We start from the raw sequence: 139,880 nt of genomic DNA on the forward strand, positions 1-139,880 counted from the left end.
TTATTTCGTCTAGGTTGGTTAGGAAGGTTTGCTATACAATGCTTTTGCCCGGTTCAAATCAGATTTTTATCTGAAATATCTCCCTCATTAGATGAGAATCTCAAAAGGCCTCCACCACCCACGAAGACTGAAGAACCGGTTTTCTGAGTTTTTCCTGACACAGATCTGGTTATTAATATATAATAAATCCCAGAAATCTGGGATTTCTACGTGTCCTTAAAAGAACAAGGGAATCGGTATCAATAGAGAAAAACATTTTTATAAATATGTAGATATCACCTTTGTATCTAATAAAATTGTTCTTTCATATAGTTTGAATAAGTTATATGAAGACCTTAAGTGGTCACATGCGCCCGCAAGAATCCTCCAAGATAAAGGTAAAAATTGACTTTCACAATACAGTGTTATGGGTTCCCCTCCCCCCGCCCTTGTTAATTGGCGAAAAGTAGACCCTGGGCAGTTGCTGACAGGGCTGATTCAAGCAGTTTTATTTTTAAGAGAGGTTTTCCATAGTGAAGTGAACGAACTAGCCCTCGGTCAAAGATCCACTACAGGATTTTTAGCAAGCCGCTCCCCACTCTGGGAATCAAAATCCTCTGTAAAACAAGGGGCAAAGCAGGGAGGGGTGTGTGTGAGATTTCGTGTGTCCCCTTTTTGGGTTATTTCTGGGTAAAGCAGTGATGAATTGATCCTTTGGCTATGATAATCGAGAGAGGAAGCAGCTCTGCGTCGGGGATGAGGGGCAGCGAGCCGGGCTTCTTAAGCGCTCAGGCACCCAGAGCTTGGGGCACCTGCACCGCCGCTCCCACACACCCAGCCGCCGGCCCCGGAAACGCAGCCAAGAACAAAATGGCGTCTGCACGCAGAGTCTCGCCGCGCCCCTGCGGACTCCGCACTGCGGCAGCCGATCCGCGGCCGCACCCGATTGGCTGGCTGCGGTGAGGTCATCGCGGGGGCGGAGGCCGGCGGGGGCGGGGCTTTGAAGACGCACGCACGTCGAAGCGCTGCCGCCCGGAGCCGCAGAGGCTGCGGGCTTGGTCTGCGACGGCGGCTTAGGCTGTGGCCGTGCCGGCACCTGGAGGTGAGCGGGGGCGGGGGGCTCAGCTTACAGCTGGGCAGGGAGCGGCCTCCGATGGGGGCGGGAAATCCTTCTAATAGGCCCGTCGCGTGTCAGAGGAATTAGCAGCGATCTTAGATCTCTAAGAAATGGGGGCTCACCCCGCCTTGGGCACCCCACCTTGGGCAGAGGAACCGGAGCGTCACTCCTCTTTGGGGCCCTGGACCCTCCCCCCATTTAAAGGAGAGGCGGGGGAACTATTGGGTAGGCAGAAGGATTTGGGGGTCCCTTAAAGGGACTCCTAATTTGAGGATGTCCCTTTTTATTCCTCACTCCGGGAGGGAGGTGTGCCCGGGCTGAGAATTCCTGCTTTCTAACCGGGCGGACGGGAACTGAAGCAGGTGAGCTTGAACACCTCGGCAGGAGGTGAGCGCTGCATGACAGGAGTGAGGGGCTTTGTGGACTCAACTGGTGCGGATGATTTTGAATATTTTGTTTTGTGACCACCCCCAGTCGCTTTGACCTTTTTAGTTTTCTATTTTACTCCCTGGGGATAGAGATGTTCTAGGGAGACCTGTAATCATTAAAGAGCAGAAGGAGGGAGGGCTCTCCCTGAAAGCTATCATTAGTGACAGCCTCTGAACTAAGCTGATCAGGCGAAATTTTATGTCTGATAGAGGTTGTGGAATCTGACCTTGTTGAGGGGAGATGTGTGGGAAGCTGGCTACAGCTCTTTGATGGTTCAGCTATAGACAGGGAAGCCACCTCTTGAGAAATCTTTGCTTCTGCCTGAGTATATTAATTTTCTGCATTAAACGTTAAATGCACCAAGGTTTTGTCATTCAAATTTTTCAAAATGTCGCCCGCAACCTTACAAGAGAAACTCTCCCTTTGATGTCAGTCTCACTTATCAATATAGTTGCCTCAAGATATGTACTTCTTACTGAGTTTAAACGCTGCAAGGTCTGTGCCTTACATTAGCTGAGAACAAATAATTGCAGTTTCAGGACCACTGATAGCGCCAATTGTCTTTCTGACACAGACTTCCCTAAAAGCGAAACCTTTAATGACTCATACTTGAAAAGCTTTGACAGATGGGAGAATGTAATTACTCTTTAAGGTGGGGATAAGAAACCCAAGGCTGTGGAGGCGGAAGGCTAATTTTATATAGCTTGATAAAACTGCTTTGTCATTATCAGTATACTCAATGTATTCCTATCTTGCTTGATTTGAAATTAATCTCAATATACAAGGTGTGTTTTTGGTTTTTTTTAAGATGATGTCTATGTGTTTGTATACCTTACAGAGAGAATGGTGCTTCCTGAGACATTTGGAAGCTTGACCTCTTTAAAGTAGCTGTAGCTTTAAGGTACTGTTGGGACTCTGGCTGTTAGAAATGGAGTAGAGGCATTTGGGGTTTTTGTTTCCATGTCTTAGCTATTGTAAATAGTGCTGCAATAAATATAGGAGTGAAAGTTTCCTTCTGAATTAGTGTTTTTGTGTTCCCTGGGTAAATTCCTAGGGTGGAATCGCTGGATCATATGGTAGATCCATTTTTAGAGTTTTGCAGCAACATGGATGGAGCTGGAAGGGATTTTGCTAAGAGAAAGAAGTCAGAAGGAAAAACATAAATACCTATGGTTTCACTTATACATGGAATATAGAGAAACCGAACAAAGGGTCAGAAAAAAAGATAAACCTTGCAAACTGACCACAGATCTGAGGCACACAGCAGGGGAGGGAGTGAGGGTTTCAAAACAGGGGAGGGAAGAGCATAAGGGACTGTGGTGACGGGTCACGAGTGCTGTGGTGGTGGGAGCACTACAGGGACTACACCTGAGGGGAGAAATCAAATACTGTCCAAAATTTAAGGATATAATAAAATTAATTTTAGAAAAGAAATGGAAAACTAGTAGCAGTAAAGACATCCTTTATGAGAGGGTAATCAAGGTATCTTCTGTTTGTTTCCTGGTACAAAGGCACACAAAAGAGCAGTGTGGATGTCACTGCCTAATAATGTTGTGTCAGGGTATTTAAAGAACTGTTTGGGATTCCCATTTCCTGTCTTTAAGCTGGATACATGCTCAGGTATTGGGATGTCCCAAAATATCGTCATCTGATCCTGGTGTTGACTGCAAAGGAAGTGGCTTTTCATCAGGCGCTCTGCGGGAGAGGACTCAGGAACGCCTTTGCTGTTTTTCCTTTCCATCTTTCTAAGCAGAATGTCAAAACAGTTGTTAGAGACCTGTCAGCATGGGGTGGGAAATATGAAATGCACTCATCAGGATGTTGTTGGTTCTTAGCCCTCTTGGTAATTTCCAAGGTCATGTAATTTTCTCTTTTTGCCTTAGGTTGGCGAGAAATCCAGGTACTCAAGTGGACTGGTGCTTTCTGTCACCATGGGAGAGCTTTTCCGGAGTGAGGAGATGACGCTGGCTCAGCTTTTTCTCCAGTCAGAAGCTGCTTATTGTTGTGTCAGTGAATTAGGAGAACTCGGAAAGGTTCAGTTTCGTGATGTAAGTAATTGTGGGGCTGTTTCTCAGTTACCACTAAACTCTGTTTTTTTTTGTCATGACCAATTACCTCATAATGAATGTTTTGCCTTTTATTTGCAAAAATAACATTATAGCACATGCTTGCTATTGGTAAACTGTACACTTTGAGTTGTCTCTCTAGAGGTGAGAATGTTTTGTACCAGTCTTTCCAGGCTTGTGCTCGCTCCCCCTTTGAGAATAATCCAGAGCATTTTCAAGATAATTGTTTGGAATGCAAGTGAAAGATACCAAACTAACCTGTACAAGGCTTGCTTTTGGGCTTCATAACACTCATAACTCCATAACACTGATGGCATTTTATTTTAGTTTTTAGAAGATTTATTTATTTATTTATGCATACAAGAATCGGGTTGTAGGCCAGAGGTGGGAGGGTGAGAGGATTCACCAGAGGTGGGGGTGCGGTGAGAGGATTCACCACAGATGGAGTGGGAAGCAGAACAGGCAGATCTACTGAGGAGAACAATGGGCAAGACAGGAGAAGTGTGCTGTGCCATGTGGGTTTGCTCCCTGTCTAGGGTTGAACTCACTTTGTGGTGGGGGAGGGCGGAGCTTGATAGCACTGAGACTTTAATCCCTGCACCACCAGGGAGGCCCCCCAAATATTATTATTTTGAAGCATTATGCTGGGCACTTGGAGATGATATAAAAAAATAGATATCTTAAGTTAAAAAAGGGGGTCTTATGGGATCTACAGCCTAGGAAAGTATAATCTACACTCCAAAAAGGAGGAGGCCGTGGACAACTCCTTATTGTACAATCTCAAAGCTCCATGCACCTCTCTTCTAGCACTCATCATAGCTGTGATTTTACATCTACCTGTATATATGATTAAAACTTCTCTCCTTTGATATGATTTAAGCAGCCTGAAGACAGAGACATTCATTAGTGTATTCTTAGTGCCTACATGCTAGATAATCGTCAGCCCTGGTTAGCATGAATAGTTGAATGAGAGAGAAGTGGTCAGAAAGGGGTAGAACTAGTATAGGCTTCCTGGCTGGAGCTGCATCCTTTCAGGAAGTTCTCTGAGCTGAACTTGCCCTGTTAGAACTCAGTGGTGTGGTCTAATTCCTCATTCTCCTTGAGCCTTTTTATACACCTGTCTTTGAATGTTCTTCCTGCCTCTCATTCCTTCTTTTGTCTTTGTAATGAATGACTCACTGTTATCTTGCCCTAGCCTCTCCCTCTTGCAGGTGTCTTTGTTCCTTAAACTCTTCTTTGCACTCTCTGGTTATCTTCTTCACACCCACATCTTTATCACTTTTTTTTTTAAACTTTTTTTTTTAAAGATTATTTATTTATTTATTTATTTATTTATTTATTTATACAGGCACTGGGTACAGTCAGAAGCGCGGGAGGGTGAGAGAATTCACCAGAGCCAGATCAGGGAGCAGAGCAGGCAGAAGGACCGAAATACACTGCTGAGGGAGCAGTGGGCGGCAGGAGAGGTCTGCGCACCATGCGGGACCCTCCTCCAGTGGCCAGGGAGCAGCTGGGGATCGAACCGGCGCCGCAGAGGCCGAGAGCAGCTTCGCAACCCAGTGCTCAACCGCTGCACCACCGGGGAGGCCCTCACATATTTTTTTTTTTTTTAAAGATGTATTTATTTTTGCAAACAAGAGTGGGGTAGGCCAGAGGTGTTGGGGGGGGGTGAGAGGATTCACCAGAGACAGAGTGGGGAACAGAACAGGCAGATTGAACAAAGTACACTGCTGAGGGGAGCAGCGTGGGAGTAAGGAGAGGTCTGCTGTGCCATGTGGGTTGCTCCCTGGCTGGCCGGGTATGGAACTGGTGCTGCAGTGGCTATGGATTGCCTCATAGGTTGCATCTTAACCCTTGTGCCACCAGGGAGGTCCCCTATATCACCTGTTTTTGGTGATCTCATCCATCCTCAAATCTACTTATATTCTGGCCTTGAGCTCCCAAACACCATCCCTGCATTTACACCTAAAATTGTCATCTCTACTTCTCAAGCCCAGTGTGTCTAAATTCCAACCCCATACCTTTTTTTTAAAATTTTTTTTTTATAGAGGCATGTTTTTATTTATTTATTTGTTTGTTTGTTTATACATGCACTGGGTACAGTCAGAAGCGTGGGAGGGTGAGAGAATTCACCAGAGCCAGAGCGGGGAGCAGAGCAGGCAGAAGGACCGAAGTACACTGCTGAGGGGAGCAGCGGGCGGCAGGAGAGGTCTGTGCGCCATGTGGGACCCTCTTCCGATGGCCGGGGAGGCCCACCAACCCCATACCTTTTAACAAGCTATTTCTTTATTTGACTTTATAAACATGATCTAATGCATAGATATTCTTCCAGTTTTCTAGTCTTGAAACCTAAATCAAAACTAAATCACCCTTAATTTGCAATCCTTCTGGTCCTATGGTGTCTCTTCTCCTAAGATTCACTTTGTCTATTAAGCGTTATTATATTTTATTCATGATTTATTTCAATCATAAATAATTAAAGGAGTAGTAGAATGAATATCAATTTTTCTACTATCTACTTATGAATCAACATTCCACTTACAACTGAAGCTATTACTCCTTTCTTCATGCCACTTCTCTCTCTTCCTCCCAAAGGTAACCTCTACATTGATTTCTACTTTTATTATTCCAATATGTTTTTTTTATAACTTTTGCTGTGTATGTCTATACCACTAAATAATAATATATGATATGAGTTTTAGGTTTTGAAGGTATACACTTGGTATTGTATCTTTAGCAGGTGCTTTTTTTTTTTAAAGATTTATTTATTTATGCATAAAAGAACTGGGGTACAGGCCAGAGGTACAGGGGGGTGAGATGATTCACGAGAGATAGATTAGGGAACAGAACAGGAGGATTGACTGAAATACACTGCTGAGGGGAGCAGCAGGCGAGTCAGGAGAGGTCTGCTGCGCCATGTGGGTAGCTCCCTGGCTGGGAATCGAACTTGTGCTACAGTGGCTGCAGATAGCTTCATAGTTTGCATCTTAACCCCTTGTGCCACCAGGGAGGCCCTTTAGCAGGTGCTTTTAAACATTTATGAAATTTGGCTGTAGTTCATACAGATAGCACTAGCTCATTCCTTAATTAATTAATTAATTTTGCATAGAAGAACTGAGGTGCAGGTCAGAGGTGTAGGGGAGATGAGAGGACCCACAAGAGGCAGAGTGGGGGAGCAGAATAGGCGGATTCACCGAAAGACACTGCTAAGGGGAGCAGTGGGCAAGACAGGAGAGGTCTGCTGCACCATGTGTGGGCCAGCTCCCTGCCCGGGGATTGAACTCACTGCCTCAGTGATAGCACTGAGACTCAACGCCTAGGCCATGAGAGAGGCCAACTAGCTCATTCCTTTAAAATGCCGTACAGTATTATAAAGAGGTACATTGTTTCCCTTTTTTTCCTTCTGATGAACATGTAGGCTGATGTCAGTTCTTTGCTATTACAGTATTGCCATTGTGATAGCTTTTCTGGATTAGTGATTCTCACACTTTCTGGTTTCTTACAAATGATTGAGAACCCCAAAGGGCTTTTATGTGAGCTTGTATCGGTATTTGTTGAACTGGAAGTTAAAACTGAGAAATGTCTAAAATATTTATTAAATCATTTAAAAGTTGCAATAGTAAGTCAACTACGTTACCATAAAAAAACATTTTAATGAGCTATAACTGTGTTTTCTAAAACAAAACAAGAAGTCAGGAGAGTGGCATTGCTTTCACATTTTTGAGACACTCTTTAATATCTCAATTAATGGAAGATGATAGGTTCTCATTTTGCTTCTGTAGTTAGTTTGCTATGGTGTGAGCCTCTGGAAAACCTCACTCAGTTCCCATGAGAGAATGAGATAAAAAGGCAAATGATGTCTTAGTATTTAGTGTGAAAGTAGTGTTGATCTCACAGAGCTGTTGCTCCAAGAATTGTAAGGAGGAGGCGCATTGCTGAATGTCACGTGTGACTTTAACTATGAGGTCAAAGTGTACTGCACAGTGAACTCCACACAGTGAACTTATCTGCTCACCTGTATGTAACTGAAAACCCCGGTGATAGGGGTATACTTTTCTCATATTACATGACGCCCAGCTTTGCTCTGTCATCAGTGTCCTAAGATCATTGTGTTCCTGTTTGACTGTTGTTGAGAATTTGACTCTTGTACTTACAGATGACCACCACCATGCCAGGCATTTCATCCACATTCTAGGCAGGAAGAAGGAAAAGAACTTTCCCAGAAGTTGTAGACTTGCTAATTTATCATTGGCCAGAATTATTGCATCTTTTAACTGTAAGGGAGTCTGGGAAATGTAGCTTTCAATTGAACCTAAACAAATTTGCCCTAACAAAATTGGGACTTTTGTTAATAAAGAAGTAAAGCAGAATGCTCTGTGTCTGTCACATGCATTCCTATCTTGCTCTTGACTTTGAGGAAATTTTTTTAAATGTTTCACAATTTATTTATTTTTTAAAAAAGATTTGTTTATTTATGCATACAAGAACTGGGGTACAGGCCAGAGGTGTGGGGGTGAGAGGACTCAACAGAGATAGAGTGGGGAGCAGAACAGGCAGGTTTATTGAAATAAACTGCTGAGGGGAGCAGTGGGTGAGACAGGAGAGGTCTGCTGTGCCATGTGGGTAGTTCCCTGGCCGGGGATCAAACTGAGTGCTTCAGTGGCTACTGATAGTTTGATGGCACTGTATCTTAAACTCCTGTGCCACCAGCGAGGCCCTGCCACATCATTTTATATTCATATCAGCATTGTATAAAAGTTTAGTTTCTTCACATTCTAACCAATATTTGTTCTTTTCCATGGCTCTGTGTGTGTGTATCCTAATGGGTGTGGCATAGTAACTTCTAGTGGTGTTGATTTGCATTTCCCTCTTGGTTTATGATGTGGAACATCTTTTCATACACTTATTGATCATTTGTATAGTTTTGGGTTTGTTTGTTTGTTTGTTTGTTTTTTAATGTAAAACCCTTATAGTAAAAATGAGATAATTCTTTTGAATTTAAAAGTTTGGTTTCCTAGTATTTTATTAGGATTTTTCCACTAATAATTATAAGTGACATTGGCCTGTAATTGTCTTTTCTTTTTTTTTTTTTAAAGATTTATTTATTTATTTATTTATTTATTTATTTATTTATTTATTTATTTATTTATTTATTCATACAAGCACTGGGTACAGTCAGAAGCGCGGGAGGGTGAGAGAATTCACCAGAGCCACAGCGGGGAGCAGAGCAGGCAGAAGGACCGAAGTACACTGCTGAGGGGAGCAGCAGGCGGCAGGAGAGGTCTGAGCGCCATGTGGGACCCTCCTCCAGTGGCCGGGGAGCAGCCGGGGATCGAACCGGCGCTGTAGAGGCCGCGGGCAGCTTCACAACCCAGTGCTCAACCGCTGCGCCACCGGAAAGGCCCATGTAATTGTCTTTTCTTAAACTATTTTTATTTTATTTTTGATGTTAAGTTTATATTGGCCAAATTCACATTCTAACTGAGGAGTATTCATTCATTTTTCTCCTTTTTGGAATAATTTTTCTAAAACTTGGGTTTATGTAATCTTTGAATGATTAACTAACCAAACCTATCTTTAAGTTGTCCAAGCCTGGTGATTTTATATGGGTGTATTTAACTGCTGAATTTTCTATACTTACAGATTTATTCTGTTTTATCTTTTTTTCTTAAGATAGTTTTGGTAAGTTATATTTTGCTAGAAATTGTCCATTTAATCTAAGCTTTCTGAGGTATTACTGGTATAAAGATGACTTTAGTATTACATTTTAAAAATACATATTAAAAATATATCTTTTCTGTCTCTGTTACAGGGCAACCCCGATATAAAACAGGTTGCCTGGCTGTGGGTCTTCACCTGCGCACTTAAAAGGGACTTAATAATACTCCACTGCAAGCACACACAAACGGTTAATAAAAGGTTTATTTACAAGGGAAGGGGAAATGAGGAAATGTACAACTCAGGGAGAAAATAGGGAAATAAAGTCTTAAATGTGTCCTACCTGATCTGCCGACCTGGAAACCCAATGGCACCCTGAGAGCTGGCTGAGAGCTGCGAGCTGGCAGAGAGCCAAAAGGAGCCCCCCAAGGCCCACCGTGTCTGGTTTTATACCAAACCGACCTGTGTAACTCCACCCTCAGGTTCCAGCAACCTTCCCTTTGGTGGTGACGGGATTTGTCTTTCCCAATGTCCTGATGGTGACGGGATTTGTCTTTCCCAATGTCCTGATGGCTTTGGTCTGGAGTGGGGGTGGAGTCCACAAAGCCTGTATGGGATTAGCTTAGGGCATCCTTTCTCCTTATCTCTAGTTGCCTTTTAAAATGTTTTTATTTATTTATGCCTTCTCTCAGTCTTACATAAAAAATTTGTCTTTTCAAATAGCCAGCTTTTAGGGAAAAAATAATAATAAATTTTAAAAATTAAAAAAAAAACAATTTTTAATTCAGAGAATCTTCTCTGAGAGTTCGTTTTGTTCTGAGTCTGTCATTTCTGCTCTTTGTGGTTTTCTACTTCCTATTATCTTTTTCTAACTACTTGCATTGAGCTCTTACGAGCACATTAAATTTTAGTCTTATAGATGCATTCAAGCAATGTACTTCCCTTTAAACACCACATTAGCTGCTGCCTACCTACACCGTTTGACCTTTAGCATTTTCATTATCATTCCATTCTAAATATTTCACGTTTTTATTATGATTTCTTCATCATGAATTACTTAAAACTTTTAGAATTTTCAAATGTGTTTGAGTTTGTTTTTTTTTAAGATTTATTTATTTATGCATACAAGAGCTGGGGTATTGGCCAGAAATGCTGGGGTGAGAGGATTCACCAGAGACAGAGTGGGGAATAGAACAAGCAGATTAACCGAAATACACTGCTGAGGGAAGCAGTGGGTGAGTCAGGAGAGGTCTGCTGTGCCATGTGGGTTGTTCCCTGGCCTGCCCGCGGGGGAGGGGGGGAATCAAACTCATGCTGCAGAGACTGCTGATAGCTTCATAGTGCGGTGCTTAACCCCTTGCGCCACCAGGGAGGCCCTGAGTTGTATTTTTGATATTGTTTTCTAACTTAGTTGCAATCTAATCAGAAAACATTGGATAGTACCAATTCTTCATTAAGTCTTGCTCTATGACCTGTATTGTGGTAAATTTTTATGTATAAATTCTTTTTTTTTTAAGATTTATTTATTTATTTATTCATTCATTCATTCATTCATTTATTTATTTATACAAGCACTGGGTACAGTCAGAAGCGCGGGAGGGTGAGAGAATTCACCTGAGCCAGAGCGGGGAGCAGAGCAGGCAGAAGGACCGAAGCACACTGCTGAGGTGGGCAGTGGGCGGCAGGAGAGGTCTGCGTGCCATGTGGGACCCTCCTCCGGTGGCTGGGGGGCAGCCGGGTATCGAACAGGCGCTGCAGAGGCTGTGGGAAGCTTCGCAACCCAGCGCTCAACCGCTGTGCCACTGGGGAGGCCCCTATGTATAAATTCTTAAAGAAAAAACTTTTGGATGCAGGGATAGCAAAGTGTGTGTGTTTGTGTGTGTATTAGATTAAGCTCACTAGTTATTCTCTATCATTATTATTTGGTACACTTGATATATCAGTAACTTCTAAATTATATTAAAATTTCCCACTACCAAGACAGATTTGTCAGTTTTATTTCTGTTATTTCTTGTTTGAAATATTTTGAGAACACATTTCCCAAAACAGACTGTGGGCTGGGGGGAATGGGGGGTGTTGCAGTTGAACCTTGACCTCTGGATTATAAAACCAGTCAAGGGCTTCCCCGGTGGCGAAGCGGTTGAGCGCAGGGTTGCGAAGCTGCCCGCGGCCTCTGCAGTGCCGGTTCGATCCTCGGCTGCTCCCCGGCCACCGGAGGAGGGTCCCGCATGGCGCGCAGACCTCTCCTGCCGCCCGCTGCTCCCCTCAGCAGTGTACTTCGGTCCTTCTGCCTGCTCTGCTCCCCACTCTGGCTCTGGTGAATTCTCTCACCCTCCCGCGCTTCTGACTGTACCCAGTGCATGTATAAACAAACAAACAAACAAATAAATAAATAAATAAAACATGCCTCTATTTAAAAAAAAATTAAAAAATAAAAAAAAATAAAACCAAGTTAGCACTTTTACTTCAGAGTATCCTGTTTATTGAAGTGGAACTTTCTGAATGGGAAGCCTAGGTGCTGCCTGCTTGGTGGAAAAAAAAAACATTTCACCTAGGACACACAAATTTAAAATTGTCACATCTTCCTGGAAATTATTTTTATTATCATTATGTAGTCATTCTCTTAATCTCTAATACTTTTTGCCTTAGATTCCCTATGTCTAATGTTAATATAAAGATTAATAGTTTCTTTTTTTTTAATGTAATAGTCTTTTTTTTTAAACATTTATTTATTTTTATACAGGAATTGGGGTACAGGTCAGAGATGCACAGGGGGGTGAGAGGATTCACCAGAGACAGTGTGGGGAATAGAACAGGCAGACAGACCGAAGTACACTGCTGAGGGGAGCAGCGGGCGAGACAGGAGAGATCTGTCCCACCATGTGGGTTTCTCCCTGGCCGGCCAGGAATCGAACTTGTGCTGCAGTGGCTGCGGATTTCTTCATAGGTTTCATCTTAACCCCTGCGCCACCAGGGAGGCCCACCAGTAGTTTCTTTACTAGGTTTTCTGTTCACCTCGTCCTCTCAGTTTGTTCCTATGCACAATATTATTCTTCAAAGCTGTAAATCTTTAAAAAGTAAAAAAAAATAAAGAATCAGATCATTTGATTCCTATTGTCTATGAGACAGTCTTCTCCTACTTCCTGCTTCCATTTCTGCCTGGTGAACTCTGCCTTATCTCCTGTAGTCCCTGCTCAGGTGTTGTCTTCATATGTGTTTCTCCCTTTGTCTCCCAGATAGGATTAGTTACTCCTCCTGTGTATGTTCATATCTTCTTTTGACCTTTTTTATTGAGGTAAATTTTATATTTAATGACATATACAGACCATAAGGATACAATTTGATGATTTATTTTGGTTAAATTTATATATACCTTTGTAATCACCACTCTAATCAAGATAAAGAATATTTCCATTGGCCCGGATAATTATTTTGTGCCCACCTCTACTCACTCCCCATATCAAAACCCCATAATTGTGTATGCTTGTTGATTTCTACCATCGTAAACTTGTTTTGCCTGTTCTTGAATTTTATATAAATGGACTCATACATTACAGTATCTTATATCTCACTTCCTTCACTCAACCTAATGTTTTTGACACTTACCATTTGAGGGCATATCTATAGTTGATTCTTTTTTATTATGAGTAATGTAAGAATATACAACAATGTCCTCACCCATTCTGCTGACAGGCATTTGGATCTTTGCCAGTTTGAAGCTGTTATTAAAGCTGCTGTAAACATTCTTGTCCCCAGTCCCTTTGCAGACATGTTTTCATTTCTCTTAAGCAAATACCTAGTAGGAGAATCCCCAGTCAAAAGACTGGTAGATGTTTAACAGTATGAGAAATTGCCAACAATATTTTTTAATATAATAGCATTTATCACAAGTTGTAATTTCCTGTTTCTTCTGGGGACTGAAAGTTTTCTCAAAACTACAACATATCTTACTCTTTGTATTTACACCAGGGGTCAATACAATACGTCTTCATGTAATAGTTCTTGGAAATTGTGGCTTTTAAGTGAAATTACATATAAGGAAAGCAGGTTCTCAATTAACATTGTTTTGCTTAGTGTCAGCCAGAATTGACTTTTCTTCTCATCAATGTTACAACAAAACCATATTGAACAAAACTGTTATTTGAGGGCGTGTTGTGTAGGATCCAGCACACATTTGGTTCTCATGAGTCATTTTTTACTTTTCATTTTTATTATTTTTTTTGCACCAACTTTTTTTTTAAAGATTTATTTATTTATGCATACAAGATGGGGGTACAGGCCAGAGGTGCGAGGGGTGAGAGTGTTATAAGGCAGCCCTGATACAAAACGGGGTGCCTGACTGTGGGTCCTCACCCGCGTGCTTAAAAGGACTTATTAATGCTCTACTGCAGGCACACATGAAAGGTTAATAAAAGGTTTATTTACAAGGGAAGGGGAAATGAGGAAATGTACAGCTCAGGGAGAAAAGTGGGAGACAAAGTTTTAAATGAGTCCTACCCGATCCGCCGATCTGGAATCCCAAATGGCACTCAGAGCTGGCTGCAAGCCAGGAGCCGTGAAGCCAGGAGGCGAGCGATAGCGAGCCAACCCAAGGCCCACGTGTTTGGTTTTTATATCCAACCTGGCTGCTTAACTCCACCCTCAGGTCCCAGCCACCTTCCCTTTGGTGGTGATGGGATTTGTCTTTCCCAATGTCTTGATGGCTTTGGTCTAGAGTAGGAGTGAAGTCTGCAAAGCCTGTATGGGATTAGCTCAGGACATCATTTCCCCCTAACAGGAGGATTCACCAGAGGCAGAGGGGAACAGAACAGACAGATTAACTGAAATACACTGCTGAGGGGAGCAGCAGGCGAGTCAGGAGAGGTCTGCTGCCCCATGTGGGTTGCTCCCTGGCCGGGGATTGAACTCGCGCTGCAGTGGCTGCCATAAACTTTACAGGTTGCTTTTTAACCCCTTGCACCACCAGGGAAGCCCTCTTTTTTTTTTTTTTAAGATTTATTTTATTTATGCATACAAGAGTTGGGGTGTAGGCCAGAAGTGCAGGGGTGGTAAGGAGAGTCACCAGAGACAGTGAGGAGCAGAACAGGCTGGTGACCTGAAATACACTGCTGAGGGGAGCAGCAGGCGAGACAGGAGAGGTCTGCAGTGCCATGTGGGTCAGCTCCCTGGCCAGGGATGGAACACATGCTCTAGTAGTGCTGATAGCTTCATAGTGCTGAGACTTAACCCCTTGCGCTGCCAGTGAGGCCCAGTAATTTTTTACTTTTATCGAACTTAGCACATACCGTCTTATTAATTGTATTCATTTTTCTTGTCTACTAGAGTGCAAGATTCTTAATAAGTAGGGACTTGTTTTATTCTTGTTTGTATTTCCTGGAATATCTGTTACATTACTTTGAATGAAAATTGCTCATGATGTTTGAATGAATCAACCATCCTGTCACGTAGAAGGTGAAGATCCTGGGACAGAATAACAGAAGTTTGCCTTCTACCTCTTCTGATTGGGAAGGAAAGAAGGAGAATCAGATTAAGCTTCTATATCTGGTGCCCAAATTTTTGATGAGGGAAGCTCACTGAGGCCTTTGGCCTGAAAAGCGTATTTTGTATCACAATGCTTTGTTTGATTAGCCTCCATCCAATAATATTTTGCAGCAGTGAGAGCAGGGGTGGGGGTGGGGCGGGGGTGGGGGGGGTGTTATCTGTACTTGGTGTGACTGGTCCCATAGCAGTTTTTTGTTTTTTGGTTTTTTTTGTCCCATAGCAGTTTATGTGGATCAGTAGACAATTTTTATTATGTGTGTGTTGCATCATACACAGATACAAAGTTATGTTTTTACTTTGCAGGATGTGTTGCTTGTGAAACAGGAAATAGATGCAGCCTTTGAATATCTGGTATTGTATTCTTATTTTGCAGTTAAATCCAGATGTGAATGTTTTCCAGAGGAAATTTGTGAATGAAGTTAGAAGATGTGAAGAAATGGATCGAAAACTTCGTATGTGCATTTTGGTCTTCTATAATGTTCCTTTTCAATCATTTGTCCTGAATTAGACCAGTCCTCTTAATAAAGGGAGAAAATATGGGAGAAAAAAAGGGAAAAAATCACTCTATCCTGATGTTAAAAACATTCCTTTTATGCAAGTAGATTTTGTGGTGTTTGGGGTAGGTGGTCTTCAGTGAAAGCCTTGTTTGACATGACAAGGTTGCAATCTGGGAACGCTGGTTATTTGTGTGTATAACATTACTATATTATAGAATTCTGAGAGCTAGAACCCAGACCACCATCAGCTTTAGATGTCAGCATAGTCACCTTTTAATTTGAGCTATTTATGAGAGGAGAAAGGAACGTTCATTAAGATTCTTTTGTGAGTTAGTGTTAATATACTTGCTTCACTCATTCCCCACCACATTCCTTCAATGAAGGTGGTACCTCATTTTGTAAATGAGGAAACCAAAGGTCAGAGAAATGAAGTGACTTGCCCAAGAACATATGTGGTCATGTATTTGAATTGGAGACGTTTATTTCTAACTCCAAAACTCAAGATTTTGATACTCTATGCTAGCTGTAAGTTAGCTGATAGGTGAGTTTCTTCCATGCACTAAGAAAAAGTAGTTACCACCCAAAGCACCTTTCCAGTGTTTGGGGACCTGTTCTATATCTTGTTTTCTGTTTTACTTGACACTGAATTGATTGTTTTCAAATTTGATGACACATTTTTGATTTGGAGTCTCACTACTGTGCTAAGTGCCAATATTATCTTGAGAGCATTCTTCTGTAGCTCTGCTCTGCAAGCCAGAACCATTGTACTCTGGGAAGTAGTCACACAGAGGAAGAGCTGGAGCAGGTGAGGACCAGTTTTTAAATCAAAAGCAGGGAGGGCCTCGCCTGGTGGCACAGCGGTTTAGCGCTGGGCTGCAAAGCTGCCCGCAGCCTCTGCAGTGCTGGTTCAATCCCTGGCCACCGGGCAAGGGTCCCACATGGCGCGCAGACCTCTCCTGCCACCCGCTGCTCTCCTCAGCAGTGTATTTCATCACTCTGCCTGTTCTGCTCCCCACTCTGGCTCTGGTGAATTCTCTCACCCTCCCGCGCTTCTGACTGTACCCAGTGCTTGTATAAAAATAAATAAATAAATCTTTAAAAAAAAAACATAAAAAAAAAATAAAAAGCAGGGAACTCTTCAGAGTAACTGCTCTGGAGAGCGTGAGGTAAGAGGAAGAGGGCCATGGAGGGAAAAAAAGGATTATATGTTCTTTTCCTATTACAAAAAAGTTTCTATCTTACAATGAAGCTCTTTTTAGCCAGGTTTTTGGTTTTTTTATTTTTTTCCTTCAGATATCAGCAATCCCAGGTATAGTAGTTAGACATGAATGTTTTGCTTCTGTCATTTTAGGATTTGTTGAGAAAGAGATAAGAAAAGCTAATATCCCAATTATGGACACTGGCGAAAACCCAGAGGTGCCCTTCCCCCGGGACATGATTGACTTAGAGGTAAACAATCTTCTGAGGAAGCCAGATACAGTTCTTTCTACTTAAATGCAGAAATCTACTTAAATTGTCTCCTTGTAGGCAATCCCTTCTGATTATCATTTATTCTTTTTGTTGTTGTTGTTGTTGTTACTATTGGCTGGTATATTTCGTTGTATCCAGCACCTTAACTAAAAATTCTTATTCGTCACCTTTATAATTATGACTTTATATAACACCCCTGTTTATTTACTTATTTTGACAGTAATTATCCCTACTCTGAATAATAATATAATTTCTATTTTATGTCCTCTTCTTTAATAATTTTTGTTGCTAATATTCACTTTATCAGTATTTATATTTATTTTCAAAAATTTTACTAGTGTCTTTAAGATACTATTCCCCCACCCCCATCCCTGGTGTCCACTGTCCCTTTGCCCCCTCCCTTTTTCACCTCAGAGCCCTTACTGATATCCACTGCTTTTTGAAAAGTGTTTTGAAATTGTCCACTATATAAATGTCTAGTATTTATTTTTATCACACTGACTTACTTTCCTACATATAATACAGAGAGTAGGATAATTCTTGATGTTTATTTATCTAGTAGTTTATTGACCTCATAAACTAAGTGAATGGACTTTTCAGTAATTATTTTATCCATTCAAAGTCTTCTGAAAAATTTTGCCACATGTATAATGGAATCTTTAACAACCATTTTAAGCAAAAATTTTCATGAAGAAAGTATTTACTGGGTAGATATATCATTGAACCATTAGGTGACAAGAGTTCTGAATTCATTTGTTTTTCAGAGCAAGCTTTTTTTGGTCAGCAGTGACTTTCTTTCTCTTTAAGAAAAATTTTTTTTCTTACATTGGTGTTCATTTTTTGTACAATATTTGATTTCTCCTCTCAGGTGTAATCCCCATAAATCTCCCATCACCCCCTCACCTGTGAACCATCACCTTAGTCCCTTATGCTCCTCGTCCCCTGTCAGAGCAAATATTTTTATCTTACTGAGTTAATAGTTTTTGTTTTTTGTTTTTTTTATTTTTTGGGGTAGGCCAATTTTGAGAAGATTGAAAATGAACTGAAGGAAATCAACACAAACCAGGAAGCTCTGAAGAGAAACTTCCTGGAACTGACTGAATTAAAATTTATCCTTCGCAAAACTCAGCAGTTTTTTGATGAGGTCAGACTATTGTTTCTTTCAATATTTGAGCAGCTGATATTTACCTGCACAGTGGGCCATATTTTTATTCCAATAATTATTTTAATTTGCTAGTTTGAAAGCAGTACCATTTTTGCATCCTGTTTTAGTTGAAGAAATGTCAGATTATGTTCCATTTTTCATGCAGTACACAACAAGCCATGGTTTTGTATATTTTTGCATCTTCTGCAATTTTTCATCTCAAAATGGGGAAAGGAACCCTAATGTAGTTGCATAAACATAGTTGAAATTTTTACATTATGTTTTAAGGTAAGTATATTCTTCAGGTTAAAGTTGAAACAAGAAACATTTGGCTATTCGTGAACTTTTCACACAGGTTTACTCTCCGAACCTTTTGTCATCAAATTTTTGTTTTTATTTTATTCTCTGTGTTTGCTCATCGACCTTTGAGCACATTTTTAAGCACCTCAGATAGCATTTTAATTTTTTGAGTTTTTCTTTATATTGTCTGGGTAGGATACGTTTGAAATTCCTAGATTTTCACATAAACTCAGCAGCATTACATTTTAGGGAGAAATGTTAATAAGTTCCTGGGTTAAAAATGTGGGTGACTAAGCTGCCAGCTGGCAGCTTGCTCAGGTGACCCTATGGGAATGAGTTGGAGCCAGGCCTTCAGGTGGCTTCCTGCTCCTAATAAGACCTGGGGAAAAGTCTTAGCTGTTAGCCTGGGTATATTTTTCCTGATGGCCTGTCTTTGCCACCAGATTAGCAATATCAGATACTTCAGAGATTATTGGAATCACTATTCCATGTGCCTTTCCATAAAGTTCTTCATTTCCTTTGCTCAACAAAAATGTTCTGGCAAAGCTTCTTAAAAACAAATGACCCATTTTAGTTAGCACCTGTTATGTTCTTAGCTTTAGTTTCTGTCTTTTGAGGAAAGAGCCACTCTCCACTGTTCTCTGGACTGGAGCAGGGGGTTCTCCAATCAGCAAGCAGCGTCAGCCTCACTGGGCACGTTGTGAGAATGCAGATTACCATTCTCCACCCCAGACTTGTTGAATCACAATCTCTGAGGGTGGGGCCCAGCCATCTGTTTTCATGAGGTGATTCTGAAGCATACTAGTTTGAGAACCACCCAGCTAGAGAAAGTCAGCTGAAGTTGTGATACACTCCTCAGTAGTTAAGGATTTGACTCAGAGAAGCCAGGCTAATTAAAAAAGATCTGCTTAGGGAAAAACTCTGTTGGGGTGAGGGAGAGAAGGAAAGCTCTTATGAGTTTAATTACCTGATTTTCCCAAGAGTCAGAATCTGACTAGATATCAAGAGAGGTTTAATGTGAATATTCAGCTTGCTCACTGTGTTGGGAGTTTTGAGACTGTTGTTCTTGCACCGTTTCCCAGTATCACCACATTACAGGGTATGGGACAGTGTGATTAACGCTTTCCAAGTGTTTCAGGTCTTTTGCAAGAGGCATGGCCTCTGACGCCATGTGGTTTTCATGAGCAAATAATCCGGGATTCCAGTATGCTCACTGCCTACACACTTATTATATTTCTCTTCATTAATTCCCTGAGCATTTAATGAGCACCTACTCTCTGTGAGGCCCAAGATGAGTAAGACACGGTCCCTGTGTTCAAGGAATGTATCCCTTAGTCATTTCAGAAAATGTCCCCAAACACAGATCCTCCATATGCTCAGAGATCTGTGCTTTTTGAAACTTGTTCAAGCTGCTGCCCTCAGATCCACGTAACCTTGGCCTTAGATCAAAGCCTAGCTACATTCCATTTCATTTGGATTCTTTTGTCTCCTTCTTTTCCCCTTTTGCTACAGCCTTATTTACTCTGGAATGTTGCTGACATGTCTGAATGTCTTTCACAACCTCCTGAGTTTCTGAGGATTGGAATAGGCTTCCTAGTCTAGTTCATTCTAAGAGAAATTCTGAGTAAATACTGACTTTTTTATCCCTTAAGAGAAATAGTTATTGGGTCTGCCCTAGTGGTGCAGCGGGTTGAGCGCAGCGCTGTGAAGCTGTCCGCAGCCTCTGCAGCACGGCAGCCGGCCATGGAGATTACCACATGGCATGACAGACCTCATCTGCCTCATCCACTGCTCCCCTCAGCAGTGTCTTTAGTCCATCTGCCTGTTCTCCTCCCTGCTCTGTCTCTGGTGAATTCTCTCACCCTCCTGCGCCTCTGGTGTGTACCCCAGTTCTTGTATAAATAAATAAATCTAAAAAAAAAAAAAATCAGGAAAAACAAACACAAAAAAGAGAAATAGTTATTTAAGCTATTAATGTAATTTAATTTTTATATTTTATAATTTTTCCCTTAAAACATTTGTCAGTCATGTATATGTCTATATAACTTTGTGGTTTAAACTGTTACTTTTATAATAAGTAGTAGGACCAATAAGAAGGAACAACTTAGAAATATGATATACAATTTGAAAATCCTAAAAGTAAGGATTTTGTTTTATGATTTTTTTTTACATTTTTATTTTCATTTATTTATGCATACAAGAACTGGGGTGTAGGCCAGAGGTGTGGGGGATGTTCTCCACTAGAGACAGTGGGGAACAGAACAGGCAGACTGACTGAAATACACTGCTGAGGGGAGCAGCGGGTGAGACAGAAGAGGTCTGCTGTGCCATGGGGGTGGCTCCCCGGCGGGGATGAAACTCAGGGATTGAACTCAGGCTGCAGTGGCTGGTGATAGCTTGATTGCACTGAGACTTTAACCCCTGTGCTACCAGGGAGGCCCTGTTTTATGACTAATAAAGCTAACCATGAAATGTCCATCCCAAGTAGGCAGACTCAAAGCCCTACCATGGCTTCTCCCTTTCTTCCCTTTCCTCATGCAAACAAAATTCTTTTTTTTTTTTTTTAATCTCTGGAAGTATTTTTGGGCACAAGGCCTTGGCTGTGAGAAGTTGTGCCCCTGCTTTTGTCACGCCTTCCATTCCTAGTACCCTCACAAGAGTACAGAGAGTTTTCCTGACAAGAACTACTCTGCTTTCTCTCTCTGAGTGCAGTCAGCACCTTACCTGTTTGCCACTAGCTCATTACCCTAGCTGGGTCTCTTCCAATAGCCCTTGCCCTGCTGGTGCCTAGCAGCAGTCTTAGGTGTCCTGCATGGAGGAGACAAGGCCTCACAGATTGTGTCTGACCACGTGAGCATGTTTTCAACATTGTGAAAATTGAGGGAACTTTGGACCCTCTAATCTCAGAAACTTTTTTGAGATTTTTCATCCATGTCTAAAATTATGATTGCAAATGGCCTGAAACGCTACCGATTTCAAACCCTTCTTTATAATACAATTTGGTGAATATGATCAGTAGTTTACAATAATGAGTTAGCAGACAATGGCTAAATCAGAAAATGATTTTTTCCATCATTAGGCATAGGGGTTGTGATTAACATGGTGTGTTGAAGGGGCAACATAAAATATACTGAATAGTCATGTGATTTAAGATGATTACAAATTTGACTTAGCCATTTCTTATCCAGAACACTTTAAATGACTTGTTAATGATTATCCTTTTCTCAGTCTTCTTGCTTATGAAGAACTGTAAGAGCTGGAGAGATTTCTCTGCATCTTTTACCATAAGCAGCAAAACGTATGAGAACGTAAAGAAGACTGGAAAAGTAATGGTTAATGGCATGCAGACTCCTGCCTTCCTTTCTTTCTGAGTTTTCCATCCATCTGCTTTCTTTATTTTTCTTTCCCATCTGCCATCTCCTATGGACTGGGGTGAATCTCTTTCTCAATGTAGATGGAAGTAAAAGTGTTGTTCTTGGTAATTCATGTACCTGGAACCAGATATGCTGCTTATACTAAAGTGTAGAAGTACTGAAGTTCAGCTGCTTCCTTTTTCAGTGCATCGTGCAGTATTCTAACTGGAGCATGGGGCAAGCTGGAGGGCTCAGCATGTAGTTTAGAGGAGCAGGGGCTCTACTGTTTTTAGAGAACCCAGATTAGGATCTAGGTACAGACGTGGTTTTAGATCCATACAGTTACTGCTTCTGCTAATCCTAGTTTCCCTCTAGGCACAATTACTTTTCCTTTCTAAGGCTTAGGATTCTTAAATATGAAATAGTGAGATTAGTGATTATTGCAAGTTTTTATTTAATTTTAATCCTGGGTTTTTATTCCAAGAAGATCCCAGGTAGTCTTTGGGCTTTTTTATTCCAGGAAGGCCCCAGGTAGTCTTTGGAGAAGTCCTGTTGCTGAGCCCTATTTGCTGTTCCCTCACGTCCCCTATAGAGCCCACGTGCTCACACGCAGTTCATTTAAGCAGGTCTTGTGAACTGTACAGGGAAGTAGACAGAAGTCTTGAGAATAACAGTCACAGTCAGTTTCACTGGTTTTGCCAGGAGACATCCCAAGAGCGAGTTGAAGTGCTGTGACCATTTAGATCCTTAAAACAAGTTGCCTATGGCCTGCAGTGACTTATTTGATTTTAACTGGAAACAATAAGAGCCCCTACACTTCCAATCAGTAGCAACTAGCAACTTGTGCCCCATTAGCTCATCTTCAACTTTTCCAAATCTGTGACAGCATTTCTCTGCCCTCTGATGTGCCCAGTGCCTGTCCTTCCTTTATTTTTTTCCTTTTTGATCAAAGTTGATTCTGCTTTCACTTTTTTAGGCTTTCCAACTTACTATATGATTTATACAGATCTCCCTTGACTTCCAATGAGGTGACATCTCAATCAGTCCACCGTAAGTTGAAAATATCCCAAGTCAAAAATACATTTAATACACCTAATCTACAGGTTAGTGTACCTACCGTAAATGAGCTTAGAACACCTGGTCTACAGGTGGGCAGAATCATCTAACACAAAGCCTGTATGATAAAGTGTTGAATAGCTCCTGTCACGTATTGAATACTGTACTGCAAGTGAAGACAGTCTGTAGAATATGGGTTGTTTCCTGGTTGCTGTGGCCGCTGCAGGGCATCACTAGAATATTGCACCACATAGCCCTGGCCCAGGAAAAGATCAAAATTCAAACATTGGAAGTGTGGTTTCCTACTGAACATAGACTGTCTTTGCAGCACTGTAAAGTCAAAATTCGTAAATTTGGGACTGTGTACTTTGTCCTCCCTCCCCTTTGACTGTTACATTCATGGTCCTATGATTTTTATCCAGCGAGGGTCCCACATGGCATTTTTTGATAGTGGGGTTGGCAAGAATAGAATCAAATTGAAATTTGGAGTTAAAATGACTGAGAAAAATTCCTCTCACTTTTTGTTCAGTTTTGCCATTGGAAAGAAAGATTAGCTTACTGTCAGTCTTTGGTCAAATAAGTAGTGTGTGGATATTAAAACTGGGGATATCAGACAATGGAGAAGTCAGTTGACCTTTATTTTTTAGGGTAACTTCTCCTTTCTGATGAGACTAAAGGGTAGGGTGAGTGGCATAGAGAGAGGCTTGATAATGCAGACCTAAGTGTAAGAAGGCCCCTCTCCTCCTTCATTCCATTGTATAAACTGTCATGGTGGAAATCATTTTAAACAAACCAGCTTGGTTATGAACTATTACTTTTTCTTCACTTAACTTGATATTATTAACTTAAGCTGTGTTTTCAAGAATCCTTAAACAGTAAGGCCTACATATATTTTTTAATATGTCTAGATTCCTGGTCAGAAACTAGGACATTCAGATTTGTTTTCACTTTTTCTTGCCTTTATGGATTTAATGGAGGCCCAGGCCTGCCCACCTTTGGGCTTCCTACCCAATTAGAACATGAAATACTTTTTATTTATTTATTTTTGAATTTAATCTTTTTTTCTTTTTTTTTTTTGTAATGATATGCTTTTAAATCCCATGGGTTGGAGTGTTTGTGCTATGGCTATGCTGAAAGTTCTCATGTACTGAATTTTTAAGAGCTGGGAAAACCTAGATATCTGGAGATGCCTTGTCTGCCTTCTCCAAATCATCCCGTGTTCCAGAAAGTGTTGGTGTCTTGCTTTTTCTCTCCTGATAGGAGCGTCTCCATCCTTCACTTTCTCACATGGGGAAAATTCCAGTTTGTAGCTGCTTAGAAAATTAATGTTAAGGATATCTGCAGAGCTATTTTGCTTTTGCTCAAAGCACTTCAACATCTGCCCACATGCAAAAGTATTTTCTGGTACTTTCATGGCTCATTCAGAGAAACAGAGGAGGTAAAATGTTTTCCACCAAGTGACAGATTTATACACATCACCATCATTTAACGTTTTTTTTTTTTTCTTTATTCCTTATTTTTAAGAACATTTCCCCAGATACTTGACTGGGACAATTATGCTTTCTTTACCTCGTATCTTTCCTTTGTTTTCTTCCCCTGTTCTTCTTTTTGTGGGTGTGTCTTCTATTTTGGTGTTTTTTTTCCATCTTTATTTTCTAAACTTATCTCCTGGTTCCTCGTTTCCTGCATGCCACTAACTATTTTCATTAGATATTAATTGATTTGTGAATTCAGGCTGAATTGCATCATCAGCAGATGGCGGATCCAGACCTGTTGGAAGAGTCCTCATCCCTCTTGGAGCCAAGTGAGATGGGAAGAGGCACGCCTTTAAGACTTGGGTAAGTACCACTTCAGCTCTTCCCTAGCCAGTGGGGTCATGTTTCCTTTTTGCTGTTAAAAGAGCAGCAAGGCTGGGCATTCATTTGCTTCTAGGACACACTCTCCTCCGAGCCTGTTGGGGGTGTTCCTGAGTCACTTTGGAGTCACTTCCTGAGTTGTTCTGTCAACCCTCTGGTGGGTCCAGAAATAAAACTTTGGCAGCCATGTGCCATAACAGTGCATAGTCTCATGTTTGTCACCTTTGCCCCTCTTCTCTCACTTTCCTTCTTTGTCTTCAAGCCTCTCATCCCACGGCATGGACTAGAGTTCCCAATCTGGCTCTTCTCCCCACAGCTTCGTGGCTGGTGTGATTAACCGGGAGCGCATCCCTACTTTTGAGCGCATGCTTTGGCGGGTGTGCCGGGGGAATGTGTTCCTGCGACAGGCTGAAATCGAGAACCCCCTGGAGGATCCTGTGACTGTAAGACAAGGAAATTGCATCCTGTGGAGTAGGTCTTAGAAAGGGAGCCCAGCGCAGTAACATAGGCTGGTGCCCCCTCAGTGTGACCCTCCCAGAGAAGCCCCTAAGTCTACCCCACTTTGATGAGAATTTGAAGGCCTGCTCTTTTCCTCTTAACTTCCCTCATATGTGTGCATGTGATGTGTATGTAACACAGGCATATACGTTTTCAAGCCTGACCCATGTAGGTGTTATTTTGATTGGAAATGTTTTTCCCAGGTATTTTAAATTTTAGTTTTATATATTTTCTATAACTTATTTGGCACCAAAAGAAAATTGGTTTTCTATGAAAATTAACTTAAAGTAAGACATCTGGTTCCAAGCTTGGTAGTATCCGTGTGCAAAAAGAGGAGACATACTCTAAACTGTTCTTTTTAAGTCAATAACTTTTAGTTGGTGAGGAGTTTTGTCTACTTGTTTGTTGGAAGAATTAGAAATGTAGTTTAAGATACATATATTCATCAAGTTAGGATGAGCTTCCCCATCCAATGATTTGGAAAGTAGGAACGGGTTACCATAATGGAACAGAGTTCTTTACATTAAATCTACATTACATGGGGTGAGTCCTGATTTCAGAGATCCTAATTAAAGAAATGTACCTCACTTTTGCATTAGTATTATTTAGAGGCCTGGAGTTGTTTTTTCTGTTCTAAATTATGTTTCGGTTTTCTTAAATTAATATTCCTTACTCTAAATAGAGATTGAACTGTTGTCACCTCTCAGCGCGCACACCATGCAGCTGAAAACAATTCAGTGATGTGGCTTGTGTCCTAGGTAGTGCCCAGGAGTGAGGTGACATGTAGTTTACCCAGCAGAGCAGTTTTGCAGTCATCCTGAAGGCTGTCCCTGGGTGTGGAGACAACGTGGAATGCAGTCACACCTAGTGTAGAGCAGCTCTCAGGAATATTAGCCAAGTTTCTGGGCAACAGAAAGATTTTATCAACAAAATCGGGGAACTCTGGGTCTAGATCTCCAGCATAGAGCAGCTGCACAAAGAATGTGCTCCAGTTATTCTTAGAGAATTTAGGAATTTAAACCTCTTGGACCTTATTTTCTTCATTCCTCATCTCCTTTTATTCTTCCAAAGTTTTGTTTGTTTTCTTGTAAAAGCTCATAGGAATATGAGAGGAGCAGGCAACCAGAGACAATCCCTGTTAACAGCCAGTGTTGCTTTCTTTTCTCGTCTTCCTTCCAGTTTCCCTGCCTTGCCCCCCACACCTCCTTCCAGTCCTTACATGAGACTTTAGGTGTCAACTTGGCATTGGGATGGACGGCCTTCCTCCCTGCCCTGTAAAGTCTAAGTTAGCATGAATCATGAGGTTCTACATCAACAGCCTTCCAAGCTACCCAGTTCCTTGCAGTTTTACAGCCCCCCTTACCTGGGAATTTCTAAGCATAGGAACAGACAGAAAAGGCTTCCTTCTCTTTCCTCTCCTTTACACTTACGTCGTTCAGACAATGCAAGATTTAAAGTTGAATTGGTAGATATGGCTAAAGAGGAAAATTAGAGATTACAGGGCATATGTTCTGATAGTAGAGCCTAAGAGATGGATCACAGTGGCCATGTCCTGTTGTTCCTATAGCACCAAGAAAGTAAGTTCTTGAAGTTCTCTTCTGGATTAACTGACTGAACTCTTGGTTTTTGGTTGGGGGCCTAGGGCGACTACGTGCACAAGTCTGTGTTCATCATTTTCTTCCAAGGCGATCAGCTGAAAAACAGAGTCAAGAAAATCTGTGAAGGGTAAGAGCTGTCTCCCAAGAGTCCAGCCAACCCTCCTACCTATTAAGTCTTAGAATACGGACAAGTGAAAACCTTTTTAGTCTACTCTGACATGGTGAATACATCTTTAAATAGTGTTATAGCTATTTTAAACAATTAGAAATGGCTTAATTTCATTTTTTAAAAGTGCCATCATAATCACAATTTCCTTTCCTTAAAAAAAGTAGCGAGGGCATGCCTCCCCTGGTGGCACAGCAGTTGAGCGCTGGGCTGCGAGGCTGCTTACGGCCTCTGCAGCGCCGGTTCGGTCCCCGGCCGCCAGTGAGGGTCCCACATGGCGCGCAGACCTCTCCCGCCATGCCCACTGCTCCCCTCAGCAGTGTATTTCGTCAGTCTGCCTGTTCTGTTCCCCACTCTGGCTCTGGTGAATTCTCTCACCCAGAGCTTGTATAAATAAAATAAATAAATCTTTAAAAAAAAAAAGAAAAAGTTAGGAGGACTTATGTTTATAAATGCTACATTGTTATAGAACGATAGGTCTGCTCACTTAAACTGTTCTAAAATTCCACTCATAAGACTTTTTTTCATGCTGTTTTTCTCCAATAATGTAGAAAGAATTACATCCACAAATGTAAAGAATCTGAGGGGAATTTAATATCTAGACAGAGAATGTCAAGATAGGTCAACTATCACTTCTCTGTCCATAAACCACTCCCCAAAAATGTTTATTGAGTAGTGTGCATCAGTCTGAACTAATCCTGTTTTGGCCCTTCTAAAAAGTTAGGATTACTTTCTGAGATTTTTTTAAATTAGAAAGATTAAGACTCGTCTGTATTCCTAAGGCTATGTCTGTTCATTCCAGGTTCCGGGCTTCACTCTACCCCTGCCCTGAGACACCGCAGGAGAGGAAAGAAATGGCTTCTGGCGTCAACACCAGGATTGATGATCTCCAAATGGTATATAGAGGGCTGGAGGGAATTTTTTTTTTTTTTTTTTTTGTGAAGCACTGTAATAGAGCTTTCTCCTTCCATGAGACACCAACTGTTGGTTTATTAGGTACCTACAGCAGCCAGGTGACCAAAAAAGGTAATGTCCATGGGGAAAATTTCAGGGAATACCATTAAAAATAGCATTGATGAACCTCAAACAAAACTGTGGCTTAGTGTATTCAGTTCCCCTCTTGGGTCTGAGGTATTTTTTTAATAGTGAAAAAAAAAAAAAAAAGAGTATGCTTGGTTAAGAAAATATGTATAAGGTCAGTTCTGCTTCCTCACACCCACACACTCAGTCTACCTCCACTCTGCTGAGTAGCTTGGTATGTATCCTTCCTGTCACCTTGGATCTTAACCACACAGTCCAGCCGGGTGCTCTGGTATGACTCTTACACCCAAAAAGAGATTCCGTTAGATATTTACTAAAATAGTATGTGCTCTTTACTCACCACCATGGTTGTCACGGTTCTAAAGAAGTCGTTGATTTATGCAAACATGGGGAGAGGTGGTCAGTTGGGCCAGCTTTGTTCCCTGTTGAAACATTAAATATACTGGATCCTAGAGGCAGTTCCAGCCAGCAGTGGCAAAATTGTCAGATATCTTGTAACTCCCATTTCAACTTTCTTTTTCATCTTTCCCTCACACCCACAGTGTGTGTGATCCACCAACTCGATTTATTGCCGGCTCCTTTGAGGTACACCTAATCCGTTTACCCGCAAAGACGGGTTCTTAGAACTGCTAGTGAGTTATAGGCAGTATTAGTATGTTCTGGTTCCAGGTCTGTCTTATCCCCTCCCATATATTTTAAAGGGCATGTACAATAATTATTATAAATGACCAACATTTGATTTTTAAAATACCAACCAACTTTATGAACTGAAACTTTAAAAATAGATTAAATACCAAGGAGTGAAATGTGGGGGTGGGGATGGAGAAAGAGAAAAGCAAATAGAACATTGCTTGCAGGTTTATTTAGCAGCCTTCCAGAAGTATTACTAGTAATTGTGAAATGGTCAGCCGCCAGAAGGGGAGAAAGTGGCTCTCTTTTATTCTCAAGTGAGACAAGAGTTTCCCTAGCTTGCCATGGTTATTTTTTTTACCTCTCTATAGAAGTCACTTTCTAATGCCCAAAACAGTTTTTCAGGGAGCAGTTACTACATTTTCTCTGAAATGATTTGAAGAGCAATTTATGAGGAAAACTTGTGTTGAAATGATTAGCATGTAGCTTTCCCACGTCACAGAAAATGTAGACATTTAAGATAGGGTCTCATGCAGAAGTGTGGTGGTGGGTTGCTTGCCCAGTTCCTTCCATGTGGAAGGAAGGGGCTTAGCTTCTCTGCGTTATTAAATCTTAAATATTTGGCAATAAACAAAGTGGTAGAAAGTGAAATGCCTTTTCCTTTACCCAGCCCACCAAGCGTAACACTAATCAGTTTGTGGCATTTTACTTTCATTACTCTGTAATATACATCTTGTCTTGTGATTCCTCTGAGGGAAATCTGTACTGGCTTCGAAAAGATTAGCACTGACCCTCACCCCTAAGAGCCTGGTGTAAAGATAAAGGCTTATCTGCCCGGTGATGACAGTGTACGTGGTCATCTCTATTCCGTTTAAAGGCCATGGGTCCCACTGACCCCACAGTGTCTCCTGTCTCCTGCCCCCTGGCACGGAGTGTCTCCTGGTATAGGCAGATGGACAAGTTCAGCACTGCCTCTTTCCCACAGTTCTCTGATGTTGGCTTATGTTCAGCTTACCGTTTTAAGTATGAATTTGTTGACTTTGTCAACACTTGGGTCTGTGATGCTAACTTGTTTGAGTCTGAGTTACAGGCACCACGTGGAAAGTCAGTGCCTTTTAAAGATCCAAGTAAAAACCGGTGACCTATATTTATTGTGCCATGGATTTGGTGGTGAGATTAAACATACACAGAACAGCTAAAAACCATTTTCTCTGATTTCTCTTCAGTTTGAAGCTAAATAAAAATGAATATTAGTCACTAAAACTCTAATTTCTTGGAATTTGGCACAAAAAAAAAATGTTATTCTAGACAGAGAAAGAACAACCTCGCTTCTAGCAACCCTGTTTAGAAAGCTGTGCCTCTGCTATTCATATCCTGAGATCAAAGGCTGGTGTTAGAAAGATCCCTCCCTTGTTCCTTTCTCTTCCTAAAGGTTCTGAATCAAACAGAGGATCACCGCCAGAGAGTTCTGCAGGCAGCTGCTAAAAACATCCGGGTGTGGTTCATCAAGGTACGGAAGATGAAGGCCATCTACCACACACTGAACCTGTGCAACATCGACGTGACCCAGAAGTGTCTGATTGCGGAGGTCTGGTGCCCTGTCACTGACCTCGACTCCATCCAGTTTGCACTCAGAAGGGGCACGGTGAGTCCCCCACACCTATGACCAGGAAGGGGGGTTCCTTTCTGTAATAATGTTATTCAGCTACATTTTTATAACTTTTATTTATTTATTTATTTTTAAAGATTTATTATTAATGTATGCATACAAGAACTGAGGTATAGGCCAGAAGTACTGGAGGTGAGAGGATTCACCAGAGACAGAGTGGGGAGCAGAACAGGCAGATCCACTAAAATACACTGCTGAGGGGAGCAGCGGGTGAGACAGGAGAGGTCTACTATGCCATGTGGGTCAACTCCCTGGCGGGGGATCGAACTCGTACTTCGGTGGCTGAAGATATCTTCATAGTGCTGCGACTTAACCCCTTGTGCCACCAGGGAGGCCATTTATAACATTATTACTTTCAGAGTTCTTTAGTATACTACTCATCTTGTATCCTCACAATAGGTTTTGGATGTCCTTGTTTTCCAAATGTGGAAATTGCAGTTCAAAAAAGATGATGAAATGAATTGGTCATATACCCATTATTCACGACCAGATCATTCCTGGCCCACTCTGTCCATGAGACTGCTTCTGTAGTATAATCCTAGAAGTCCTGTTTAGTAGTTAGAGCTAATCCTTTATCCAAAGCACTGATCAGAGGCTGAGAGAAGTATAGAGAATTTTTAAAATATGCCCTCAAGTATCATATGGTTTATCTGGAGACGTGCATACATTAGGCTGTGCTAAGTCTGTGCTAAGTGGTTGTATGTGTGTGTAGAGGGAATGGCCTGGCTTTTCCAACTAGGATGATTGGAAAAAGTTTCAAAAAGGTGCTGTTTGATCAGGACTTTGAAGAATGAGTAAGAGGTCACTTGTCAGTGACAAGAAGAAAACAGTGGACAAATGCAGGAAGTACAGAGTGCCTGTGCGTGGTTGGGCAAGAACAAGAATTTAAAGAAGAAGATAAATCTGGGTTAGATGGATTGGAACTTAACTGTGATGGGTTTTTAAATAATGGGTTAGAAAGTTTAAATTTTATAACAGAATTAGGGAGACATTGAAGTCACTTAGCATGAAGGACATAATGCAGGATTTGGAAAGAGGAAACTGCTGGTGGTATCTGGGTAGGACTGGGTGGTGGAGATAGTCTATGGGGTAATGGGGGAGGATCAGTTAGAGGTTATTATAGGCAGAGAGTAGTAAGTGATAAGGACCCCTAGGGTAAAACTTGATGATGAGAAAAAAAAATACTGATAAATTTGTGAGACATATGAATGAAGAATCTTGATTCCTAGCAATGTACAGAAATACAAGGAGAAAAAAATTGTGATTGTTTCTGAAGCATCAGATATGAGAAGTTGATGTAAGTTCACTTTCGATCACACTGAGGGACCAGATGGAAATCTACATGAAAATGTCAAGCAGGTAATGGGACAGGTTCTCACTAGAAAGTTCAGCCTGAAGGAAAGGAGATTCATGAGGGCAGAAGAAGAGAATGAGCTGTCCAGGAGAGTAAATAGGAAGCCAAAGATACAACCTGAGGGGTCCTGCAATGCTAGATGTAGACAGAGGAACAAGAGCCAGCCAGGAGACAGAAAGGGTTAATGAGCAGGAGGAGAACTTGTAAGGAATAGTGACTTTCACCAAAGAAAAGAGGAAGCTCTCTAGGCCTGCAAATGGAAGCAAAGGCCTCTGGATCTGGGGCCAAGCCAGCCCCTTTTAGTAAGTGTGCACGGCTGAACTGCACAGGACTAGGGAATAAGAGTAGGCAGCAAAGGAAGAGAGATAAAGAACACGCTTTGCTTTTTGCATAAAATGAGGATAGAACAATCACACTTGAAGACAGGGAGATGAGAATGTCTCTGGAGAAGAACGCTCCTGTTTTCTTTGGTTTCACATTTTTAGAATTAAATATTTTTCATATGTGGTTATTCTTCCTGACACTTAATTTAAATCTTTCATTGTAAATTTCATATCTAGTCCCAGTTTCCCCAAAGATTGTTATGATTGAGATGGAATGTACATAAAAGAAAGTATACATCTTAAGTGTACAGTTTGTGAGTTTTGTTGAATGTGAACAACCTAATTTCAATGTATGTATTTAATGTCACCAGGAACACAGTGGTTCCACCGTGCCCTCCATTTTGAACAGGATGCAGACAAACCAGACTCCCCCAACCTACAATAAAACTAATAAGTTCACATATGGCTTTCAAAATATAGTAGACGCTTATGGAATTGGAACCTACCGAGAGATAAATCCAGGTACAAATAGCTTAACTCTTGTAATTCTAGAGGTTTTGGAGTTTTTTTATTTGCTGGGTTTTTTTTTTTGTTTGTTTGTTTTGTTATTGTTTTACTGCCTGACTTTAAATGCTATTAAACACCTAGCTTAAAATAAAGATGTTTTCAAGACCTTATTTTCATGTAGTCCTTGCAAAGAGTTACCACTTTGACAAAAGTTTACGTCTGGGTGGCACTCCTTCAAGAGGCGACATTATCCAAGCTGAGAGTGGACTGGATTCCCATGTGCCCTCAAAGCGACAAAGCCCCTGCCCTTTCCAGTGCACCTTTTGCAGAAATTGCTTTAAGCAAAAAAGTCTTTTTTACCAAGGCATCTGATATTTTAAAATGGCTTCCCTGTTCCAGCTTAGAGAAAAATAGAGGAATATTGACCATTGTAGGCACACAGCAGATTTCTCCTCTGTTTGGAGAATTATTAAATTAGGAGTCTGAGATTTCATTTTCAGCTGGGCCCTTCTGAGAATCTGCTTTGCTCCAAGTTCTGGGCTTTCTTTCGCCTCCCCGGCACCTTTATTTATCTGGGAAATGGTTGCTGCGCAGAAGAGACCTGGCCTGCCCCAGCGGCCATGTCCAGGGGTTGGGAAGAAGTCAAAGAACAGGCCACACAGTTGCTGAGGCTGGAGACAAAACTCTGATGTCCTGTGTTCTTTGTTTAAAGTGTTGGCAGTAGCTCAGCTGCTGTGGGAGCTGCTTTGTGAGGGTGTTGCAGATACTGCCATGGAAGGTTTCTTTGGGACTCCCTCTGTCCTACAGCTTGGAAATTAGTCACCTTCCACTGATACTAGAGTGTGGAGAGGAACGTGATATGTGGGAATTGTGCTTTATCTCCTCCTTTCGTTTCTTTGTAGCACCATACACCATCATCACTTTCCCTTTCCTGTTTGCTGTGATGTTTGGGGACTTTGGCCATGGCATTTTGATGACCCTTTTCGCTGTATGGATGGTGTTAAGGGAGAGTCGAATCCTCTCCCAGAAGAATGAGAATGAGGTAATGTTTGGATTACATCTGCATTGGACTGAAACTCTTAAATTTCTCAAACACTTATTATGAAAATGATGATCTGGAAACTTTTTATCCATCAATGTATAGAGAAATGGAGACTATGTAGAGAATAGCTAAGTTGTGATCATTGTAACACTAAAGAGTCAGCGTGCTCTGAAAGTGAATTTCTTGTTAGCATTGTATTTTGGTCTTTATTTCATGCTCTCTGACCCCAGGTAGGGTAAAGTGGTGGGAGAGAAAAGGTCTAGTATGTTCTAAGTATCACTGCCATTTAGCTACATTAGGTCATTGACATCTTTCCTCTGATTCCCAGATGTTCAGCACTGTGTTCAGTGGCCGATACATCATTCTGTTGATGGGCGTGTTCTCCATCTACACTGGCCTCATCTACAATGATTGCTTTTCCAAGTCTCTTAATATCTTCGGGTCCTCTTGGAGCGTAAGGCCGATGTTCACGAAATACAATTGGACGTAAGTTGCAAATGAAATGGAAAGTCAAGGGTTGTTGCTTTCATTTCAGCTCTGACTTTCCAGAGAAGCAGTGAACTAACACCTCTTTAGGAAGTGGTTGACAGCATCTGTTTCAGAGGAGTGCAGCATCCCCTCTTCCTCATGCTCCAACCTCAGAAGTGCTTTCTGATTCATTCAGCAGTATCCAGGAACTGAAACTATAATTAAGCACATTGCTTTTCTTTGCAAATTAAAAGCAGATTCCACAAATTCCATACAAGACTGTGTAGGTGTGTTTAGTTTGTCTTTTTTGTTATCTCAGCTCCTTTCTCTCTCTGATGCTAGTCCCTTTTATTAAGGAAACAAGATAGCAGTAGGAGTTTCCTTGGTGATCAGTTTTTGAACCCCATTCGATTCCCTTTCCTGATAAAAAAAATAAATGGCAGCTTTTCTCCTGCATGATAGGGAGGAGACGCTTCGGGGGAACCCTGTTCTCCAGCTGAACCCAACTGTCCCTGGAGTTTTTGGTGGACCCTACCCTTTTGGCATTGATCCGGTGAGACCATTTCTTTCCCATACGTCTAATACCAGATTGTTAACTATGACCCTGAAGTGAGAGAATTAAAGTAAAGATAAGTAGTTACTTGATTTTTAGGTGACATATTTTTGGAGGATTTTGGTGTATTAGTCCAGGGTATTTCAAATCCATGAGACCCAAATGCCTTGGGGAGCCAAGAACTTTTCCACACTGCTTTTTTCTGAGGCACATGGGAGTGTGTTATACTATTTTCTCTACTTAAGGCTTTGTTTATAATTTTGCACAGTTTAACGAGAACTTCTAAAACATGAGTGAATAATGATTTTCCACTTAAGAACTATTGGTATATAAAACCTTTCTTGTTGGCTTGTGGCAGATTTGGAACATTGCAACCAATAAGCTGACCTTCCTCAACTCCTTTAAGATGAAGATGTCTGTTATCCTTGGTATCATCCACATGCTGTTCGGAGTCAGCCTGAGCCTTTTCAACCACACGTGAGTCACTTTGTTTCTGCCAAATGAAGGCATATGGTTTAAGAAATGCTAACATGTTTGGAGAAAGGATTAATAACCCCTCTTTTCTATATTAAAGAAGTGCTTCTATAAAAATCTTCTTAAATGATACTAAATTAATATTAGCCCCTTAACAATTTATAGTTGTGGTAAAGATCTTTGAAAACCCCTGTGCCAAGTGAGTGAGTTTTTTTCTCCATTTGTGTAAGTCACATAAAATTATGTACCGTAGGCACAGAATATACTAGATGTTCCTATCTCTTTCTTGTGGGAAACTAGTAAGGATGGTCCTGGAGCTCTTTAAGATTCAGAAGTTTAGAAGTCATATGTAATTATGTCTTTGTTGCCTCCAGTGCTTCCCGCTTTTGCTTCTTCTTTTTTTTTTTCCCCCTCCTTTTGCTTTTTAAGGTGATAAAGACAGACTTGAGGGAGCATTAGATAAAAAATCAAGCAAGTACTCCACTTGGTTTAGGGGTAACCTTGGGTCTGTCACCTCTAACACTTTTTCTCTGTTCCTTTTTAGCTACTTCAAGAAGCCCCTGAATATCTACTTTGGATTTATTCCTGAAATAATCTTCATGACCTCTCTGTTTGGCTATTTGGTTATCCTTATTTTTTACAAGTGGACAGCCTATGATGCCCGTACATCTGAGAAAGCACCAAGCCTTCTGATTCATTTCATAAATATGTTTCTCTTTTCCTATGGTGACTCTGGCAATTCAATGCTGTATTCTGGACAGGTGTGTCAACCCAGAGATGGGCTGTCTTAGGTGGTTACCCTAGTCAGGAAGCCAGATACTTCTTTTTCTTTTTTTTCACATAGAAGAACTGGGGTGCAGGACAGAAGTGCAGGGGGTGAGAGGATTCACCAGAGACAGAGTGGGGAGTAGAATAGGCAGATCTACTGAAATACACTGCTGTGGGGAGCAGCGGGTGAAACAGGGAGGTCTGCTGCACCATGTGGGTCAGCTCCTTGGCGTGGGATCGAACACAGCCTGTAGTGGTGACAGCACTGAGACTTAAACCATAGGCTACCAGGGAGGCCCCCAGGAAGCCAGATATTTCTGTCATCCAAAAAAAAAAAAAAAAAAAAAGCTTTAAAAAATCCCCTTTGTTGTATTTGGTTTTCAGGCAGTATATCCAGATCTAAATGTAGCCTGTCTTCCTTACTTGGGAGGATTACTGTAATTCTGTATCCAGAAGTGGTAGAATTTATAACTCTTCAACTGTGGGACAGTTACTAGGCTTTGCCACAACACCTGCTAATTATTCTGAGAAGCTGGATAGTGTTATTCATAGATCAGAAGAACATACTGCTAAAGGTGGGGGAGGGGAATCTGTGCTGGCTTTGGAAACTGCATATTTGATTGATGTGATGTGCAGGAGGGGGAATCTATGCTGGCTTTGGAAACTGCATATTTGATTGATGTGATGCGCCTTGTCCTTTTTGCTTTGCAGAAGGGAATTCAGTGTTTCCTGGTAGTGGTTGCGCTACTGTGTGTACCTTGGATGCTACTGTTTAAACCACTGGTCCTTCGCCATCAATATTTGAGGAAGAAGCACTTGGTGGGTGTATTTCTTTTGCAGAAAGTTATTAGAATTTTTTAATTTAAGATCAAGGCAGTTCCTCATTGGACATAATGAACTGTACATAATTCTGTGTCCTCTTAAAATGCATTTGTGTCATAACCCAGCATGAGCACTGGGCCTGCTGAAATCAGAGAAACATGTATTTGCTGCTTGGACATCTGGATTCAGCTTTGAGTGGCTCGGGGAGAGAGAACAAGTTTTGACCTTTCCTGGTCATGCTTGGTTCTTGCTGTGCTCAGCAAACTCCAGGCCTGGGCCTGTTGAGATGCAGCATCAGCCAAAGCAAAGCTGCACAAGCTGCAGATGGGTGAGCCCACACATGTGGTTTGCCTGGGCTACCACAGGGCTGCTACCAAGACATTTTCTTTTAAAATGGACTGTGATACTTTCCCCAACCAAAACATCTAGGGGAAAGCTTTGGTTCAAAGCACATGTTTTCTTTCTTTGTAAAACCAGCACACATACATGTGTTTACTTAATGTATGTGTGCTTATGAGTTCTACACACACACAGAATTCAGTTGCCAGATGTTCTTTTCTGGATGTGCAGTAGTGCTTATTTATTACACTGCCTGGGAAAACCCAGAAGATCTTGTTGCATGACTCTCTGTTAGATTATTACTCCTGCGCTGAGTTACAAGACCCTCCTTCTCCCTTTTCTGACCATCTTCATCCTCCATGTACCCTCCATTCGTCTCCCCCTTTCACTCCTCCCCTCTTTTGTTTCCTTCTCCCTTCCTCTTTTCTTCCATTCACTATCAGGAAGGGCAACCTGTGGAGGCCCCAGTCAGCCCAACCCCGAGCCAACAGGGACTAGAGGCAGCAGCGGCTGCAACAGTGAGTCAATTAAAACCAACAAACCATCACATTTTGTTTAAAGAGGTGGCAAACAGTGCAGCAGAATTCTTTTTAACTATATTGAGAGCATGGGACATGTGTGTTCTTGGGAAGTATGTCCATGTTACTCATTGAGACCATGACAGAAAAGACTTCCGCCTCTTACGAGTAGATTCATCTTTGCCGTTGGTCTGCTAAGATTCTATTCAAGTATGTCAGTACAGTCATGTCTGTGGACGCAGCGTGGCTGTTGTACCTCTCCGAGTCCCATCGTCTTAATCCAAGATGGCAGCTCTTGGTCTCATCTACTTTTATGTCTGTATTTTGTCACCATGTATTGGATGATTTTTCAGCATGGAGCAAGAACATCTCTGTGATTCTTGATTTCCGTGCACTTTAAAGGTCTGCTTCAGAGTGACTCTTAGACATTTGGTCCTTTTTAGTTGTGATTTAACTCTTTCCAGTGGAAGCTTATATGTGTCTACTTTCTTGTAAGAGGCTCAGACGCCCTGTGTCCTCAGCTGTTCCAGTAACACCACCGTTCTGCAAGTGTCTTGTGTCTGCTCTATCTCTGGTATAATAACCAAAATCATCTTCTGTTTTGCTCTTTCTCTTCCTAACTAACTCATGATTCAGTAACAGTACTTTGTCCTTAAAAACATCTCTTAACCAAAATCTTACAATGTACTAAATATCAGATTATTCTGTTCCAGCTGATGAATCTATAAGATTTTTAAATCTTACTAGTAGTGATTACTCATGTACAATTGTGTACTCATAACATCATACTCTTAAAGAAAGTGAAATATTTAGATGGCTGTTCATTTCCTTCATAAGATGTTTCTGATCATTTTAAACTTAGAAAACTGCTATAATCATCCTTAGAACTAGTATAAAAGGGCTGATATTTTTTTATCAGAAGGTATCTTACTATTGCTGCTTCAAATTATTTTCCAGTACTTACTTTCTCCTTCCCTATGAGAAATTTAAAAATAACAGCAATGAAGGACATATTATCCATTTAATGACATTCTTTCCATGAGCTTTTCTTTCTGCTAATCTTAGTATATTTAAAGTGTGCTTCAGAGATCTTGATGCTTTTAAATCTGGCATCTTCTTCTATGATGTTCTCCACAGTAAAAGTTCCCAGTCTGGAAACCTGCACATTCACAGGGTCTTCTTAGCCCACCAGTTCTTCAGCAAAACAACTATTTTTGGAGAGTAGCCTGAAGGCATCAGAACTGTCATTCTCCAACAAGGGCCCTGGATTCTTGACCCCAAGGGCTAAGAACACTGATCCAGTTTTGCTCTATTCTAGTCTGTTTTGTTTTGGTTGCCTATAAGTAGTGTATCACAGTTTAATTTTTTCTTTTCATTTTTCTGCTAATGTGTGTGTCTCATACTCCTTCCCGTAACTCTCATTCCCTTTGTGCCTAAAAGATACTTGTTAGTGTCTGACTGGGAGGTGTAACTTGTCTGCCTCTCACATTATCTAGTGGCTAGGGGGGAGCTTCAAAAATGGTCTCCTGCTTTAGTTGCCTTGAAGTCTGAAGCAGGCCTCCTTGACCCTATAACCCATCCTGGGATGCGCTGGAATCCCCTTCTGGCCCCAGGACCCTTTGTTGTACTTTCAGTCCTCCTTTTGAGGGTTGTCAAAGTGTAATATGTACATGGCCTACAGGTGCTTCCATGGTTCCTGGGTCTGACTACATATAAGAATCACCTGGTAAACTTTAAATCTGTTTCTTAGAGAGTTAAAACAAAACAGATAAGTGAAAAAAATAAATTAAGGTGGCCCACTACTCCATGACCCAGAAAATCCCCTACTAACATTGAAAGCTAAAAGTAATAGGTACACTTGGTTAGAGACACAGAAGTCCTGAAAGTGAAAGTCTCCCCATCCCCCCTCTGCCCTCTTGTTCAGGGGTGGTGTTAATAGTTGAGAGGATTGTGTCCAAAAGGCCTTCTGCATATGTCAGCATAGCTTATCATCAATGGAGAGAAACATGTATATGTGTATGCATGTGTATGTATGTATTTAAAACACATTAGGAATTGTGTTTTAAACTGTAGCTCTTCTATCCCTCACTATTAGTTTTTTTTTTTTTTAATTTAGTGAATCTTGGAGATGGTTTCATAGTAATACTCGTCTTCACAGTTGCCTGGCATTCCACAGACTATGTTGGAAATGCTGAAATTATATAATTACTTTCTTTTTTTAATATAATCACTTTTTTTTTTATTGATGGTTGTATTGCTTGTTCCCAATTCTTTACTACTATAAATAATAATGCCGGGAACATCCTTGTCCTGTATCTTGATAAGATTTCATAAGCAGAAAAGTTTCCAGCAGTGGGATTGATGCATCTCAGAGGCTACATTACATTTTCAATTTTGAGAGACAATCAAAATTGTTGTATAATGTGTACTTGGGGAAGTATTTGTTAAGTCAGATTTCCTAGGCCCCATCCCAGACCTAACAAATACAATTTCTGAGGGCAGTACTCAAGAATCTCCATTCAATGAAACGAAGCTTTCAAGGGGATTCTGTTGCAGCTGGCTCTCTGACCAGCATGTGAGAACCACTGCTAGAAGAGGAGGGAGAATGTGCCCAAACACTGGTGTCAGGAACTCTGGTAGAAGGTCCACGCCAGCAGCGACACTGCAAGGGATCTCAGAGCACTTGACCAGCCTGTTTAGGCATGGTTCAACCCAGGCCATTTTGCAGAACAGTCACCAAGAGCTTGTCTCGTTTGGCAGAAACCATGAAGTGCCTCTGGAGGCTGTCTTCAGCGCCTTCCCACTCTAGCAGGTTAGCACTGGTTCGTAGCTGTCAGACTTAATCCCTGTTCTGCCTGGTTTTTGTAGCCAGAGAGTCCTTTGTAGCCAGAGAGTCCAGTAAACCCAGACTTTTCCAAATCAAGTTGACTTAAAGATTCTGCCTCTGGAGACCCTTCTGAAAACGTGCCTGGGAAGTGAGAAGTAAACACCCAAACAGCGTCTGCCCACAGAAGAGTTGCTCTAACATTCTGGGATCCTCCATTGAAGGAAAGAAGCAAAGAAACCTCCTTTATACGTATATCCCCAGTCAGTATTCGCCATAAACTTTTTTCCTTCCCTGACCTAGGAAGCCCTTTGTTCCTGGGCAGAGGCCTGGTACATTTCTGGGAGAGGTCGCTGGAATCTTGGGCTTCTGTTGAAAGCTTATCGGACCATGTTACAGTCACCATTCATTTGGCTCCCTTCCCTCTTAGAAAGTCTGTTCTTTAGTTCCAGAAAAACTTAGGCCCTTGAAGACTTTACAGAAGAGATACACTTGCTATGAGTGTCTGTTCCTATTAAGCTTCCACTCAAGCAGGATTCTCAGTTAGTGCTGACGGGGGTGAGGCCGGTGTGTCTGGGTGCACTAGGCAGAAGTGCGTATTTCCTGTGAAGCAGGATGAGGTGGTAAATGTAGATTGGGGCTGGACTCGGGCGGAGGTGTTTGGGTGGGATCAGTGGTTTGATTTTATTTAGCTGTTCAAAGTGGGTTTTGTTTTTGTTGTTAGAATTTATGCTTTTCTGAGGTTCGTATGTACTAACCATCGCCCTTCCCCACCTCACAGAATGTCACATTAAAGCCCAGGCAAATTCTACTCTTTCTGTTCGCCTGTGTAGGGAACTCTCAACTTTGGTGGGATCAGGGTGGGCAACGGACCAACAGAGGAGGATGCTGAGATTATTCAGCATGACCAGCTCTCCACCCATTCAGAGGACGCGGAAGAGGTAAGACCCAGCGGTGTGGGCATCCTCTCCTCTCACCTCGGGGCAGCCTTAGTCTTGTGTACCTAAGTGACCTCACTCCATCTTCTTGAAAGTAAAAACGCTAATACACATGATCACCCGCCTTCTGGACCTCTTAAGGTGCCCAGCTTTTTCCAGTGGGCCCTGCTCCGAACTCCAGCGCTGCCTGCAGAGCCCGCAGCGCCCGCAGCCCTTTGTTCTGTTGTCCGACCTCTTGAATTCCACGTTGCCTGCAGTACCCTGCATGCGGTCTCAATTACTCCTCCCTCCAACCAAGGCGGAATAGGCCTCAGCCTCCCGGCTTCCCAGTTCTTGTGACCAGAAATACAGACCGCTTGTGGCCCCCTCCAAGCCTGGGTCCAGCTGGAACTGAAGTCACTGGTACTGTCCTGTTCCACTGACAGGCTCTTGCTACAGACATTTTATCTGAACCTTTTAAAAGCATTATTTGCTTGCTTTTTCCAGGGAGAGTGAAAGTAGTAAAGCCAGGCTAGACTTTTCCTTGAATCACCACCTCTGAGCTCAGTGTTTAAAATCTCCTTGACTGACCTGACCACAAAGCCTCTGAACCGAACTGTCGAATCTCATCTAGTCATGATACTCTTTTTAAAGCAAACAGAATAGGAGTAGAGGACCTAGGTGACTGGACTTTTCAGTCTGACTGACCTCTTCCTCTACATGTATAACTTTTTAAAAAAGAAATTGCAAGGACTGGGGTGTCTTTTAAAAATATAAATGTCAATGCTGTAAATACTGTTGATGTTGCTCTCTGTGTACACGGAGGACGCCTGCCCCCAACATATCAGGCCCTTTAACATCCACAGTCCCCTCCCTCGCCCTACCCCGAAGCGGTCAGTGGCCTTGTGCTCGTGACATGTGACCTTGTGTGTGACGTGACTTCCCACTAAGTGTAAATTTGTGTTTTCAAGCCTACCGAGGACGAAGTGGTAAGACCAGCTGGCTTTGCCTTCATGTTTATCTGTAGCTTCTCTTCCAATCCTTGTGATCACTCTGCTGACCCTGCCGCGTCCTGGCCACACATGACCCCGTGCATCCCGCATCTCATCGGCCATTTCTAACCAGTTCATGAACCCGTGTTCTGAAAAAGCTCATCTCCATTCACTGCATCTCATGTCAGTCACCTTTGTCTTGTCTCATTGACTCTGCTGATCTAATACCTCTGAGAATGGCTTTGAAAGGAGCTACAAGTAATGTCTGCTTTGGCATTCTTGAAGTAACTCCCCTTGGGAGTTAAATCCCTTTGGCCTCTGTCTTCCTCTCCTGTGATGTTGTGGTCGCTCTACCACTGGGAGTAGCTGTTTCCTCCCTGCTTCTCTGAGTGTTTATGAGTAAAGCTTACCTTTTCCCCCTGTCTGAGATGCAGCAGCCTTCCTGCTGCCCTCATCAGCTTGATGGTGCTTGAAGTGAGAATTGCTGGCCCTTTGCTTGGGGTTCCCTCTTGTGACCCAGGTGGGAGGTAGACAGCTCTCAGGAGGAGGCTTTGCCTTGCAGATGCATCCCAGAAAAAGCAATCCATCTGCATGAAGGGAGTTCATATTATGCCAGTCACATACAGACAAGAACAGAAAGAAAGTTGACTGAACATTCACGCCTTCCAGCTCAGCGTTCATTCAGTTAGCGGCACGCAAATTTCAAATTTGGTTTTTAAAACACCTTGCTGCACTGTTTGCATCTTCCCCCAAAACTTCTGTCTAAAATACCTAGACCCGTGAACTTCACCTGCCTCTCCTGGCTCTCCTGGCCCTCTCTAAGAGGGTAGCAGGATGGTAATGAATGGAAAATCCTTTGCTGTTCTACATAAAAACAGGCCTCTGGGTTTCCCTGAAGACTGGAGGGGCCCCTGTGCTGACATCCAGGGGCTTCGTTCCTGGCCCGCCCCTGTGGGCACAGTCCCAGGTGGTGCTGCCTGGCAGGGCTGGTGGGAATGTGCCTGTGCCACCCCCCTCTCCCACTAGCACCTCCTCCAGCAATACTGCCCCTTCTAAATGTCTTCCAAGTTGAGCACCCAGTGCCGTTAGCAGAATGGCCCATGTTTGTAGCCACATCCCAGGGCAGTTGGCCATCCAGAGAAGATGCCTATCAGCAGCCTCCCCAGTTGCTGGCCTCCAGTTCCCTCAGCTTCCTAAGTAGTTAAAACATCTTATCTTTATCAGGTAACAGATACAGTCTAGTTCTCTATGGTCAAATTTAGATAACTCACAGTTATTTTAAGATTTTTCTTAAAAGTCCAGCCTCCTTCTAGAACTTCCCCATTTGACCTGGCTGTGACCACCCATTTTCCCCACACAGGTCATTGTTCCAGCTGGGTAGAAGCGGCAGTCCCTCTCCCCGGGGAGGCCAGTGGGAGCACTCGGCCTAGTTGTAAACCAGGCCCAGGCCAGTTGTTTGAGAAGCCCTTAGCGGCTATAACCACTCAGCAGGCACCTCCCTATGCATCTTTTCATTGGGTACATTCATTCCACCCATTCACCCTCCATGTGGCAAACACTGTAATTATTGCCGCAGAAACTGAAAGATGGAAAACAGTCCTTGCCTTCAAGGAACTCCTAAGTTGAGGAGACAACCTGGGTGACAGATGCTGTGATCAAGCTGTGCTCAGGATGCAGTAGGAGCACAGAAAGAGAGCACCTGACAATACCTGGGTGGGGGTGGGACAAGGAAACCAGGAAAGGAATCCCTAAGGGAATTATTCCTATTCCAAGCTCAGCATGAATCTCTGGAGAGGGAAGGGGTGCGGCCCCACCAGTGTGTGTGGTTGTTGTACTGCAGGCATGGAGGCCTACAGGCACATCATGTGTGGGGATAAGCAAGTATTCAGCTTGGCTGGAGCACAGAGTCAGGACCAGCACAGGTGCGAGGTGAGACTAGGGATAGGCAGCAACCAGCCAGAGCAGAGTGTTTGGACAACAGGAGCTGTCAGAGGGCGGTGATGCTGCAAGTGACGTGACAGCTGTGCAGTGCTGAGACGGTACGGATGCTGTGGGGTATACTGAGTGCAGAGGGGACACAGTCTAGAGATGGGAGGGCCAGCTGGGCTGATAAGTCAGCCAAGAGTGGGGAGGCCTGAAGTGAAGTGAGGTGTTTACTAGCCAGTGTCTCAGGCCAATATGAGATTAAGGAACTGAAAACTCCAGGTCCCAGTGCCCCAGTGAATATAGGCCTTGAGAGCCTGACTGGCTTCCAGGCTGCAGTTCCTCAGACATCACCAGGGACTCTGGTAGACATGCACACGAGTAGAAGTAGGTTTTCGTGGGGTCAGAGGAGAACAGCTAACTAGTTTAGTTCGAATGGCATGAGTTCAAAGCATCTGTGGCATCCCAGGAAGAGATGTAGCACAGCAAGTAGGAAATAGGTGGCTCGGAGCTGGAAGTATCCATTTGGGAGTCCCTCTGATGGTGCCTACTGAAACCCTAAGGGCAGTGCTTCAGGGGAGCCTTAAGGGCTGAGGCTGGAACCCCAGCAATTAAGAAAGAGCCATTATGGAGACCAAGAAGGAACATCCAGAGACGTAGAAGGAAGCCAAGGGGAGGTGAGTGTCTCCAGGGAGGAAGGAAAGACAGTGGTGGAGACGCTGTGGGCTCATGACACACACGTCTGTTAGGTCTCACGGTTGGGAAATAAGGGTGAACATGCCAAAAAGGACTGGCTTGTGGAGCAGAGAGGGTAGAAGCCCAGGTAAGGCATGGAAGGGTGTTGAGGAAGGGGGCAGGGAATGTGCTGATTCATGGTCAGTCTAGGTTGACTCACTGGGCAGGTCTGAGGGGCAGACTCCTTCTAAGTGCTCGACTGGATTTCTCAGTTCTCACCCCATCATTATCTTCCCCCATTGTCTACTTAAGAAAACATGCCTGAGGCAGGAAGATAGGGATCTAGGAGAGGAGACAGTGAAGGTAATGCCCAGAAGGGAAGCTTTCTCCCTCAGTCTCCTTTATCTTGCTTTTCAGGTGGGAGAAACACAAGGTGGAATAAAAATCTGAAAGGGGTGGTTTCTCAGAGAACTGGCATAAAGGCCCGCCCTCCTTGGATGGTGGGCCTCTCCTCCTTCTGAGCACAGGCTCTGGGACAACAGCCAGCAGTGGTGGGGAGAAGCTCTTAAACAGCACTGTTGGGATTGAGGTCACTAGGATTACCCCAGTTTTCATGGTCGCTTAGAGGCCAGAAGAGCATGTTCCAGGAGAAAACCCCAGAAATACCCTAGCGCTGACAGACATGAAAGCAAGAGAGGTGGTTGCCCAGTTATGATGTGTCAGGGCTGGCCTGTCCACACGTTCTGCACCCCTAAGATCTGGGCTGTTCAGCCTTCCCAGCCCGCCCCTTCTCCCATCCCATCCTCATGCAGTTTCCCAAGGCAAGTCTGGTGTCCTTTGGGAGTGGAGTCATGTGAGCCTTGAAAGAAAGTGAAAAATAGACTGACTTGAGGCCAGTGGGATGAGGGGTAGCCCAAAAGCCTTCTGACTGGGGGGAGGAGCCTGGAAGGGAGCCCCCCTGCTGTTTAGTGGCAATGATTGCCCCACTAGTGCACCTCGTGCTTCAGCATCAGCCAGGCCTAGAGCAGTCCTAAAGGTGGACCCTGCAGACCTTGTTCCAGCCCCACCCCTTTATTCTAGAAATAATTCTTGGTGTTGAAAGGAAAACTGGGAGAAAGAGAGCATGAGGACAACAAGTAAACAAAAACCAATAGCTGTTCTGTCCTGTCTTAACTACCCAAGCAGGAATTTGCAACACTTTTGTGTAATATTCTCAGAAGTCACAAAAGCAAAAGGAGATTATCTTGCTCCCAACGGGTTGTAAAAAAGAAGTGAAGTGGCTATAGAGGGCTAATCTTCTCCAGGCAGCGCGGCCTAGGGGAGAGCCCTTCCTGGCCTCCCAGCACTGCAGCACTGGAGCCTCCTCTTGCAGGGGAAGTTGGGAGTCCTAGAGCAGGTCCTGCAGCCGGTCCTTGGGGCCCTGGGTCCTGACAGTCTGAGGGCTCCGCTCATACTCCTCTCTTGAGCTAACAGCCTGGCAGAGAGAAAAAACATGTGTTGAGAAGATTGTCATGAAGATGTAGTTATTGAAATGTATTCTGAGGGGAATGGCAGTGTTCCAATGCGGGGCTAAGCTAGGCAGGATTTCTGGGGCTGACACAGCCGCAGTCACCTGAGTGCAAAGCCGGGTCTTCTGGCCCACGTAGCTGTGAGTGCCCACCCTCAGACCCAAGGTGCTCACATGGCCACAGTTCAAATCCTCCTGGACTCGCCCCTCCCTCCAGCCTTACATGTTCTCTCTCGCTTCCTCCCACGACAGTTTGACTTTGGGGACACGATGGTCCACCAGGCCATCCACACCATCGAGTACTGCCTGGGCTGCATCTCCAACACCGCCTCCTACCTGCGGCTCTGGGCCCTCAGCCTCGCTCATGCACGTGAGTCTCAGGTTGAAGACTATGGTCTCCCCTTCTCTGGGCACCGCAGGTGGGGGCTTATATAGAGTGGAAATTCCATAAAGGCTGTAGGATTATTCAGGTTCTTAGTTTATCAGGGAGAATGATGTCCAGATGGGAGGATCTGTGCTTCTCCAGACTAGCTGTATGTGGTGGTCCCTTCCAGGCCACGGGAAGCCTGGGGGCAAGGAGCCTTTCAGGGTGAGGGTTGGAGAAGCAAAAACTGTAGTTGAAGTGACCCTGTTGTGTCTCCCCATTCCCTAGAGCTGTCTGAGGTACTTTGGACCATGGTGATCCACATCGGCCTGAGTGTGAAGAGCATGGCGGGAGGCCTGGCACTGTTCTTCATCTTTGCTGCCTTTGCCACCCTGACTGTCGCCATCCTCCTCATCATGGAGGGCCTCTCGGCTTTCCTTCATGCACTGCGGTTGCACTGGTGAGTGGCACACAGGGGCAGGAGGTGGGAACGCGGCCTTAACCACACTGAACACAGCTTTACTTTTGTGCTGAGTCCAGTCTCTTCACTAGGCAGTGCCTGCTTTCCCGTCCCCACACCCGAGGACCTGTCTTAGTAGTGAGTGTCAGGAAATGTCCCTGGTCAGGAGAAGCACAGATCGGTTTCCACAGTCTGCAGGGAGAACCTTTTCTAGGTCTCTAGGTGCTGTCAGGTCCCTTCTTCCTACCTCAGCATTCTTTAGTGGTCTTCATCATGGCTGAAAGAAGCTACTGGAATTGGCTGTGTCTGTCTATTTCTCTTTGCTCTGACATACAACTTTCTTCTGTCTTTAGAATAATGAAAGCAGCACTGGAATAAATTCAAGTCCAGGAAAGTGCTAGAGCTTATTCTACCCTAGTTTTGTCACACATGCCCCTACTTCTGTCTTGCCATTGCCTTTAGTAGGGGCCCTGGCAGCAACATGTTCATGAGGGGAGCGCTGGCTCTAGATTGTAGCTCAGTACACGAAAGCAGGTCAGGGGGGAGGCGGGTGAGAGGATTCACCAGAGACAGAGTGGGGAGCAGAACAGGCAGATCCACTGAAATACACTGCTGAGGGGAGCAGTGGGGAGACAGGAGAGGTCTGCTGCTCCACGTGGGTCATCTCCCTGTGGGTCATCTTCCTGACCAGGGATCGAACTCACGCTGCAGTGGCTGCCAGTAGCTTCATGGTGCTGAGACTTAACCCCTTGTGCTACCAGGGAGGCCCCTGATTTGTGCCTCTTAATTGGTCTGCTGAGCTAGCTCAGTCCCAGGCAGAGGGAGAGCTGGTGTTGGGGCCTGGCTGTGGCTGTGACCTCAAATAGGGTTGCCAGATTTAGCAAATATATATTACAGGACACCAGTCCAATTTGAATGTCAGACAAATGGAACAATTTTCTTTTTTTTTTTTTAAGATTTATTTATCTATGCACACAAGAGCTGGGGTACAGGCCAGAGATGCAGGGGGTGAGAGGATTCACCAGAGACAGAGTGGGCAATAGAACAGGCAGATTGACCAAAGTACACTGAGGGGAGAGCGGGCGAGACAGGAGAGGTCTGCTGCGCCATGTGGGAATCTCCCTGGCTGGCTGGGGATTGAACTCATGCTGCAGAGGCTGCAGATTGCTTCATAGTGCACTGCTTAACCCCTTACCCTAGGGAGGCCCTGGAACAATTTTCTTAAAGTATAGTTACTTCCCAAATGTGCTTGGGACATATCAGTACTAAAACCTGAAATCCTGCACGTTATCTGGCTGCTGCCCTCTACAGTCCCCATTTCCATGTTGTGATTTCTTCCTCTCTTTCTGGGTCTTAAACCCCACATGCTCTGGCCCTTTCCCTAGAGAAACACCCACATTCCCAATATGGGCACACAGTCTTTCCAATGTAGGGGATCATAAACTCGCTGACCCTTCCTTAGGAACCCGTAGGTGAGCTGGTCTGAGGTGGAGAGTTCCATCACTTTTCCAGACCTGAAGAAAATCTAAACTCTGAGCCTGAGAAACCTCTTCCCCACTATTATTTTTAATTTTTCTTCTGGTTGGTTACAGCCCAACCTTTGTATCATTCAGAGGGAGGAAGAGGGGCAGGGTAAGGCGTGCCTGGGACTTACTCTTCCCTCAAAAGCTCCTTTAGAAGAAAGTTTCTGCTGTGTCAGGGAGCACTGCTCTCTCGGCCTGGCTTTCCCCTCCTTGCTGGCCTCTTCCCCGCCCAGCTGTTGTTTACTGTGGAGTCTGGAGGTTAGGAAGGCTGCGTGCCTCGGACTGCTGGCGGGCTCCCCTGTTCTCAGCTTATCAGCGTGCTCTCCCCAGCACACTTCCTCAGCCACTCAGTGTGAGGGGACGTCTGTGTAGCCAGCCTGTGGTGACTCACTGTTTCTTGCCCTCTTGGCTTCCTTCCTTTCCTATTTACTTCTCTGTCTCCTGAGCTTGAGGGAACAGTTACCACCCCACCTTGAATCCGGTCCAAGTGGAGAGTCTGTCACCTCCCTGGTAAGGTGGGGAGCCGTCAAGGAACTGAACCCAAACTGTCAGAGCCGTGAGCCAGGCCCAGCGTGGCACGAGGAAGGCTGCCTGGGCTTGGCCTAATCTCCAGGGTGAGCTGAGGCATTTTGGGGTGCTATGTTTTGTTGCCAGAAGATTACTTCTCACCTATGGCCCTGGAGTGTAGGTGTCTTCCCACATCCTCTTGACTGGGCCTGAGAAAGTAACAAGAAAGCAGGCTTCAGAATCAGGCCAACCTCAGTCGAATTCCAGCTCTGCCAGGCCTGGCCTGGTGACCCCGAGGGAAGTCCTTACGTGTCTCACCTTTTCTGATGTGAAAAGAGGACTACTCTGAGAAGGCCTCTGTGGTCAAGTAGGAAGCAGTGCGCATGCTGCCGCCCGCTTGAAAGTCAGAAGGCTGTGGAGGGGACGTCTGGCTGTGGTCCCCTACTTGCTTTGTAGCCTGTTTGGAGAGAGGGAAGACCCAGGGGGAGGCACATCTGAATGCTCCTCAGGTGCCATTTGCATGGGCCGGTTTGTCAGGCATGTTGCGGGGCTTCGGTAGTGGAAGTATTGGATAAAAGAGACAACACCAAAGGCTCTTTTCCGCAGCTTTTAGAATCCCGTCAGGACACAAGTTTGGAAAGGGAAGGAAACAGGTGCTTGTGCGCCCCCTCCTGGCCAAACGTGGCTGTGTTGCAAGGGCTGCTGGTCTCTGTCCCCGCCCTGGGAGTCCTCAGGTGTGAGGGGCGCTGGAGGTCAAGGCTGGTCCTGCAGGAAATGGCTACCGGGGTTTGGCTGCTGGTTCTCCTGGCTCCAGCCTGGACACCTTCAGGCCTGTCACTTTACCCTTGGTTTTCAGCTGGGGCTTCCTGATTCTGATACAAGGGCTGCCCACTATACCAGCCCTGGGTCTCTTTGTTGGGGATAAGAAGAAAAATATCTGACTTGATAATAAAAATAAGCCACTGATCAGAGATTCACATAGGCCACAAGAAGGTGGGTGACGGGTGTGAAGACAAATTGAGTAGTTTACCAAGTAACCTGCCAATTGTCTTATGTCTTTCCTCCCACTGGACATATAAAATGTGCTTGGCTTTCTGGCCCACTATAATTAGGCCTCTTTCTCCTTAGCAAAGGCAAAGCCTGGAATGTGATCTGTAGTTGTAACTGTGGACACCACACTGACTGCAGCACATGGCCCACCTTCACAGGCCCTAGCCCCCCCCGCTACCCAGCATGCCCCACTTACATGCAGACGTGCACTCGCGCCCCCACAGACTGGTGGCTAAAGGCCACGACTGGAATGCAATGGTGCACAGCCCAGCAGCATGGGGTAGTTAGGGGTTCGCTGCCCCAGGAGAAGTAGAAACACCTGAATGTGGTTCCTGATGGCCATCATGTCTGCCAGGTGGGCCGTCAGACCAGCCTGTGTTCCACGCCCTGTGCAGACAGTGGCAGAAAGGGCCAAGAGGCAACCTGGCCCAGAATTGTCTCTTTAAAACAGCCACCCCTCAGCCACACCCCCTGCCAGGAAAGGCAAGCAGCCGGGACTCCATCCCCTTCCCTCAAGGAAACCAGGTTTCCTGTTGCTTAGCAGGAGTGCTCTTTCTGTGGGCTCCCAGTTAGGCCTCTGCCAGCTATTGGGCTGAAAGGGGTGACGGGGACTCATCTGGCTTCCCAAGGCTTCCTCATAACTGTTGAAATCTTGAGATGCGTTTGAGTGGCTTGGAGTGTGACAGAGCCCCAGAAGCTTCTGAGGAGAGCAGTGCAGCATTCCCCTCAAGAAGAAAGATCTCACAAGGTGGCCAGGAAGACCCTGCCGCACCCCGACACCAAGCACTTCATGTTTGTACTTTCTCAGGAAGCACGCGTTTCCCTGCTTGGGAGGGAGAAGCGGGTGGAGAGACTGACAGGGAAATTGCTTCCAGCTCTGTGCTGGGAGGTCGGGGTTAGCATGGCTGGGAAGGGAGGCGAAGTCAGGCCAACCCTCAGGTCCCACTCTGTCTCCAGCCTGGAGAGCTGTGCTGTCTCAGCGGGACCCTCCCCCCCCCAATTTGACTCATGTAGATCTCTGTACCCCCACCCCAGCCATGTGATCCCCTTCCCCACTGGACCCCGGGGGTAGAGGAGGTATGCAGAGGGTTTCCGAGGGAAGAGTGATGGCCCCACAAGCAGCTGAAAACTCCTGAAACCTCCCCGCCCGCCCAGGTGGAGTTAGAATTGTTTGTGTGATTAGTGAGCCAAGAGAGCAGTTCTGGAAACCTCACAGGATGCCAGGCAACTTACCCACTACCTAGCTGTATGCTGACAAGTGAAAAGGGTCTGTGTTCACCTGTTTTCAGTTGTTCAGAAATACCCCAGCCATATGCAGACACAGTCCACCCACTGTGAAGGATTCAGACCCCACAGAGGTGCGCAAGGAGCAAAACCAGCCCCCTCCGCATTTCCCCGGAGGGGACCTGGGGCTGGAGCCTGTGTGGGGCTTGTGAGGGATGCTGCACGTGGCGGCCACCACAGGTCCCAGTGCGGAATGCCTCGGCCAACTCCAGCCTGCAGCTTCCCGTTCCTGGACACTCTTTTCCCTGAGGGAAGCTTCACCCAGGCTCTACTGGGAGTCCTCCAGGATTTGGAGGCTTTGGGACCTTGGCCCAGTCCCTGCGGAATGTGGGGGTACAGCGAGAAGACAGCCTGTTCCTACACCCACACAGTACATTCTGTTTCACCTCTTCTTGCCTGGGGTGGAGCTGGCAGCTCTGCCACTCTGTCCTCAGCCAGCACCCCACACCTGAAGGGACCCCTGAGGAGTCCTCCCTTGCTGGGGCCACTCCCACCGCACCCCGTTTTGCTTATTTTTCCTTCCTGGCTTGGAGTGAGGCAGCCTGGAGAAGAGAAGCAAGCTGGGCCTGGAGGCTGAGGCCTCTGGAAGCCCTGGGTGCAGGAACCACTGCCTGAGGCCTGGCTGCCCTCTGTTTGGCCTATCTGTTCTTCAGGGGTTCTCGTGCCCCAGGTCACACAGCACTGTGTGGAAACTATTCCTCAGGGCACCTCTCCTTTGCTTTTTTATTCTCTGAATCATGCATTTTTCTGCCCATATTTGGTGGTGATTTGGCTGCTGGGCAGCCATCCAGGGCAGGCCTGCAGGGGAAGCCACGCCAGCCTGCCTCGCTCTGCTCCCTCACAGGAGCAAGGTCTTCCTGCTCCCTCAGAGCCCCTGCCCCCTTTCAGAGCCTGGGGAGACCAACAGGGATGGATGCTGAGCTGCTGCGAAGGGAGTTAATGCTCTGTTTTTCCTTTCAGTCCCCAGGAGGAGAATTCTTTCTCAGATGTTTTTGTAGTTGGAGAATATTTTTGCCACTGCTTTGAGAAGACGTCCCTCCTAATTTCCCCTTTCCTGGGAATTTCCTCCCCTAAATCAAAAGCTTCCAGCTTTCACTCACAGCCCTCCCTGTAGGGAAACAGAGGTGCTTGCCAGAGTCCTGGCTGAGCCCACACCACTCAGGGCTTCCCTTAGAGCTCTGCCTGGTAGCTCCTGGCAAGAGAAGGGCTTTGGGGGCCCCTGCGCTGCTGTTAGACTCAGGCCAACTGAACTTGTCTTGCTCATGGTTTTTACAAAGGGTTTTGCATCAAGATCCTCTGTTTGCTGGGGGCTTTCTCCTCAAGTTCATGGTGGAATTTAATTTGGGTGGGTGGGGGCAGGGCCTCTTTCTGAGCCAACTGTAAAGTCCTGAAAGGTTTTGTGCATGGATGACTTTCCTTTTCCCTTTCCCCAGGGTCGAGTTCCAGAACAAATTCTACAGTGGGACCGGTTTCAAGTTCTTCCCCTTCTCCTTCGAGCACATTCGGGAAGGGAAGTTTGATGAGTGAGCACCTCTGGGCAGTGCCCCGCTGTCCTCCACACTCTCCACAGCAATTAGCGGTATCCTCTTGCCTGTGGTCGTGCTCCCTGGGCCTTGGGACATTTGTGGCATCCCTCCCACCTTTCCCCAGTCCCCCGCTTTGTGTGTAGTGTGGCGATTTTCTGGAGAGAAGCTGGGCCCTGGCTGTCACTCACACTGGGCACCCACTGGGCCTCCATCCAGCCAACAGCCCCTTCTCTGTCCCCTGGTATCGGCCCCGTTCTGCATATACACATGAGCCCAGAGCCCTTTACACTTGCACCTATTTGCAGTTGGAAGGAGCCTTCATCATCCACACCTAGACTTTGAGTCCCCTGCTCCTGCCATTCTAGTTACTGGTTGGGGAGGGATACTCTTTAACATACCCTTGGGTTAGCATGGGGCAGGCGCAGGAAGGTGGTATTTCTGGCCCTTGCCCCACCCCCTGTGGTCTTCAGAGTGCTTGTTAATTGGGAATTCTGCAGAACCCAAGTAAAACATCATGCATGACTGCTCCCTGTCACCCCCAGGTCCGGGACCCCCAACACCACCTCTTTAACCCCTACTCTAGACTCATTTCCCTCCCCTTCCCTGTTTGCACCCAGCATAACACAGCACAGCAGGGCCTGGCTGGCCCCTTGGCTGGTGCCTCTGAGGCCCCATGGCCCTGCCACAAGCATACCCTCTGGGCAGCGCCCATGGACGTGCCCTCCTGGCGCAGACTGCACCTTCGCTGCCGATCGCGAGCCTCACATGCAGAACAGTGGTCATCACGGGCAGGTTCTCCTGCAGGCCTGCCTTGCTCTGCCCACCAGTGTGCCTCCCCTCTCCCCACTCTGACCCCAGGTTGAGAGACTCGGGGCGTAGGCAGGGGAGGCCAGCGTCATTTATGGCTTGCTGGTGGACAGGAGTCGGCAGGGCTGCCAGTGCGTGAGGTGGTGAGCGATGAACCCCTATCCTGTGGGCTGGTGGTGGGCCCTGCCAAGGAGCCACCTTCCCTGTCACCCCCAGCGGGGATGGATCTTAGGGCCTCTTAATCATGTGTTGGTGCAGCAGCCCCGGCTGCTTCAGCTAAATTGATCCCCTGCTGCCTCCAGTGGCCCCAGCCCTCCCCCACCCTGGCTCTTCTGAGTGCTTAGAGCTGCTCTCCAGGCTGGGCTGGTTCTGGACGCGGCCCCCTCCCCACTCACCCCTGTGCAGTGTGACCTGCCCCAGACCTTGTGCGGTGCCCCCTTCCTGCTGGTCCCCATGGTTCATGTGATCGTCCTCCCTCTGTTTACAGCAGGGCTGGAAGCAGAGTTCTTGGTCAGGAACCTGCCTGAGGCCTTTCTGTTCAGACATTGCTGTGCTGAATAAAGTGTTTGACTCTACAGGGAGGCTGCCTGTGTGTGTGCCACAACCCCTGGTGCCCCCACCCTGTCCCTCCCTCCCGTCAGCATTTCTGCTTTTCTCTGATCCAAGGCCACGGCTCTAGCTGCCAGGCTGGGCAATTCTTTTGTGAAACTCTCACCTCATCTCGAGTCTCCCAGGCACCTTCCCACGCTCATGAGCCAAGGCAGCTCTGCAGGCTACCCAGCACATCAGGGACTTGGGGGCCTGGCCTCTCCCCTTCCCACACTGCACCCACCCAGCCTGGGGAAGGGGCCTGGGCGTCTACCACCCGCTGCCTCCTCTCCAAGCTGCTCTCCAGGGCTCAGCAGCCTGCTGTTTTGAGTCCCAGTGCCGGTGGCCTTGGTGTGAGCGGAGGCTCAGCGTGGGCTCCTCAGAGCAGCTGGAGAATGCGAAGTGCTGAGGAGATGGCAGACTGTCCGGGCAGGCGGGCAGGGGCAGGGGCAGGGTGCCCTGTCCTCCCAACTGCTATGGGAGGCGAGGCGCCCGCACTCTTGCTCAGTGCCCTCCCTCTCTGTCCCTGCCCCCCCCCCCCAGGGCCTCCAGGGCAGAGGCTGTGCAGGAATGTGAGTGAGCAGCAGGCCGCCAGCTGCAGGGGGGGCAGGGGCGCTGTTCACCATGTTCCGTACCCCACCACCTGCAAACCCACTCCTCCTCACAGGCCCCCTCTTGCAACAGGCCCTAGGCATTCTACCCCACCTGGCTCCTCAAAAATCTGGTAAATGAGCTCTTTTAGCTTCTGTTCCTCAAAAAGGGAATCCCAGGCGGAGTAGATATTTGGAGTCAGTGGAGCAGAACTGAATTGAAATAAACCCTAAAATGTATGGATTCAATTGATTTTCCACAGAGATGCTAAAGTAGTTCAATGGGGAGAGAACTGCTTTTCAAGTGATGTTAATGGAATGGGGTGTTCACATACTAAAGAACAATCTGGACTATAGCCCCACACTTGGTACAAAAACTAAATCAAAATGTAGGAGTTAAAACTACGCCGCTGAGGGAAATCCTCGGTGAACAGCTCCGTGACCTGTGTTAGGCAGTGGCTTTTAGGTATGACACCAAAACAAAAGCACAGCAATAAAAAAATAAATAAGTAAAAGATAAGTTTGGCCATTAGCAACATTCAAAATGTGCTTCAGAGGACAGAATCAAGACAATCAGCCCGTTGGGAGAAAATATTTGTGAGTCAAGTATCTGATAAGGGGCTTGTGTGTAGAACAAAGAAATCTTGCAGCTCAAAAAACACAAGCACGTCAATGTTAAAGATGGACAAAAGATTTAAATAAACATTTCTCCAAAGAAGACATCAAAGGCCGATAAGCTCATGAAAAGATATTCAAAGTCATTTGCTGTTAGAGGATTGCAAATCAAAGCCACAAAGAGATACCACACCAGAACCACTAAAAACGCTGTAGGAAGAAAGCCAAGTGTCACAAGGATGTGGAGAAACTGGCCCTGCTAGCCCGGCTGGTGGGAAGGTAGATGGTGAGGGAAAGCAGGCCCTCAAAATGTTAAACATAGAATTCCCCTCAGACCCGGCAATCCCACTTCTGGGGGGTTCTCAAAACAACGAAAACAGGGCCTCCCCGGTGGCGCAGCGGTTGAGCGCTGGGTTGCGAAGCTGCCCGCAGCCTCTGCAGCGCCGGTTCGATCCCCGGCTGCTCCCCGGCCACCGGAGGAGGGTCCCACAGGGCGCGCAGACCTCTCCTGCCGCCCGCTGCTCCCCTCAGCAGTGTACTTCAGTCCATCTGCCTGCTCTGCTCCCCGCTCTGGCTCTGGTGAATTCTCTCACCCTCCCGTGCTTCTGACTGTACCCAGTGCATGTATAAACAAACAAACAAACAAATAAATAAAACATGCCTCTATTTAAAAAAAAAAAAAAAAACGAAAACAAGCACAAGCACGTGGACGCAAGTGTTCCTGTGGCATTATTTATGAGAATCTCCAAATGGAAATAACCCCGATGCCCGTCGACTGGTGCCTGGATAAGCAGAAGAGGGGGTCTCTGTGCTCCGCATGGCACTCCACGGAAAGAGGCGTGGCACGCTGAAGTGCTGTCCACACAGCTCAGAATCACGCTAAGGAGGCAGACAAGGCTGTGTGGGTGTACGAGTCCATTCCTGGGAAGTGGCTAGAAGGGGCAAATCTAGAGTCAGAGAGGATTGGTGGCTGCTGGATGGGCTGGAGTTAAAATGGGTACAGAGTTGCTTTGGTGGGGGGGGCAATGAAAACATCAAAAATTAGATTGTGGCGATGATCACACAACTCTGCATAGACTAGAAACCACTGAATCAAAATGTAAGAGTTAAAACTACACCGCTGAGGGAAATCCTCGGTGAACAGCTCTGTGACCTGTGTTAGGCAATGGCTTTTAGGTATGACACCAAAACAAAAGCACAGCAATAAAAAAATAAGTAAAAGATAAGTTTGGCCGTTAGCAACATTCAAAATGTGCTTCAGAGGACAGAATCAAGACAATCAGCCCATTGGGACAATCAGCCCCCAATCTGCTGCTACCAATCACTTTCAATCGGTAAACGTCTACAATCTGCATCAGTAAAATCAGTAAAGCAGGGGGAGGCCAAAACCCTCCTCAGAAATTCTTCTCTTGTCTGGCTGGGTCATGGGCGGGCTGTCTGGGTCATGGGCTAAACAGAACTCCCAAGATCTAATAGTCTCCGGCTGCCTGGCTGCCTCCAGCCCAGTCATTTCTTTCTTTTTTTTTTTTTTTTTAAAGATTTATTTATTTATGCATACAAGAGCTGGGGTACAGGCCAGAGGTGTGCAGGGTGAGAGGATTCACCGGAGACAGAGTGAGGGGAGCAGTGGGTGAGGCAGGAGAAGTCTGTTGCGCCATGTGGGTTTCTCCCTGGCCAGCCCCAGCCAGGGATCGAACTCATCCTGCAGAGGCTGTGGCTTGCTTCATAGTGCAGTGCTTAACCCCTTGCGCCACCAGGGAGGCCCCAGTTCTAAAGAAGAACTAACCGGAAACAGCTGAGGAAGATGTGGGATGTTCCGGAAGCCTGGGATGGAGTTGGGGGGCAGGATGGATCCATTGCTCATGTTTTTAAGGGACATGCCCTTTATCTGATCCCCTTCCTATGGAATCCTGGGACCCCAGACATCTGCCAAGTGCATCTGCTCCCCTTATCCAGGGAATGCCTCTCTCCCTTTGAGGCCCTGGAACCAACACAGGAGAGGGTGGTTTGGGGCCTGCTCAGCATCATAGGGACAGGACAATTCATCACCACCTTCAGTACCTCACTCTCTGTCCTGGCCTTCTTTGGAGACCTGGGTGGGACTGCACCTCTCTGCCCCAGGAGCCCTAGGTGGAAGGGGCATTGGGGCTCCCTTCAGATCTGAATGAGCGGCCTGCCCACCCAGCCTACCCCAGGCATGTCCTAGGTGTGGGCTGCTCCCTGCTGGTCAGACAGGGAAGGACTCCTGCCTCCTCACAGGCCAGGTTGGTGGGATCCTCCCTAGGCAATTGGATTGGCAGGGTGGAGGGACAAGAGACCCTGGAGGAGAGTGCACAGGCAGGGGGCAGGCTGCCTGGCCTGAAAGAGGAGGCGAGACAGAGCGGACAGCCCATCCAACTGTTTCACCAACATGAACTGTATAAACAACAAAAGTGTGTCACATGGTATACGCATCATAGAGAACAAAAGGCTCTCTTATAAAAACACACCTTCAATTCAGGAGTAACCCACCCAGAGCGACCGCTGTTCACAGAGTCTTTCTTTAAAAACACACAAATGGGAATTACCATACCCAGTGGTCTGACCCTTTTTAAAAAAGCACATAATTGCAGAACTTTCCTATTAAGTACCAACCTATCTCCTTGGCTTTCCTCACACCTGATATTTCAATCTATCGACATACCTTAATTTCTTCAACCAGCTTCCTGCAGGCCACACAGAGTTCCCAGCCCGGTGGGGAAGATGAGAGAAGAGTGGGACCTGCCCAGAGCATCAGGGAGATTCCTACCCCAGTGTCCATGAGTTCAGGACACCCCCTGGATGGGGGCCCCAATCTGCTGCCCCTGCCAACAAGTCTCCACCATTCTGGATGAACCCAGACCTCACAGAGAGGCCCCTGAGCCTGACAGTGGACCTGCAGCCTCATGTTCCCTAGGATTCAGAAATGCTGGGACAAAGGGTCCTGGAAGGAGGAGATTCTGAGATATCTCACCTGGAGTAAAAGGTGTCTGGAGGGGCAGTCGGGGAAGAGGTGCTGGAAGGGAGTGGAGGGGAGCCCAGGAGGTTGGGAGGGGTTACAGGCAAGGGCACCATGAGGGCACAGCTCTCTGGGCCAGTGGTGGAGCCGCGCTCCCTGACAAAGACAGAACCTTCTGCTACATGGAACTGAATGGGAGCAGGGGCTGCCATCTTGCAGGAACCTCTCCCTGAGCTGGGAATTGGCTATTGACTTGTGTCTGTAGTCGGGGGCAGTAGAGGGAGATGAAGACACAGGGCAAGCTCTGTGGACGCCCTTGCTTTTTTTTTTTTTTTTTAAGATTTATTGCCAGTGATCGAATTCATGCCTCAATGGCTGGCAATAGCTTGATAGCGCTGAGATTTTAACCCTTGCGCCACCAGGGAGGCCCTCCCTTGCTCTCTTTCAATTCTAGCTCTGGGTTGTTGGAACTGGCAACCCTTCTCTGACTCATCCGTCTCTGAGCTGCTTCACTCAGGCCTGACAATCTGAAACAATCTACCTCTGCCTCCAAAAGGACTCAGAATCCTTTAAGAAAATGGTCTTTCTGGGTTTCCCTTGTGGCGCAAGGGGTTAAGTCTCAGCTCAATGAAGCTATTGGCAGCCTCTGTAGCACAAGTTCGATTCCCCAGCCAGGGAGCTGACCCACATGGCACAGCAGACCTCTCCTGTCTCACCCACTGCTCCTCTCAGCAGTGTATTTCAGTAGATCCACCTATTCTGTTCCCCACTCTGTCTCTGGTGTATCCTCTCACCGCCCTGCACCTCTGGCCTACACCCCAGTTCTTGGATGCATAAATAAAATAAACCTTTAAAAAAAAGAAAACAGCCTTTCTATAGGGCTTGTCACTCCCTACTACCATATGGCCCCCATCAACCCCTCCCTGCCCAGTGAGGCAGCCTGGAAAGCTACATCACTTGAAGTAGCCAGAGCACTGGCCTGGGAGCTTGGAGGTCCAGACCTGCTCGCCTTTTGGTTATTGATCATTGATCTTGTCCTAGCCACCTCCTTTGAAATGAAGATAACTCCAGTCCTGGCCTCCTGCTGCAGCTGCTGCCCTGACCTGTAACATCAAAGGGAGACCTTAATATGCCCACTAAATCGTGCCCCCTGGCCAGCCCAAGCTCACATCATTCCGCCATCCCCCCAACGTCTCAACTTTTTATGTCCTCAAATCTGGCCAGCTCAATCTCCGCCTTTTGGATCTTCATAGATGTCTTTCCTCTGCTTGTAATATTTCCCCTCTCTTTTTACAGTCCCAACTTAATTCAGACCAAAGGTAAATTCTTTTTGCAAGCCTTAGGCTGGGTACCCTTGTATTTCTTCACAGCACCACAAATATAACATAAATCTTTATTTACATAAGTATTTGTTGTTGTTTTTTAAAGATTTATTTATTTATGCATACAAGAGCTGGGGTACAGGCCAGAGGTGTGGGGGGTGAGAGGATTCACCAGAGACAGAGTGGGGAGCAGAACAGGCAGACTGACTGAAATACACTGCTGAGGGGAGCAGCAGGCGAGACAGGAGAGGTCTGCTGCGCCATGTGGGTTTCTCTCTGGCCGCCCGGGATCGAACTCGTGCTGCAGAGGCTGCGGACTGCTTCATGGTGCGGTGCTAAACCCCTTGCACCACCAGGGACGCCCTACATAAGTATCTGATTCCCAGGTCTTCCCCAGAGAGGAGCAGAAGTGCCTGGTACACTTGGATGGAAGAAACAGTGACTTGCACGTGAAAGCGAATGAAGCTTAAGGAGGAAGCGGGTCAGCTGGCTCTGACCTGCCCAGGCTCCCGGCGCTCCCGCACCACAAGCGCCCGGGCGACGGCTCGGGGCGCAGCCGGGACCCGGAAGCGGGTCTCTCCCCGCGGCGGGCGGGCACCGCCCCATACGGCCACGTGGCCCGAGGCCCGCAGCTGATTGGCCGCGGGCCGCCCCGCCCCCCGGCCGCGTCCCACGTTGGGCTTCCGAGGGGCCGCGGCCGGGCGGAGGCCGCTGGACCATGGGGGCGGCGGCGGTGGCCGCGGCGCTGGGGCTCCTGCTCCTGGCCGGCCCGGGGAAGGCGGCCGCGGACGAGGCCCGGGAGGCGGAGGCCGTGCGGGCGCTGCTGGTCCGGCTGCTGGGCCCCGCGCGGGCGGCCGGCTTCTCCGTGTCGGTGGAGCGCGCCCTGGCGGCCGAGGCCGGCCTGGACACCTACCGCCTGAGCGGCGGCGGCGCGGGGGCGCGGGTGCGCGTGCGGGGCTCCACGGGCGTGGCGGCCGCCGCGGGGCTGCACCGCTACCTGCGCGACTTCTGCGGCTGCCACGTGGCCTGGTCGGGGGCCCAGCTGCGCCTGCCGCGGCCGCTGCCCGCCGTGCCCGGGGAGCTGACCGCGGCCACGCCCAACAGGTACCGGGGCCGGACGCCCGCCCCGGGCCCCGACGCCCTCGCGGGGGCATCCCCGGGCACGGACGCCCCCGCCCACGCTGCCCGGGCTGGCCGCCGCCGAACCTGCCAAACTTAGGAGAACCGGGCGAGGGTAGCAGGGGTCTGGCCCCAAGCCCCAGGCGCCTTTCTAACCGCTGTGCGGCCTGGCGCGAGTCGCTCCACCTCTCAGGGCCTCCGCTGGCTCGTCTGAACAGTGGGCGTCCACCGGGCCTTGTCGGGTGTGAGGATCTGCAGAGTGATGGGTGCAGCTTGGGTGCTTCTTGGGGATCAGTAAACGCGACTCCTTTCCTTTCCCACCGTCTCTTCAGAGATGCTCAAGTTACCTGGCTGCTCGGGAAGTCAGGCCCTGAACCACCAGGTTGTTTCCAGCAATGAAGCTTTCTGTCAGCCAGTGGCTCGATACTTTTTTAAAAAGACCCGCTCCCCAGTAGCAGGTGTAGGAGGATTGTTTAGGAAACAGAGGACACGGGGCTTGGGAAGCGTTTCTTCACTCTCAGGTCAGAGGGCGCCAGGCAGTCTCGGAGCAGTCATCTGTAGTAGGTGTTCTCTTCTGTGTTAGGGATTTAAAATGCCCCGCGGGTGTTCTTCAGGCTCTGGTGTTAGCAGCTTCCTTCAAAGGAACAGAAATATTTTGTTAAGCACTAGCAGCCCACGCCCTGAGGAGTGCGGTGCAGTGGTTACTGGGGTAGGGGTCCCGTCCTTGCTCTTGGCTCAGGCCCAACCACACTTAGGGCGTGTGGTTGGTAATAGGCTTCTGTTCTAGTGCTTGCCCGGCGAGGTGGAGATGTGCCGTGTTCACACACTAGACTGTGGGGAGACGGTCGCTCCCTTCCAGGACAGGAAGCAGCTGTACCACGTAGAGAGCAGGGTCTGTAGAGAGCAGGGTCTCTGGAACAGGAGGATGACCATAGAATATGCTCTTCCAAATGTCTGATGCTACAGGTCCCTTGAGGAGGATTGAGGGCAGATGTGTGGGCACCTCAGAAGCTCAGATAGCTGGGGTGTCTTCGCTCTACCTGGGGTGGATCCTGGAGTGAAGCAGTAGAGGGCTACATTGGAACCCTCTCCTCCGGCCTAGATCTGGGGTAGAGGTGGGGGATTTCTCCAGGGCCAGTCCACTCAGCTCTTCAAAGGTGATCAGCTCTTAGAGGTGGGGGACCTCCTCTTTGTGCCCTGGATGCTCCCAGCATATGCTTCTGTCCACAGGTACCGCTATTACCAGAACGTGTGCACACAGAGCTACTCCTTTGTGTGGTGGGACTGGGCGCGCTGGGAGCAGGAGATCGACTGGATGGCGCTGAATGGCATCAACCTAGCACTGGCCTGGAATGGCCAGGAGGCTATCTGGCGACGGGTACGTACCCTCTCCTTGCCGCCCCCCCAACCCGGCATTGTCAGTGTTCAGGGCACACAGAGAATAAGGGCTCCAGAAGTATCTGTGGTATGCACAATGGCTTCCAGCTTCCAGGGACTGCACCCCAGCATGCCTCTGTGAAGTTTAAAAAGCCTGGACTCCTCTCTTGCACCCCACAGCTCCTGTAAATTCCATCTCAGCAGCTATTGAGCCACCTCACCCCCTCCATCCTTATTCATGACCCCAGGTCAGGCTCATATCCCCTCTCCCCAGACCCCCACAGGAACTTCTGAACAAGATTCCTTGCTTTCTGTGATCCACCAGGGTGTCCTTTCCAACATGCAAATACGGTCATCGCTCAATCCCCCATTCCTTCAGGCTCTGACAGCCCCTGGGACTGCTTAAGCTCATTCAGAGCTGTCCTCACCCACCCTTCTAGCCAGCCTGTTGCGTCGGGCAATGCCACACTGACAAACTGACAAACGGGAGTCGTGGAGCAGGCTGCACAATGCAGGATGCTGCTGAAGAGCAAGATCCTGGCCCTTTTATTGACACACATAATTGGTTAAGGAAAGGGGAAGGGTGTAGAAGATTAGGGATTGTGAGTCTCCCCTCCAGGCACTTCTAATCTACTTGATGCTACACCCTAATCCCCAGCCATGGTTCTAATCTTATGAACAAGGCCCTCCACTGATCAGCTTCTGGGGTCCCTTGTCATACATCGGTCCTCGGCCCCCCCGGGCATTCCCGGTCATACCTTGTGATGTATAAATCGGGAGTATATGTTATGCATCGGTCCTCAGCCCCCTGGGCTTTCTGGACATACCTTGTGATGCACATGTTATGCATCAGTCCTCAGTCTCCGGGCATTCTGGACATACCTTGTGATGCACATGTTATGCATCAGTCCTCAGTCTCCGGGCATTCTGGACATACCTTGTGATGCATAACCTTCCCAGTGTGATCCAGCTTTGTGCTCTTGTTTGATTTGAAGGGCTTAAGGGTTTGGGCTCCTGTTCCTAAATGGCCGGACCACTTTGACCTTGTTTAGGTAACAAAATGGTGGCCGAATAGGCTGCCTAAGAGTAGCAGACCCACACCAGCCTTGCTCCATGAGGCTTTCTACGATCCCCTCCCCATTTTAGAGGTTGCCCTTTGTGTCTCACCTCACCTATGTGACAAAGGTGACCTGGTAAACCCACCTGTTCACGGGTCCATCCTCTGGGGCTGTGGGCTCCCTGCAGGCAAGGTTCCTTTTGTTAATAAGCCATGCACAGAGAGGAGATGCATGGATGTTTGCTGAAGAAATGAATCAATGAAGGAGATGAGTGTGTTTATGTGTGTGAGAACTGCCCTCCTCCTCAGGTGTACCTGGCCTTGGGGCTGAGCCACTCAGAGATCGATGAGTACTTCACTGGTCCTGCCTTCCTAGCTTGGGGGCGCATGGGCAATCTGCACACCTGGGGTGGCCCCCTGCCCAACTCCTGGCACCTCAAGGAGCTTTATCTGCAGGTAAAAGGATGGGGAAGGACAGGGGCAGATTTGGAGGTGGCAATCACAGGTCCAGGGAGGGGTAGGGGTTGGCCCACCTGGGGCTCTCAACTCACTCTGTGCCGTGGGGAGACAGGGGCTCCCGCCGCAGAGGCCATGCTCACCAGCTCCCTGTCCCCGGTCCCTTTCCTCCCAGCACCGGATCCTGGACCGGATGCGCTCCTTCGGCATGATCCCAGTGCTGCCTGCCTTCGCAGGGCATGTCCCCAGGGCGCTCACCAGGTGAGGTCCCACTCCCCCCCCCCCCCAGCTGGACAGGATTTAAAGGAAAACTGCAGCTCTCGATGCAGGCCTAGGCTTGATTCCTGGTTCTACCTAATAGCCATGTGACCTTGGGGAGATTATGTGACTGCTCTGTGCCTCAGTTTCCTCCCTTGTAAAATATATATGGCTTGGTTAGCACAGAGTCTTAGCAAGTGGTAGTTTTATGAGTTCACTATTGTTCCTGATCCTCTGTGCTAAGACCTCCCCTCCTTCAAGAAGCCTTTCAGGGGTAGGGATGCAGTGTTGGTCACCACCCATCTCATACACCTGAGAGCACCTTCTTCCCACCACTCTCTCGCTGCTGGCCTCACTAGCCATCCCTTCCCTCCCCAATGGATGGCAGGAGCCTCATTCATTCAGTCAGTGAACGTTTGTATGGCTCTGTGCTAGGCCCCGGGGAGGCAGGGGCAAGGGCCTGGGAGATGGTGGGAATATTTGTGGGCCCACTTCTCAGGCAGGGTGACTTCTGCCTGGGGAAGAGAGGCAGCAAGGGCTCAGGGCAGAGGCAGTGCTGAGCCAGGTCTTGAAAAATAAGCATCGTTCATATCAGCCAGTGAGGGGGTAGGAGGGAACTAGCAAAAGCTTCTGGAGGTGAAACTTCAAGGGTATGGGGGGTAACCAGGGGCATAAGCAGGGAGTGGGAGGAAAGGCCACCAGGTGCGGGGACATGGCATATGCAAAGGTGCGGTGGCATGAGAGACCAGGTGGCTTCCAAGGACCGCAGATTAGTCAGGAGGCTGGCAGTGTACACGTGTCAGCCTCCGGAATATGTGCGCACCGTCTCCCCTCCCTACTAGGGTGTTCCCTCGGATCAATGTCACCCAGATGGGCAGTTGGGGACACTTCAACTGCTCCTACTCCTGCTCCTTTCTCCTGGCTCCGCAAGACCCCCTATTCCCCATCATCGGGAGCCTCTTCCTGAGGGAGCTGACCAAAGAATTTGGCACAGATCACATCTACGGGGCTGACACTTTCAACGAGATGCAGCCCCCCTCCTCGGAGCCTTCCTACCTGGCTGCAGCCACTGCTGCTGTCTACCAGGCCATGACTGCAGGTTTGGTGCCGTGGGGAAGTGGGGAAAGGGTCTCCCCTCAGTAGATGGGGGTGGTAAAGGTCAGGAGGGGTGGGAAGAGGTGCTGGAGTCATAACAACTCACTGTGATCCACAGCACTTCTGGCTTACCAAGCAGGCGTCCACACAAGCCACTCATTTAATCCCTGTGGTTGGGTGGTGAGCTCTGGACCTAGACAACCTGCTTGGTCCCCGGCATTGCTCCTTCTGCCTGTGCAACCTTCAGGAGTTCCCTCCCTCCCGGTGTCTCAGTTGCTTCACCTGTAAAATGGGGCTGCCTTCTAGGGAGGAAGATGCCTAGCCCAAGGTACAGTGTCACTAAGTGCTGGCTCTTGAAAATGTCTTCTTCCGCCTCTTGCTACCTCCATGCTGTGGTAGGTGGTACAGGCCAGAGGTTACGGGATGTGCCCAACGCCATGGTACCCTTGCTGGCACATAATTGTGACCACAGGGTTCTTTCCTGCCACTCACTCGCAGGGGAGGGGTGGCAAGGGGCCAGTCAGGGACAGCTTGGCAGGGAGGCCTCTGTGTCAGTAGGAAAGGAACAGATTGGCTCAGGCTTCCTTGAGCAGTATTGCTCCAGGTGTGACTAACAGCAGCCCCTCTGCCTGTCCCTGCCCCCCAAGGCTATCAGCCCTGCAAATTCTCAGTCCCCACCTAGATCTCCTGAATCAGAATGACCGGAATGACTAGGTCCCAGGAATCCACAGAATTCCTGGAATCCATGTTTCAGCTTGCCCTCTGGATCATTTCTGATGTTCCCAAAAGTTTGACAGCACCCTCCTGGGACTCCCCGTGTGACAATAGGCAGGGTGTGTGCCCTGGAATGTCCTGCTGGCTGGGGGTTGCGAGGGAAGCAGCGTCATGTGGTAGTCTCTGAAACTGCCTGGACCTCTGTTTCTTCATCTGTAGAAGGGGGTGAACGTTCCCCGGGCTCACCTCTCACCTCCCCACTTCTGTTTCTCCTGCCCCTGCCTCAACCACAGTGGATCCTGACGCTGTGTGGCTGCTCCAAGGCTGGCTTTTCCAGAATCAGCCCCAGTTCTGGGGGCCTGCCCAGGTGGGAGCTGTGCTGGGGGCTGTACCCCGTGGCCGCCTCCTGGTCCTGGACCTCTTTGCTGAGAGCCAGCCTGTGTACATCCACACAGCCTCCTTCCAGGGCCAGCCCTTCATCTGGTGCATGCTGCATAATTTTGGAGGCAACCACGGCCTGTTTGGGACCCTGGAGACCGTGAACCAAGGTCCTGCAGCTGCCCGCCTCTTTCCCAATTCCACCATAGTAGGCACCGGCATTGCCCCTGAAGGCATTGAGCAGAACGAAGTGGTCTATGCCCTCATGGCTGAGCTGGGCTGGCGGAAGGACCCTGTGAAAGATTTGGAGGCCTGGGTAACCAGCTTTGCCACCCGGAGGTATGGGGTCTCCCACGGGGACGCAGAAGCAGCGTGGAGACTACTTCTCAGGAGTGTCTACAACTGTTCAGGTGAGGCCTGCAGGGGGCACAATCGCAGCCCGCTGGTCAGGCGGCCCTCCCTACAGATGGTTACCACCGTCTGGTACAACCGATCGGATGTGTTTGAGGCCTGGCGGCTGCTGCTAAAAGCCACTCCCACCCTCGCCACCAGTCCGACCTTCCGCTATGATCTGCTGGACGTGACCCGCCAGGCGGTCCAGGACCTGGTCAGCATGTACTATGAGGCAGTGAGGACTGCCTACCTGCAAAAGGATCTGGTTTCCCTCTTGAGGGTGGGAGGCATCTTGGTCTACGAGCTTCTGCCTTCACTGGACAAGGTTCTGGCTAGCGACAACCGCTTCCTGCTGGGCAGCTGGTTGGAGAAGGCCCGGATGGTAGCGGTCAGTGAGACTGAGGCCCGTATCTATGAGCAGAATAGCCGCTACCAGATCACCCTGTGGGGGCCAGTGGGCAACATCCTAGACTATGCCAACAAACAGCTGGCGGGACTGGTGGCCGATTACTACACCCCCCGCTGGCGGCTCTTCATGGATACCTTGGTGGAGAGCCTGGACCAAGGTATCCCCTTCCGACAGCACCAATTTGACCAAAAAGCCTTGGAGCTGGAGCAGGCCTTTGTCCTTGGCACACAGAGGTATCCCAGCCAGCCCCAAGGTGACACCGTGGAACTGGTGAAAGAGCTCTTCCTCAAATATTACCCCCAGTGGGCGGTTGGTTCCTATGACAGAGTAATGAATCCTCGGCCAAACTCCAGACCCAGGCAGGTTCCTGGGCAAATGTCACAAGAGGTTGCTAGGCCTGGGTGAAGGAACTAAGACCTGCTGGTGGGATTAAGCACGGGCAGCAGCCCTCCACACCCTGAATGTGAGATCACAGTAGTGCTTTAATTCAACTTAATAAACTGATCAATCATTGGGCCTGTCTGTGAGAATGTCACTACCACGAAAACTGGGAGGACTCTGGGCTTAACATGGACACTGCTGTTGACTGCCTCTCCCTGCCTCCTTGCTCCATTCTCCACATTTTTCAATCCTAACTTCTGGACTTTAAACTGATAATCCCCTCCCAAAACTGCCACCCTCAGTGGCAGTTGAGGGCTATATCCCCATGAAACAAACATGTCCCCGGGGGGATGTGCCAGGGGCCCTCAGTGCCCACATGGGAGCTTACCCTCCTGCTTGCAAAACTTTGCCCTCTAATGCAGAAAGAAAGGGGTTCCATGAAGTGACTTCATCTCTGAATAGATCAGGGACAAAGTGTGCTCAACCTTTTTTTTTTTTTTAAGATTTTTTTAATTTATGCATCCAAGAACTGGGGTGTAAGCCAGAGGTGTGGGTGGTGCGAGGATTCACCAGAGACAGTGGGGAGCAGAACAGGCAGATCTACTGAAATACACTGCTGAGGGGAGCAGCGGGCGAAACAGGAGAGGTCTGCTGCACCATGTGGGTCTGCTCCCTGGCAGGTGGGGGATGGAACTCAGGCTGTGGTGGCTGGCAACAACTTGATGGTGCTGTCTTTAACCCTTGGGCCACCAGGGTGGCTCAAAGAGTGCCTCGAAGTATAACCTTGAGGTTATACTGAAGACACAACAAGGGGTGGGGACCCCAAAGGCAGGGGCGGGGCAGAGGAGGTGATATCTAGTCTGGACAACACAGCCTAGCACTACAGGGTGCAGCCTAGGATTGCACACAGGCTCCAATGGACCGCACAGTGGTACTCATCACCGGCTGTTCCTCTGGCATCGGCCTGCACCTCGCCCTGCGCCTGGCGTCAGACCCATCCCGGGGTTTCAAAGGTATGTGAGTGGACCTGGTGGAGAAAAGGCATTAGCCCCTGGGCCAACAGGGGCCCTAGGTAGGGACGAGCAGAGAATTGAGGTCCTTTTCCACTGCAAACCTCCAGTATATGCCACGCTAAGGGACCTGAGCACGCAGGGGCCTCTGCGGGAGGCAGCCCAGTCCCTAGGATGCCCTCCTGATACCCTGGAGACGCTGCAGCTGGACGTGAGGGACACAGATTCCATAGCCGCTGCCCAGGCACGTGTGACTGAGGGCCGTGTGGACGTGCTGGGTGAGCCTCCTGGCGACACACACCTGCCCGGGATCCTTCCCTGTCCCAGGCCCAGGGAACTCCAGGGGACCCAAGCCGGGTGGGGGGTGTGTGAGGCTGGTTGGGTTGGCCTCTCTCCCCGCAGTGTGTAACGCCGGCCGGGGCTTGATGGGGCCGCTGGAGATGCACCCGGCCAGCGCTGTGGCCTCCGTGCTGGACGTGAACTTGATGGGGACCGTGCAGATGCTACAGGCTTTCCTCCCGGACATGAAGCGTCGCCGCTCGGGCCGCATTTTGGTGACCGGGAGCTCAGGCGGCTTGATGGGTGAGAGGCCAGTGGTGCGTGGGAGACAGGGCCAGTCCAAGGGACGAGGTGTAATCAGAAGGGACCAGGCCTGGGGAAAACGGCCCCAGACGACTGCGGGCACCCGGGGCTGTCTGGGAGGAACTCAGTCCCAGGTGTTCCTCAGCAATTTCATATCCCCTCAAAGGGCTGCCGTTCGGCCCGGTTTACTGCGCCAGCAAGTTCGCCATTGAAGGTCTGTGTGAGAGTCTGGCAATTCAGCTGCTGCCCTTCGGGGTCCAGTGAGTCATCGCCCCGCCCCAGAGCCCTCAGAACCGACTTCGAGGGCCTCAGCTCCCTAATTAGTTGGAGCTATTCTCAGGTGTCCTCCCCGGGCCCTCCCTACTGCCGCTGGCATTTGCCAGGTGCACACACGGTCTTCAGGGGCCCTGGGCACCTGTTATCCCCCTTCACCTGCCGACCGAGCTGGTGCGCAGTTAAGGCCCAGAGAGGTTAGAGGATGGCCCAAGGTCACGCAGTGGCAAGAGACCCAGCCAGGTTCGAACTCCGGCGCTGGAGGGGCCTCAGGAGGACGCGGGTTTTCAGAGGGGTTGAGCGGCCGCGCGCGCAGGCAGATCCCTCCTAGGCGCCCCTGGGGGCGGGCGCGGGCGGCGCGTTTGGGGCTGGGCTGCGGCCTCCGCCCGCGCCCCGGGGCACTCGCCGCTCTCCCGCCCGCAGCGTGAGCCTCATCGAGTGCGGCCCGGTGCGCACCCCCTTCCTGGAGAAGCAGGAGGGCGGCCCCGGCGGGACGCTGGACGGCGCGGACCCCGAGACCCGCGAGCTCTTCTCCCACTACCGGCGCAAGTGCGAGCAGGTCATGCGCGAGGAGGCGCAGGACCCCGCGGAGGTGGCAGAGGTGGGCCCGGGCGGCGGGGCGGCCGGAGCGGGGCGGGCGGCGAGTCCCCGCGCGCAGCCCCCGCCAGCGCCGCCTCCCGCCGCCGCAGGTCTTCGTCGCAGCGCTGCGCGCCCCGCGGCCGGCCCTGCGCTACTTCACCTCCGAGGGCTTCCTGCCTCTGGTGCGGCTGCGCCTCTCCGACCCCAGCGGCCTCAGCTACATCGACGCCATGGACCAAGCTCTGTCCGCCGGCCCTGTGGCCGAGGACCCCAAGGGCGCCCCGGCTGAGACCGGGGCCGGGGCCGGAGAACCGGGGAACCCTGAGCTTGGCTCTCCTCCTGCTGCCCTGCGATAAAGTGTTGGCCCACTGCCGTCTCTTCAAGCTCTCCCTTGCGCCGCCCCCCACGCGCGTTTCTGGGGGGGCGGGGTGGCCTCCTGGTTGCATAACCTTGCGCAACTGCTGGTACGCCCAGTGAGGGGTGATGGGAAAAGATCACACTAGCCAGGAATATTTCAACCTGCGTGGAAACAGACTCAGAAAGAGGAAGGAGACAAGTCCACCCTATCTCAGCCTGCACAATGGCCGTCCCCGGACACGTGGGTCCTCCTACCCCAGGGCCTTTGAACTGGCTGTCCCCTCTGTCTGCCTTACCTTCCCTGATTGCATCTCCTCCTTTAGGGCTTTGCTGTTTTCCTGCAACCCTACTTAAGATAGCACTCTCTCCCCTCCACTGTAGCCCCCTGACCTGGTTTTATTTTTGCATTATAGCACTTATTACCAGACGTGCTATATTTACTGGCTTATCGACTATTGTTATAGATTTATTTATAGCTTTCATTCTCCATTTCTAGGCACACAGCAATCTAAGCGTCAGGAAGACAGAGACTTTATTTTGTTCAAGTACCCCTTGAGCCTAAAACTGAAGATAGGAGGAACTAAATACACACTAATAAAAGCGACATGGGAGACCGTGTGACCAGGTGTTCAGGGCATTTTTGCAGTCTGCATTTTGTTTCTTCAAATCAGGTCTTCACTTTAAAATCTAAGATGCCTCCTGAAAGAAGCCAGATTCCATTCTTTGTGGCTCTATAACTCTTCCACCTTTGACTACAGGTGCAGATCCAGGTTCTGTGGGCCAGAAGCTTATACACTTTGGGGGGGGGGCTGCTTTAAAATACAAAACAATAAATTGAAAATTAGGTATGAAAGTGAACATTTATGGGGGGCGGGGAACTAAGCACATTACTGGAATCTTGGAGACTTGTTTCTCTCCCTTTTGAGATCTCCGGGGAAAATTGACCTGAAATGTTTCCTGGCTTCCTCTCCCCTCGGAGACTCGTTCCAAATCCATCCAGAACAATGAGCTGCGTGGAGCACCCCTCGCCCCCACCCCCGCGCGCTGGGTCCCCCGCGCTAGCTCCCTGTGCTCCTCGCCATCCCCCGACAGCTCTCCTGGGCTCCCTTCCTCTCTCCCCGAAAATGGCGCGTCGCTGGTTCTGAGTGGTGTGATCCTCGGACCAGGAGCCCCAATTTAAGCGCTACCCTCTGACCGCTACTTGGGTCCCCGCAATGCATTCAGCAGGGGAGCCCGGCGTTGGTCCCGCCTCTGCCGCTGTCCCCCGGTGCACCAAGAACGGCCCCCCCAGATTCTGGTTCTGAGGAGCACCCGTGGCGCGGGCTTTCCAACCCTCCTTGCCACCCCGCAAGCCCCAACCGCGCAGCCCGGGTCCGAGACCGAAGATTCCGCCGCAAACGCAAGGGTCGGGGCTCAGCCCCACCCAGGGGGAGGACGCGCCCCGCCCGCCCCGCCCCGCCCCGCCCCCCCGAGGTCTCGCGAGAAGCCTGCCGCGAACGCTCGCGAGGTTTGGCGCTCGCCGTGCTCGGAGCTGCAGTTTTCAGGCTACTGGTTCCGGGTCGCAGCCGGGGGAGCCTCGGCGGAGTTGCCCGCGGAGCCAAAGGCCGGAGGTCTCCGTAGGTAAGGGGCCGACCCGGGCCTGAGCGCGCCCCGCTCGTCACCTCCTTTGGCTCCTTGAAAGTCCCGGTGCAGCTTAGCAAGAGGGCCCAGGGTTTCTGGACCCCTGGCCCTAGGACTCTGGGGCTCCTGCTCAGTTTCCCCCCCCAGGATTTCGATTCAGTTCGGCTATTTTGCTGCTCCGTTTGCGAGATGAGGAAACCCCGGCTTAGAGCTCAGCCCCAAGGCGCCATTGGCCAGGCCCCGTCCCCTCTCCCGGGTTCCTCTCCGTCAGCTCCGAGACATTCCGAGACCTATTCGATCAGGACCTGCTCCAGGCCCCGTCTCTTGGGTCCAACGCCCCGTACAGACCTCGGCCTCAGCCACATTCCCCACCAGCACCAATCACCCTCAAACCCCCCTCCCCTGTCTGCAGGGCTGGGCAGCATGGCACTGTTCCGGTCGGGCCTCCTGGTGCTGACGACTCCGCTGGCCTCCTTGGCTCCTCGCCTGGCTCCTATCCTGACCTCGGCGGCTAGGCTGGTGAATCACACGCTCTATGTACACCTGCAGCCTGGCATGAGCCTGGAGGGCCCGGCCCAGCCTCAGTCAAGCCCAGTGCAGGCCACCTTTGAGGTTCTCGATTTCATCACACACTTCTATGCTGGAGCCGATGCCCACAGGCACCTGGACGTCAGAATCCTGCTGAGCAACATCCGAACCAAGAATGCCTTTCTTCCTCCCCTGCCCAATTTAGTACAGAACCTGGCCCACCCGCCGGAAGTGGTGCTCACTGACTTCCAGACCCTGGATGGAAGTCAATACAACCCTGTCAAGCAGCAGCTAGAACGTTATGCAACCAGTTGTTATAGTTGTTGTCCACAGTTGGCTTCAGTGCTGCTATATCCCGATTATGGGTCTGGAGAGCTGTCCGTGGAGCCGCTGGATGTCCCCTTACCCTCCACCATCAGACCAGACTCCCCCATAGCCAGGTCTCCAAAGCAGCCTGTGCGGGGCTATCAGCGTGGCGCTGTGGGTGGAACGTTTGACCGCCTCCACAATGCCCACAAGATCTTGCTCAGTGTGGCATGTATCCTGGCCCAGGAGCAGCTTGTGGTGGGAGTGGCAGATAAAGACTTGTTAAAGAGTAAGTGGGACAGACCCCAGATTAGGGTGGTGGGGGCCCCCCCAAAACTCCTTGCCCCAACCCATCTCCCAATGCCAAGATTAACAAAGGGCCACCCTTTACTTCTCACCCCTCCCAATGCCACAGTGCCTGGTACTTGGTGCTAAGGGACTCTTGTTACATGAATGAATGTAGCATTCTTGGTGAGTGGCCTAGTCACCACTCAATCAGAGTCACCTGATTGTGAAGTCAAGAAATCTGCACTTTTAATAAGTTCACCAGCTATCTGATAAGCCCTAAAGTTTAAGAACCTAGGATAAATGGCTGTGTGAGGTGTAGAAGTTGGGATGCTGGATGTGACTCCCGTACCCACCAGCACCGCTAGTTCTCTGGACAGGTGTCATTCCTTGCAGCCCAGCTCCCCCTTCACACACCACTTCCCAACTTAGCCCTTCCTTTCTGCTACTCCTCTCTGTAGAGAGGCTTAGGGACACTCTTCTCCACACTAAACCACGTTCTTCCTTCCCAATAAAAAGATCTCACAGTTCTGCACTCCTTCCCCAGGCAAATTGCTCCCTGAGCTGCTCCAACCCTATGCAGAACGTGTGGAACATCTGAGTGAGTTCCTGGTGGACATCAAGCCCTCCTTGACTTTTGATATCATCCCCCTGCTGGACCCCTATGGGCCCGCTGGCTCTGACCCCTCCCTGGAGTTCCTGGTGGTCAGCGAGGAGACCTATCGTGGGGGGATGGCCGTCAACCGCTTCCGCCTTGAGAATGTAACCCCTGAGGGAGACTGGTAGAGGGAGTGGATGGGGATGGAGAGGCCATTGTGGGGGGATCTTGGAAGTACCATGTCCCCAGAGGAGGGAAGAGAGGATCAGGGTGGTGGGAAGAGGCAAGGAGGAACTGGTTCCCAGCTTGCCCTCTGAGACAAGCGCTATTTCCAGGGTAGGTAGGAATGGATAAGGGGGCAAGTTGGGTTTCAGGTATTTGCCTTTATTCATCTCCTTCTCTCTCCTCACTCCTCCTCCTTTCCCCCAGGACCTGGAGGAGCTTGCTTTGTTCCAGATCCAGCTTCTGAAGGATCCAAACCACAAGGAAAACGAAGAGGACAAAGTCAGCTCCTCCAGCTTCCGCCAGCGAATGCTAGGAAGCTTGCTTCAGCCTCCAGAGGTAAGCCTGCCCCCCCGCCGCCCCCCCCCTTGGGTGGGCTAAACATGCTGGAGAGTAGAAACTAAAGGGTTCAGAACTGAGCAGGACCCTACTAACTCTGGGATTTCCTCTCACCTACCCTTAGAAAAGGCCAGAGCTTCCCTCGTGTCTCTACGTGATCGGGCTGACAGGCATCAGTGGTTCTGGGAAAAGCTCAGTAGCTCAGCGGCTGAAGGGCCTGGGGGCATTTGTTATAGACAGTGACCGGCTTGGCCATCGGGCCTATGCTCCCGGTGGTCCTGCCTACCAGCCTGTTGTAGAAGCCTTTGGAACAGGTAATAACTGAGGAGGGTTGGTGGTAGCTTTAAGTGAGGAGATGGTCTGGCCTCCTTGCTCAATCCTCTCTGTCCTCCAGATATTCTCCATAAAGATGGCATTATCAACAGGAAGGTCCTAGGCAGCCGGGTATTTGGGAACAAGGTAAACACCCATCTCTCCCAAAGGCTCCTCAGCTGTTACTAGACTCAGAGATTGGAACCTACTGGACCTCTCTGGTCTGGCCCTGATTGCCAATTTCCACTCATCTATTCCCAATTCCCCCCCTTCGGGCTGGCTCGGTCTCTGAGGGAAGGTAACCTCTGCCCGCACCCTTTATTCCCCTCCGCAGAAGCAGATGAAGATACTTACAAACATTATGTGGCCTATTATCGCACAGCTGGCCCGGGTGGAGATGGATCAGGCTGTGGCTGAGGGTGAGTCGGAGGGATGATGGGTACAGTCTAAGGAGGCAGTTAGCAGATTCTCCCCCTGGGAGCGTCCTGCCCCACCCCAGCTCATCCATTTCCCCAGCACTTTTGTTCATTGGCTGTCTGACTTGTAAGTGGCGAGGTTCTGCTCGCGGTAACTGGGGTCTCCCTGCAGGAAAGCAGGTTTGCGTGATTGATGCCGCCGTGCTGCTCGAGGCCGGCTGGCAGAACATGGTGCATGAGGTGTGGACCGTTGTCATTCCTGAGACTGAGGTATCTGGAACCCACCCCCAACCCGTCCCAGCTACACACTGCATCCTGCTCTGAGTCGGTGGGCTGACAAATGCCTCATCTGTGCTCAGGCCATACGACGCATCGTGGAGAGGGATGGCCTGAGTGAGGCCGCAGCCCAGAGCCGGCTGCTGAGCCAGATGAGCGGGCAGCAGCTTGTGAACCAGAGCCATGTGGTACTGAGCACCTTGTGGGAGCCAGAGGTCACCCAGCGCCAGGTGGGTGCTCACAGAAAGGCTGGGTTGTGGGAGGGAGTCTCCAGTGGATGCCTGCCTAACCCTGACCTCTCTTCCTCTCAACATCTGGGCCTACTCAAAGGTGGAGAAAGCCTGGGCCCTCCTGCAGAAGCGCATCCCCAAGATGCTGTCAGGCCCATGAATGACAAGTTCCCTGTGGGGCCAAAGTGGCCCTTGGAGCTGATAAGAGATCCAGCGGTGAGAAGGAATGGGGACCTCGATGTTCACCCAGCTTGGGCCTGGAGGACTCTGAGCTAAGCTGGGCAGGGCAGGGCTGGGCCCAGTGGATACAGGAAGCCTACCTAGCGCGCTGGTGTTTGGCCACCACTGAGGATGTGGCTCATGAGAGCAGGCCTCTTGGAGTTCCATCCCCACTCATGTCAGGGTTCCGTGATACCCATGGCTAGGCGGGGCCAGGACAAACACTGGAACTTGAAACAGAATTAAAGGTGAATGTTTCCAGGTGCTGCCTGTATGGTGTCTGCTTCCTGCTCCAGTGCCTCTCTGGGTATCCTTGGGACCCTTGAGTCAGAAGTGCAGGGCCCAAGGCTGAGCTGGAAGCTGTTAGTGTGGAGGTTGGAGCATGGCCTTCCAAGATTGAGGTCAGCCCTGGCCCCCTCTCTGACTGGCTGTGTGCTTTTGTGTAAACTGGGTACCCTAGTTTTCTTATCTGTAAAGTAGCGAACTTGGCTCACAGGCTCTCCGCAATCATTAACTCCCCGTGTGCCAGCTGCCAGGTTAGGCGCAGGAGGAGCTTCCCTCACCAATCCTGAGGCCTGGCGGAACCCGGAGTGACCCGGACCGCTGGCCTGGTGTGGAATGTGGCCTCTAGCCTGTTGAGCCGGGTAATGCGCGTGCGCACATGTGCAACACTATTCGATGGGCGCCTTTGAGGAGACCCCATTTGCAGAACGTGTTTCGTAGTCACCGCGCTTCGAAGGCCCACCCTGAGGGAGGGCAGGGACAGACGGGAGGACGGCCCCTCCTGCCACCGTTTCGGGGCGGCGCCTGAGCTGCGCACGCGCGCTGCCCCGCCCCGCCCCCCGCCTCGCGTTCGCGGTTGGTGGCTCGCGGTCACGTGGGCGGCCTCGCCTCTTCCTCGCGGCAGGGCCCGGCCTCCGGTGGCTTCCGGTGAGGCGGTCAGCGATGACGGAGCCAGGCGCCTCGCCCGAGGACCCCTGGGTCAAGGCAAGCCCCGTGGGCGCGCACGTTGGCGAAGGGGGGCGGGTCGGGTTCGTGCATGTGGAAGGTCCGGAAGACACGGGGGTTCCCTCAGGTCCCCAAAGTCCCGCGTCCCCTCCCCCTTTGGCCCCCCCCTATAGCCCCGGCGCTGCAGAGAAGAGTTTTCACCCCGCCTGCACCGAGGTGGGGAGGCGCGTGTGAGTGAAGGCATTGGGGGACGGGAGGTGGAGCAAGGGGGTGGACGGGATCACGCAGAGGGGCGTCGGTCGGCCCCCCGGCCTAGCCTGTCTTGGCTCTCTGGGGGAGTGTTCGTTTGACCGTGCACCCCGGGGCGGGGGCGGTGTGCACACGTATGCACGCGCTCGCGTGGAGTGAATGGAAGCGCCTTTCCTCAGGGTCGGAGGTCTGATGGACTTCTCCCTTGCTCGGTGCCGCAGGTGGAGTACGCTTACAGCGACAACAGCCTGGACCCGGGTGAGTGCCTGCCTTCCGCCTTCCGCCCTGGAGGGACAGTCCCACTTGAGCCCCGTAGGTCTAGGTGGCTTTGCCAGCCACACCAGAGCACAGGCCACTGCCCCTGAGCCGAGTTCCTGCCCTGAGACAGCGAGGGAGGAACTGGAGACAGTGGCAGGAAGCGTCCCTCTGCTCTGGAGCACAGCCGCGATGGAGATAGTGCTAGCAGGCCACTCTCCCCCTCCTTAGGCCTGACTGCCACTTTGTGGGCCAGGGGGAATCTCTGCAGACCAGTGAGGCAGTGTAGACACTAAGGACAGGAGCCAGGCAGTGTGGCATGACAGGAAGTGGGTGGCCAGTATGGTTGGCTTTGGGGTTAGAGAGAAGTCAGCATTAAAGGGTCAGGAAGCCATTGTGCCTACAGGTGTCAGGGGGCCTAGCAATGACTCCCCCCTTCCAGCCCCCCACCTATCCCTACCCTTTAGTGATTGGGGCCTTTCTTTTTCAGGGCTTTTTGTAGAAAGCGCCCGCAAGGGGAGTGTAGTGTCCAGAGCTAATAGCATCGGCTCCACCAGTGCCTCTTCCGTCCCCAACACAGGTAGGCAGCAATCTGCCCCACCAGGGGATTCAGATATGCCATCATTGTAGTATCTTTCCTAGACAGGGAGCCCTAGTGCTAGACACGGGGTCTCACCATCTCTCATGTCATTTAGGATAGCAGGTCCATTTGCCATCTCTGAGCACCAGGTTCCTCTTCCCCACTGGGGAACGGTGGGCTAGCTGGGTCTCACCAAGCCCCAGAATGACCTCTCCCTGCCCCGAACTCTGAGTGTAGATGACGAGGACAGTGATTACCACCAGGAGTCCTACAAAGAATCCTATAAGGACCGGCGGCGGCGAGCACACACTCAGGCTGAGCAGAAGAGGAGGGACGCTATCAAGGTGATTGGGGAGGCCAGCGTCTCCAACAGCGCAGGGGAGTGCTCCGTATTTCAGATTTGCTCTCTCCTGACCCCCTCAGACAGTCTTAAGCAGCCTTGGGGGCAGCTAGTGTAGTCCCTGGACTTGAACATTCCCCTTCTTCCAGATCCCTACCACCCTTGTGAGTTTGTGTGCATGGAGCTTTGGTGTTACGGAAGAGAAGTGTTGTGCTAGTTTGCTTTAAACTCTGAGTTAAGGGACTCCAATTCCCCTGCTCTATCCACAGAGAGGCTACGATGACCTTCAGACCATTGTCCCCACCTGCCAGCAGCAGGACTTCTCCATTGGTTCCCAGAAGCTCAGCAAAGCCATTGTTCTACAGAAGAGTATGGCAAGGGAGAGTTTCAGGGGGTAGAGCCAGTGGGGCTGTGGAGAGGGTGGTGATTTTAATGGGAGAACTGGGTATGGGGGAAGAGGAACAAAATCAGTCTTGTCCTTCTGGTTGAGACTTCCTGTGTGTCCACCCAGCCATTGACTACATCCAGTTTTTACACAAGGAGAAGAAAAAGCAGGAGGAGGAGGTGTCCACGCTACGCAAGGACGTCATGGCCCTAAAGATCATGAAAGTGTAAGCAGGGGTGTGTGGGGGGGTGCACAATGAACTGGGGGAACCAGGACTTCTGAGGCCAACTTCAGTTCACACCTTCCCTTTGGTGTCTACTCAGAGGCAGGATTCTGTACCTCAGCTGTCCTTTACACACAGCAGACACTCTGAAATGCCTATTAAAGAGGGTGGGGTCACTGTTTCTGACCTGGAAGCAGTTGCTGGCTGATGTTAAACATGTCCCAGAAGTTCTCTAGGAATCCCCTTCCTGGCATGTACAGAGTAACCATGTTATTTTTCCTTGGCTGGTAGAGTTGCAGCCACTTAGCCTGGGCCTGCTTGCTTTCAGGAACTATGAACAGATTGTGAAGGCACACCAGGACAACCCCCATGAGGGGGAGGATCAGGTCTCTGACCAGGTCAAGTTCAACGTGTTTCAGGGCATCATGGACTCCCTGTTTCAGTCCTTCAATGCATCTATCTCCGTGGCCAGCTTCCAGGAGCTGTCGGCCTGTGTTTTCAGCTGGATCGAGGAGCACTGTAAGCCTCAGGTACGGGCAGCAGAGGCCACGGGAGTCTATGGTCTTCTCCCTCCCCTCAGGCAAAGTGGCCCAAGCCATGATTTGTGCAGAAAAGCTCTCAGGTTTCTTGAGAGTGTTTCTATAACTCTGAGTGCTCGTTTCCCACTCTGCTTTCTTCCCGGTCACACTTCATCTCACGGTGTGGCGTGAGCACTCACTCTTGCCAGCCCAGCTCTGGGTCTGTTTAGCCCATGTTATGGCTGCCTCCGGTACTCATGGGCCACCCAGTATGTAAGTCCCCATCTCTTGCAGCAGAATTACTTTGGGGAAGACTCCTGGCCTTCACCCCCAGGCCTACTGGTTTTCCTCACTGTCTTCTGCTTTTGAGACCTGCTGTGCTTCTTTCTGAGACTTATCTCTGAGATTTGCTTATTTCCCAACCTTTCTATTGTGAAACAAGTTAAATACACTGCAGAAAATTTCACAGTGGACAACCATAAATTCTACCATATTATATATTTGCTCTATCACATAGTTATCCACTCTTTTCTCTCTTTTCTCATCCTGATTTGGAGGAACTTCAAAGTAAACTATAGATAGCCCTGTTCTTGGGCTTTTTCGGCTGTCTTCAAAAGAGCACGAGGCAGGCTTGGCCAAGCGGCTCTGTGCCCTCCCTGAGCTTGGTCTTTCTTCCTCTGCTGCCCCCACCAGACCCTACGGGAGATCGTGATAGGCGTCCTGCACCAACTGAAGAACCAGCTTTACTGACCGGCTCTTGGAACCCGCAGAACAGCCAACAAGAGGCCCCTGAGCCTTGCACTTTGAGTACAGAGCCGCAGGGCTGAGGAGATCGGACTGAGATGCCCACTGCACGCCGTCAGCTGGTTCATCCTGGGTGTTTGCTTCCCCAGCCTCCTATCCTCAGTGGGGCTGGGTGTCTGTTTTGTGAAAACTCCTAATTAATTTATTATATTGACCATAAAACTCAAACCTACCCAGTCACCCCCCCTCCCCATAGAAGTTCTAGGGATAGAGGTCTGCTCTGGGCACCCCAAAGGGCTCCTGGCCTTTCCCCTTTTTCTAAGCCTCAGATTTCTGCTCATGATCAACACGTTTGGGAAATCCTGCCTGCCGTGTTGATCCCTTGGGCAACATGTGACCCAAGTTTGACCGTTTTGGCAGTAGTTGGGAGGGTGGAAAGGGGTAAGAAGAAATATTCCCCCAGAACCAAAGAGCGAAAGGCTGCCTCATGCGTAGGTTAGGGCTGCCTGGTCAGCCCAAGGTGAGGCCACGACTTTCTGGCCAGCTCAGGGCAGGGCTGCCAGGTTCCTGCCCTTACCTCCTACTCTATGGCCCCTTCCTCTGCCATAGGCAGTAGAGGGAAGCAACCTGCCTACCTACTCCGGCCCTTTCCCCACAGGCAGCAGCACTGCACGGCAGTCACGTGTGACACAGCATCACATACTGGTTTTTTATTTTTGTAAACGTCAACAATGCAATTTTGCTAGTTACAACTCTGAAAAATTAACTGGGCCTCAAAACCACTTACAGCCTTTTGATCAAGTGTATCTGGGTCTCTACTACCTCTCATTTCGCCCAGGTCTTGGGGTGCCAAGAGGGGGTAGGGAAGATACTCTAAAGGCTTCTTGCGAGAGAGAGTCCAGGGTGAGGCCTCGGGCTACTTGAATGTTGTGTTGAGTAACCTCTCTCTATCCTGTTCCTCAGGCTTCCTACTGCCTTCCTCAGGTTTGATATCTGGGAGGTTTGATTATCCAGAAGTTAAATATTTTTATATCAAATTATGTTACAATAAATACTGTCAAATACTCTCTTAGCATTGTTCCAAGTTTAAACATTAAGCTCAAGCACCTAACACAAGAATGATGAAATGGGCGAATCCACTCAGGACGACCACCCCTCCACCAGTACTTTAGTGTATGGCCCTCTCCTCGCTGCTCTGCTCACAGGCACAAAGCAGGAACAACAAAAGCTGGCAAGGCGGCCAGTGCAGGATACCTGTGTTCCCGTACCCCAGTCCTGCCTGAGGGCCGGCTCCTCAGGGGTCTGGGAGCTTGACATTGTAATCTTCATCTGTTTCTATCCCAACTTCTTCCTACGGGGCAGGGAGACAAGTGAATGACTTCAAGGCGTGGACAGAGGCAGAGCAGACCCACTTACAGGGAGAGACCCACTTACAAAGAACTGCTTCTTGCTCTTGGGGTATCCTTCAAGGATTGCATCACACAGGTCTGTTGCCTGACAAACAAAACCGCCCCTTTTCAGATGGGCTGTGCCCAGTTCTGCCTGCCAGCAGTGTGATACTGGGCGGCAGCCATTTCCCAGGACTGCCTGCCTTGGGGCTTCCACACACTTACCATCCTCTTCCGCTTTCTCCATTCCTTGCAGTACTTCTGCCTCTCTCTGTACACCTAGACAGGGAGAACAGGTTCCTCTAACCAGCTCAGCCCCACTGCAGCCACTCAGCCCCAGTTCACCTCCATCCTCCTCTGGTCCTGCACCCTGCCTAACCCCCTCTGTCCCAACTCACTTGTTCTTTCTCTTCCGGAGTCACATGGTTGGTGGCTGCTTTGATGTTCTTCAGTCTTTCTGTGTAGCTGGCACATTCCTTCTTTAACTCCTGGATCTCTTTCTGCATCTCCGGTGTGGTCAGCGCGCTAGTCAGCTCTTTCAGCTCTGAAACCACATCTCCTTATGGTCACTTGCTACCCCTGAGAAAGGGGTTCTGTCTTTCCCAGTGGCTATCCCCCCTGAGACAGGAGACCAGGCCTCAGAATGGGTTCCATATTCTAGAAATGCTCAGGGGAGACGAAACAGTTTTCTCCTCCATCGACTAGCAGTGTTGGGGTGTGAGGTTGAGCAGACTCAGGAGGAGGCATTTAAAGAAGCAGGAGTAAAGGGAAGTGTGGGCTCAGCACACTGATAATCATGACAGGGAAAGCAAATGCAGGTCTTGCCCATTTGTGTTCAGAAACTGCAAGACATGTCTTCTAATGTGATGCCTATTGCAGCCCAGCAAAGGAATCTTCCTGCAACAACACTGTGGCTGACAAAGCACTCATTTAGCAATTCATAACCTCCAGACTGACCTGACTGAGGGGCACGTTCCCAGGGTGTCCCAGTCCTACCTGCCTCCATGTGGCGGCAGCTCTGCTGCAAGCTCTGCACCTTCGCCGTGAGGGCCACGATCTTAGCGTCCAGACTCTGGAGGTCGGCATCGCTCACTGTGTCAAACTGGTCCTGCCAGGCAAGTGGAAAAACAGAAGTGGGGTAATGTGAGGCACAAGTTAGGGACCGACATCTGGGAAGGCAACATTTACATGAGGAATTTGGGGCTCCCCAAGGATATCCACAGGACCCAGGAAAACAGTGGGACAGTACTGCTGAGAAACCAACCATTCAGTTCAGTACCAATAAAAAGGTATAAAAGAAAGGTTGAGACCTGATGCTTAGCCTCAAGGAGCTTCTAGGTGGACAGGACACTGAATAGGACAAAATTACCTTTGAGTTTAGTGCTAAAGCCACTCACTGGGCTGAAGGAGTAAAGAACATTCTTCTCAAGGTGGCAACACTAAAAATTACGGGCTTCCATAGAGGGGAGACTCTGGGCAGGCAACGAGGCATGGTGGGAGGTATAGAAGTCTGGGAGCCCTTCCATGAAGGGCCAGCTAGTAACAGAAAATGATCACACTGGGGTCTAATGGGACCTTGTCAGTTCATGACAAAGAGTTTAGGTTAGAAAGGACACGAATGCCTGCCTGGGTGGGTGGGTGGGCTCGCCTCTAGACAAGGTGAACTCTTAGCGCAGGAACCTGCAAGCAAAATCCTGCCAGATATATGTTTTTGAAGACACGGCTCAGCAGTGGTGGGCCTGAGCAGTGACAGCTGTGTAACTGACAAGAGCCCCCCCCCGCCCCCCCCCCTCCAGAGGATAAACACTTTGCCCCTTTACAGAAAAAAGCCAACTTCTTTCAGAGAGCTTCAACAGGGTAATAATACGATGAAACCTATTTTAGGAAAAGTAGCCTCCACAGTGGTTCAGTTTAGCGAGTAAGTAACATCTACTGGGGGTCAGATCCTGCGGGTGTTCCGAGTAAGGAACACTTCAGTTCAGTGAGGGGTACAAGGAAAAAGACGCCTGGGATACAGCATGCCTCAGCATTCACAGCATTCAGGGAAGGCTATGCTGGCGTGAAATCCTAAAAGATGAGCAAAAGTTAGGGGGGCAAAGAGGAAGAGGGGAGTAAAAAACGCCAGGCAGAGGGAGAGTAATGAGCAAAGGGGACAGGAAGAGCACACATAAACGTGCTGATGGGTGGGGGCTGGGGCAAATCTCCACGTGCCTTTCCCCCCGTGCCAGGGGGTACGAGTTTTTAACAGGCAAATGGCATGACTAGATGTCTTTTTTTTAAATTATTTTTGAAGATTTATGCATGCATACAAGAGCTGGGGTACAGGCCAGAGGTGTGGGGGTGAGAGGATTCACCAGAGACAGAGTGGGGAACAGAACAGGCAGACTGACTAAAAACAGTGCTGAGGGGATCAGCGGGCAAGTCAGGAAAAGTCTGCTGCACCATGTGGGTAGTTGCCTGGCCGGGGATGGAACTCATGCTGCAGTGGCTGTGGACAGCCTCATAGGTTGTGTCTTAACCCCTTGCACCACCAGGGAGGCCCCTAGATTTGTCTTTACATAGATCATCTGGCTGCAGTGTATCAGACATGTTTGAGGCCAGGAGACCTGTTGAGGGTATTGATGAGGCGCCAAAGGAGCAGTGAAGGCGGCCAGAAAGATGGAGTCAAGAAGAGAAAAATCATCTGGCCTTAATGACTGACTAGACAGGGAAGGGGAGTCAACAGCGCGTCCCAGACTCTGGCATGGGTCAAGAGTGAGTCAGGAGGAGCCAGTTTAGGGGGACAGACGAGGCCTTCTACTTTGGTGATGCTGATTCTTAAGTGTCTGAAAGGCCTCCAGGAGGAGGTGGCGGCTGGACACACACTTTGATGTCCTATGTGTTTTGGGAGGGAGTTGGAGACAGAAGAAAATCGTGGTAGACGGTGGTCCTAGTAAGAGCCTCCTAGAGCAAATGGCTCTTGGTAGCCACAGTTCAGGATCTTCTGTCCATATTTTAAATCTGCAAATCTTACGAGGTTCAGAGCACAGCGGGGGAGGGGGGCTTCCACACTGATTTAAAGAAAGTCTGAGGGCTCGTTAATAACCTAACACAGGTGAGTTTCATTGGGGGCCTCCATTCTCCCGCAGAATTAGAACAGACACCGGGACTGACTGGCCTGACGTCGGGCTCACACACAGGTGATATAATCTGCGCGAGTTTTCCTCACCTGGTCGGCAAAATAGACCTTCTGCTTGCCGTACGTCTTCTCTTTGATCTTGCCCTGCTGGGCCAGTTGCTCCAGCGCCTTCACCACCGCCTGTCGGAGGAAGGGGCGGGACCTTCGAAGAGCGACTCTGGGCGCCCGGCAGGGGGTTCCAGCCGGTGACCAGTCTGAGGACGTCCACGGCTAAGGCGGCAGCCCCGCGAGGGCAGGTCCTCAGGCTGCTTCGCGGGGGCCCCGGGGGAGGAATGCCGGGAGGGTCCTCACCGCCTTGCCCAGCCCGTGTTCCCGCTGGAGGTTCCCGAACACGTCCTGGGCGCTGTAGGGGCGGTTCTGCTCCTGCAGGTAGCGCAGGAGGATCCGGGGGGCTGCGGCGAGACGCGGCGGGGAAGGGGGTCACTCGACGCCCCGCCCCCGCCCGCCCCCCCGGGTCTCCCCGCGCGCAGGGCCCTCTCACCTCCCGCCGCAGCCTCCGCGCGGCCTTTACTCATGGTCTTTCCCGCCACCGAACTCCGAGAGCCGGAAGTTCCCGTTGCTCGGGCAACGGCTCCTTCCGGCGCCGCGGCGGGGGCCGCGGGGCTCCGGCGGGGCCTGGCGTGGGGGGCGCCTTCGCGGGGGCGGAACGGCCCTGCCCGGACACCGTAGCGCCGGGGTCTCCGCCTCCGCCTCCGCCTCCGCCTCCACGCCCTGGGGCCTGGAGACCCCGCGGCGGCCGGTCGCGCGAGACTTAGCGAAGCTGAAGTCGAACGGGGTCAACGCCCGCCGGGCCGGCGACTTGCTCGGGGTCTCTGGGCGCGTCCTGCGCGCGGCCCAGAGCTTCCGCGGGCCGCCTGCGCGGTGTCCACCGGGGACGAGCGCTAGTTGCAGGCGGGCGGAGGCCGCCGGGGAAGCGCCCGCGCCCCGGGAGGAGCCTCCCGCTGCCCTTCCCGAGCTTCGCCCACAGGGGGCGCCCGACACACGCCCCCTGACCGCCCGGAAGGGAGGGCGGGGAGGGGGCTGCTCTTAAGCCGCAAAGGTCGCCTAGTTTCCTGTCGGTCCCGTGAACGCGAAGGCAGCACCTGGCAGGTGCTTTCCGCTCCTGCCTGCAGTGACCATTGGAACAAAGCCTGAAATAAGTATTTCTAGTTTCTGAGGTTAGTTGAAGGAAGAGCAGCTGTCAGCTCAGATGATCCAGAGGAACAGCACGGTACTACTTTTTAAGACATGTATTTTCACCCCTTATGGGACAGTATTAACTAGAAATGGTAGAACTACAGACCAGATGCCACCCAACAGTGCCAGACGAACGTTCACTTTCGGGTTCTCTTGAGGTCGTGACCTCTTACCATGGCGACTGTTTGGGCCATCACAAAAGAAAATTACAAGGGACGGGCTGGCAGGTCCCTCTCACGTGGCCGCCTCTTTTGAGGCTTCCTCGAATTAATCACATCTCAGATTAGTAAGTTTTTCAAGGGCGGGACATCATGCAACATCAGTCTCCTAAAAGTTGTTCTCATACAAGATTTATTCCCCAGCATCCCTCCCACCCCATCCCCATCCTAATTCACAGTGGAGGACTAAGGAGATCCAGAACACGATCCCCCAGGTACAAGAAACACCTTCCAAAGATTTTGTTCTTCGTTCCTTCCTTCCCTCTTGTCAACTGCCAAAGCCTGAAGCCACACACTCATGCAAACAAAAACACCCACTCCTTCCCCACAGGTCCCATTTGGTTTTTTCCATATTAGAGCTAAGACAACTGGGCTCTGAGACTAGAGAAGGTATCCAGTCTGTCTGACAGCTCCAGAGGCCGTTACCCCTCACCTTCATAGAGGTAAGTAACTGAAACAAGCAGCTAACTCTTCTCCCCTCACACTGTTAACTGTTTTCACTCCCTGGCCTCTGCCTCGTCCAGCAACCAAGAGCAAACATGTTAGCACACCGCCACCTGCAGCACATGAAAATGGGCTCTGTCCAGCACCCCTCACCCAGGTATGGAGGTGTTTGGGGAGTGGTCCCTGAGGATCAGCAAAGGGCTAATGCAGAGAGAAAGGGGAGGGAAAGGGGTAGAAGAGTCTGGCTTGAGCTCTGACTGGGGAGTTAGACAGGCTGTAGGCTAGCACAGGTTAAAACTAATTACCATTTTTTATTTTTGTCTCACATGATTCTACCAGAGGCAGTGGAATAGATAAGTCCCTCAGAGGGTTCTCTGCTGATTATAGCTACTTTCTTGCAACTGGGCTCATCCTTGGAGGCCCAGTCAAGTTGGGAAGCACTTGATAAAAGTATGAAAGAATCTGAACAGGGACTAAAAAGAGCTGGTGCAAGAAAAGCTGGTGGCTCCTGGGATGAATGCCACTGAGCTATTTGTAAAGTGCTTCTTTAACACCCCCCATGGAATTATTGCTTCTCCAGAGGAGGAGCAGGGGCAGGAACAGAACATGGGAATGGGTATGGTATTGCTTTGCTCATTGCTCAGGCTTATGGTCAAATGAAGCCAGGGGTCGGCAGCACCAAAGAGAACTGGGCAGCTCCAGAGGATTCAGTGAGACCATTAGATTCTGAGGCGCTCACCTTCCTAGCCAGCTGACCCCGAGGCCCAAGGTAATGTAGAAGAGGCCCACCCCACATCATGTTCACATTTCTTAAATTTCACTAGCAGTATTTTGCAACAGCCTCAAAAAATGAGGAGGAGCTTGGGCAGAGGAAGCAGGCCTGCTCTGCAGAACCAGAGAACAAGCTTGTTGGGAAACAAACAAATCATGGCTTAGCACTGGAAGAGGATGACCGTGTAACTCTTCTGGCTGCTGCCTGACTTTTGGAGCTCTAGAGACAGGAGGAAGGAGAGGAAGGGTTCTTCTGTCACTGAGGACCCCCAAGCACCCATACCTAGAAGAAAACAGCAGCACCCCCCTCAAAGGGGAAACAATGCCCCTGACTACTTTGTTCCCCGAAAGTACCATCCTGATGGAGAGAAGCCTCCCTCAAGGGAGCACACTCTGACTTCAGTGACTGAGCTCAGAAGTGGGTGTCCAGCTGGTGGTAGGGGAGTGTGCTCTCAGCAGGCCTCTGAGGATCAACCAGAACACCCAGCATACAAATATAATTCAGGGGATGGGACCTGGGTTCTTCCCTTGCCCCTTCACCTTATGTGGGATGGGGAGAAAAAAACCTAAACTCCATGACCCCAACAGGAGTTTCTGCCTCAGTGGCTCCTGGAACTGGCAGGGTCTAGCTGATTCAGCTCTGACTGGTCCAGAAGTTCAAAGTCATCCCCCTCAGCGTCAGTGTCCAGGTCAGAACTGGGGGCCTGGAGGAAGCCTCTTGTTACTCTCCGAGGAGGTGGGCCGGAAGGGCCTGTCTGAGAGGCCCCTGACAGCGCCAGCTGGATCATGCTCTGCGAGACAAGGCTAGCAAGGTTGCTGGTGAGGTTAGACCCTGCAGGAAGGGCACTAAGCAGAAGCTCTGGCAGTGCAGCTTCATCCCGACTGGCAGGGATTGCCTGAGGCTCTTCAGTCCCTGGTGCGGACCGGTACATCAAGCTGGGCATCCCGATGCTGGTGTCATCCTCATCGTCCAGGCCAGTGGCATCCACATTAATGGACGGGAAGTCTGGAAGGTCTCTGGCAAAAGATTCCTCTGGATCACTGTGACCATCTAGATCTGGGAAAACAGGGATGTCTGAGACAAGGCAGTTGCCTTGCCGTCCTATACCCCAGCCCCACAAAATCAGGCCCGTCTAATCAGGTTTTCCACCCTAGCCTGTGGAGCAGGCTAGCTTTACTCCTTACAAGCTGCTGAGGTATCTGCTGGCCAAAGAACTCCCCTCTTCACTATACCCCCAAGGAAGTTACTAAGGGACTGAGAATTTTAAGGAGAGCAGAAGTACCATGACCCAGCCACACCCCCAAGGCCACTCTGCCACTTGACCCACAGCTCAGGAAACAAAAGGAGCGGGCACCAGTATCCCTTTTGCCCAGGGAAGCTGAGACAACAATAAGAGCCATAATCAACTCAGATCTGAGGTTCCCCTCACCTTCAGAACCTTCCGTTAGAGGTGTTTGGCCCCTTGAAAGATTGAACGTGCCATTGTCTGTACAGGAAACCTCAGCATCCGAGTGTTCAGAGTCTGTGATGGCCAATTCCCTGGCAACAGTAGAATCATCCAGCTTAGGAAAAGAAAAGACCGACAAGTCTGAAGAGATGATGCGATTAGGAACCAGGCGAAGTCCCCCAGTAACAGCTTTAATGAGCTAGCCCTAGAGGCTAAACTAAGGCCAGCAGCGAAACCTGGCATGGAGGGGGAGTCTAGTCAAAACTGACCCTTTTTAGGCTGCTCCCCAAGGAATACCCTTATTTGAGCACAGGAAGGAAAGCAGTCTTGGCACCAGCTAGCCACTTACTTTTGCCAAACAACTGAGCCAGAGAATACTTTTTGCAGGTGGTCAGGGGGATACACACACAGCCCAACCTACAGTGGACTGAACTGTTTGAAAGTTGATCATGCCAGTTCCAGAAGCTCTGCCGTGATGGCAGGGATTAAAAGGAGACATGGAAGAGGGTGTGCTGGTCACCAGGCTCAAACTGAGATCTATGTACAAAGTTCCAAACCGAATACTAGCTTCTCTGCTCGCTGCTCGTGGAGATTGCCCCATGGGCCTTGGGGAGCCCATAAGGAATCCGAAAACCTGGATATTGCCTAAATGTGAGGCGCCAGATGATTGAAAGGGAGCTAAAGAAAATGGGGCAGCTCCCACACCCAAGATACCTGAGGACAGAAGGCAGCAAGCTCCTCTTCGCTGTCACTATGGTCGTCCACAGCGCGGTCTGGGTGTAGAGCTCTGCGTCGCACTATGTGCAAAGATCAGAAGGACTTGATGTCTTCCCTTGAGGGGAATCCCCACCCCCTTTGGACTTCAAAGGCATAAAATAACAAAGAACCAGTCTGAATATGGCTCTAAGACTGAAGGCCAGGCTGCTGCACCTAAGGGGCAAGGTAGGCTGATACCCCAGGAGAGAAAGTCCTGTCTCCCATCAGCCCTCCCACCAGTAACCCTGATGTAGTTTTGTTCTGGTCAGATGATCAACTTCCAGGCCTGTTAAGAACTCTCAGGAAATGCGAGGGGCAGGTGGGATGTCAAGGAGGCAAGCAGACACTACCAGAGAGAGGGCAAAGGGAGATACCCCACCCTGATTAAACTAGGCTTCTGAGTTCTGATTCAACTGGCCCACGGGGAGCTGGGTCTTGGTAACCATGTGCAGGGCTCTCTGAAGGCCATGGCTAATGAAGCACCGAACCTGAATCAGACCAGGAAAAATGTTCATACAACTGCCATTTGTGCGCTGGAGGATCCTGGGTTAGTGCACTTTGGGCTCTGGAATGTTTTGAATCACCTTTGGAAAGCAGTTGTCAGCAGTGAAAAGAGGCCTGGCTGGGCCTCCCCGGTGGTGCAGCGGTTGAGCACTGGGTTGCAAAGCTGCCCGCAGCCTGTGCAGCACCGGTTCGATCCCTGGCCACCGAGCAAGGGTCCCACATGGCGCGCAGACCTCTCCTGCTGCCCACTGCTCCCCTCAGCAGTGTACTTCAGTCCTTCTGCCTGCTCTGCTCCCCACTCTGGCTCTGGTGAATTCTGTCACCCTCCCGCGCTTCTGACTGTACCCAGTGCTTGTATTAATAAAATCTTTTAAAAAGAGGCCTGGCTTAGGAGGTAAAAAGACCTGTTCTACTATTTACTGTGAGCTTCACTTTCTTCACTGGAAAAGGACAATAATACCACCCACTGATCAAGGTTCTTGTAAAAGTTAAACAAGGTGATGTAGGCAGAGCAGCCAGCACAGTGCTTGGGCACATGGAGAGTGCTAGCGAAAAAGCAGCTAACACTAGTGCTTATCTTCACTGGCTTGTATTCAACTTGGGAAAACTTTTCTTAGATTCTGTTTAAAATGGAACTATGCAGAATTCCAAACAGGAAAAATTGGTAAGCCTGGATAGATTTCCCTGGAATAGAGTATCATTTTTACCTACACACACACCCCTACCACACCTCACTTCTCCACTTTTGAGGACCTAGCCATTATGTCAGATCTACTTTTGACCTGAGAAGGCTTCTCCTCTTCCCCAAATGGAAGGAAACCTCCCTGTGACACTTACGTTGTCTCTCTCTCTGCTTGGACATCATGTAGCCACGGACACTGAAATCCAGCCGCTGCAGAGCTGGCTTTAGCCGTACGTAGGCCCGATCCCACAGACGGTGGTACACAGCCAGGGGCCATATCATGACAGTGACAACTGAGAGGAGAAATGGGAAACAGTAGTGGAAATAGTCAGGGCTGCCTGCAACAATCCTAGCTATCCCTCTGCTATCATGCATGCCCTCAGGGCTTGGAAGCTTAGTGTAGAACAGGTCGGTGTACTTCTGTGGGCCATCTTCACTGGTCTCCCCTATTACATGAGGGGGCTTGGGAGGGCAAGGACTTCTGCCATGACCTGCAAGGTTGTGCACAGAGCATGCTGCCAACTGAGGGAGGAAAGGATAGAAACAGGCAGTGTAGTCACTTGCCTGAGAGTGTCACTGAACCATAAACAAGGCCAAATGGTGACACCACCTCAGACACCACTGATCACCTGAGATTCTCATATATTAGGGCCACTATCATAACTGTTCAGCTCTTCAGGCACTAAGCAAGCAAAATTCAGGCCAACAGGAAGTAACTAATTTTATAAAAATATGTATGCTCCATGGAGTAAAAAAGCACGCTGGGGTTAACAGAGCCCAGTAGAAGATCCACTGAGTTATGTTCCACTGTTACACAATACAAGGCGCTAAAATTCATCTCCTTAAATAGGGAGACAGTTCTTTACAGTAGGTAACACAATATATTGATGTGTTAGTAGATCTTCATCAATTTCTAAAACTGACTTGGTAAATGACTTGGTAAGAACTTTACATGTGGGAAGCCTGTTACAGGTATAAAGAAAGACATTTTTATGATACCAAACAGGTCATGAAAATATTGAAACATCATTTCCTGAAGAACCAAACTGTAAGTCTTCTCTCTTTATCCAGAGTTAGCTGTGGCTGGAAAATCAACAGGTAGGGGAAGCTCATGGGTAAGGTATACGCCAGACTTACGCATTAAGTAGGACAGCAGGAGGCCAGGGACATAGCGGCCCAAGACTGCCAAAAAGGTCAATATCCCACAGGTCAGCAAGCAGAACTGGGGGAGGTAGGAAACAGTGTTAAGTTTCTAACACATGGCAGGGGACCAGGGTGTAGAATGGGAGGGGGCAAAGTGGAGATATGATCTAAATAATTCTTTATGATCTATGAATCAAGCACATCAGAATGACAGATGTAGCTAGCCACTTGTGTATCCAATGGTGGTGATCTGTTTGGGAGAAAGAGGATGATTCCATTTCTATTCACGCCATTCTATTCACTTCTATTATGGTTAACCCCTAAGACTGTACCTTTCATGCTGGAAAATCGGTTTGAATAGGACTTAGCCAAAAATTCTCTCTGAAAGCCAAGTGTTGGTGATGGGTTTTTTAAGTCAAAGTAAAAAATTTAAAAAACCCAATCACCTACCCCATGTTTAACACGCCACAGCACACACACAAGCAAGTCTTCTTTCCCGTGTTGGGGCAGGAAGATGATCTACTATAAGCGGCAAGCGCACCAAAGGAGGAGCCACTGAGCTCATGCCTCAGTCCTAGCGGCTAGTCAGAAGCCCCTTCCTACACCTTCCCTTTATTGCCACAAACACCATGGTCTTTTCTTTGTTGAATGAGGCTATGCAGTGAAACAGCTATTTCAGTTTAGCATAAACTGAGAAGCCAGAAATGAAATTGAAAAAGAGAGAGTCTTGGGGCATCCCTGGTGGCGCAAGGGGTTAAGCACAGCACTATGAAGCAATCCACAGCCTCTGTAGCATGAGTTCAATCCCTGGCTGGCCAGGGAGCTACCCCCATGGCGCAGCAGACCTCTCCTGTCTCGCCCACTGCTCCCCTCAGCAGTGTACTTCGGTCAGTCTGCCTGTTCTGTTCCCCACTCTGTCTCTGGTGAATTTTCTCACCCCCCGCATCTCTGACCTGTACCCCAGCTCTTGTATGCATAAATAAATAAATCTTTAAAAAAAAGAAAAAGGGGAGAGTCTTACCTTGCCTGGGTTTTGCTTTTTGAAAAGCAAAAGATTCCTTATGAAAATGGTCCCACTAACCCAGACTTCAGCTACGTGGTGGCAGAGCTCGGGCACGCTGAGCAACCGAGGGTGCACAAAGCCCCAGCTATGGGAGAGAGAAGGGGGAGCTGTGAAAGGAGGGTGTTGAGGGTTTTCCTCATCTTGCTGCTTGGCAGCCAATACTTCCGGGTTTAAATAGGGGCTGGGGAGTACTGTCCTAGGTGCTTTGGAGGTGAAGCATGACTTTCTTCTTGGCTTACCAGTTGAAACTTGAATTTAGAGACTAGGAGGGCAAACTTGTTCTGACAACTCCACCCTGTGAGCAAGCAGCCAAATCCACGTGTGTAAACCTGCCACCAGCTCCAAGGCCCTTTGTGCTTAGAAACATCTTCCCTGCACTCAAACCATTGCAATTCACTAGGATTGCAATCTAAGGATAAAAGTAAAGCAATCGGACACCACTGCTGCTGAGGGGAATGCAATGGTGGATGTCCCCCTCAGAGAGAAAATAAAGCAAAACCAAAGTAAACCACAGCAGAAAAAATTCCTTGGACCAAACACATGGGGTGAATGAACTGAGAAATGAAAGCAGGAGCTGTAAGACACAAGAGGAATCTTTGGCTTGTTGATGCCAGAAACCAGTGTGTTTTCTGACTAGGAACTTTAAATAGCCAGAGGTCACGGAAAATAGCAAATGACCTAGTAATAAAAGCCAGAAGATAAATGAACTAAGTTGCCTCAAAGTTATCACACGAGCACTGAATAATGCAGTTAATTCCCTGGCATGTCAAGTTATGGGCCCCTGGAATGCCGCATTTTCAGAAACTTCTCTTGGAAATATCAGAGGTCATTAGTCATTTCAACATATCTGCTGCCTGAACTTCAGGAACTATTAAAATGATTATTTGGAACAGACTAGGTTCTCAGCTTATACTGTGTCCTGAGCATGGGGTTAACAACATGTAACCAGAATATTACGCAACAAGAGAATCAGAGCAACAAAAAAGGGATTTAATTAGTGTTCCATACCTTTCATTGTCTACTGCGTCAGGTCTTGGCACTACAATATTAAAAAAAACACCAATATTAGTTGGTAGAGAAAATTAAACACAAAAAATGTTAGACTGTTGGTCTGACAGCCCATGTTTTAATAGGTTTGGGGGGAAATAAACAGTAACAGTCAATAAAATGGAGACACCATGTTACACTGCCAGAGCTAGGGAACTACAGCAAAAGGAATGATGGTCTATGCCTGTTCGTTTCTCTAGGGAAAGCGGGGGATCCAAATGGACCATAAGGACCCCTTCTAATCACGATAGCTAAGAACTGAGGTACACACCCAAAAATGGTTGATCCCACCCCTCAAGTGCGTCTGGGCTGCTCATGTACATCAATACACTGGGCTACCACAGCATGTTATTTTAACTGCACCAGCCCTAGAAATCTGCCTATTCTCTTTAAAAAAGAGACCCATTAACAATAATGAATGATACAGTCTGTTGACATTCACCAGCCTAAGACAGGTGGATGAGCTACATGATTCCTTTAAATCTCTGCAAAATAGTATAGGAATGTACTTAAAGGCTGTTCACTCTAGTTAGCATCTGCGAGAAATTCAAAATTAACCTATCCAAAACTTTCAATTTTCCTCGCTCTCATGTCCTACCCAAACTCCCCTGCCTGACACTGTCTGTTAATTGTAATGCTATTGTCCTATTCTCCAGAATTTGAAATCCCAAAGTCTGCTTTTATCCCTTATTCTTCTAATACTATGTATCATTCTTCTATGTCTTCCGTCTTCACAGCTCTTTGAATCATCCTGTTTCCTGACACCTCCGTGACAGCTCCTGCAATAGTCTCCTAACAGGTGTCCCTCCTTGCCCCTTTTCTCCCTCCCTTTGATCCTATAAAATGCTACCAAATTAATCTTTCATATCATCTCTAATAAAAAAAAAACCTTCAAAGACGAGCTACTACCTTTAGGATAAAGTCTAAATTTCAAAAAAGCATTTAAAAGAAATTCCTGAGAGGCAAACTGATACCTCCCTGTTAAAGATGTAGTATCCAATGAGATTTTTTATTAAATGAAGGACTACTTATTCCTTAGGCCAATTACAAGGGCAAGATTATCTCAGGTAGTGGATACAGATTTCCTAAGTTTAATAATAATGGGAAGGGCAGAACTCACTCAGATCTGAGTCATAGATGGGGCATTCACCCTTGAAGTGTCAACTAAAGCAAATAATACAGACATCAAAACGTACTTACAGCTCCATATACCCTCATAAATCCCCAAAACTATAAGCAAAAATTACAGGAAAGCCCATTTCCACTTCAGATTGTTCTAAATGCTACCAATTTACCTCTTATTTCAGGCCAGATTTTGTTCTTCCATTGATCGATACACACAATGATCATAGAGCTGAACGCAAGCAGAAACACAAGACGAAGGGATGTCAGTGCAAAGAACCTACAGAAAAGGAAAAACAGAAGGTCATTATCCACTTAAGGTAATTTCAGAAAAGGCCATATGTGCACTGTACACTCTGAGGAAAAGAAAACTTTAAGTCCTTGTTCTATATCTTGAGTAAATCGCTTAGAATTTCTGGACTTCAGCTACTTTGCTTATAGGGCAAAGGGAATAATATGCTTCTGTAAAGGCAGAAGACTAAAACAAACAGCCTCTTGAAGCCCCCTTAACTCTTAAGACTGTGATTCTACTAATTTCAGGAAGAATTCATCCTTTTTAGCAAATGATGAAAGCACACACCTTTCTACCAAATCAGACCCTAGTGTAGAGCAACACACTGACAAAAGTGTTTTAAAGAGAATTTAACTCAATTAGATAACCCTTTTACAGATAAAGGAATTGAGACCCAATAAAGTACAATGACTTGGTCAAGGTCACATAGAAATGTTACCCTAAAGTTATAACAAAAAGTCAGTTCTTCAGAATTAAAACCTATCTTTCTCAACCCTTTCCAAGAAATTGAAGAGGGAACACATCTTGATAAGGCCAGCATCAATGATACCAAAGCCAGATGAAGACTACAAGAAAATTGCCAACCAATAACCTGTATGAAGATAGACCAAAATCCACACTAAAGTACTAGCAAACTGAATTCAGCACCATATTAAAAGGATTACACATCATGACCAATTTGTGGGATTTATTCCATGAACTTATTAAACTAAATCTATTAAAATTTATTTATTGCAAGAGTGGTTAAACATACAAAGATGAACAAATATATCACATTACCAGAATAAAGGAAAAACTAGTTCTATTTGAAAGAGTCAACAATAAATAGATATTCATAAACAATCTTGGAAACTAAAAACACTGACAACACATCTGAAGATAATAAAGAATTATGTTAATTTTTTTAGGTACAATGTTATAGAAGTTATGTGTTTAAAGTGCCACTATCTCTCAGAAATACAAACTAAAATACTTATAAATGAAATGATGTCTGCAATATGTGTCAAGATAATAGTTTGGAGGGGAAAGAGTCTGAAAGAAGATGAAACCAGACTGACCATGGGTGGTAACCACGCTGAAGTTGGGTGATGAGTACACATTCTTTATTTGTACTATTCTCTCTACCTCCGCACATACAAAAAAATCTTTCACGATAAAATGTTTTAATGAATTGTTCTATTACACCACCCTAAAACCTCAAAGGCAGTGCAGAACATCTGTGGTGTGTTAGCCAACAAGCTGCATTTACCAACAAGCAGAGACATTGAAAGTAAGCATTTAGGAAATTTTTTTTTCTTAAATTTATTTATTTATGCATACAAGAGGTGTCAGAGGTGGATGGGGTGAGAGGATTCACCAGAGACAGAGTGGGGAGCAGGACAGGTAGAATGACCGAAACACACTGCTGAGGGGAGCAGCGGGTGAGACAGGAGAGGTCTGCTGCACCATGTGGGTAACTCTCTGGCCGGGGATCGAACCTGCGCTGCAGAGGCTGCAGACAGCCCCAAAGGCCGCATCTCAATCCCTTGCACCACCAAGGAGGCCCTTAGGAAATCTTAAGCAATTTGATCAAGCAACTCTGAGTGTAAGAATACATATGGACTTATATTTTCTATGCATTTTATTTTTATTTTTTTTTTAATAGAGGCATGTTTTATTTATTTATTTGTTTGTTTGTTTGTTTGTTTATACAAGCACTGGGTACAGTCAGAAGCGCAGGAGGGTGAGAGAATTCACCAGAGCCAGAGCGGGGAGCAGAGCAGGCAGAAGGACCGAAGTACACTGCTGAGGGGAGCAGCGGGCGGCAGGAGAGGTCTGCGCGCCATGTGGGACCCTCCTCCAGTGGCCGGGGAGCAGCTGGGGATTGAACCTGCGCCGCAGAGGCCGCGGGCAGCTTCGCAAACCAGCGCTCAACCGCTGCGCCACTGGGGAGGCCCTTTCTATGCATTTTAAACTTAAATATTCTAACTCATTTATATTGTATTTTACAAGAGTACTGATTTACAACATATTGGGGGAAACAATACCTCTAGTCCTTCACCACAGGTGGTTTGAAAAACATTGCTCTAAGATCCAAAGGAAATACATGCCCCCAAAGCCAATACACCCCCAGAGGTGGTTCAGCAAGGCAGTAAGACACGGCTCTTAGAGGGGCTTGAGTTTGAGTCTCTGAACAACAGTTAGTCACTTTTAGTTATGGAGACCTTAATCTCTGCAAGCCTCGATTTCATCTGTATGTGATGTTATCGATTACAAATATTGCAGAACTGTTTGTAGGTATCAGAAACAACATACTTATATCTATAGAAAGATCATATTTGAGGGTCTCCCTGGTGGCACAAGGGGTTAAGTCTCAGCACTCTGAAGCTATCTGCAGCCACTAGAGCATGAGTTAATCCCTGGCCAGGGAGCTAACCCACATAGCGCAGTAGAACTCTCCTGATTTGCCCGCTGCTCCCCTCAGCAGTGTATTTCAGTAGATCTGCCTACTCTGCTCCCCACTCGACTCTGGTGAATTCTCTTACCCGCCCCCCTCTGGCCTACACCCCGGCTCTTGTATGCATAAATAAATCCTTAAAAATATATCATATTTGGGCCTCCCCGGTGGCGCAGCAGTTGAGCGCTGGGTTGCGAAGCTGCCCGCAGCCTCTGCAGCGCCGGTTTGATCCCCGGCTGCTCCCGGGCCACCAGAGGAGGGTCCCACATGGCGCGCAGACCTCTCCTGCCGCCCGCTGCTCCCTTCAGCAGTGTACTTCGGTCCTTCTGCCTGCTCTGCTCCCCGCTCTGGCTCTGGTGAATTCTCTCACCCTCCCGAACTTCTGACTGTACCCAGTGCTTGCATGTATAAATAAATAAATAAATAAAATCTTTAGGGGAAAAAAATCATATTTGATTTTAATAAAAGTCAAAATACAAGGTATCTAATATGTGCCTAACACATAGTTCTACTCAATTTTACAGTGTAAATTGTTATCACAGTAACCAATCAAACAGGGTAAAGATGACCAAGGATTGGTTACAAATGACCTCTTTTCTCAATTCAACATATGACCTAATGACTTGATATAATCATAGCACAGTACTAAGAGTAAAATCAGTATCATAATTTTTAAAAGCTTTATCTGTGGTATATATGAATACATATATACATGCAGAAGCTTTGTTTTTTGCTTCTAGACATTTTTATACTTTATTTTCAATAACACAAATCCATATGTAATTTTTAAAATCGATACAGAGAATGAGGGCTGAAAGGAGACAAGGACTCAGAAATCCAGTCATCAATGACAAACCTATTCCTATTTTTCCACCCTACCACTTAAGGGATACCGTAATTATAAGTGCAATTAAAGAATGAAAGCTGCTTAGCAGAAATAAGCCTTTAGAGTTGCCACAGGCCATTAATCTCCTCACTAAAGCCAGTTCATCATCCCAACAAACAAGCAAATTTAACAAGGCCAAGCATAAGGGCTTGAAAGTGTCCTCCTCCCCAGTGTGACTGCTTCCAAGCCCCACCTGCTGCATGTGGTGAGATTGCTGTTTTCTCTGGAGTACTTGAATGGGCTCTCTAGGGAGGCAATCCAGACTGTCTGCAACTTCCACTTCCCAGGGCGTGATCACTAACACAAATATAAACTGGGGTAGGGAAAGGACATTACACTTTTCTAAGCAAGCTCAGATTTCCAGAGGTGTTGGCAATAAAACTATCATTTCTTTAAGACCCAGACTATCTTAGTCTGTTACGGCCCCACCTTCCATTCTCATAAACTATGCTTTAATTCAGTCTAACACTGAGTGTCTACTATATGCTCAGGTCTTACGGTGAATAGCCCAGTTACAGAATAGAGACATAGACCTTATTCTCAAGTGTATTTGTTCATGTGTGTTTACCATATAACAGGACAAGATGATGATAAAAAGAGAACATCTAAGATTTGAAAGGTAATTGGTAAGAAAACAGAGCAAAAAGGTGTGGGAAGGAAGAAGACATTCAGATAGAGAGCACTCAGCTAGCAGGACTAATGGAAGGAACTACAAGCAGACAGACAGAACTGAATCATACGGAACAAAATGGGGGGGTGGGCAGGAGTCAGATCATTAACTGACTGTTCTAACAAAGCGCACTAGATTTTACCCTGGAGATGAAGGTAAATCAGTAGAGTTTTAGAAAATTCTGTCTCTATGAAGGCTACACCTATAAGCATCTTCTTGAGCAAGATTAATCCTGACCCATAAATCTGACTTAGGAGACCCGATTTATCCTTTCCTTGAACAAGTCACTGCAGGAACTTCAGGGGAAAAGAGTGGTGGTATAGCGTATCTTGGAAAAATGGCATTTCCATATAGATAAAAACTTAATGAAAAGATCATCTCAAATCACTAACGTTCACCCCTCCAAGGTAACTAGAAAATATCCATGTTCCCTAGGGGTGTGACTATCAAGGATGAAAAAAGTGGGTAAGCACGCACTCCTTTCCTTCCAGCTCTCAACACTAAATTCCTAAATAAAAAGGGACTATCAAGCTCAGATTGGTGTTTTGCAACAATTGAGGTCCCATTATGCTTGTCATTTTATGGAGGTAACCTGGAAGCCCAACTGTGAAAAACCTTTGTGGATAAGACACCACACAACTGGGTTTGATCCCCAGCCAGGTAGCTGACCCACATGGCGCAGCAGACCTCTCCTGTCTCGCCCGCTGCTCCCCTCAGCAGTGTATTTCAGTCAGTCTGCCTGTTCTGCTCCCCACACACCCCCACCACCAGCACTTCTGGCCTCCACCTCAGTTCTTCTACACAAAAACAAAGACACAACTTAAGTACTAACAAGACTGGTAGTACTTGTAGAGGGGAGCAGTGAGTGAGACAGGAGAGGTCTGCTGTACCATGTGGATGGCCCAATATTATATTTTTAAAAACAATGTGTTTGAGGGCCTCCCTGGTGGTGCAAGGGGTTAAATACTGCACTATGAAGCAATCCACAACCTCTGAGGCATGAGTAGAGGATGGGGGGAAAATAAGGGAGGATTCCTCTTGATTAGTCTTGCAATGTCTATTCATGCAGGTCAAAATATTTCCATGTAGATATAACAATGCAAAAGTTTGATTACAACATGCAAAACATTTCTCAGCAACTATAATCGGCATGAGAACTTCCCAACCTAGCAAAACAACTGCAAATGCAGTCAACTCTGCATTATTTATATGAATTGAATTATTTAATTTGGGGATTGCCCATAGCCCACTGTTTCTTCTACCCACTGTAGACTTGCAATCTAATGATTTACTTCTCATTTCTAAAGGCAAGCATGCTTATTAAAGAAAGTTTAGAAAATATAAGTTATAATTAAAGAGAAAATATAAATGAAATAAGTATATCCAACTATGAAATGGTCTTGCCAAAAAGAATATACATAGATGTATATATACTCTTTGACACTGAATCGGATCAAACCTATACATCCAATTAATAATTCAGAGGAAATATGGAGCACAGGGCACAAGTTAAGCTGTGGAGATGCAATCAACAAACCCAGTCTGTGGGACACTTTATAGGAGACACTGGTTTCTTCAATAAATAAACTGCAAAGAGGGAAAAAGACTGAAAGGGAACCAACAGAGCAAGGGATGTAAAAAACAGACTATCAGTCACATTATGCGGACTTAAATTTGGATCTTAACTCAAACAGATTTTTTTTTTAAGATTTATTTATTTATGCACACAAGAGCTGGGATCAGGCCAGAGATGCGGGGGCATCAACCAGAGACAGAGTGGGGAGCAGAACAGACAAACTGACTGAAATACACTGCTGAGGGGAGCAGCGGGTAAGACAGGAGAGGTCTGCCTCGCCAAGTAGGCCAGGGATCGAACTCATGCCTCAGAGGTTGTGGATTGCTTCATAGTGTGGTATTTAACTCCTTGCACCACCAGGGAGGCCCTCAAAGAGATTGTTTTTAAAAATATATATTATCAGCCATCCACATGGTGCAGCAGACCTCTCCTGTCTCACTCACTGCTCCCCTCAGCAGTGTATTTGAGTGGATCTACCTATTCTGCTCCCCACTCTCTGGTGAATCCTCTCACCCCCCCTACACCTCTGGCCTATACCTCAGTTCTTATATGCATAAATCTTTTAAAAAAAAAAGACACAAATATTTATGAGAAAATTAGAAATTTGAACACTGACTGGAATAATTAATTTGGGGGATCACTAATTTTTTACATGTGATAATGGGAATGTATTTTTTGGCCTTTATTTTTCAGAGACTCATACTGAAGTGTTTACAGATTAAATTATATGACATCTGGGATCTGCCTCAAAACAATAAAGGAGGTAATAAAGAACTGGGGTATAGAAGATACAAAATTGATCATGGGTTAGAAAATTTTAAAGCGGGTAATATGACAGTAAATAGCATTCTATCTACTTACGTGTATGTTTTAAATTTTCCATAATACAACATTCTTTAAAGGATCCATCATCCACATTTATGCCCAAAATGTGAACAGAGGTTATTCCTTTCATTTATGCAAGTCACATATAAAAACTCCATGGCAGTATAAGCTATATCTGGTGTAAAAACTTCCTTCATTTAATAATACACAAATACATATCTGTGTCATCAGAGAAGCAGCAAAAACTGCAAATGATTGCATCATACATATGTACAGTCTTTTAAATATTTTCCTAATTGAACTGCTTCCAATTTTAATGTGAAAAAGCTTAACTATGTATCCCTGAGCATAAATCTCTGTCCTTACTTATGACTGACTACTTTAAATGGAATCACTGGGTCAAAAGGCATTAACATTTTTTTAGTCATAGCACTGTTGAGATACAATTTTATATATCCATTGATTATTTTGGGGGGAATTGTATGTTTTTATGAAATGTCCATATTCCCTTTATTAGTGGCTAAAATCCAATGAATTACCGGTTTGAATAAAATATTCCTTGGAAAAATAATCTGGTATGCAGAAAGATCATGCAACTCCAAAATCAAACAATATTTTTAAGGTTAACTCTACGTTGGATCCTCATGATAAGTACAGGTAAATTTTTATAAACATAATAAGATTACATGTCTTTTTCAATCAGAGAAGACACTATTTCTGGGTTCCTTTGTTATTACAGAATAAGCTTGTCTCAGTGGCACTTGAGAACAAAGCAGCCCATCCTGTAGGGACAGAAGGCCCATTATTATACAGCACTTGTGGCTGTCTGGTTAATGAGCCAGTCACTGGTAAATTAGAATGAAAAAAATTAACCTAACCTATATCATGTAGTGAGAAATGTTGCTTGCACAAAACCAGAACTGAAACCAGCTAGATGCTAATGATGTATGTTAATGGAGCGAAATCACGCAATCTACAATCAGTATAGATAAAAACTGATGGAAAGAGGCAAAAAATAAGTAAGCCAAGGCATCCTTGGGAGTCTTTTTGGCTACCAAAAGCAGCAAGAAGTCTCCAAAGACTATCATCAAAAACATTTGCTCAACAGATTTCATCAGAAATCTGATGTATAGATTTTTTTCCACAGATGTTTCTACTTAAACCGGCCCTCCCCTTCCATTTCCTGTTCCTCACTATTGCTTTTTACTCAAATTCTAACTTTAAAATTAGAATTGCTATATACCTTTAATCCTATCTCCGGTCATCTTTTATTTAGGAGGGTTTTGAAGGGGGGACACTTTGTTTTTTTCAATTGTGAAAATTTAGACTGTATAATATCCCCTAGAATATAGTATAGCTAACTCAGACTAGTGACTGTAAAAGCAGATTCTGACAGATCTCAAGTGAAAATCAGTTTGGGAATTGCCTTAAATCACTATCCCTAAGACCACCTACAATCATACAATGTTAAAAACTGAAAAGGGGCTCTGAAAATACCTAGCCCTCCTAGAACCATGTGCTCTCCATGGAAAGGGGTGGGGTGGGGGCTTGGAGTTCATACACATTTATTTCCAGAGCTCCTTGGTCCTCCCCTTATCGCCTACAGGATGAGTCAAACCAAAAAGTTACTTCAACCTGTTCTTTTCTGATACAGTCAGAATACACTCTGGCTGACTCAGATATTCTTCCCCCAAATCACTCATTAACAGGTGGGGTTGAAGCAAAATACAAGCTATTGGAAGGGTAGACCTGACATTCCTATTATTATCCAGAGATAATGACATTATCAGTGACCAGAAGCAACTAAGGTCTCTGATATGGTCACCTTAATTTCTTTGGAAGCTGGAGAAAAAAAAATGAAAGTCTTAAAACACAACAGTGGCAAGGTATCTGTATTTTCATTGTTTATGTTGTTGTTTTATTTAGTTATAAGATGTTGCCTTCATAGGTACAGAAAAACCTTGACTGAGTACAAAATATAATTAAGAGCTAACAGAATTCTGCTAATTTTTTGTACTGCTATCTAATCTTCCAATACCTCAAATGTATAACATATCTCAGCTAATGATGTATTATTCCAAATAATGAAAAATAAGGTATTTAAGATTTGATTTCTCTTTGACCTGAGCTAAAGATTCTCCTCCCTTCCCTAAGCATTTTGTCACTCTTCAACATTCCTAAGTGAAATGTCAACACCCATACTCAATATGACAATACTGGAATATGAAGTTATTTTGAATCTCTTGACTACCTCCCAAGTAAACTCATTTCCTAAAGCAATTCTATGAACGCCAATGCCAGACTACCCTTATCACTTACTCTTAACCCTGGACTCTTGTCAGGTATGCGTCCTCTCCACAAGTGACACAGCCAATTGCTCTATCAGTCTCAAGAGTCACACCCTCATTTTGCTATATTTCTCCTCCACCTACTTAGAGAGTGATGGGAATGCAACAAGCAATAGCTGAATTGTGGATACAGGGCAGGCAAGCTACCAGGAAATGCCAGAGATAAAGATCAATCACAACAATGCTTTAAGAGACCCAGAGTAGAAAAGGAGTTCAGAGTGAGATTCTAAACATAGACTATTAACAAGCTTAAGTAAAGACAGTTGGGGGAGGGCAGCAAATTAAAACTAACATTTAAAGATGTGTCTCAGGCAGAGGCTCCAGAACCCTCCTGAAAGGAGCAGTGGAAAGGCCTCTCCTTGAACATACATGCCACTAACTCATCTGTATTAATAAACTCTTGATTTATCAGGATTCATTTAAATCTTGATGTTAAACTGTTCACATATCAGTCAGTCAACACTGATACAAACCGATCTACTGAAGAAAACTTTTCCCCTAGAAGTACAGTCCTATGATTGACTGGATGAGCTGGGGATAAGGAATGGGATGGGGAGGTGAAGGGACAGGTCATTTCAGAAAGTGTTCCTAATGAGGTGCTACAGCTAAGGGTTTCTGACAGAAAAGAACAGGATGGAAGCAGGTACTGGGATCAAGGAAAGAAGCACAACCAGAAATAAACAAGAAGGATCTTAGAGATAGTTTATCAAGTTTGCTAAAGCAATGAATGCCAGAGGCTGCCGTGAGACCTTTAATCTTAGTCTCCTCCAAACTGTGGGAGGATTAATTTAGTAAAGCATTGTGTCTTCCTGTCAATGAACTTGGAATTATTTGTTTTGCTCCCACTCAATGAAAATCCTTCAAAGGATAAATGTTTCGGTTTTAAACCCAAGAATTTTAAGGGAAATAGATTTTTGGCCAAAAAAAAAAAAAAAGTGTCTTTGGAACCACATACTTTGCTGTTTCAGGCTAATTCAGGTCAGCCTGCTTTCATTGAGCCCCCTACGCGTCTGTTCCTGTGGAGTCTAATCACCAATACTTCCCTAGTTCTGAATAGAAACCTATTAAACGCGGCAGATCCAGTGAAGTCCTAAGTCCACTTCAGTTGATGACAGAAGCAGCAGTTCCACGTTCACAGAGCATGACACAAACAGATTCTAAAAAGCAGATTTATAGTTCCACTTTTCCAGCTCAGGAAAAGTCAAACACACTATTAGACACCCTCAATTTCCTTGCCTATCTACCATAGCTAAGGATGCCTAATTTCTGGAATGGGGAGGAGATGCAATCCTAAGTGGCTTTGAAATGGGTGAAGTCGCTATTTCATAACTGTTCTTTAAAAGCTTCTAATTTTCTTTCTAGGTGCAGCTTTGGTGGCTCCCATTGACGCTCATACTTCGCAAACTTCCGAGTGGAAGGAAAGGATATACAACATGCTCATTCAGTCGGCTCCAGTTTGTTCTATCACACCAGTGGATGCCTCTTCAGGCCCCCAATCTACCCCGACAGTAACTACTAAAATCTCTGAAGAGTCTTCAAACCACGTTTGAGCAGACATGAGATGGGAGGTGACGGCCTTCAAGTGACACAGCTCTCCTTGCTAAAGAGAGGCGCCTCCGCTCACAGCCGGAGGCTTAAGAGGTGGCCACAAGCTTCTGCCAGATGTGCGGGCGGGGGTGCGAGAGCAGGTAAAGCAGGGAAGACAACTGGAGGGCCCTGGGGAGAACTGGGGTGCCAAAACCTGAAAGGAGGTGAGGCAAAATGAGGCAGATACAGGGAAAAGCCAATGCAGCGAAGAAAACAGAGGAGGCAGTGGTAGACCCCTAGAGAACCCTGACGAATCCGCGCCTCGGAGGGTTTCCGAGGGCCCAGTGGTCTCACCAGAAAGCCGCGTTCAGCCCCAGGCACCACAGGGCGCTCCTGGCTGGCCGCTCCCACACCAGGGCTGCCTGCACCCGGCTCAGCAGAGGCTCATAAGGCCCCAGCACCTCCACCAGGGCCCGCTGCGCCGTCTCAACCTGCTGGTCCCGCTCCCAGGAGCCTGACACAGAGCGGCGGCCCCTGAAAGTCGGCCCTGAAGCCGGGCCTGGGGCCGCAGGGACCCCCTCTGCCTCCGCCATGTCCCCCATGCAGCCACAACATCCGGGGCCGCGGCCCGACAGTCACAATAACACCCACTGCGCAGATGCGCCACTCGGCGGGGAGGCCCTGCCCTCCACCGCGCGCCTGCGCACAGGCTCACCTCGTTCCCACCCAGAAGGGCGGACGCAGCTTAAGTACGTCCCGCGCACCCGCGCGCCGAGCTGGACCCGGAGCTGCGCATGCGCCGTCGGTAGGCCTGAAGCCAAGCGAACGAGGAAGTTCCTTTCCCAGAACTCAGTTCTCATTGGAACGGAGAAAGTTCGCGGGCGGAGCGGTTTGTTTGGCGCCTGCGTCGTGCAGCGAGCGGGCTGGAAGGCTGCGACTTTGCTGGCGCGAGCGGCTGCAACGCCGGTGCCTGAGGAGCGATGCCGAGGGAAATCATCACCCTACAGTTGGGCCAGTGCGGCAATCAGAGTGAGCGAAACTCCGGTCCCCCCACTAGCCAGGTGCCTTAGGTTCTGTGGGATCTTGCTGTGGGCGCCTGGATTCCGTCTGCCCTTTCCAGAATCGTGGTACTCGGAAAGGCGGGACCCGCCTGACCAGTGTCCAGTTGTCCAACCTCTAGGGGACCTCCCCTGCGCAGTCACTAGCATGCAGCCCGTTTCTCAGACTCGGGCGACTCCCGAAGCATGACTTCCTATCCTTGGACCCAGGCGCTCTGTCCCCTAGCTGCTAACTGGAACCTGCCCAGACCCAGATATCCTCTTTCTCCCCTTCCGCCCCTCCCCCGCAGTTGGGTTCGAGTTCTGGAAACAACTGTGCGCCGAGCATGGTATCAGCCCCGAGGGCATCGTGGAGGAGTTCGCCACCGAGGGCACTGACCGCAAGGACGTCTTTTTCTACCAGGTGCCCCCAGCGACTTGGCCAGGGCCGACAGTGGCCCGGCCCCCTAAAGGATGGGCAGCGGCCTGGGCAGCTGGCTTGAGGGGGGAGGGCAGGCAGGAGCCAGAGCTGGGAGGACAGAGGACTGGGCAGGCCCCAGCTGATGGGGTGCCCTCTGGACTCCCCTGACAGGCAGACGATGAGCACTACATCCCCAGGGCGGTGCTGCTGGACCTGGAGCCGCGGGTGATCCACTCCATCCTCAACTCCCCCTATGCCAAGCTCTACAACCCAGAGAACATCTACTTGTCTGAGCATGGAGGAGGAGCTGGCAACAACTGGGCCAGCGGATTCTCTCAGGTTGCTATCCCCTAGCAGAGTCCACATTTTGGGGCCAGGCCCTATGACTTGTCAGAGAGATGAAGCCAGATCAACGATATAAAGTGCTGGAGGGAGAGAGACATGACTGAGGGGAGTTGTGTTTTCTAATTCAACTATGTGATAGTCTTAAGGGCCTACATAGCTATTGCTTTGTGCAGGCCATACTAACTATACATATTAACTTATTTAAACCTCCCAACAACCCTAAAGGTAGGTACTACAGGCCTGCCATCTCTTATCTGCGTTTCCAAAACCCAAAAAAAGAAAACCAAAAGACAGTTTATAACTCATTTAAAAAGTTATAAGCAAAAGCGAGTCTCAATGGAAACAGGCGGTTTTATAGTTTCTATCCAATTGTCATTATTCAGTACCTTTCATGGCGGAAATATGAACATGTTAGACTAGCACACCTCACATGCCCACTGGTGTTTTATTCAACATACATTATATGTACCATATAACCTTCCTAGATTCTGAAATATTTGAGTTCTGAAACAACTAGCCCCAGGGATTTCAGATAAGGGACTGTGGACCTGCCTTTTTCATTACCTGCATTATGCAGGGGAGAAAGTCCAGGTATTGACAAATTAAGTAACCTGCCCAAAGTCACTCAGCTAGCAGAACTGGAGATGGCCACATGGATGCTCATCACCCTATGCTGTACTGCCTCAATACAAATGAGAAGCAGGGCAGCTGTGCTCCAAAAAGGACTTTTGAGTAAGGAGAATCAAGGTGGCTATTCTGAGGTCAGAGTCCTTGTCCCATGGTCCTGTCCCACTCTGACCTTCCCCATGTCTACAGGGAGAGAAGATCCACGAGGACATTTTCGACATCATAGACCGGGAGGCAGATGGCAGTGACAGTCTAGAGGTGAGTGTCTCGGGAATGCTGGTGGGAGCTAACATAAGGAAGGCTTGGCAGCACCCCTTAGAAGCTCTGTCAGATACCAGACCTACCACCACGTGCCTGTGCACAGGGTCACCTCATTCCCACTCAAAAGGGCAGACGCAGCTTAAGCACTAGACAGAAGCCACCAGGCCTTGTAGAACAAGGTAGAGCCTCCGAAGCTATCTGTGTTGGGGAGGGATATGAGAAGAAGGCTCAGACAGATAGGAGTCCAAGAAATTGTGTGATAAATCTAGTTTGAAATTCTGCCACTAGAGAGCTAGATGCTGACTGCCACTTCCCCGAGCAGGGCTTCGTGCTGTGCCACTCCATCGCTGGGGGGACGGGTTCCGGCCTGGGCTCCTACCTCTTAGAACGGTTGAATGACAGGTAAGTCTGTTTTGAGGGGCTGGGTAGACTTGGTTTCCTAAGAGAAAGGGAGGCCTTTCTATTAACTGGAGCAAGAACACACCTTTCTGTTCTCTCCTATGGTGAGGAAAGCAAAGGTAGAACCATCGAGAACCCAGGATTTGGGACTAGACCCTAGAATCTAGGCTGTCGGTGGAATTGCAGAGACTATGAATGCAATGAGAACCCTCAATCCTAAGAGGTCTCTCTGTGCTTCCTACGCTACGGTAACAGATTTCCAAAAGTTGACTCTCTTCTCTGTTGACCTGTGATCACACTCCAGTTCCCCTATCCTGATTTAGCTGTGTCCTGACACTTGTTTGGGCCCCATGTTTACCAAGCCTCCCATGTGTTGCCCTGATCCTCTTCTAACCCCCAGGTACCCCAAGAAGCTGGTGCAGACCTATTCAGTGTTTCCCAACCAGGACGAGATGAGTGATGTGGTGGTCCAGCCCTACAACTCACTGCTCACGCTCAAGAGGCTGACCCAGAATGCAGACTGTGTGGTGAGACCTGGAGTCTGCCTTTCCTCACTCCCAAGCCCCTGTTGATTCAGTCATTTCCATGCATTTAAAAAGTCCATTTTTAGACCTTGCTTGCACCTGTCCTGTGCACATCCCTTTTGTATGGGTCTTTTTGGCCATGAAGTTCAAAGGAGCCAGGTTCAGCAGAGTTTTTCTTCCTTTGGTTTCCACAAATCTGCTACCTTTTCTGTCCCCCCAGGTGGTGCTGGACAACACAGCCCTGAACAGGATCGCCACAGACCGCCTGCACATCCAGAACCCATCCTTCTCCCAGATCAACCAGCTGGTGAGCCCCGCTCCTGCACTCTTAGGGACTCGAGGCCCTCCTTGCCCAAGTGATATCTGGGGAAGGGTGGTCCCCCAGGCAAAGCCCATGACAGGGCACTGTGTCCCCAGGTGTCCACCATCATGTCGGCCAGCACCACCACCCTGCGCTACCCCGGCTACATGAACAACGACCTCATCGGCCTCATCGCCTCGCTCATTCCCACCCCTCGCCTGCACTTCCTCATGACTGGCTACACGCCCCTCACCACAGACCAGTCGGTGAGAGTGGCCCCCAGCAGCCCTGCCCTTGTTGCCCCTGAACCCAGGGGGCCTTACCTGGCCTCTGCCCTCTCCCTGCTGTCCCAGGAGCTGCCCTGGCAGCCTCCCAAGGCTCTGCACTGGGGGCACATGTGTACGACTTTCTCCCTGGCCTCTTGGCTTCTTCTCTGTGCCCCTGGCTCCCTGTGGGGCCTGTGCTGTGTGGGGTCTGCTCATGCTCCTGGCAAGGGCCTGAGTTTGCTGGGCTGATGAGGGCTACGGCCCCCAGACCTACGGCAGAAGCCCAAAGGGACCATCCCCCGTGGTATGAGGGAGGACATGTGTGCCTTCTCCACTCTGCACTGGGTCCTGAGTGCCTGCCTGGCTCCTGTGGCCCATGGTCCCCTCAGGTGGCCAGTGTGAGGAAGACCACAGTCCTGGATGTCATGAGACGGCTGCTACAGCCCAAGAACGTGATGGTGTCCACAGGCCGGGACCGCCAGACCAACCACTGCTACATCGCCATCCTCAACATCATCCAGGGCGAGGTGGACCCCACCCAGGTAGGTGAGGCCCCTTCATTCCACCCCACACTCCACGGGGTAGAGGAGAGGCTACCACCACCACTCGTGTGCCCACCCCAGGTCCACAAGAGCCTGCAGAGGATCCGGGAAAGGAAGTTGGCCAACTTTATCCCCTGGGGCCCAGCCAGCATCCAGGTGGCCCTGTCCAGGAAGTCTCCCTACCTGCCCTCGGCCCATCGGGTCAGCGGGCTCATGATGGCCAACCACACCAGCATCTCCTCGGTGAGGCTCCCAGTTTGCACTGATTGGCCCCAATCAATTTCCTGTTTGTCCTTCGCCTCTCTGCATCCCTGCTGCCCTGCTTCTGACTTGTTTTTCACTCTGGAGATCTCCCAGCCTTGGTTCCCTAGCTTTCTGAACCATATTGTCTTCAAAGTGACCCGTTTTCTCTACACCCCAAGCTTTTCGAGCGGACCTGTCGTCAGTACGACAAGCTGCGGAAGCGGGAGGCTTTCCTGGAGCAGTTCCGCAAGGAGGACATCTTCAAGGAGAACTTTGATGAACTGGACACATCCAGGGAGATTGTGCAGCAGCTGATTGACGAGTACCACGCGGCCACACGGCCGGACTACATCTCCTGGGGCACTCAGGAGCAGTGAGTCCCCCTGGACTGGGACCCTCATCTGCCTTACTGGTGGACCCAGGCCCTGCCTGACGGACCACCCCCTCAGAGCACAGATCAGGGACCTCACACATATCTTTCTCATGAACACACGTCCGTGTACTCTTGGTTAGCTTGGGGACACGTTTACTTCTCCTCTTATGAGGCTATTTATGTTTTAATAAAGCACTGGATATAAATCAAGTCACTGGTTTCTTTGAAGACTTAGAGAACTGGGGAAGGGGTTGCCTGTGTTCTTTCTCCATCACTCTGATGGTCTTCCGTAGCCTCTTATACTCTGAGGAAAAAGCCTCCCGGAGCTTTTCCTTCTGCCTAGATTAGGAGAATATGTGTAGGATTAACCCACCTGAGAAATTCCTTTCCAGAGTAAAAAGATCCTAGATATTACCTTCCTCTCTGTCTGACACTGTGACCTTTGATCCCTCCCACCCTTCCCTGCATCAAGAAAACATTCCACCAGTTCCAACTTCCTCCATCAGCGTTGATCATCACAACAGAAGACCTGTACCCCCAGCCCCACCCCCAGGCCCTGGCCAAGCAAGGGCCCCCAGTGCCTTTAGGCTTATTATAGGGGGTGCCCCTGAGCCAGTCCAGGACAAACCGGTGACCAGGCAGCTGAAGTCCAAGATAATCAAGAGCTCAAATCCGAAGTCTAGACTGAAAAAAGGACCAAAAGTGGGCCTATACCAAGGGTGCCATGACATTGTTCTCTGGTCTCCAGTTTTTTGTTTTTTTTTTTAATTTATATAAGCACTGAGTACAGTCAGAAGCGCGGGAGGGTGAGAGAATTCACCAGAGCCAGAGCGGGGAGCAGAGCAGGCAGAAGGACCGAAGTACACTGCTGAGGGGAGCAGAGGGCAGCAGGAGAGGTCTGTGCGCCTTGTGGGACCCTCTCCCGGTGGCCGGGGAGCAGCCGGGAATTGAACCAGCGCTGCAGAGTCTGCGGGCAGCTTCGCAACCCAGCACTCAACCACTGCGCCACCGGGGAGGCCCTGGTCTCCAGTTTTTGAAAGGGCCAGTGCCTTACATTTTTGATAGGAGATGGCAAGGAAATAGCAAATAGGTAGGGAGCGGTCATAAAAGGATCAAAAGGCCAAAGCAGATTGAACCTGGACTGGCAGATTGTCCGGGGATCCTCTTAGGCCCTCCTACAACCCAAAGGTGAGGAGTGTACAATAGCATTAGATGCCATGTGCATGTACACTGCTAAGCACATCACGACTCTCTGAAGCAAAAGAAAGTATTGATCCCGTTTTATAAATGAGAGCGGTTATTTGCAAGTCCCGCAGCTAGTAAATGACAAAGCCTGGTTCGATTGGGCATCTGTGTTCCTAACCATTGCACATCTTGCCTTTTGTGATCTCTTATAGGGCTGGTGTGGAGACATCCCAGTAGAGGTCTGTAGAGCCATTGAATGGACCCAGGGTTGTCAGAACATGAGAGGGCTTTGATCACCTATGCACACAGGGCAGGCACGGCCCTGGGAGGAGGCTGTCAGCCCAAACTGGCTTCAGGTTCACCTGCAAAGAATCCCTGTCACCCAGGTCAGGGTAACTGTGAACCCGTGTATCCCTTCTTTCCCTTACTACCCCAGGATATCTGGGGCCAAAGCCAGAGATTAGACCCAGGGGGTCAAAAGGCTTGGGGCTGGCTCAGCATGAAGGTGAAACACAGCCCAAGAAGGTTCCCGTGACTCCCCGAGAAAGTGGAAGAGTACCCATGACCTTGGAGCAAATTGAGATTTTTTTTCCCTCTTTAATGTTAAAAAGTGCACTTGCTTATTACTGACCTGGGGATGATACACTTTTCCTTCCATGAACCTATTTATCCCAAATAAAGCACTGGCTGTGATCAGTGAACAACAACCAGGTCGGACCCTTAGAAACAAAGGGGACCCTTGCAGGACTGCTGGGCAATGAGCAGACTGCCTGAGAGGTGGCAGGAAGGCCACCTATCACCACCACAGCCAAAGCACGAGTCTGTCACTTGCAGTTGCCAGGGTCTGAAGGAGGCTGTGGGTGTTAAGCAGCTAACAGTTCTCCAGTCAGGAAGATGGTGACTTCAGAGCAAACCAGTGTGTGCCTGGTCCCTTCTTGGCTCCCCCTCCCACCCCCAGGCCACTGGGCAGCTTGCCTTGCTGCTCTCCCTTTACCGCCCCTGCCCTTGATCACCAACCTTTAACCCTGGGACATCTACACAAATGGCTGGTGCTGAGTGGGAGATCATGAGGTGCCAGACGTGGTGAGAATGCTGTGTGTAAGTGGCACAAACCATGTCAGGGCCTTAGGACCCATTTATAAGAGAGTGGAGCCCCAGGTGGGAGGAAGCACCCCAAGAATCCAGATTAAAAGCTGTGTGTGACTAATACTCTAGTCTCCAGCCTCGGAGGGTGGCTTCCTGGGCAGCTGGGCCTCCCTGCAGAGAGAACTGGACCTACAGAGATGGCTCCTTTTTCTGTCTGCTAATGACAAGTACAGACAGACACCTCAGTGCCAGCTTCAGAGCCAGGCCCCTCCCCCAAGGCTATTTCCAGAACACCCATCCCCCCCACACCAGAGTAGCCCCTCCCTGTTCTTGGCCAGCAGCAAACCCCAAAGTGTGTCAACTAGAGGGCAGTGAGGAGGCCAGGTGGGGAGTGAGGGAGGCCTCTGGGAGTCAAGGCAGCAGGTGGTGCTGGTGGTGAAAAATCCCTGTGGTCGGGAGAGACTGAAACCACAGAAGTAACTGTACCCATGAGAGACAAGGGCTGCTGTGGAAAAGCTGGCAAGAAAGCAGACAGCTCAAGCCAGGGACAGGAACCACCTTATATTAAAACGAGAGGAAATGAGACATTTAAAGGTAATGTTCCCAGAACGCTCAGCATGATGTGATCCTGGGACCCTTGAACATGCTTGAAACAGACTTAGTAGCAGAAAGCACAGAACTCAGAAGAGTGGTGCTGAGGAATGTGAAACTTAGGGATCATAACTTTGGAAAGTACCAAGACGAGGCAGAGTGGGTAGGGAGCACTGGACTGTGGGCAGAGTTGGTTGGTGAGTCAGTCTGTAGAGCCTTCTCCCTGGTCTCCGCCAGGCAGGCATTCCAGAGCTCCCTGGTAGGGGGCACTCTGTGAAAGAGTCCATTAAAATGCAACATACAACCCACTGACCCCCAAACCTTAATGCCCACCCCTACCACTAGCTTTCCATTCCCTCTTGGGTATTTAAGCAAGGAAGGGACTGCCCTTGGCAATGAACAGGAACGTTTTTAATTGACATTCTGATTTATGATCCATCATTTATAAGGTTTAATTAAATTCCTTTTGGTCTGATCATTGCAGTGTGAAGAGTAAAATCTTGTTTCTTGCCCAGCTGCAGACCCTGTCCATCAGGGTCTAACAGCCCATGAGAAACAGCTGGAAACATCCTCCTCCTATCTCCAATCTTGTTCTGTGAGTGACCCTGGCCATGGAATTCAGATGTAGGCGACTTTTCCCTCCATCAAATTCAGTGCTGATCTTGAGAATGACCAACTCATCCTGGTTTTAGCACTGAAAGTTCTGAGTACCAAGTAACCCCTAGTTAGTTTTAAAATTAAAACTAGATAGTTTTAAAATTAAAATTCCCGTATCCCCTCGATCCTGGGGAAACCAGGTAGGTGAGTCTGTAACAGGGTGGTTCCCAGGAAAGGGGGAGGTTCCCTGCCCCACCCAAGGGAGGGTGGAGCTGAGCAGGAAGAGGAGAAGCTGCAGAAGAGACTGAGGAAGGAAGCAGGATGGAGCCAGGAGACACGTGAAGAAACTGCGCTTGTCTTTTGGTCGTGGACTGGGTAACACAGATGTGGGTGAGACCCATGGGGAGGTGACCATGGCAGCTTTTGTCTTGATGTTGATTTTGCTCTTTTCCTTCCGGGCTTGTTTGGTTGTTTGTGATCCTTTTCTGTGGGTCCCCACTGGAAGATGCTTTAGACTTGTGGCAGGCCTTGGGGCCTTGCTCTGGGCCAATCCCATATGGATGGACTTTTGCCCACGAGGGGACGGGTAACTTTGGGTGCTTCATTTAGAAACTAGACTCTTTGCCTTACCTGTATTGTTTCCTAGTTTTATTAAAGTTCCTTCCCATTAAAGTCTCATATGTTTTGTGTTGATGCGGCGGATGGCAGAACCCATTTAAAATAGGCAGGTTTGCAGGGTTTGGGCTGACCCTCTCCCTGTCCTATAACAAGTCCTCCAGCCTGCCTCCCAGCCTTGAAGATTTAGGGATTTCTTGGAAATCAACTTTCATTATAGTAAAGCTTATTTATTTTTTCAAATAAATATATGAAGAGTTTACTGTGTCCCCAAAACGTTTCCAGAAACTGGGGATATCTGGATGAATAAGTTAAGGTCCTAAATTTAATAAAAAAGCCCATGAGACAGTAACAGAAAAGAGGGTGGTAAACATATCTCAGCGACTCACAGCAGCATGAGCTTAATAAATATTTGGTGAATGTTTGAGGAACAAAAGACTGCAGGAGGCCAGGGTGCGAGTCACACAGAGGAGTGACCATTTGACAGGTTCTCAGATTCTGAGGGAAAGCTTCCCAAATGGTGATGTAAGGGAAGGTATCACGGGCAGAGGTCCTGGCTGGGCAGGAGGTGTGAGGTGTGAAGAGAAGGAGTTCACTTCTCTTCGGTAGCTCCACCATTCCTGTCTGTCACTTGGGAAGGGGAAGCTCACACTGGACAACCTTGGCCTCCAGGGCCCACCTGCGGCTATGGGAAGGCCAAAGCAGAAGAATGGAGTCGTGGCCCAACCCAGGAAGGACAGAATCCAGCAGGGCCTTGTAGACAAAGGGAGTGGCTGACATACTGACATGTAGAGGAAAAGGCACCTGAGGGCAGAGGAAGGACCAAAAACAGGACACAAGGTTCTGAAGAAGCTCAGAGGTATGATTTGGGTGAATGGCAGAAGAGGTGAAGGAGGTGTTCCAAGGCCAGACAGGTTGTGCAGGGCCATTTATGCCATGGAGAGCTGGATTTTATTCTTTTTTTTTTTTTTAAAGCTGCTTTCTTTTCTTTTCTTTTTTAATTTGTTTTTGACATCATTTTTTTTTAAAGATTTATTTATTTATTGATACAAGCACTGGGTACAGTCAGAAGCGCGGGAGGGTGAGAGAATTCACCAGAGCCAGAGCAGGGAGCAGAGCAGGCAGAAGGACCGAAGTACACTGCTGAGGGGAGCAGCGGGCGGCAGGAGGGGTCTGCGCGCCACGTGGGACCCTCCTCCGGTGGCCGGGGAGCAGCCGGGAATCGAACCAGCGCTGCAGAGGCTGCGGGCAGCTTCGCAACCCAGCGCTCAACCGCTGCGCCACCGGGGAGGCCCCTGGATTTTATTCTTTGTGCAAAGGCGAGCCCCTGAAGGCCAACTGGGAGACTCCAGTCACCAGCCTGCCCTTTCTGGACTTTTCCTCCCAAATGACTGCACCACTACCTTAGCTCCTGCTGGCTATTCCCTCCTGGCCTCTAACCCTTTCTGAAAACAACATTTGGCACAATCTGATATAAAACTCTTGTATAAGTCTTGCCACCCCTTCCTGAAGCTGGGCCCTAAGGTGCTGTTGCTGGCATGCTGATGGTCTGCTCTTCATGATTTTTTTCTCAGAAACCATGGGCTAGGCTGGCCTGAGCTGCCTTGGCTAGCTCTGCTCAGCAAATGTGCCACCTCCTTCCCTCCCCACGGGCTCACATATCATTCCCAAAGGGGTATAGACAACCTGGGTCTCCTCCCCACATTTCCCTGTCTGTCTCCAGTCCACCAGATGCATCATTTCACATTATTTTGTTAGTGTCATAATTACATTTTTGTAATGTGATTTCCCTTTCTAATACTCTCAAATACAACTCTGGATATCTTGTAGGCGGCTTAGGCATTCTTGCAATAATTAAGTTCCAACAAATAAAGACATTTCTGAAATGTATCCTCTTCGTTAAGTTAACTCTAAAATACATCAAGATTTGCCTTTGTTTGTTCCTAAAAGTCATCAAGACATGTGAAGATGAAACTTAGAAATATACTTTTTCTGTTAAAAATGAAACTAGAGAGGGGGGAAACTCTAGTTATAGGTTGTATTTTTAATTTTTTTAAATAATGATAGAATCACTGGAAAGCACAAAGAAGTTCAGGGAACACTACTACCACCTTCACCCAGCCCTCCCCAGTGTTAACATCTTGCATAACAACCCCACAATGTCAAAACCAGGAAAATTGACATTGGCACAACCCACAGAGAATGTACATATTCCACCTGTCAGAGAGAACAGCTCCTTTCTTTTCTTTTTTTTTTCATTTTTGCATAGAAGAACTGGGTTGTAGGCCAGGAGAACAGGGAATGGGGGTGAGAGGATTCACCAGAGACAGAGTGGGGAGCAGAACAGGTGGATCCACTGAAACACACTAATGAGCTGAAGAGACAGGAGAGGTTTGCTGCGCCATGTGGGTCAGCTCCCTGGCTGGGATCAAACTCAGGCCATAGCAGTGATCGCGCTGAGACTTAATCCCTAGGTCACAGGGAGACCCTCACAATGTAGCTCTTTATAAAAAAAAAAAAGTATGGTTTACAAACAAATGTTTGTGAAAAGTCTAATTTCTAAAAGCTATACCTTACACCAACTTTTGCTTCCAAACCAGCTCCTGCAAACACAGAAAATATAAAAGAAGTATAAAGGAAATATTAAAATATTTTAATGAATATATTTCTTTTACTAGAAAGTAGAATTAATACATGACATACAACTGGTTTTGAATGTATGTTAGTCCCAAAGCCTGATTGATCCCAAAACTCCCCAAAGCCTACAGCACTTAGACAAATAAGAGAGAAAATCCACTGGGAATATGGGGATCCAATGTTTCAATTGATCTTTTTTTTTTTTTTAAAGATTTATTTTATTTATTTATTTATACAAGCACTGGGTACAGTCAGAAGCACGGGAGGGTGAGAGAATTCACCAGAGCCAGAGCGGGGAGCAGAGCAGGCAGAAGGACCGAAGCACACTGCTGAGGGGAGCAGTGGGCGGCAGGAGAGGTCTGCGCGCCATGTGGGACCCTCCTCTGGTGGCCGGGGAGCAGCCAGAGAGCAGCCAGGGATTGAACCGGCGCTGCAGAGGCAGCGGGCAGTTTCGCAACCCAGCGTTCAACCGCTGCGCCACCAGGGAGGCCCTGTTTCAATTGATCTTGAGGCTACAATTGCTCCTCAGACATCGACCATGATGCTTGACCCCTTGTCCAGAAGATGCTCCTCCCATTTCTGCGCCTGCATGTCGCTTCTCGTCCCTCCAACACTGCTGAGTGTCCGTCAGGTCCTTCAATCTTCCCCTCAGGTCTCTGCCTCTGGGATGTCCTCCTCACCCCCAGCCAACTACTCATCTGCCAGGTCCTTGCTCATTCTCCAGGTCACTGAAGAGTCACTTCCAACAAAGACTTTGATTTTCCCATTTATGTTCCACCAGCAACCTGGACTTTGCCTGCCCTTAATGCTACCACACTTTATTGTTTTATGTTTTTTCTCCCTTAGGGAAGGGGCTGATTTGTTCATGGATGTGCCTCTAGCGTCTCACACCTGCTAGGTACTCAGAAACATCTCCCAAACTGATGGCAATACCAGGCAGAAAGAATAAATAAAGAAGGCACCCAAAGAGCCAAGCTCACATACGCAATATGTACTCTGCTCAGAGGTGAGCCTGTCAGGGTTTGACGCATCCTCGACTTACTCTTATTTTAAATAAATGTCTGAGCTATTTTGATGTGTGGATCCCTAGACCAACAGAAACTTGAAAGGAAGAAGGAGGGGGTGACTAGGGACTAGAAGCAATTAGGACCAGTGCTTGCATCCTGATAAGGAGAAAAGAGGAAAATTATAGAACGAATAGGGAACATTTGGCTTGGAGCAAACATACCTCCAAAGGAGTCTGTGGGCAGCACAGCTAAGTACAAAGGCCAGGGTCCAAGATCATGCTTTGAGTCAACGAGCAAAGACTGGGTTCCACTCAATATATTCCATTTAAGAACAGAGACGAAGGGCTTCCCTGGTGGCACAAGGGGTTAAGTATCAGCACTATGAAGCAATCGGAGCTGCTGCAGCACGAGTTCAATCCCCAGGCAGGGAGGTGACCCACATGGCACAGCAGACCTCTCCTATCTCCCCACTCTGTCTCTGGTGAATCCTCTCACCCCTCACACCTCTGGCCTGTACCCCAGTTCTTGCATGCATAAATGAATAGATCTTTGAAAAAATAATAAAAGTAATTTTGAAATGTTTTTAAGTGACGGGACCTAAAGAGAAAAGGAAAATTATCTATCTGGAAAATTCATTTCTCTAGATGAAAATTCTTCATTTCTGATAAAAATGTAACAACGGTAATACAATAGTAAAACAAGGAGGGGTTACTGTGTTTCCACTGAAGGAAGCCGGGACCTTCTTCCCTGGGAGAATCCCCTCACCCTGTTCCTGGCCTTGCCCCAGGGCATTGCCATTAATGATTCACTTCTTTGTCTTCCTGTTGCCTGTGCTTGTTTTGTGGACTGGGACAGTGTCTCTCATCTCCATATCTGATAGTGACACAAGCCCGGGCACATTGTAGCTGTTCAGCGAACACTTGTTGAACATAAGAGAGAATGATGTCAAGGCCATAGCTTCTATTCCTCGCCTTTCCTGTAACAGGAAGACACTAAAAGACTTGCCACAAAATCAAATAATAGCAGACCCTCGGCAGAGATTTATGTGCTCTCCACTTTGCTCCCTAGAGATCAAGGATAGTGTGATTTTAATCCCAGACCCTTCTCAAAGAGGAGGGAAGGATGGGGAGGAAGAGATATAATTTCTGCAACTAGAAATGAAGTTGTCTCGATTCCTTTTGTGCATGGCAGAAGATATGATAGCCCAAGATTCTCACAGGACTAGCTTATGGTATCAGGAATCAAAGAACTTGATGTAGCTGAATTTCTGACATTTAATCCTTTGGAAGTTGTCCCAATGGATACATTATACAAGGTGCCATCAGCACCTGACTGGAAACAACAACGAGTGTATTACTTTCTACAAGATCAAATAATAGTCCTGAATCAAGAACTGGCTCTGCAGACAGCTGCACAGGGAGGGATCAGTGGAAGGGATGGCAGTTCCAAGACCTGACCTATGAAGTCAGCTGGGAAAAGGGGATGGTCAGAACTGGCACCGGGGAAGGTCACCCACAGGGTAAAACCAAGTTGCCAACCGGATATGTTCCTCTAAGACAGCTTGGCAAAGGTTTGCCTTAGCAAGGACCATACCCGCAGGCAAGCAAGGACCCGAAGGGTGTGGTGGGGACTGAGAGCCCCAAACTATAGCTAGTGAGTAAAACACGGGGCCAGGGCCTCCCTGGTGGCACAAAGGGGTTAAGATGCAACCTATGAAGCTATACGCAGCCACTGCAGTATGAGTTCGATCCCTGGCCAGGGAGCTACCGACATGGCGCAGCAGACCTCTCCTGTTCCCCCTCTGCTCCCCTCAGCAGTGTGTTTTAGTCAGTCTGCCTGTTCTGCTCCCATTCTGTCTCTGGTGAATCCTCTCACTCCCCGCATCTCTGGCCTGTACCCCAGCTCTTGTATGCATAAATAAATAAGTCTTAAAAAAAAATACAACACGGGGCCAAACAGCCCCAAATCTTGCTCAAAAACTTGAAAATGATCCATTTTGCTTTTACTAACTCATAAGTCCTCCCTGAGCATTCGTGTTCCTTCCATGTCCCATCCTTGCTTAGTATTCCTGAGCTGAAGGCCTCCCTGGTTTGGGCATGAGTTCCACCCTTCGACCTCCATCAAGGAGCTGACCCACAGCTCTCTGTCTCACCCGCTGCTCCCCTCAGCAGTGTATTTCAGTAGATCTGCCTGTTCTGCTCCCTACTCTGTCTCTGGTGGATCCTCTCACCCACTCACCTCTGGCCTGTACCCCTGTTCTTGTATGCAAAAAAATAAAGATTCCTGAACCTAGAGAGAACGCCTTAAATATTTTCTCTCATCCACTTAGATTCCACTTCTGGAAATTCCAGCACTACCCCGACTGCCCCCATCAGCCTGGGCCACCAGGACAGAAATGGATCACATAGCCCACAGGGATGGGATGAGGAAATGCCAGCTTCCCTGAAGTGCATGGACCAGATGAAGAGGAGACAAGCAGAATAGGATTGAGGCCATGGACCAACAAAGACCAGACTAGCACCTCTGCTTCTGGGCATAACCACAGGCAATACAGCTTAAGAGGGTCCCACACCCCGAGCCAAAGACAACCTTAACTGAAGTCCAGTGTGGCCCTGGGTGTCCTTAGGCCCAGCCTTCTTGTAGAGCGTAAGTTGACTCAGCGCTGGGAACACTGTCCAGTGGCGGCTGTGATCAGGAACATCCATACAGCAACTGTCCTGTTCTGACTAATGATCTGCTTTGTGTGCACAGTCTATGGCAGGTTCATATCGACCAACCTAGGAAGTAATTTCTCTCTGAGACTGACACAAGCCCCTCCCTTTGCCCACATTCATATATTCTCACCAATGGGTCTAGGTCAGACCTTGCACACCTTTCCCCATAGCCATGAAAGCAAGCCAGGTGATTCTGGGACTGCCTTGCCACCTTGTAACAGTGGATAAAAAGATTTCTGCCAGATCTGCTGCCAGGTCTCTATGTCCCTCCTCCTCTTCCTTTCCTCCCTCCCTCTCCACCCACCCCCCCCCCAACCACACACACACACACACACACACACACACACACACACGCTCCAGCTGTCACTCAAGAGAGCAGCCAATGTCAGCAACTTGAGGCTTCCCTGGAGCAGGTCCCCTGGAGCACATCTTCAAAGCAGAATCTGCTGAGCTCAGTGGTGACGGCCACAGGGTCACTGGCCAGATTACATTTCCTGGGTCAATCTGACCTCCTCAGAGGCCACAGCCATCACTGAGCTTGTGATGCTGACATCCTACTCCAACCCTCCCTGCCTCAAAATAAAAACAGCCTTGAACTTGGCACGAGACTAAGTGCTCATCATGCACATAAGATTGCAGCCAGTTTGCCCTAACCTATGCCAAAAATGATTATGTATTTCTAACAAGGATTGACAGTGAACATAATTGAGGGCCTGTGGACTCCAGGAATGAAGAGTGATCTCCCTGCCCTTCCCCAGATTAGGGACTTCTCCCATTTTGTCTCTCCCAATCGTGGGAAAGTCAACCAAGGTGGCTTCCTCTTCTCTACACTCATGTACCCATCACTCTGACAGGTAGAGCATTAGAAAGAAAACTCAACTCTTTATTTTAAGATTTATTTATTTATGCATACAATAACTGGGTATAGACCAGAGTTGGGGGTGGGGTGAGAGGATTCACCAGAGAGAGTGGGGAGCAGAACAGGCAGATCTAGTGAAACACACTGCTGAGGGGAGCAGCAGGAGAGCCATGAGAGGTCTGCTGTGCCATGTGGTCAGCTCCCTGGCCGTCTGGGGATTGAACTCATGCTGCAGCCCGTGATAGTTTGATAGCACTGTCTTTAACCCCTGTGCCACCAGGGAAGCCCGAGAAAAATTATCTTTAAGGTTACAACAACAGCAGCTCTTCACATGGACCTGAAGTCAACTCTTAATGTTTTTTTTTTTAATAGAGGCATGCTTTTTTTATTTTATTTTATTTTATTTGTTTGTTTGTTTTGTTTATACATGCACTGGGTACAGTCAGAAGCACATGGGAGGGTGAGAGAATTCACCAGAGCCAGAGCGGGGAGCAGAGCAGGCAGAAGGACCAAAATACACTGCTGAGGGGAGCAGCGGGCGGCAGGAGAGGTTTGCACGCCATGTGGGACCCTCCTCCAGTGGCAGGGGAGCAGCTGGGGATTGAACCGGCACTGCAGAGGCTGCGGGGAGCTTCGCAACCCAGCGCTCAACCGCTGCGCCACCGGGGAGGCCCTGAAGTCAACTCTTGATGCTGTAGACGATCACAGGAATTTCTGATTCTGTGAATTACCCATCACCAGAGTCTTATTCCAAGAATCAACTCAACTCTGACCACTTGCAATATGCTTGCAAGCAATGCAATGTAATTAAAAGGTTATCATAACCTACCTCTCAGAATGTTGTCAGTAATTAGATTTGTGACCTAGGGCATGTCATTTCCTGTCCCCAGGCTTTGGTTTCATCATTTATTCACTTAACAAATATTTGTTGAGAAGCAAGTAAGTTCCAGGCACAGTGCTAAGTGCTGAAGACAATAACTATGAGCAAGATACAGTCTGGCCAAAGAAGCTCTCGCTTCTTTGTTTATGTGTTAATGTAAGGAACTCATGATAAGGACAATAATGGAGGCTGGACAGAATAGGAGAGCAAAACTGGGAGGAAAGTACCTGTATCTGAATAGGGTTCGTTATAAATGAAGGGCTGAACTTCTAGATCTGTTATTTTAAGATGATGATGCATTCTGAAAGGACACAGAAGCCCTTTGGATGTTCTGCTTCAGGGAAATGTACGTGATACCAGCCCTCTACTAGTGCCGATAAGGAGTCTGCCACTGGCAGGTTATCATTTGGCACCGATACCTCTCTTTCAAATTGAATAAAAGCCAGATTTCTCATTATCTTCAGAATTCTGCATTATCCAATTCTAATAATCACCCAAGAGCATAAATGGTACTTGGTGAAATCAAGTCTTTTCCAATTCAAAGTTCAGAAAAAAAGTTATGTATACTTATGCCACACATACTTAAACAACTCATGCAACAAAACACATCATTTAGGTTGAGGGGAAGCAAACCCAGACACACATACAATGAACCCATCATAAGGTTTTCTTTCAAACCAAACCAGAAGTAAAACATATGACTGTCATTGCCAGGAATTCAATATTCACCCTGAGATGCAATTCAACTAAAGTGTGTTAATTATAGCTTGCATTAACTTGAGCACAAGTTAATACTATTTAAATTCTCAAATGGGGGGCGGGGGAACAGTTAGGAATTCCTAAAATGCCAATATCAATTCGTCCAGGCTGATATTTCTTTTTCTGTTTACCTATATATATATTTTTTTTTAATTAAAGATTTATTTTAGGGCCTCCCTGGTGGCGCAGCGGTTGAGCGCTGGGTTGCGAAGCTGCCTGCAGCCTCTGCAGCGCACTTTCGATCCCCGGCTGCTCCCGGGCCACCAGAGGAGGGTCCCACATGGCGCGCAGACCTCTCCTGCCGCCCGCTGCTCCCCTCAGCAGTGTACTTCGGTCCTTCTGCCTGCTCTGCTCCCCGCTCTGGCTCTGGTGAATTCTCTCACCCTCCCGCGCTTCTGACTGTACCCAGTGCTTGTATAAATAAATAAATAAATCTTTAAAAAAATAATAAAAAAAAATAAATTCAGAGAGAAGAAAATATTTTTTAAAAAAAAGATTTATTTTATTTATTTATACAAGCACTGGGTACAGTCAGAAGCACAGGAGGGTGAGAGAATTCACCAGAGCGAGAGCAGGGAACAGAACAGGCAGACCAACGAAATACACTGCTGAGGGGAGCAGCAGGCACGGCAGGAGAGGTCTGTTGCTCCATGTGGGACCCTCGCCGGCGGCCGGGGATTGAACTGGCACTGCAGAGGCTGCTGGCAGCTTCGCAGACCAGTGCTCAACCGCTGTGCCACCAGGAGAGGCCCTGTTTACCTATATTTTCTGTATTCACTACAGTAAACACATTTTGACATTAATGATGTTTAAACTCTGGTAAAGTTATTTTTTACATAAAATAAATGTGTCCCTAAAATATCAATTAGTTTTTTTCTTGTTTTCCCAAGGTAGTGCGAGTAATCTGATACTGCCACATCCAGTCTGGCTGGTAAATCAGTTAATAGGTATAATTCAGAACTTAGATTCTATTCTAACTTGAAGTAGAAATGAAGGTAAAATACAAAGATTTCCCCATTTACTTTCAATTCCTGATCAAAAATTTTGAGTTAAGAAGACATCTCCATGGTTGCACTACATTGTAAATTAACTTGCTGCCCCAAAGTGTACATTTTAAAATGATTAAAAGTCAATTTTATGTTGTGCATATTTTACAAAAATGTTAATACTTAATAATTTAATAGTAATTATTTCTTGAATAAAATTATTTATTAGACACAATTAAAAAGAATTAATTGACTTAGGTATACAGATGTTATAAACTTTCTAGACTCATTTATTAGTTCTAGTACCTATTTAAAAATGTATTCCTTAGGATTCTCCTGGGTACAATTATGTTTTCCATAAATACAGTTTTAGTTTGTCCTTTCAAAAAAAGAAAGAAAAGGCATTCTACATTCACAAAGTAAAGGCTACACAATATAACATTTTTTTCTCTCTATCCTAAACACTTCCAAAATATACCAAGGATTTGTCAAATCAAACAAGATAAGATAAAATTAAAATATACAGGGGCCTCCCTGGCAGCACAGGGGTTAAAGTCTCAGCACTATCAAGCTATTGCCAGCCACTGTGGCAAGAGTTCTATCCCCTGCCAGGGAGCTGACCCACATGGCACAGCAGACCTCTCCTGTCTTGCCTGCTGCTCCCCTCAGAAAATTTCAGAAGATCCACCTGTTCAGCATCCCACTCTGTTTCTGGTGAATCCTCCCCCACCCCCCACACCTCTGGCCTGTACCCCAGTTCTTGCATGCATAAATAAGTAAAAATAAATCTTAAAATTAAAATATGCAGAGGATCTGTCAACTCAGATCAGGAAAGATAAAATTAAAATTACTTTGCTTCCAACACGTGAGAACAGTTTGATGATGACTTTGTTTCAACATATGATTACTATAAAAACACCATAAGCCATGTGTGGCTCCTGAGCCATGGAGGAGCTGCAGCAGAGAGAGATGGACATGGGCTGTCTCCAGGGTTCCTTGGTTCATCAGCTCCTTATGTGATCACAGGGTGATTCAATGCAAGAGCACTGTCTCAACCTGTTGGTCTTAGTGCATCCAGAAAACACACTTGCTGACTTGCTTCTATCACCGATTTGCAGATGGGGTTGATGCCAGCAATGGAAGGAACTTTGACAGTTCTCACTGGAATCCTGAGAACAGTCACAGACCCGCCCTAACAGCCTACACAAAAGGATTGTCTGAGGCCTGCAGCACCCTGGGGTCAACAGCCAGCATCTTAAAGCAAAGTAGTAAAGAACCAGAAGGCAGGCAGGCCAGACTAAGAAAACTGGAGCTCACAAACAAATAGTATTAATAAGAAGTGCTAAACGGTGATTACAGGGCTGAATCACCCAATTTGCAATTACACTGCTAACTATTCTTAGAAACTTTGTTGGTACTGAATTAACAAACCAAATGATGAAGACCAGGCAACTAAAAACATGTCAAACATCAATGGTTTAGTGATCTTTTAAATAGTTTCAACTAGCCAGTTTCTCCAGCCTGGCACAGCTGAAGAGATGTATGATATTATAATAAACATCAAGAGAGTCAAAATGGACACAAAATTTCAACAGACATAAAAACAATGGAAACTAGAAACAATGGAATGATAACAATCCCAGATATCTAGAGAAATCTGCTTATAAAATATAACAATTTGGCATTAGTAGGAAATAGCATACCTTACCATTTGGAATTTTTTTCCTATATATTTGAGGAATAGTTAGCACATAAATGGGACATACTTAAAATGCCCCACCACCAGAATAAAAATAATGAATATACCCAAAAGCTTCCTTTTGCCCTTTTTAAAAATATTATTTTTTTAAAGATTTATTTATTTATGCATACAAGAACTGGGGTAAAGGCTAGAGGTGTGAGGGTGTGTGTGAGAGGATTCACCAGAGACAGAATGGGGAGCAGAACAGGGGGATTGACTGAAATACACTGCTGAGGGGAGCAGCTCATGAGACAGGAGAGGTCTGCCTCACCATGTGGGTCAGCAACCAGGCTGGGGATTGAACTCATGCTGCAGTGGCTTTGGATAGCTTCATAGGCTGCGTCTTAACACCTTGCACCACCAGGGAGACCCCCCAATTATTATTATTATTATTGTTAAATTATTATTGTTCTACATCATTCTTAATATTTTGACAGAATGGGATTTCTCCCCTCAGGTGCAGCTACCATGGCTCAGCTACCATGAAAACACCTGTAGTCCTCCTCCACAGCCCATTATGTTCTCCTCCCCCTTCTTACCCTCCCTATTCCTAGTCCCCTCCTCTTCCCCTCCTTGATGTCTCAGACCTCTAGTCAGCTTTCTAGGGTTGGTCTTTGACCCTTTGTTTGGCTTCCCTATAATCCACATATAAGTGAGATCATCTGGTATTTATCTTTCTCCTTTTGTCTTACTTCACTTAGCACAAGCCCTTCCGGTTCCACCCATGTTGTGGCAAATGGCATGAGTTTATCTTTTTTGATGGTTGAGTAGTATTCCATTGTGTATACATAGATACATCTTCTTGATCCACTCATCTAATTTGGGGCTGGAAATATTTTTTAATTTCATCAGAAAAAATCTGGGGCCTCCCTGGTGGTCTAGGGGTTAAGTCTCAGTGTCATCACTGCTATGGTCTGAGTTTGATCCCCAGCAAGGGAGCTACCCACATGGTACAGCAAACCTCTTCTGTCTCGTCCGCTGCTCCCCTCAGCAGTGTATTTCAATAGATCTGCCTGTTCTGTTCCCCACCCTGTCTCTGATGAATCCTCTCACCTACTGCATCTCTGGCCTGTATCCCATTTCTTCTATGCAAAAATAAAATAAATAAATAAATTTTAAAAAAAGAAAAAAATCTGTGAAGACATAGAAGCAAAAATGACTGGGACAATAGGAACTCTGATAAAAGTATCAATACTTTGGTTGTTTATCATGAGTTAACCAGAAATCATGTTACTGAAGGAAAAGAAATTAAAGAAAGGAGGGCCTCCCTGGTGGTGCAAGGGTTTGAGATGCAACCTATGAAGCTATACAAAGCCACTGCTGCACAAGTTCGATCCCCGGCCGGCCAGGGAGAAACCCACATGGCGTCTCCTGTCTCACCCACTGTTCCCCTCAGCAGTGTATTTCAGTCTGCCTGTTCTATTCCCCACTCTGTCGCTGGTGGATCCTCTCACCCCCCACATCTCTGGCCTGTACCCCAGCTCTTGTATGCATAAATAAATAAATCTTTAAAAAAAAGAAATAAAAGGAAAATATAGACCGTGCACAATAAATAATGTACTATCACTTGTTGATAGTGCAATACACTATCAAAAAGCGAACCTCAATTTTCTCATACGTGAGATGAAAAGTTAAAATAGACTGGGGTGCTTAAAATGAGCTACAAGTGCGCTGGTCTGTGACCAGAGCCTCCAGGTCACCTCTCTCACAGGAAACCACCTCTTTCCTTCCCTTTCCTTGGGGTGCTATAGAAGGTCATCATTTTCTATGTGAACACTGTGGGGAAAGGTTGGAAAGGCCCATTAGTAAATGATCCTCACATCTGTGCCACCCCATCATCCCACTGCTCCAACTGTTACAGGGCAACCCCAGTTTGAAAAGGGTTGACCTGAGTGTGGGTCCTCACTCATGTGCTTCAAAGGGACTTAAAATGAGACTCAACTGCAGGCACACACAAAAAGGGTAATGAAGGGTTTATTTACTAAAAGGGGAAATGAAGAAAGGAATAACCCAGGGAGAAAGAGAGGTAAATTGGTGAATGTGTCCTGCCAGTTCTGCTGAGCTGGGACCCCAATAGCAGCTAAAGGCTGGCAAAAAACCAAGCACCCCCAAGACCTATATGTCTGGTTATATCCTAACCAGACTGGCTGCTTAACTCCACCCTCAGTTCTCAGCTATCTCCCTTCGGTGGTGATGACATTATGGGATTTGTAGTCTTTGTAGCTTTGATCTCTGGGGTGGGGGTGGAATCCATAAAACTTTTTGTTTGTGGAGTTCATTCAGAACATCCTTTCCTCCCCAACACTTCAATAACCCAACATCGTGCCGCACAGTGGCCACAGGATGAATAGACAGGACCCCCATCCTACATAAAGAAAACAAAATGGAGGGCCTCCCCGGTGGCGCAGCGGTTGAGCGCTGGGTTGCGAAGCTGCCCGCGGCCTCTGCAGCGCACTTTCGATCCCCGGCTGCTCCCCGGCCACCGGAGGAGGGTCCCACATGGCGCGCAGACCTCTCCTGCCGCCCGCTGCTCCCCTCAGCAGTGTACTTCGGTCCTTCTGCCTGCTCTGCTCCCGGCTCTGGTGAATTCTCTCACCCTCCCGTGCTTCTGACTGTACCCAGTGTTTGTATAAATAATAAATAAATAAATCTTTAAAAAAAAAAAAAAAAGAAAACAAAATGGAAATGACAGAGGGCCTCTCCTGGTGGCGCAGGCAATTGAGAGCCATGCTGTGAAGCTGTCTGCAGCTTCTGCAGCACTGGTTCCATCCCTGCCAGCTGGCGAGGGTCCCCCATGGTGCAGCAGACCTCTCCTGCCTCGCCCGCTGCTGCCCTCAGCAGTGTATTTCGTCAGACTGCCTGTTCTGTTCCCCACTCTGTCTCTGGTGAATCCTTTCACCTTCCAGTGCATCTGGCCTGTACCCCAGCTCTTGTATAAATGAATAAATAAATCTTTAAAAAAAATGGAAATGACAGAAAGAATCCCATTTTTCTAAAAGCTACTTTTCTGGAGTATCTTTAAAGAACAGCAAGATTTTTGAAAAGGTAAATACAGTTTAAGGCAGGTATTCCAAGCAAACTGTCTTTATGAGGCAGACTAGAATGAGGACTGTTTGGACTTTTTGGTTGAAACTGTAGTTGTCAGTAACAGTGAGAAGGGAGAATCCTGAAAATGCCACCCAGAAACACATACATTCCAATATTGGTATAAAAAAGGCAAAAGACATAAAACCCAAACTTTAAATTCTGTCCCTATCCTTTCTCCAATAGTTATAAAGATATTAAAATAGGGCCTCCCCGGTGGCGCAGCGGTTGAGCGCTGGGTTGCGAAGCTGCCCCCGGCCTCTGCGGCGCTGGTTTGATCCCCAGCTGCTCCCCGGCCATCGGAGGAGGGTCCCACATGGCGCGCAGACCTCTCCTGCCGCCCGCTGCTCCCCTCAGCAGTGTACTTCGGTCCTTCTGCCTGCTCTGCTCCCCACTCTGGCTCTGGTGAATTCTCTCACCCTCCCGTGCTTCTGACTGTACCCAGTGCATGTATAAACAAAACAAACAAACAAACAAACAAAATAAATAAAAAAACATGCCTCTATTAAAAAAAAAAGATATTAAAATAGTCATTGCTTTAAAAAAATATTATGTAAAAGAGAAAAAAAATTAAAAAATTAAAAAATAAAAAATATATTGTGTGATTTTTTTTTTACAGGGACACTGGTAGCATACACAAATTTACCCTCCTATCCAAGTGATTCCTGAAAGAGCATCCTTTTTTTTTTTTTTTTAAGGATTTATTTATTTATTTATACAAGCACTGGGTACAGTCAGAAGCGCAGGAGGGTGAGAGAATTCACCAGAGCCAGAGCGGGGAGCAGAGCAGGCAGAAGGACCGAAGTACACTGCTGAGGGGAGCAGCAGCGGGCGGCAGGAGAGGTCTGCGCGCCCTGTGGGACCCTCCTCCGGTGGTCGGGGAGCAGCCGGGGATCGAACCGGTGCTGCAGAGGCTGTGGGCAGCTTCGCAACCCAGTGCTCAACCGCTGCGCCACCGGCAAGGCCCCTGAAAGAGCATCCTTAAGTAAACTTACTTGGGGACAATTTCTCAAATAAAATCAACTGTGAGGTACTTGGGGTATTATTATATCATCCTGGATACTTTTCCCATGTCCAAAATCAGAAGTTTGAAAATCTGATGGTGGGTTGTAGATTTGGATTTTAAAAGGGCTTAGATTTTGTAATGTGAAGGGGGGTGCATAGCTGAACCCTCAGTGTATAATTTCAGCTCTGTCATGTGTCTTTCCAGGGCTCTTGCTTCAGTAAGAGAAATGAAAGTATTCACAAGCGCATTGTAGAGTAGCGCTGCTTAAACTTTAATGTGCCCACAAATAACCTCAGAACCTCCTGCAAATGCAGAATCAGCAGTTCTGGGATGAAACTCAGATGGTCTAATTTCAACAAGCCTCTAGGTAATGCTGCCTCCGCTGGTGCAGGGCCAGACATAAAGAAGGACTGGAGGGGGGCCTCCCTGGTGGCACAAGGGGTTAGGTCTCAGCACTATGAAGCTATCCTCAGCCACTGCAGCACGAGTTCGATCCCCAACCACGGAGCAACCCACATGGTGCAGCAGACCTCTCCTGACTTGCCCGCTGCTCCCCTCAGCAGTGTATTTCAGTCAGTCTGCCTGTTCTGCTCCCCACTCTGTCTCTGGTGAATCCTCACACCCCTCACACCTCTGGCCTGTACCCCAGTTCCTGTATGCATAAATAAATAAATCTTTAAAAAAAAATCAGAATGTTGGGCCCCATCCGCAAGGTTTCTGCTTTAGAAGGTATGAGGTGGGGTAAGAAAGTCCCAGTTTCTGACAAATTCCCAAGTGATGTAGATGCTGCTTGTCTGGGAGCCAAACTCTGAGGACCACTGCTGCCAAGCAACGATTAGTAGATTGTGAGAGAGAAAACGTGGGTTTAATCTCAGCTGGTACTAACCAGCCCTATGACTAGCAAGTAGAAATGAATTCAGCTGCCATCACACCATTCAATAAACAGTTGCTTAAATCCAGAGGTGGGCGGTTCAGGGTTATGGCACCATCAAGAGTTAGAAAGCCAACCAAGGACACGTGGCCTTTCTCTGTTCCCCCCACGCTAGTGTATGGCTTTGAGCTCATGGGCACGAAGGGGTTGCTAAGTCCAGTTCCCAGAGGAAGGGAGCACAGCAGAGGGGAGCCGGACGGCCACAGGCATTTGCCCCCAAGTCTCTCTTACATCTCTGCTTACGTCTCACTGGCCAGAACTGAGGGACGACATTATATGCCATAGACAGTTATCATTATAACTGTGTAATCATTATAATATAATTAGATATTCTTTTACAGAGGCACTGGTAGCATACACAAATTTGCCTTCACGTTCAAGTGATTTTACATATTTTATATACATTATATGTATGATTTTATATGTGTGATGATAGTGTCATACATGTTATATTCTATATATTATTATAAAATTTGCTATATATTTTATATATATATATATATATATATATATAGTTAAATCAAGACTACAGAAACTCCAAAAAGTTTAGTACATACTCAGCTCTCCGAACCCCAGTTTCCTCATCCATACGGGATATGAGATTCAGCCCTGGCATTTGGGCAGGACAACCAACCACTGCAGGACTGTCTTGTACACTGCAGGGCATTTAGCATCTCTGAGCTACAGGTGTCAGATGCCAGGACTGCCCACTCCCACCACTGTGATAAAACCAGAGGATTTGCTGATGCCTCCTGGCTGGGGTGGGGCATGGGAGGGTTCTGTCTTCTGGGGTTGGAGACCACTGCACCAGCTTGTCCCTGGTCCAAAATTCTCTCTGTTCTCTTTAATAAAAGTCAGTGCTGTTGTTTTTTTCTGGACACCCCAAAGACACAGCAGGAACATGGGTCCCCACCCTCCAACTCAGGGTGGACTGTGGTATTCTTTTATCTCTTTATTGCTACTTTTATTTTTTTAAGAATTATTCCTTTATTGTAAGATTTTTTAAATTTATTTTATTTATATTTAAGTAGAAGAGCTGGGGTATAGGCTCAAAGTGCAGGTGGTGGGGTGAGAGGATTCACCAGAGACAGAGTGGGGAGTAGAACAGGCAGATCCACTGAAGTACACTGCTGAGGGGAGCAGCGGGAGACAGGAGAGTCTGCTGTGTCATAAACAATTACTCTTTTTACCCTCTTCCTCCCTAGCGGGCCCATGTTACCCAACACCACAAGCTGCCTGATTCTTCAGTGACCTCTCTCCTTACGCATCACTCTGCCACGTTCTCCAGACTTTTCTGTCCACACCAAGCCTCACCTTCATGCTAGATGATGGTCCTTTCTGGAATTTTCTCACTTCCAATGCCCGGTGCTACTTCTCCACTCTTCTGTACCCACTCACACCGTGGCGAACCCCAGAACCCTGTGAACTGACTCTTTAGCCTTAAATGGGACCGGACTGGCTCACTCTTGAACCACCACTTCCCACACCTCCACTGTCGAATTCCCTTTCTCCCGTCCTTCTCCCTAATGTTGATTTCACTCTTCTAAGCTGTAACCCCTTTGTAGCTTCACATTCTTTCCATGCAGGGGGATGGGGGGCTCTGACTCATTCCTCATTTATTCCTCTGCTCTTCACTTCTGCCTCCTGGTTCAAATCTGACCCTGGCTCAAGCGGACTCTCTGCCCTCTGACTCCTCCATCCGGCAGCTGAGCGGGCCCCAGACAGCCCACACCCATGCAGGCTGTTGTCATGACAACTTGGTGGCCTCTAACCTGCCCACCCCGCTCCACCCACAGAGCTGGTGGTGCTCCTACTTGTCCCCAGCAGCCTCTCCTCTGCTCCCTGACTTTATCACCTCCCGTCTGGTTCTCACTCAGAGATAACTCCACTCCCACTTGAAGGTGAAAATAGAAACCACCAGCAGAACCTCCTTAACTTCCTGCCCCCCACACCCACCCCATTAAAACACTTATTTTTATCTACACGTATCCTTTCCTCCCTTTTATTGTGGGAAAAGTTTCCTTCCTGTAGCTAATCCCTCCACCTGAGCCTTGTGTCCCAATAGCTCCAGCCTCCTGGGGTTCTCAAAATCCCCCCTCTCTCCTTGCAGTATTTGGACATGGAACCTTTGCTGTATCCTTTGCAGCAGAGTTCCCCACATTCCTGTCTCCCCAGGGCAAGACCACCCCCCTCTTTCCCTTAGAGCAAGAGTCCTTAATCTTTTTTTTTTTTTTCCTGTGGGACCCTCACTGGCCGCAGGGAACAAACCGGCCGCTGCAGAGGCTGCAGAGGTGCTCAACCGCTGCGCCAACGGGGAGGCCCCAAGAGTCCTTAATCTTTTTCTCATACCACGGATGCTTTCAGCAGTCTGGTGGACAATGTTTTTAAGTGCATGCAAGATGCATCAAGGTACCATGGAAATCAACTACACTGAAATACAGTTGTTAACAGTATTTTTTTTAAATCTTGTGACAGCAACACACGTGCTTCTTTTTTTTAATTATTTTTGTGTGTCCTTACTGGTGCATTAAACAACAGGATCTTGAAGTGGGTGTAACCATTCCTGTATTTTCAAGTAGTGGTGATTACAAAGTATATTCTGCAACATCTGTATCAAATATAATGTGATAGAAAAAGAACTGTGGTTTTCACAGGTGATAAAATGAAGCATGATGTCCACCATCTTAATTGGAAGAAAACAATGTTTTAGTTAGGGGTAAGTGGAAAATCAAGTGTAATTTTTCCCCATTCAAGTCCATGGGCCCCTTGAATCTATCCATAGGTCCCTTGGAAGGAATCTGTGGGCACCAGATTAAAATCCCTGTTTTAAAGTCTGTTCTCCTGGGCCTCCCCAGTGGCGCAGCGGTTGAGCGCTGGGTTGTGAAGCTGCCCTCGGCCTCTGTGGCGCCGGTTCGATCCCCGGCTGCTCCCCGGCCACTGGAGGAGGGTCCCACATGGCGCGCAGACCTCTCCTGCCGCCCGCTGCTCCCCTCAGCAGTGTACTTCGGTCCTTCTGCCTGTTCTGCTCCCCTCTCTGTTGAATTATCTCACCCTCCTGCGCTTCTGACTGTACCCAGTGCATGTATAAACAAACAAACAAATAAATAAATAAAAAAAACATGCCTCTATTTAAAAAAAAATAAATAAATAAAGTCTGTTCTCCTTGCTCACCTCCCTATCTTCCTTTCATGCTTCAGTTTTAAGATTCCTCAAATATTGGTTAATGCCAATTGTGTCTAAAGATAACACACAGGGCCTCCCTGGTGGCACAAGGAGTTAAGTCTCAGCGCTATGAAGCTATCCAGCCATTGCAGCATGAGTTTGATCCCTGGCCAGGGAGCTAACCACATGGCACAGCAGACCTCTCCTGTCTTGCCCACTACTCCCCTCAGCAGTGTATTTCAGTTAATCTGCCTTTTCTGCTCCCACTCTGTCTCTGGTGAATCCTCTCACCCCCTCCACCCGCCCCCCCCACCTGTGGCCTGCACCACAGCTCTTGTATGCATAAATAAAATAAATCTTAAAAAAATAAAGATAATACACAATGTGTTTTTAATTAAAATTTTACAGAGATAATACTGGTTTCATAACTTCAATGTGTTTTTTACTCTCATGGCCCAGAGCCACTGTCCTCACCAAAATCATCAATGATCCTCCAAATCCAGAGGACCCTGTTCCATCCTAACATTATTCTACCTCCCTGCAGTCCCAGGTGTCAAATCATTTCCTCCTTGGGGTTTTCTCCTTCCTAGGCATCTATAGTATCCTTCCCTATGACTGTGCCTTCAACTGCAAATAAAAACAGAATCCAAATCAAATAGCTTACACCATAAGGGAAAATGTATCCCATATTTTCAGAGATCCAGAGATGGGGCAGCTCCAGGGCTGATTCATCTGATGGCTTAGCAGCAGCATCAGGGACCCCAGGGTCTCCCTCCTTCCCTCTCTACCCCCCCTCAGACTGCTGGCGTAACTCCAAGATGCTCTGGTCAGCAAAAAAACATAGCAGCTCCAGGGGCGCAATCCAAACAACCTGCAGCTGAAGAAGTGAGTGTACTTCTTCCTAAATATCTATTTTACCCAGTGAGACCTTTTCTAGATGTTCCCAGAGTCTTCTCTCCCACCTCATTGACCTGAATTGTAGCCTATGTCCCGTCTGCAGTCAGCCTCTGACAAGGAGACTGTGATAACCATAATTGCCTGGATTAATCAGGATTTATTGCTGAACCACTTGAGGGAAGAGAGGAATGCAGAACAAAATCAGCTTTGCCAGGAGAGAGGGTAGGCAATCAAACCTCATGACATATACTAGCTTTCGGCTTGCTCTTTCATATTTCTTTGCAACACAGTCTTCCTTCCTACCCCCTCAATGGTGTATTCTCACAGGTTCTATTCCATACTCTTTCCAAACTAGGGGCCTCCCACACCACGAATTCTCCCTGGGGGCCCTATTCATGCTTATGGCTTTACCTACCACTTGGGTATGGCTGGCTCCTGACCTCGACCTCGACCATGTGTACCTGCTGCCTATTAGATTCCAATCTCCATCCAGAGGCCCCTCAGACCTCTCAAGCTCAACCAAGGCGAACATGTTCCTCCTCAATTCCCCACGTCCCAGTAAATGCCCAACCTTCCACCTGAGGTCCTGAGATTGAAATCTTTTGACCAGGGCCACCCTGGTGGTGCAAGGGGTTAAACACCACACTATGAAACAATCCATAGCCTCTGCAGCATGAGTTTGATCCCCCCGCCAGCCAGGGAGCAACCCACATGGCGAGGCAGACCTCTCCTGTCTCGCCTGCTGCTCCCCTCAGCAGTGTATTTCAGTCAGTCTGCCTGTTCTGTTCCCCAGTCTGTCTCTGGTGGGGATCCTCTCACACACACCCCCACATCTCTGTACCCCAGCTCTCGTATGCATAAATAAATAAATCTTAAAAAAAAAAAAAAAAGAAATCTTTTGACCCAGGCTCTTCCCTCCACCTTATCACCATTGCATCTTCGGCCATCTTGAACTCTGGTAGATCTCTCCATGCAGTGTCCCCAGAGTCTCTCCCCTCCTCTCCATCCTTGGGCAGGCACCTCATTTCAGGCCTGGCTGGTAACCTCGCCTCTTGCCCAATCAAGCAACCAGCACATCTCTCTCACAGATGCTGAAGGGATCTTTTTAAAGAGCAAATCTGATTCTATGCCAGAATAATGTCCCAGATCCTTCGGTGGCTTCCCCTTCTGCAAGGCCCAACCAGGTCTGGGTCCTGCTGACTTCCCCCCTTTACTCCAGTATGACGCATTTGCTTGTACCTCACTTCGTTGTGTTTCACAGATTTGGCACTTTTTACAAATTGAAAAAGTGGCAAGTCTGCATGGACCAAGTCTATTGGCCATTTCTCCAACAACTCAGATGACATTTTAGCAAGAAAGTTTGTTTTTGTTTCTGTTTTTGTTTTGGTGTAGAAGAACTAGAGTGTAGGCCAGAGGCATGAGAGGATTCACCAGAGACAGAGTGGGGAGCAGAACAGGTGGATCTACTGAAATACACTGCTAAAGGGAACAGCAGGCAAGACAGGAGAGGTCTGCTGCAGGGGCTGCAGATAGTTTCACAGTGCTGAGACTTAACCCCTTGTGCCACTGGGGAGGCCCAAAGTATGTACATTGTTTTGTAGACCTAATGCTTAATAGACTACAGTATGGCATAAATATAACTGACATGCACTGGGAAAGCAAAGAACAACTAGGCATTACAATATTCACTTTTTTGCAGCATCTGAAACTGAATCCACAACTGAGGTGACCTGAACCAGGAACCAAGGTGGGCCTATACTTCACTTTCCGCACTTACCCTGAACTCAACATGCCCCCTCCCACATCTGGCCTGAACACATGCTGTTTCTTCCACACCATCAACTCTATCAACACAGGCACACACACAACCTTTTTTTCACTTCCAGTGCACTCAGAGATACTTTATGCTTTGTCATAAGACCATGCATATTGTTCTGTGACTTATTTTTGTCACCTAACATGTGTTGGCCACCTTTCCATGCCAATGACAGATCTGCCTTATATTTATGATAAAGGATTCCTTTGTATATCATTTGTTTCACCACACTTCCGTAGCTGGACATTTGGCCACTAGGTTGTTTTCCACTGTTCCAATCATGACTGCAGCCAGTACCCCTGTACACAGACACTTGTGCACATGTGTACAAACTCTGTGTAATCAAGAAGCAAAGTTATCACTCATAATGGAATTGCTGGTTATGTGCATTTTGTGTATCAAGGAATACTTCCAGTTTACCCTGTAGAATGCAGTCATTTATACTACCGCCCATAGTGTATAAAGACTGTATAAAACTACCCATACCTCAGAATCCTCAGAAAAAAACATTAGATATTATCCGTCTTTAAAAAATTTTTGTCTTGGGCCTCCCTGGTGGCGCAAGGGGTTAAGATGCAACCGATGAAGCTATTCACAGCCTCTGTAGCACGACTTTGATTCCCTACATGGCACAGCAGACCTCTCCTGACTCTCCCGCTGCTCCCCTCAGCGGTGTATTTCAGTCAATCTGTGTGTCTCTGGTGAATCCTCTCACCCCCCACACCTCTGGCCTGTACCCCAGTTCTTGTATGCATAAATAAATAAATCTTTAAAAAATTTTTTGTGTTTTAAATTTGCATTTTTCTGATCATCAGTGAGACTGAGCATCTTTTTAAAATTTTTCTGTTTATCATAAACTATGTATTCCTGTACCCATTTTTTTTCTGAGTGTTGCTTTTGTTCTTTTTTATTATCAGCCTTCTCCATTTTCTCCACCTGGCAATTCCTACCAGACAAGCAAGATATAGGCACCACCTCCTCCAAAATGTCTTCCCCAATTTCCTGGCCTCTCCCTGTCCCCACCTTCAAGTTAAGCTCCCTGCCCTGTGCTCTGTGCTTACCTGTCTGTGTGTTTTCTCCTCCACGGGGCCATGAGCACTTGGGTCTGTTACCTCAGCCTTCCTTGCTTGTATTGTGTGCCTGCATAGTGGATAATGAAAGAATTATAAATGATCCACAAACTGGATGACTTTCAGGATTCTTTTTCTTATTCCTTGAGAAAATAATACAGAAGGAAATGGCTTGTTTTGTTCCATTTTATAGCCAAAGTGTGAACTTAGAAAAACTCCCTTTGCATAGAGAGCTTCAGCTCGGTGCCTTTTTAAATGTTGTCAGCTTCATTTTTTTTTTTTAATTAAATGTGTTTATTTGATTTCTCCTCTCAGGTGTAGCCCCCATAATTTGCCCACAGCACTGTGGTCTATCACAGTAGTCCCTTGTGTTCTTCCCTCCCCTGTTTTGACCCCTCTCCCTCCCACTCCCCTGCCATGTGCCTCAGATCTATAGTCAGCTAGCTAGTTTTGTCTTTTTCCTGTCAGCTTCATTTTGAAAGTTAAACTCTCTGGGGTCACAGGATCCCAGTCTCAAGATCATAATCTGATCTAACTAGTTCTCTTCCTCCCAGCTCCTGAGACCCTCAGTTTTCTACCTCACACGTCTATCTCCTTAACCTCCCCAGTGTATCTCTGCTCCTGATATACTAGGCCCAGGAATAAAGGTGCGGCTGAAATAATGTCTTATTCAACCTGAAATGTCGATGAGGGCTTAGGACATTCAACAAACTTTTTAGTTTATAAATACTATATTTATAATCAGAGGCAGACCAAGGTCTCAGACACAGAATGCCACACTCCACAGCAAGTCACAGCCTGGTGAACATGGAGAGGACCAAATTCAACTCAATACTCATCAGTAGCGATCTTAAGATGCTGAATCTGAAACTCATGAAAAGAACCATGAACTTGGGCCCTCTGCTCAACTTGAATAAAAATTAGATATAAAATTTCATCAGATCATGAGAAATTATTGGGTTTTTATTTTTCATTTAAAGCAAGCACTTATTTTGCCTTTTCCCCAAAAAAGCTCTTTTATCTGTAGCAGCCAACAAGCTATACTTCAGTTCTGATTGCACCTAGTGATAATAATAGCAGTGGCTAATATGTGTTGAATGTTGACTATGAGTCAGGCATTATGATAAATGTTCCTGCATCATCTCATTTAACCAATAGGTATTAGTCCTCAGCAGAAATGGAAAGCATAGCCTGCTAATAAGAGGATTATGTTTAGGATTTATGTTCAGCTCTGCTAATGTACATAAGCATCTCAGTTTGCAACTCATTTCTACAGACTGGGAGGAGCCTCAAGCTTGTAAAAGAAAAAAAAAAGGCTTCTTAGAGGAAATTTACACCGCAATGTCTCCAACTTAGAAAACTCACACGTTCTAACCTGCTTGCCCATAAACTGGGATTCCAAGTTAGTTTTCCCACTTCTGGAAAACTAGAAGGAGGAGCAAGGCACTGTTATTAATCATAAGAAAAGGCTGAAATTAAATCCTCGAGTTTCACAAGTGTTCATAAACCGCTTACAGCTTATTATTTTTAAGGAGGCAAACCACCCTTGCAGACTCACAGGGAGGGGAGGCCTGGCAAGTCTACTCCCATCTCTGAAGTTGCCCTCTTCACCCAGGCAGACTCCGGGAGGGTGCTGGCACAGCCTCTGAAGACAGCCAGCCCTTAAGGAGCGGTTCAGCCGGGGGAGGGGAGCCGGGAG

The 139,880-nt window shown here is 47.8% G+C and overlaps 8 protein-coding genes across 31 annotated transcripts; 6 read left to right on the forward strand and 2 right to left on the reverse strand.

Annotated features, from left to right (window-relative positions):
- Positions 1-3,456: 3,456 nt before the first annotated feature.
- ATP6V0A1 (ATPase H+ transporting V0 subunit a1) lies at positions 3,457-52,789 on the forward strand (the record flags this gene model as incomplete). Of its 21 annotated transcripts, none has more annotated exons than XM_084239297.1 (22): positions 3,457-3,573; positions 15,164-15,242; positions 16,639-16,736; positions 17,773-17,901; positions 24,345-24,448; positions 24,783-24,909; positions 26,607-26,689; positions 27,531-27,624; positions 29,832-30,044; positions 32,117-32,267; positions 33,155-33,294; positions 33,623-33,780; positions 34,225-34,315; positions 34,674-34,792; positions 35,334-35,550; positions 36,269-36,376; positions 37,162-37,236; positions 40,894-41,001; positions 41,949-41,966; positions 46,327-46,444; positions 46,727-46,898; positions 52,696-52,789. In XM_084239297.1, 22 exons carry the CDS (start codon positions 3,457-3,459, stop codon positions 52,787-52,789), a joined length of 2,613 nt encoding a protein of 870 aa, XP_084095423.1. The 21 variants fall into 21 exon arrangements, with proteins under 21 accessions (XP_084095423.1, XP_084095437.1, XP_084095439.1 ...); XM_084239311.1 differs by having other exon boundaries at positions 24,366-24,448; XM_084239313.1 differs by lacking the exon at positions 37,162-37,236.
- A 7,616-nt stretch (positions 52,790-60,405) lies between these two features.
- On the forward strand, positions 60,406-67,770 carry NAGLU (N-acetyl-alpha-glucosaminidase; the record flags this gene model as incomplete). Its single annotated transcript, XM_084238008.1, has 7 exons — positions 60,406-60,791; positions 62,037-62,184; positions 63,550-63,696; positions 63,872-63,957; positions 64,797-65,053; positions 66,057-67,270; positions 67,747-67,770. The coding sequence occupies 7 exons, from the start codon at positions 60,406-60,408 to the stop codon at positions 67,768-67,770; spliced, it is 2,262 nt and encodes a 753-aa protein (XP_084094134.1).
- A 470-nt stretch (positions 67,771-68,240) lies between these two features.
- On the forward strand, positions 68,241-70,124 carry HSD17B1 (hydroxysteroid 17-beta dehydrogenase 1; the record flags this gene model as incomplete). Its single annotated transcript, XM_084238009.1, has 6 exons — positions 68,241-68,337; positions 68,445-68,612; positions 68,737-68,916; positions 69,083-69,176; positions 69,613-69,790; positions 69,879-70,124. The coding sequence occupies 6 exons, from the start codon at positions 68,241-68,243 to the stop codon at positions 70,122-70,124; spliced, it is 963 nt and encodes a 320-aa protein (XP_084094135.1).
- A 2,020-nt stretch (positions 70,125-72,144) lies between these two features.
- Positions 72,145-75,417, forward strand: COASY (Coenzyme A synthase; the record flags this gene model as incomplete). Its single annotated transcript, XM_084239364.1, has 9 exons — positions 72,145-72,868; positions 73,412-73,626; positions 73,892-74,023; positions 74,148-74,337; positions 74,418-74,482; positions 74,670-74,754; positions 74,924-75,021; positions 75,111-75,257; positions 75,358-75,417. The coding sequence occupies exons 1-9, from the start codon at positions 72,169-72,171 to the stop codon at positions 75,415-75,417; spliced, it is 1,692 nt and encodes a 563-aa protein (XP_084095490.1). The 5' UTR covers positions 72,145-72,168.
- A 1,004-nt stretch (positions 75,418-76,421) lies between these two features.
- MLX (MAX dimerization protein MLX) lies at positions 76,422-79,724 on the forward strand (the record flags this gene model as incomplete). 3 transcript variants are annotated; one of them, XM_084239366.1, is made up of 8 exons in its annotated part: positions 76,422-76,463; positions 76,895-76,931; positions 77,419-77,508; positions 77,746-77,852; positions 78,118-78,217; positions 78,360-78,459; positions 78,785-78,986; positions 79,668-79,724. In XM_084239366.1, the coding sequence occupies 8 exons, from the start codon at positions 76,422-76,424 to the stop codon at positions 79,722-79,724; spliced, it is 735 nt and encodes a 244-aa protein (XP_084095492.1). The 3 variants fall into 3 exon arrangements, with proteins under 3 accessions (XP_084095492.1, XP_084095493.1, XP_084095494.1); XM_084239367.1 differs by having other exon boundaries at positions 77,431-77,508; XM_084239368.1 differs by lacking the exon at positions 77,419-77,508.
- Positions 79,725-81,012: 1,288 nt separating this feature from the next.
- PSMC3IP (PSMC3 interacting protein) lies at positions 81,013-84,799 on the reverse strand (the record flags this gene model as incomplete). The annotated part of the gene is made up of 8 exons (XM_084239374.1): positions 81,013-81,069; positions 81,153-81,212; positions 81,332-81,385; positions 81,505-81,650; positions 82,103-82,214; positions 84,315-84,404; positions 84,576-84,676; positions 84,766-84,799. The coding sequence occupies 8 exons, from the start codon at positions 84,797-84,799 to the stop codon at positions 81,013-81,015; spliced, it is 654 nt and encodes a 217-aa protein (XP_084095500.1).
- A 2,693-nt stretch (positions 84,800-87,492) lies between these two features.
- On the reverse strand, positions 87,493-105,821 carry RETREG3 (reticulophagy regulator family member 3; the record flags this gene model as incomplete). Its single annotated transcript, XM_084239356.1, has 9 exons — positions 87,493-87,950; positions 88,324-88,456; positions 89,056-89,138; positions 90,439-90,576; positions 91,421-91,505; positions 92,448-92,574; positions 93,498-93,528; positions 94,832-94,938; positions 105,574-105,821. The coding sequence occupies 9 exons, from the start codon at positions 105,819-105,821 to the stop codon at positions 87,493-87,495; spliced, it is 1,410 nt and encodes a 469-aa protein (XP_084095482.1).
- A 378-nt stretch (positions 105,822-106,199) lies between these two features.
- On the forward strand, positions 106,200-110,909 carry TUBG1 (tubulin gamma 1; the record flags this gene model as incomplete). Of its 2 annotated transcripts, none has more annotated exons than XM_084239360.1 (11): positions 106,200-106,248; positions 106,568-106,680; positions 106,849-107,016; positions 107,839-107,911; positions 108,207-108,312; positions 108,710-108,836; positions 109,054-109,140; positions 109,251-109,400; positions 109,790-109,942; positions 110,024-110,185; positions 110,365-110,909. In XM_084239360.1, 11 exons carry the CDS (start codon positions 106,200-106,202, stop codon positions 110,560-110,562), a joined length of 1,386 nt encoding a protein of 461 aa, XP_084095486.1. In that variant the 3' UTR covers positions 110,563-110,909. The 2 variants fall into 2 exon arrangements, with proteins under 2 accessions (XP_084095486.1, XP_084095487.1); XM_084239361.1 differs by having other exon boundaries at positions 107,839-107,907; positions 108,233-108,312.
- Between the last annotated feature and the right edge of the window lie 28,971 nt (positions 110,910-139,880).

The sequence above is a fragment of the Talpa europaea genome (genome assembly GCF_964194135.1).
Source record: "Talpa europaea genome assembly, chromosome: 7".
NCBI lineage: Eukaryota > Metazoa > Chordata > Mammalia > Eulipotyphla > Talpidae > Talpa > Talpa europaea.